Genomic DNA, 114,477 nt, shown 5'->3' with positions numbered 1-114,477 from the left:
ATATATGTTGTGCAAAAAAATAATTAAAAACGAGAAGTTATATGCGTTTTACAGTTATGGGATATTTATCAAAAGTTAGTTACAACTAATTTGTTGTAAATTGACCTTAATACCCTTACTGACGGTTTTTTTTTATCGTATTGACATTCCGGGGCTGATGATCTAGGCCCTTGATTTGAATATCTAATGGCTATTATTTAATTATAGTTAGCAATTAAGTATTAAGTAAGTAATATAACACTCCCATATATATATATATATATATATATATATATATATATATATATATATATATATATATAGTGTTAATCTCATTTTCCTCCCTTAGATTTAAGTTCCTTCTTAATTGGAACCGTTAGATTTGAGGGATGGACGATCCGGATGAGAAGCTTACTAATGATCTCGTCCTTACATTATTAGGGCCCTTTTGTGCATTATATGGGTAAATTAGTAAATGTACAATACCAAAATCGCCCAAAAATGGAATGTGCGAAATTTAAGAGGGATTTTGCTATCACATTCCATCTACTCCCTCAATTCATTACTGTAAATTGTCTCCCCACATACCCACCAGTCTCTAAACCCTAGCCGCCACCTGAAGCAACCGGAAATCTACAGAGAGACCGCGATTTTTGGAAGGTTTGCCGTCCGTAGTGCGCGACCATCATGTTGAAGGCGACGAAAAGGTAGGGTTTCAAAAAGGTTAATTTTTCTGTAATACTCACCGTGAATCGGCAATATCCGCCGCCTACCACCCCACCTTCTCGTCGATTCAATAATTTATCCCCAAAAAAGTCTCTGTTTTCAAACTCACCTTGGTCTCGTTTTGCTGAAATCATAAATTCGTTTTCCTTTTTTGTTAGGGTTCAGCCTATTATAGGGTGTGAAATTATTTTCTAGTTTACCATGCCTTAATTGCAGATTTTGTCGACGAAATCTTAGAGGTTTTGATATTTGTTTCGTCTCGCAGATACATTATGATGAAGAGAGGCCGACCTTCAAGATCTCAACCAACGCCGGCTGAAGGTGAGAGATCTATTTCATTTTCATGTAGAATTCCTGGTGTTGATGTACATCATTTAGTATTCCTTGGTGCATTCGTCGGCGGTTTTTTTTTAAATGGGGATAGGTGAATGTAATTTTCTGTTGTGCATTACTTGATTGATTGGGTACATTATTAGTCACTGTTTACACATTATTCGTCAAGTATTATCCATTATTTGACTGATTGTGTATACGGGTGATTGGGTGAATGCAATATTCCTATGTGTATTATTTGATTGAATCTATACATTATTTAACTATTAGTATTCATTATTTATCAATTAATAGGTATTATCTGACTGCTTGTGTACATGGGTGAATGGGTGAATGCAATATTTCCGTGTGCATTATTTTATTGAATCTGTACATTATTTAGCTAGTAATTTACATTATTTGTCAAGTATTGAGCATTATGTGATTGCTTGTGTACATGAGTGAATAGGTGAATGCATTATTCCTGTGTGCATTTTTTGATTGAATCTGTACATTATGTAGCTAGAAGTTTACATTATTTATCAAGTATTAAACATTATTTGACTGCTTGTGTACTTGGGTGAATGGTTGAATGCAATAGTCTTGTGTACGTTATTTTATTGAATCTGTACATTATTTAGCTAATAGTTTACATTATTTATCAAGTATTGGGTATTATGTGACTGCTTGTGTACATGGGTGAATAGGTGAATGTCATATTCCTTTGTGCATTATTTGATTGCCTTTGTACATTATTTATCTATTTTTATACATTATTTCTCAAGTATTATGCATTATTTGACTGCTTGTGTATATGAATCTAGTTGGTGCAATGTAATATTCTGTTGTGCATTATCTGATTGCTTCTGTACATTATTTAGCAAGTATTATACACCGACCATCAAGTATTATACATTCAATCATGTTCTGATGTTGTATGTTGGACAGCAGTGAAGCAGCTTAGATTGGACATCGATGAAGTGGTCGATGATGTAATCCCAGTTGGAATTGCCCAAAAATCCCGGGAGAGATTAGCAGAGGCCGGGACAGGTACAGCTCAGGAAGAGCCTGAGCATAGGAAACCAAGGGGGAGGAAGGTCGACCATCTATACAGCCTCAGATATGGCAACTGGTGGGGAAGTGCTGAGCAAACTAAATTGTTGTATACAATCATAACAAAAACATATCAGGAAAAATTATACATTACAGTACATACATTGTACATCACTGATTAGATAGATTACATTTTACAGTATTATTTGTAGATTACATTTATCGATTAATACTACCCCCTAGTCGAGATGATAAATAAACCTCAGAGGAAGAACTGATACTCGTGGACTTTAGTTACGGTTGCGTTGCTTAAACCATACTACACCCTAGCCCCAAGGATTGCTAAACCCTTGGGGAATAATTGAAACGTGCCCCAAACAAGCAACCAGTGCCAATCTTAAACTATTCATGAAATTGTATAACATAAACAAACAAAACGGTTCAGAAAACATATACATTGCAGTTCACAAATCGTCCATTATATAGTCAATAACATGCATTACCTAGTACAATTTGGTGCATTATGTGTATCGTCTTAAACTACTACCCTAGCGACGCTGATAACTAAACCATAAAAGAAGGACTGATACTCGTGGACTTTAGTTACAGCTGTGTTGCTTGAACCATAATACACCCTAGCCCCAAGGATCGCTAAACCCTTGGGGAATGAGTGAAACGTGCCCCAAACAAGCAACCAGTGTCAATCTTAAACTATTCGTGAAATTGTATAACATAAACAAACAAAACGGTTCAAAAAACATATACATTGCAGTTCACAAATCGTCAATTATATAGTCAATAACATGCATTACCTAGTACAATTTGGTGCATTATGTGTATCGTCTTAAACTACTACCCTAGCGACGCTGATAACTAAACCATAGAAGAAGGACTGATACTCGTGGACTTTAGTTACAGCTGTGTTGCTTGAACCATAATACACCCTAGCCCCAAGGATCGCTAAACCCTTGGGGAATGATTGAAACGTGCCTCAAACAAGCAAACAGTGCCAATCTTAAACTATTCATGAAATTGTATAACATAAACAAACAAAACGGCTCAGAACTCTTATACATTACAGTTCACACATCGTGCATTATATAACCCATAACATGCATTACGTAGTACAATTTGGTGCATTATGTGTATCGGCTTAAACTACTGCCCTAGCGATGCTGATAACTAAACCATAGTAGAAGGACTGATACTCGTGTACTTTAGTTACGGTTGTGTTGCTTGAACCATACTACATCCTAGCCCCAAGGATTGCTAAACCCTTGGGGAATGAGTGAAACGTGCCCCCAAACAAGCAAACAGTGCCAATCTTAAACTATTCGTGAAGTTGTATAACATAAACAAACAAAATGACTCTGAACACTTATACATTACGGTTCACACATCGTGTATTATATAACCCATAACATGCATTACGTAGTACAATTTGGTGCATTATGTGTATCGGCTTCCTCTATGGTGCACTAAATAATTTAAGCCAATAATACGGTTTCATTGCAGCTTGGAATAGGGAGAGAGAAAGAGTTCAGCGACGGAGTAGGGAGAGAAACACATTTGGTGGGTGTGATTTTAGAAGATAACCGCCTAGATCTTCAAAGGAGAAAATCATGGAAGTTACCATAACAAACAATTTAGTGATTCCCTCTTTTATCCTTTTCGGTTTTTTACTGTATTTAATTTAATTGTAAAAGCCAATAATTTAGGCCCTAGGATCTTGGAAATAAACGGCTGAGATGAAGAAGGAGATTAGAGAAAATGTGGAAAAAGGATATGATTACATCCCTATATATATATATATATATATATATATATATATATATAGGGTAGTGATCAAGATATAACTAATCTTAAGTGTATAACTAGAGAACAAATCTCAGCCACACATCTTAATGGAACAAATATTATTTATTTTAATTATATAAAATAGGCCAAGGGTATTTTGGAAATTACAATATGAAATTTAAATCTGCGTAGGTTTCCTTTCTTTCTCCTTCAAATCTGCGATCAAATATCCATTGATTTCCTTCCAAATCTGCGTAGGTGCAGCTGCTGGCGTAGCCGCAATGCTCGCCTTGCTTCCGCGATCGCGGGGGTGGAATTCGTGCGTGGAGAGCATGGCGGCGGGGTGGCGATCGCGGCGTGGCCTATGCATTCCGACCAGCCGAGCAACGCCGCGCTGGTTGCAGATGTTTTGAAGACGGAGATTGTGGTGAGGGAGTGGAAGGATAGGGCGGGAGTAGTGAAGGCGTCGTTGATTGAGAGTGTCGTGAGGAGATTCATGGCGTCGGAAGAAGGGTGTCGGATTAAGGAGACGGCGGAGAAGCTGGGCGCCGCCGTGAGGGAGGCGACGGAGGCGGGCGGCGTTTCGAGGATTGAGTTGGATTCGTTCATTGCTCATGTCATTAGATAGGATGCATGCCCCATTACATGTCTACGTAATTGTTATCGTATTCTACTATTAGTATTTATTTTATGAAATATAAATTGTTACTATACTAGTACAATAATATTATGAGGATTATTTTGATTCCACCTATGAGTTCCTTATATATAAATGTAAAAACTTTGATTATTGAGTTGACGGTTTATTATAATGATGCAATGCACACTGGTTTTGACGAAAGTGGTAACCAATATATACGGTCCTAATAATTTAACACATCACTCTTATTATGATATTACTTCACTCTTGTTTACAAAACACATCACTCTTATTATGATTTTACTTCACTCTTGTTTACAAAACACTTCACTCTTATTATGATTTTACTTCACTCTTGTTTACAAAACACATCACTCTTAGCGTGATTTTACTTCACTATTGTTTACAAAACACATCACTCTTAGCGTGGTTTTACTTCACTATTGTTTACAAAACAGTGATAAACACATCACTCTTAGCATGATTTTACTTCACTCTTGTTTACAAAACACATCACTCTTATTGTAATTTTACTTCACTCTTGTTTACAAAACACATCACTCTTAGCATGATTTTACTTCACTCTTGTTTACAAAACACATCACTCTTAGCATGATTTTACTTCACTCTTGTTTACAAAACACATCACTCTTATATTAGGATAAGAGAACGGTCAAGATTTGTTTACAATGGGCCTGCCGCTTGTGTTATAGCCTATGGTGGCTTCTTGTTGGATGCATCACTCCTTCAACTCACAAATCAATATCATACAAATTGAAAATAATTACATTGAAAATAATTACATGCACAGCAAATTCGCATTCTCGTTAACCAAATTGAGTTATAGACAGTATACATCTCTTTCATTTCATACTACAAGAAAAATAGAGCTAGCTCATACGAAAAACTTAATAAAATAAATCAAACATAGTGCGTTATTCACTAAGCAAATAAAATCGTTTGATTAAAATAAACAATGTACTTGATAAAAGAAAAGGAATTTATGGTATGTCGTTCTCTCCACGAACCCCGCCGGCAGCAGCTCCTCCAAATCCGGCTCCGGCGGCTTCAGATACCGCCTGCTCTTATCCTCCGTCGGCGACGACCTCACCACACATAAAAACCTCTCCCGCTCCTCTCCAGCCCCACCGCCACCCCCCTCAACGAGAAGAAGAGAGTAGAGAAGAGAAGAAAATAGAAGAGAAGGAGAAATGATTTTCAGGAATGAGCGACTAATTAGAGTTTAACCCTAATTTTGTTTGTGCAATGACCATTATACCCCCGCCTTGTTATTATGAAGTAAATTAGTGATAGGAGAACTAATTTCTCCTTTAAATTTAAAAATTACATGTATTAATAATAGCCCTTGATTTTTTGATCCTGTGGCTATGATTTGTTCTCTAGTTATTTGGTTAAGGGGTGTTTGCCATAGATCACTACCCTATTATATATATATATATATATATATATATATATATATATATAGGAGAGCGTTATTCTCCTATTCATCCCTTAGATCTTTTATTCTTCTTAATATGGGCCGTTAGATCTCATTCATCAACGGTCCAGATGATCTGCATTATTACACTATAATGGTGCATTATTAGTCGGTGTGCATTATTCAACTGAAAATCTACATTATTACACAATAATGGTGCATTATTAGTCGATGTGCATTATTCAACTGAAAATCTGCATTATTAAATGACACGTGGCACCAATCTAACCGTCGGATGACAAAATCGTGGGGCTGAGATTAAAAAGAACAAAGAACAAAGAACAAAAGATACAAAAAGGAAATGAATACATCCCTATATATATATATATATATATATATATATATATATATATATATATATATATATATATATATATATATGTGAGTGATCAATTGTTAACTCATCATTTAATTGCTAACTACAACTAATTTAAAACCATGGGATTTTAGAAATCCAGTGGTCTAAAATTTGCCACGTGTAATTTTTTATTTTTATTAATTAAATCGAAAAAGATAAAAAAAAACTATCAAATTAGGGTTTGTAATGAAAATGTCAACATAGTGTTTTGAAAATATCAACACAATGCTTTGAGAATGTCAACACATTGATTTAAGAATGAATAAATCAATGACATTCTACATGTAATATATTGACATATTTTATATACTATATTGACATTTGATGCTCTACGAAAAAATTGAAAATTTTTAATTTTTTTTTTCAAATTTTTACATCGGAACATATGCAAGTGAGATCTCGTTAGAATCCTTATGAAATTATCTTTAATTTGATATATGTTGTGCAAAAAAATAATTTAAATCGAGAAGTTATATGCGTTTTAAAGTTATGAGATATTTTTCAAAAGTTAGTTACAACTAATTTGTTGTAAATTGACCTTAATACCCTTACTGGCGGTTTTTTTTTCGTATTAACATTCCGGGGCTGATGATCTAGACCCTTGATTGGAATATCTAATGGCTATTATTTAATTATAGTTAGCAAATAAGTATTAAGTTAGTAATATAACACCCCTATATATAGGGATGTCAATCGGGCTGGCCCACCGGGTTTCGGGCCAACCCTACTCTGGTTGCGGGTCAATCGGGTGCGGGTTAATCGGGTTGAGATTTTTTCGGGTTATAAAAGTTCAACCCTAACCCTAAACGCTCGGGTTTCGGGCTGGCCCAGCGGGTTAATCGGGTTGCTACCGATAAAATTAACATGCGATTAATCCAATAAATAATGACGAAAATTAGTATATTTATAAAATATAAATATTTAGTTATGATAAATTTGAGATTTATACTTAAACTCAAACACAAACATGATCAAATACTAATATTTGATATTTGTGTAAAATAAAACATAAATTTAAATATTTTAAAGCATGTGTTAAAACATGTTTATAAATTTAAATATTTATTAATGAATTAGAAGTTTCTAATTTATTTATTTATTATTATATTAATAAAAATTTAATATATAGTTTATATGTTTAATATAAAATTGAATGTTATTTTTGTAGTTATCTATATTATAAAAATAATCAATGAAATCGTCCAATTCGGAGTCAAACAAATAGAACAATAGAAATTTTATCGGGTTTTCGGGCCAGCCCATCGGGTTTTCGGGTCTGACCCTAACGGGTTGCGGGTTAATCGGGTGCGGGCTAATCGGGTTGTAATTTTATCGGGCTAGAAATTTTCAACCCTAACCCTATAAATTTGGCGGGTTATTCGGGTCAGCCCACGGGTTGCGGGCTGCATTGACATCCCTACCTATATATATATATATATATATATATATATATATATATATATATATATATATATATATAGTTGTGATCAATGTCGAACCAATTTTAAAGACCGAACTAGAGACCAAATCTGGGTCATTAGATCTAGTTTTTTTGATGAGATGTGCTGCTGTGTAAATTTTTTGGTCTTCATTACAAGCCCATTTTACTTCATTGTATAGGTTTATTACTTCATTCTGTACGTAATACCTTGAAACTACAACATGTTTTTATTTTCTTCCAGTAGGTTTTGAAATGATTCAACATATGTTTCATTTGAATTCATTGACCTGAGTTTTTACTTTATTTACATTAAAAAATGCAATTTATTCAAATGCGTTTATTACTTCATTCTGAAACGTTATTACTTCATTGGATAAGGTTTTTACTTCATTCCAGTAGGACTTCAAATGCTTCTACACATACTTCATTCCAATAATTTATTACATCATTCCATGTGTTTATTACACCATATCAGCGTTGTGGCGGTGGTGATAGATATTGTAGAGAGAAAGAACAGCACGCGACGGCGAAACCGCATTTACGTACTGGAATGAAATAATAATCCTACTAGAATGAAGTAAAAACCTACTGGAATGAAGTTAAATCTTCGTAACATGTTAGTATGACTTATTTACCTTCGGATGAATTAAAATAGGCTCGTGATGAAGGTGAAGATAAAAATAATTGATAAATTTGTGTCTCTCATCCATAAAAAACTAGATCTAAAAACCCTAATTTGGTATGGTTCGGTGGTTCGATCATTAAGAGTGGATTTGTGAATAATGGGACTCTTAATGTCGAACCATTCTTAATGACCGAACTAGAGACCAAATCTCATCCACCCATTAATCACATCTAATGGTTATTAATAATTACACATTAGCTGTTTTTTTTATTTAGTTAAATTGACACAAGGGTAGTTTTGGAATAACCAAAATGATGCAGTTACGTGTATACACCATTTCCCTTCCCAAATCCAATCCACTTCTCTCGATCTCTACGTTTCTCTCTCACCTATCCGCGACGCGACTACCTCCATCGTGCAGTCTCCCCCGCCCCACCGCATCGGAGTTGAGGAAGAAACACCACTCTGCAGAGTGGATCTTCGATCTGGTGGAGATGGAGAAGCTCTCTGACTACACATGGAAAGAGACATATAGCGTCGTGGAACAAGCTGATGGCAGAGCAGAATAGATTCATGGAACGGATTCACGGCAGTTTCTCGCTGCATCGCACATCTATGGGGCGTGAACGCGGATGTGGTGCAGACAGCGTACGATCTGAATATGATGATGTCGGCGTAATGGGTGGTGGTGATGGGGAGGATGGTAGATAACATGGTGCTGCACTTGTTGTTCAGCACAGGGAAGGTGGTACATAAGAAGATAATTGATGAGGTTATGAGAATGGGCTGGAGGGGATGCTGGACGAGTTGCCGTCAGTGGCTGAGAAGAGGAAGAAGCTACAGAGCAGCGTCACCTTCTTCAGTCGTTGCGATTGATTTGAGGCATTTCTGAGTGGAGAAGAAAGTATGGAAATCGTCATTATTTAGATTTATATATTACTTCAAACACCTAGGCTATAACTTCATTCAGTTAGATTATTACTTCATTCACCTGGGTTATTACTTTATTTGACTAGGTTATTACTTCATTTTCTGTTCTATTACTTCATTCAAATAGCGCCAAGGGTTGAAGTAGTCAGAAAGTTTCACTACTTGAGAAAGAAATAAAGAATATGTCCAAGCCTGACTGTAAATGTGTCAAATGTGGCGAGGTTGGTAGGCTTGATTCAAGGAATTGCGACAAGATATGGAGGAGGAAGAAGAAGAAGAAGAACTGATGAGCTTATTTCCTTATAGTAAATTATTCATTCCAGTAGGTTTCGTACTTCATTCATGTAGTTATTTACTTCATTCCAGTTGTTTATTACTTCACTACACTTTGAATTTGAATTTATTTAAATTTTTGGCACACATTAAATCAAATAGACTATATAAAGTGTTTTATTAATGAAGTATTTATTCTTTATTATGATGTATTCGTATGCTAAGACTGAACCTGCCTATTAATCATTCTTGTATGTTCAATACTTCATTGTCGTAGTTTATTACTTCATTCCACTAGTTTATTACTTCATTCCAGTAATTTATTAATGTGCGTGAACTAAAATCGTTTGATTTTTCTCCAAAATAGCCAACTATTTCCATAGTAGGAGAAAGTTGGTAAACCACACCATGCTCACTATATAAATCCCATAACCAAATACAAACCCTTAATTACAAAAAAAAAAAAGAAAAACACAAACTTTTCCAATACAATAAATCATCCAAAAATGACACACCAACGCATCTCAATGGGATGAGCCATGATTCTGGCCATCGCCCATTTGTTAGGCATGGGGATAGCCCATTCATCGACTGCACAAATGTCCTCATCAATAGTGCATCAACTACATCTCTAGAAACTCTTCATCCTCTCCTCCGATTTGATTTCTCATTCAACGGTGAGTTAGAGGATTTTTCCCTAACATTTTGTTCACCTATATATAAGAACCACATAACAACAATTCAGCATTTGAAACATAGTTTATGTTACCTCATTAAAATAGTTTGTAACTTCATCATTTAGGTTCTTTAGTTCATTACAAACATACTTCACATTAAAATATGCATACAAAACAGGTCAGTTTATATTATTTCATTCCATGAGGTTATTACTTCACCAATTAAGTTATTTAGTTCATTCAATGTAATTTCTTAGCAAAATATGCATACAAAATAGTGAATTTATATTACTTCATTTCATGAGATTGTTACTTCATCAAGTAGGTTAGTTTGTTTTTTTCATTCAATGTAATTTCTAGCAAAATATGCATACAAAGCAGGTCAGTTTATATTCTTCATTTCATGAGGTTATTACTTTATTACGTAGGTTATTTAGTTCATTCAATTGTTATTTTTCGTAAATATGCATACAACACATTTAACTTCATCATATGAATTTACTATTTCATTATGACTAGTTCATAACTTCATTTTTACCTTCTGGCGTAGGGATTTGGCTTGTAGTACCTGCTTTCGGCTGAACATTAGACAAACTTTCCCTGTGATTTAACTTATCTATCGGTTGTGATTTAGCTACCGGCCTACGAGTATATTTGACGCCTACGTTGACCTTCCTCCGCTCTGCTTCATGAACTAATTGAATAGAATAATAAAACAAATTAATCGGCGTCCTTAACCTTCGTTCGACGAGTTGCGTGTTTCAACCAGTTTTGAATGTGTCGGATTGAATTCGCTGTTGTAGTTGTCGAACTCAGGAAACTCGCTTTAGAGATTTGAAGATGGAGATGACTTCGTTGTTGTAGTTGTTGAACTCGACGACTGTAGTTGTTGAACTTGGCGACTATAGTTGTAGAACTCACCAACTTGATTTGGAGATTTGAAGATGGAAATGAATTCGCTGATGTAGTTGTTTAATTCAGCGACTGTTGTCATCAAATTCGGCAACTCGATTTGGAGATTTGAAGATGAGATGAATCATCTCTCGATTTGGAGATTCTGGGAAGAAGAAGAGGCGTGAATGTGAATTAGAGTAAATTATTTGGATGTGTTTAACCCTAAATTTTTTACCCCCAATGCAAAATGACGTAAATACCCTCGTGTTGAAGTAATTTGTGTACGTAATGAACTGCGAAAATTAACACTACAACATTTCATCTAATCCATCAAATTTAAGATCTAAGGACCCAAATTTGGTCTCTAGTTTGGTATTTAAGGTTGGATTTGTGAATAATGAGACTATATATATATATATATATATATATATATATATATAGGGAGATGATCAAAATAAGTATGTGTTTAAATCCAGAAATGCAGACCAAATCTTGGCCCTAGGATTAGATGATCTAATGGTCAATAATTAACCAAAAACACGGAAGGTCATAATTAAGCAATTTTAGGTCATATTATAATATTTGGGTTTAATGTCATGCTAAGATCGTTTTAGGTCATGCTTTGTTAGCATGACCTAAAAATTACCTAATTATGACCTAAAAGTGACCTAATTATGATATTGTTCTGCGTTTCTGTATTTAAATCTAGTTTTGCATAGATCAAAACCCTATATATATATATATGGTTGTGATCAATTGAGATTTTTTAGCATAATTGAGAATTGAGATGCATTATCAGCCACTCATTTTTATTAAATGAGTGGTCCTGAATTTGCAACATTGAAAAGATTTTTACATTAATTAATTATGGAAGGACAGAATGGTAATTTCATGGTACATTTTATTCAATAAATATTTTTTTAATTTTAACTTTTTTAAAAAAATTAATTTTTTTATATTTTTTTGTTTAAAAAAATAATAATTTTTTTTACTTTTTTTTGTCAAGTACATATAAAATTCATGTCAACTACATGTGTACAATCCATGTCAACTACATATACAATACATGTCAACTACACACATATAATGTCAACTACATATACAATTTATGTCAACTATACACATATAATGTCAACTATAAGTTGTTGACATTTGATGTGCAGACTATTGACGATAATACCCTCAAGTTGACATAATTTACTTGCAGTTGACATTTCGAAAATGTTGTGGATGAGTGGCTGAAAATGCATCTCAATTCTCAATTAAGCTAAAAAATTTCAACCTAACAGGACCCTCTATATATATATATATATTATTTTATTATATATATATAGGGGAGCCTTATTCTCCTTTTCACATCTTACATCCTTTTTCCTTCTTAATATTACGCGTTAGATCTAAGGCATCAACGGATCAGATTGATTCTATAAATCTGGTTCCGTGTTGCATTATAGAAGGTGGTTGTATGCATTACAGGGTTATTATTGACATTTGACGGAAAAGGAACTGCCACATTTTGGTATCTGCGAATAATGCACCATATGGTAACGAGTAATGGATATAATTGACTATATAATGCACAATATGTGAACTACAATGTTTCGTTGTTTGGCACACGGTCCTTATTTCTCCTAAGGGTTTAATAAGTTTAGGGGCTAGGGTTTAGTACGTACACATTAATAATGAATTGTAAACCGCTACGAATACTGCACCACATGGTAACGAGTAATGGATATAATTGACTATATAATGCACAATTTGTGAACTGCAATGCATACGAACAAGATGTGCTATGTTATGATGTTTGACACACGTTTCTTGTTTCCCCTAAGGGTTTAATAAGCTTAGGGGCTAGGGTATAGTACGTACGCATTAATAACAAATTATAAAACGAGACGAATAATTCACCAAATTGTCACGAGTAATGGATGTTATTAACTATATAATGCACAATATGTGAACTGCAATGCATACGAATAAGATGTACCATGTTATGATGTTTGACACACGTTTTTTGTTTCCCCTAAGGGTTTAATAAGCTTAGGGGCTAGGGTATAGTACGTAGACATTACTAACAAATTGTTGTTATTGGAATATACGTGTGTGCATTATTTGGTTTAGGTAGTGCATTATGTAGCTGTTAATTGTCATTATCTGAGTATATTATGCATTATTAGAGGTATTGTGTATAAGGGTTAATCAACGCAGTGAAGATTACATACGTGCATTTAGTAATGTCTACGTACTATACCCTAGCCCCTAAGCTTATTAAACCCTTAGGGGAAACAAGAAACGTGTGTCAAACTTCATAACACAACACATCTTGTTCGTATGCATTGTAGTTCACAAATTGTGCATTATATAGTCAATTATATCCATTACTCGTTACCATGTGAAGATTACATACGTGTCTACGTACTATACCCTAGCCCCTAAGCTTATTAAACCCTTAGGGGAAACAAGAAACGAGTGTCAAACATCATAACATGATACATCTTATTCGTATGCATTGCAGTTAACATATTGTGCATTATATAGTTAATAACATCCATTACTCGTGACAATTTGGTGAATTATTCGTATCGTTTTATAATTTGTTATTAATGCGTACATACTATACCCTAGCCCCTAAGCTTATTAAACCCTTAGGGGAAACAAGAAACGTGTGTCAAACTTCATAACACAACACATCTTGTTCGTATGCATTGTAGTTCACAAATTGTGCATTATATAGTCAATTATATCCATTACTCGTTACCATGTGAAGATTACATACGTGTCTACGTACTATACCCTAGCCCCTAAGCTTATTAAACCCTTAGGGGAAACAAGAAACGTGTGTCAAACATCATAACATGATACATCTTATTCGTATGCATTGCAGTTAACATATTGTGCATTATATAGTTAATAACATCCATTACTCGTGACAATTTGGTGAATTATTCGTATCGTTTTATAATTTGTTATTAATGCGTACATACTATACCCTAGCCCCTAAGCTTATTAAACCCTTAGGGGAAACAAGAAACGTGTGTCAAACTTCATAACACAACACATCTTGTTCGTATGCATTGTAGTTCACAAATTGTGCATTATATAGTCAATTATATCCATTACTCGTTACCATGTGAAGATTACATACGTGTCTACGTACTATACCCTAGCCCCTAAGCTTATTAAACCCTTAGGGGAAACAAGAAACGTGTGTCAAACATCATAACATGATACATCTTATTCGTATGCATTGCAGTTAACATATTGTGCATTATATAGTTAATAACATCCATTACTCGTGACAATTTGGTGAATTATTCATATCGTTTAATAATTTGTTATTAATGCGTACGTACTATACCCTAGCCCCTAAGCTTATTAAACCCTTAGGAGAAACAAGAAACGTGTGTCAAACATCATAACACAGCACATCTTGTTCGTATGCATTGCCGTTCACAAATTGTGCATTATATAGTCAATTATACGCATTACTCGTTACCATGTGGTGCATTATTCGTAGCGGTTTACAATTCATTATTAATGTTCCAACCATTATTAGATTACTATTGTACCCTCATAATGCACAAAATAGGACCAATAATGCAACACGGGATTAATTACCCAATGTTGATCTTGACCGTCCATTTCTCTAATCTAATGGCTGATATTAAGAAGGAAATAGGAGGAAATATAGGAAAAGGAAATGAATACATCCCTATATATATATATATATATATATATATATATATATATATATATATATATATATAGGGGAGTGATCAATTGCTAACTCATCATTTAATTGCTAACTACAACTAATTTAAGACTATGGGATTTTAGAAATCCAGTGGTCTAAAATTTGCCACGTGTAATTTTTCATTTTTATTAATTAAATCGAAAAAGATAAAAAAAAAACTATCAAATTACAGTTTTGGATGAAAATGTTAACATAGTGTTTTGAAAATATCAACACAATGCTTTGAGAATGTCAACACATTGATTTAAGAATGAATAAATAAATGACATTCTACATGTATTATATTGACATATTTTATATACTATATTGACATTTGCTGCTGTGCGAAAAAATTGAAAAATTTTGTTTTTTTTCAAATTTTTACATCGGAGCATATGCAAGTGAGATCTCGTTAGAATCCTTATGAAATTATCTTTAATTTGATATATGTTGTGCAAAAAAATAATTTAAATCGAGAAGTTATATGCGTTTTAAAGTTATGAGATATTTTTCAAAAGTTAGTTACAACTAATTTGTTGTAAATTGACCTTAATACCCTTACTGACGGTTTTTTTGATCGTATTGACATTCTGAGGCTGATGATCTAGGCCTTTGATTTGAATATCTAATGGTTATTATTTAATTGTAGTTAGGAATTAAGTATTAAGTTAGTAATATAACACTCCCATATATATATATATATATATATATATATAAGGAGATGATCAAAATAAGTATGTGTTTAAATCCAGAAATGCAGACCAAATCTTGGCCCTAAGATTAGATGATCTAATGGTCAATAATTAACCAAAAACACGGAAGGTCATAATTAAACAATTTTAGGTCATATTATAATATTTGGGTTTAATGTCATGCTAAGATCGTTTTAGGTCATGCTTTGTTAGCATGACCTAAAAATTACCTAATTATGACCTAAAAGTGCCCTAATTATGATATTGTTCTGCGTTTCTGTATTTAAATCTAGTTTTGCATAGATCAAAACCTTATATATATATATATAGGATGTTGATCAAAACTAGTATGGCTTTAAACAAAGAAATACATGCCAACTTTCAGCCTTAGGATCTGGCGAGATCATCTTGATATAAAAAAATCTAATGGCTCAATTAATTCCTTAAATCTTATTATTTTATTCACTAAAAATCTAATAAGGTTAATTAAGTCATTAGCTACATCTCGTTGGTTATGGCATCTCCTATAATTTTGCCATTTCTCTTTCCACTAACAAATCATATGCGTCAATTATGATTTGAATTGACTCAACTTCTTCTCCTTCATATATTCATCTTCTTCAGCCACTGTACCATCAAACTTCCATTCCAATTGTTCCAGATTAATCTTGTCCATTCTCAATTCTATATCATCGTCGTTGGAAGATCCCAACTCCAATTGTGTTCCAGATTAATCTGTTCCATTTTCCATTCTATATCATCCACGTTGGCAGATCACAACTCCAAAAATGGAATCCGACACACATTCTACTTCGCCCGTAGATAATCAATCACACTCCGATGACGTTGTTGGGAATACATGTTATGGTTATATTTTTTATTTTCATTTGTTTGTTATGCTCCGATTCACATATTTGTATCTGTGTATGTCATCGTCTTCGGTTGTATGAATCTTTTCAACTATATTATTTGATCGATTTGTCCGCTATGCTTCGATTTGTGTATAGTATGACTCATTTTCGTATAATATAGTTGTATGAGTTGTATGCCACGATTTCTTCATATTATGACCTATTATCATTCTACATCCAGTAGATGGAAGCTTGTCTTTTCTTAATCGTTAGATTTTTGGTGTTTTCTGATTATGAATTATTACAGATTTAAATACACCAGAATACCCTATAGAAGAAACTAATTGAGGAATTTTATGGGGCTGAGGCACCCCAGGAAGTAGATGTTCAACCACCCGAAGTTGTCAGCACGAAGGGATGTGGTAGTAGACTCCCCTCAAGAGTGGAGAAGGCTTTGAAGCTAGAGGAAGCCTTTGCGTCAATGCAAGAAAGGTCAGGAGTGGGGTCACCACGATTCAAGGAATTGCGATAAATTCAAAGAGAAAGAAAAGCGGCGGTCTAGAAGAAATTCTGAAGTTTGATACATTGTATTCAGATTTTTGAAGTAACGTCAATTTAAGTTTTTTTTGGAGACCATTTTATTTGCAATGTCACGTTGTTAGAAATTACTGAGTTCATTCATATTTGTATTAGGCATTCTGTTTTTCAGTTGTTTTATGTCATGACTGGAACATTGGATTATTATGACGCAGTTTACCATTAAGTTTTCATGACCCATATATTCATCTAGTATGACCCAAAAGAATAGATTAAGTTTTTGGCATATAAAACAGTAGTTTTACGTCATGACTCTAATATTGCATTATTATGACCCAATATACCCACGTACTTTTATGACACATAAAATCGTTCAGTATGACCCAAAAGCATAATTGTTGTTTTTAATAATTGTTTTTGCATGCTTCAATCGTACTAGCTTTATTAATATGTTTAAAATATGAGTAGAATCGCGTATTTGGTTTTTTAATATGTTCAAAACACGAGAATATTCTTCGTTCGTACTACTAATTAGTTTGTTTCATGCAAACATATCTATCAAATTGTATGAGGCATTCTGGTATTCAGTAGTTTTACGACATGCCTCGACTGTTGGTATATTATGACACAAATTAACCTAACAATTCTATGACACACATATTCATTTATTATGACCCAGTGTATCGAGTAATGTTCATCGCATGGGCTATCGTCTACAAGAAACAAGAGGAAAGCATTCAAAGGTCATTGTAATGTTTTCTCATCTTATAGATGAAATAGTATATAGTACCAACGACATCCAGTCGCCGTATAAACATGATTCAAAAACAAGAGAAATACTATCTTTAAAGAAATGAACAAAATGTTTCACTAATTTAAGTTACGACATAACCATTTGGCGAGATCCATAGTTAGCTATCATATTTTCTACGTTGATCTTTTTTTTCTTGTTCTCCTTTGCATAATGTTTAGATGCCGCCTCTTTATTCAGTAACGCGCTATGATTATTCCATGCCACCATCAACACACGGTTGTATTTAGCTCTTAAATACTGAAGCACACCTTTGTTTTTAGTCGATAGTCCATAATTCCATTGACCCTCTCTTTCACTCATGTAGACTTCAAGGTGTCTAAGCAAATAAACCCCGTTGTCATCAACATTGTTTGTCATTCTCCAACTCATCTTCAACCTCTGAATAGGTACGCTGATAACTGATTTGCATTGATTGTGACAACCAATCATTGCTAAATACTTACAAAAGAGCGTCCTCTGTAAAACATGCAATGTGTTAGATCTGTTTACGTATGTCATAGATCTGCAATAATAATTTCTACATATCGTACGATAATACCATTATAGAACCCTATTTATAGCATTAATCAATAAACGTAAAGAATTATTACACAAGAATTACCTTGTTTACTCCAGCATGTGGTGTAACAACACAATTTTGTAATTCATTTATGTTAGTTCTGTTCCTTGTTTCACACCGATTCTTCTTGCGAGACCACCCTGCAATTCACTATGTTTGTCGAACCGAATACTTTGGATAATGGTATCAAACATCAAACTAAAAGAGCAATTATATGAAATATATCAGATAAGCTGGTCATGGGTTCCAAATATTAGTACGACCGAAGAATACACTAACAATAACCACAAATATAAAATATACTTTTGGGTCATACTAATCGAATATTTGAGTCATGGAAACATATGGTTAAATCGGGTCATAACAAGCTGGAACTGGGTCATACGAACAAAGCATACTCTAACAATAACGAAAAATATCAACAACGACTTTTGGGTCATACTAAACGAATATTCGAGTCATGAAACATATGGTTAACTTGGACCATAATAAGCTGGCCTTAGGTCATACGACCGGAGAATACATTAACAATAACAAAAAACCATCAGCTATGCTTTTGGGTCATACTAAACGAATATTTGGGTCATGGAAATATATGGTCACACATCGTGCAAAATAAGCTGGCCCTGGGTTCCACATTGTCACTGCACCATTACAAATTACATAATTCTCATACACAACAGTGTTCAAATATATAACTTTAGCCTTGATTTATGTCATGGCTAGCAGGAATCACTTCAGTTGAGGGTTTTGTGGAAGTTTGGCCTTTTGCTTATGAAATAAAAAACCACAATTAAATACCAAAGTTCCAAAATCGAAACAAAACTACATGCATCCAAATCCCAGAATGTGAAATCGACTTACCTTTCGGTGCTTTTGGGATCCGCGGTATCTTCTTCTTCGCGTTCGTTCTCTGATACACTACGTGTCGAACAACGAACTGAAGTTAAAGTTTGGCCTGATTTGTCAAATTTAAGTCAAGGGTAACAAAAACTTACTAACCTTTTTCCGTCATGACTAGCAAATCCAGTTGCTCGAGTGCTGACCATTGTTGAATTAGGCATTTGGTTCCCCTTCTTCGTCGATTTTCTGGAGTAGGAATAGGGTTTTTGTAGAGGAAACGATTTTCTGGAAGAGGCGACGTTTTTGTGGAGGAGACGACGAATTTGTGGAGGAGACGACGAATTTTTGGATGAAACGTCGATTTTGAGCCGCGACGATTTTTTGTTGGAGGATTTTTTGTTGATTTGGCGGTAGAAGAAGAAGATTTGAGGGAAATTGGAGAGTTTTTGTTTAATGAGAGTGAAATTGAATGGCGTGGGAATCCAAGCACCAACTTAAGCGTGTACAGTAATTACTCCCAAATCCCAATTAATCAGCGCCTAAAAAACGGAACGACGGTTCCTAATATTTTTGATTCATAAATTACCCCGCACATGACACAGATCGGTCTTATTATGACTCATAAAAAACTAGGAGTCACTCCAAATCTTAGCCATTAATCTCCAGATCCGACGGTATAGATATAGTCTGTATTTCTATACTTAAGGACTTATTTTGGTAGATGAAGACCCATATAGCAAATTTGCATATTTATTCAAGCAAATCCTCAACCCACAATCAAACATCGTCTCCTCTCATTCCCAACCATTCCTAAACCCTAGCCGCTACTCAAATCAACCCCACTACAACCGTAGCTTCGATTTCGCCGTGAAATCAACGTTCCGCCGCCGTGTCACAGTTGAAGCCTAAATCCCTTCGCGCGCGACGGTCTTTTTCCAGTCCACAAGAAGGTAGGTTTTAAAAGTTCCAATTTGTGATTAATATACACTTTGAATCGCCGAATTTCACAAACGATTCGGTTGTTTTTTTCTTGATTTTCACAAACGTTGAGTTCATTTCTCCGTAAATCCTGAAATCGTGGTCATTTTTGTTAGGGTTTTGTCCATTGTTGATTCATTGTAGTCAATTACGGCTTTACAACTGTGTGATGGTCGATTTTGTATATGATGATTTTGTTTTAAGCTACATCGAGTGGTTCTCCTGCATTTGTGCATTATTTTCTTGTTGTTGTACATTATTTTCCATTCTCTTGCATTTTCCATTTGTAGTCATCGAGAAATTGTTCATTATTGTAGGCTGTGGTGTATATGATGATTTTGTTTTAAACTACATCGATTGGTTCCCTTGGATTTGTGCATTATTTACTTCTTGTTGTACATTATTGACCAATCTCTTGCATTTGCCATTTGTATTCATCGAAAAGTTGTTCATTATTGTAGGCTGTGGTGTATATTATGATTTTGTTTTAAGCTACATCGATTGGTTCCCTTGAATTTGTGCTTTATTTGCTTGTTGTTGTATATTATTGATTAATCTCTTACATTTGTCATTTGTATGAATGGAGTAGTTGTACATTACTGTAAGCAGTGGTGTATATCTTGTTTTTGTTTTAAGCTACACCGATTAGTTCCCTTGATTTTGTGTATTATTTATTTGTTGTTGTACATTATTGAGCAATCTCTTGCATTTGCCATTTGTATGAATGGAGTAGTTGTACATTACTGTAAGCAGTAAGCAGTGGTGTCCATTATGTGTTTGTGATAGGCTATATCAATTGATTTTACAGAATTCTTAGAATTAAGTGGATGTTTTATTTATTTGTGCATTATTTGCTTACTTTTGTACATTATTTATCAAGTAGTATGCATTACATTAGATTACTGGGTACAGATAGCTTTCAATGGGTGAACTATGACATGGTGAGTGATATTAGAATAATGTATATGATCTTCATTTATAATGTGCAATATAATGTGACATGTAATGTACCTTTGATTGTGTTGTTTTTCTTCCCAATTTTGGGTACCAGCCAACAATACGTGGTATGTTTCGATCTGCCCGATGGTAAAATGAGCATCATTGACCATACCTTCGCTGAATCTCACGGCTCCTTCAATGCAAAATACGGGAAAACACCCTCCATGCTGGTATGTAATGCACCTTTTGTGATTTTTGTCTTATGTAACGTTGCATTATATTCTTTATAAGTTACATTATTTTGAGTTCTTACCCACCTTTTTTTTGTAAATGTAGAAAAAATTCTTGGCAGATGCACTTGCCAAGTGCAAGGTTCCAAAAATGGCGACTAGGAACAATAAAGGCTACACGGATACAAGGGTGTATGTGATGCGCCATATGGAGACCTACTTTGGCGAAAGGGAGAAACAATGAGAGTGCGGACTCAGTGCAAAGGGGACAAAGAGCTTAGAAATTTTGCGAATAAAGTTTGCAAGGACTTTGCTTACTTGTGCACATAACTCCCTAGGTGGCTTCAATCAAACTGCAGCCAAAATAAGTTCATAAATAAATACTTCATGAACTATTTCTATGTTACAGTCCAAAAAAAGAAATTAGAGTATTACACAAATACATGTACTACTTGAATCATCGGAGTAATGTTGCATCATCTTGTTTTAAAGGTCTTTTCTTTTTCAATTTTATTGGGTTAAATGCATGTGTAGTAATAAAAAAAATACTTAAGTGTTCACTGATGGTTCCGCGAATTATTGATGTTAGTAAATGCTGGTAGAGAATTATGACACAATGAATTTACGTGGTTCGATTTACTGAGGTAAATCTACGTCCACGGGGAGAAATGAGGGCAGGTTTGTATTGCTTGATCTGCGAAAATACAGCTTACAACACAGACTTGCTATATGCTATTTTATCTCTAGAGAGCTTAACCCTTTTCTATCTGATCTAAGTTCTATTTATACATTGAACTAGGATCGTGGTTTGCAGCCCCACTAACAAGATCGTGGGTGAGCAATAACTGCTCAATAACTGCTTCATACCACTAAATAGATCGTGGGTATAGTGGAGGTCGTGGAGGCCTTTCATGAGTCCACTAACTCCTAGTTCGGTCGAATGCTGAGACCGAACTGCTGGACTTTACCGATCAACTCTTGCCGATCTGAGAGGAGAGCTTGACTGGTCGGCTTTTACCGAGCTGTAGGCTGAGTCCGAACTCTTTGGTCGTGCCGAACTCTTTGGTCGTGCCGAACAGATACTCTTTCTTGGGCTCTGGGCTGATGGGCCGTCACTGTTATTGGGCTTGCCATTAGGGTTTAGTTCGTACCCCATCACTACCCCCCCCGAAAAGCGAAGTGGATCACTTCGGCGAGGTGAGTCACTTCGGCATTCTGGATAACGGTAAGGGGGAGGCTGACGTCAGGGGACGTGCCTAGCGCATGCCTGCATTAAATGCGACAGTAAAATCCGGCCGTTGATTCCTGAAAAGGTGGGATTCGAAACGGCGCAACGATTTCGAAATCTTTCCCGTATCTGATAAATACGCTCTTTCTTCATCATTGAAGCACTTTTGCTGTTGCGTCTTCTATACTCTCTTTCTTGCGAAAATTCTCTCTCCGCTTTCAAGAATTTTTTCAGACTATCTTCACCTTCAAAAAGTAAGAAAAATGTCTTCTTCTTCTTCTTCGGAGTCGGGTAGCGTTAGGAAAGGGGGTAAGGGGTCTTCTAGCCGGAAAGAATCCGGGGAGAAGACCGTAGAGTATTTTCACAGTATCTTGAGTAAGGATACTGTGATATCCCTTTACGAAAAATACTCTTTTCCTGGGGGGAAGGCGGTGGTACCTGACGGTGATCACAGGGCTGACTCCCCGCCGGAGGGTTACGTCACCGTGTACGAGGCCTGCTTAGAATGCGGGCTTCGTTTCCCCCTCCCTTCTGCCTTTATAGATTTACTAGATTTTTTTCAGCTTCCTTTAGGCCAGGTGACTCCGAACTCTTGGAGGCACTTGTCGGCCTTCGCTGCCGAACTCCGTAGGTTAGGAAGGGATTTGTCTTTGAAGGCGATCCTTAAATTCTTTCAATTTAAGAGGAAGGGGTCTTGGTTTTACTTGATCCCTTTACAGCCCTTTAGGGCCTTTTGTAAAACGAAGTGGCCGAAGTGGCAAAATCGCTTCTTCTACTATGATAGGACCGCGGCTCCTAGTTTTCCCTGGAGAGGGCCGGAGTCCGTTATCCGTCACCCTCGGCCTGAACCGTTGGACGAGCTCGATGGCGAGCTCAACAAGATTCCCATAGTTAGGAAACAATACACGGAGTCTGAGCTCGTCAAGGGCGACGTCGTGTTCGACATCTCGTCTTCGGACGAAGAGGCCGAGGGTGAGGATTTCTCTTTATCTTTATGCTCTACTGCTTTAACGAAGAAAATCTGACTTTGCTTTCTTGCTTTTTGGCAGTGTTCATGTTGAATAAGGCTATCAGAAAGTCCTCCGAGCTTGTGGAGCCGGAGAGAGAGAAGGCTACCAGCTCGGCGCCTGATGCCGAGAAGAATCCGAAGAGGCAAAAGACCTCTTCGGGTCCAAAGAAGCCGGAGTCGACTTCGGCAAGTAGGAAGGGGAAGACCCAGAAGCCCCCGAGAGCGCCAGAGAAAGACATGGTCTTGGCGCCTCCTTCGGAGCATATCTGTGAGCCATTTCTATGGCCCACGGACTTCGCCGAGGTGAATTGTCTTCTTGATTCCTTGGCTTGGCTTCTGTCCTGTATTTTTGGTGCCCTCTGTTAACTTTTTTCCTTATCCATTTTCAGAGGAATGATATGCTCTCCAAGCTCGTCGCCGTCGAACTCTCCAAAGCGTCCAACGACTATGCCGAGATGCAGAGGAAATTGGCGGCTGCTTGTCACCGGGCCGAGCAGGCTGAGGCAAACTTTGAGAAAGCCAGGGCTGCTAGGATTTCGGCCCAGGATGAAGCTCAGTTTGCCAAAAACCAGCTCGTCATCCAGCGAGAGCAGACGAAACAGAGGGATGCTGCCGCCGTGGTTGCCCAAGGAGAGGGTCTCCGTGCCTACACGGAGAGACTCTTTTTGAGCAGCCAGTTTTCGGCCTTTGTCGGTAGTCTGGTAAGGCTAATTGCCGATAAGGGCGAGCAGGGGGCCGACGTCGTGCTGCCTCTGTACAGCCGAGAGATAGCAGCTCGGCTTCAGAATCTGCCGCTCCTTGAGGAGCTCGCTTCATCCTCGGTCCTGCTTTCTGCAGACCGAGTCCGGAGTTGTCGAGCTGATCGGGACGAGAACCTGGAGGCTATCTTTGCCTCCGTGGGACCTGTTTCACCCGCTTCGACTTACAACGGAGAGGGTGAGGCCGAGCCGCTGGAGCCGGAGGCCGAAGTCGAGCGGGCCGGGCATCCAGAGGAGGAAGCCGATCAGGAGGCGGAGGCGAGGCCGGCAGGATGCGAGGCCGAGGCCGAGGTAGCTCAGGAGAAAGAAGCTGAACCAGAGCGAGGAGCCGGAGACGAAGCTGGCGGAGTATGATTTCGTCTCCCTTCTCTTAGTCTAGTTTCTTCTTTGTAAAATGGCCTTGAAGCCCTCCTAGTGTAAAAATTTTTCCTTGTGAATGAAAAATTCTCTACACTTGTCTTCGTATAGCTTTTCGTACTCGCCTTTACTCCTGTTGTATTTTACTATCTGCTCGGTACAGCTGCCGAACTAATATAGCTGCTTTGTACTCAAGGAGATGGAGATACTTCACTGGAAACGGCTGTACTCTTCGGCTTTAGACGAAGCTGAGAAAAGAGCTATAGCCGATCAGACGAAGAATGATGAGCTTCTGGCTCGTTTAGTGAAGCTGGAGGCCGATAATAAGGACTTAGAGTCCGATAAGAAGGATCTGGAGGCCGAGCTGAATACGACCATTGCTGAGAGGACTGCGTACGAGGATTACATCCGTGTGCGCGGGGGCTTGACCATATCAGATGTTCAGAGTCGAGTTGACGAACTGTGGGAGGAATATCATGTACTCCGGAGGAACAATGCGCTGGAGAGCTCGGCTTGCCAACAAGTTGTGAAATCATTACGGCGCTGGGCTTCTCGGTACGACATTGTTCTTTCTCGGCGCCCCTCCATAGAAAGATTCCTTCGGCATGTCGTGCCAACAGATGCTCGCACTCCAGATCAAGCCTCTGGTTCCCTTGTTCAAAATCCTACTTCCAGTCAACAACGAACTCCGGAACAGCCGGAAACGTCAAGACGAGAACGGGCTCAGGAGCAACCGGAATCGTCAAGACAGGGACGGACTGAAATTCGCCGAGGAGTTGTGACTATGAGCGAGCAAGATCAGCAGATGATTATTGCAGAGACTCTTCATCGCCGAGGTGTTAGGACTTCTCGGGCTCGGGGAAGAGGCGTTGGGTCGAGGATAGCATCTCGTCGACCTGCTTATTCTTCATCTGCTCGGAACAACCGAACTCGGCTTCCAGAGGATTTTGCAGATAGGTGGCTTAACTTCAGCAACCCTGGACAGTAGAATAGTCCTTTGTAATAGCGTAACGCCATTTTGTATGGTAGCTGAGTTGTATGCCGAACAAGATTTGAAAAATGAAATTTTGTTTTCGCTTCTAACACTGTATTTACAGCTTAGCGAAAAAATTTCATCGTACTTGTCCTCGGTCTTATGAAGTAAACTTCTTTGACCGAACTTGGTCCTTGGTCTTATGAAGTAAACTTCTTTGACCGGACTCGTCTTTGGTCTGATGAAATAAACATCTTTGACCGGACTCGTCTTTGGTCTGATGAAATAAACATCTTTGACCGGACTCGTCTTTGGTCTGATGAAATAAACATCTTTGACCGGACTCGTCTTTGGTCTGATGAAATAAACATCTTTGACCGGACTCGTCTTTGGTCTGATGAAATAAACATCTTTGACCGGACTCGTCTTTGGTCTGATGAAATAAACATCTTTGACCGGACTCGTCTTTGTGTTCTAATTTGGCGATTTTTGTCGCCGGGATCGAACTTTCCCTTGTCCTAATTCGGCGAGTTTTATCGCGTGGATCGGACTTTCCCAGTTAACCGAAGTGGTCTTATGCAGTAAACCTCTTTGACTAGACGTGGTCGTCCCCGGTCTTATGAGGTAAACTTCTTTGACCGAACTTGGTCGTCCTAATTCGGCGAGGTTTATCGCGTGGATCGGACTTTCCCTTATTGCAGTTCGTTTTAGACGAAGTGCTTGTTAAGCTGAATTGCGGTCTTGTATCCTCCTTGGAAGCTTGGACTCACAATCGTTGGCTTATTGCAGTTCGTTTCAGACGGACTGCTTGTTAAGCTGAATTGTGGTCTTATATCCTCCTTAGAAGCTTGGACTCACAATAGTCTTTAATAATCGATCTAAAAAGGGGATCAGTCTTTAAAGAACGATATACCTTGGTACCATTTGTAAGAGACGACAAGCACATAGAGACAAAACACATAGAGAAAAAATGAAAAAGACGAAAGAAAAAAACTTTAAACTTTTCATAAAACGACAAGTAAAAGGTACAAGTAAAAACAAACAAATAAAAACATGTACCCCTATGACCGAACTAGACACAAGACAGACTGACCGGACTTTGTCTCTTACAAGTGGAACTTCTTGAGGTTGGAGACGTGCCATGTTCGGGGGTACTTGTTCTCCTGACATGTGAGTCAATTTATAAGACCCTTTGCCGAGGACTTCTGACGCCCGATACGGACCCTCCCATGTGGGTTCGAGTTTGCCCAGCTTTTCTGCTCGGCTTACTTCGTTGTTTCTCAAGACGAGATCTCCCACTTGAAATTGAAGCTTTTTCACCCTTTGGTTATAATACCGGGCTACTTGCTCCTTATACTTGGCTGCTTTTATGCACGCCAATTCTCTTCTTTCTTCGGCGAGATCTAGTTCGGCTCTCAGTCCGTCGTCATTCATTTCTGAGGAGAAATTTAGAGTTCGGGGACTGGGTACGCCGATCTCCACCGGAATTACGGCTTCAGTGCCGTACACCAGACTATACGGGGTTTCACCGTTGGAGGTTTTGGGTGTAGTTCGGTAGGACCACAGGACTTGAGGGAGATTTTCTACCCATTGTCCTTTGGCTTGTTCTAACCGGGCTTTTAAACCTTTCACCAGAATCCGGTTCGTTACTTCCGTTTGTCCGTTTGCTTGAGGATGGGAGACCGAAGTGAACCGCTGTTGAATGTTCAGCTCTTGGCACCAATTCTTGAACGTCTTGTCGGTGAACTGAGTCCCATTATCCGAGATGAGGATGTGGGGTATGCCAAATCGGCACACTATGTTCTTCCAGACGAAGTCCAATGCCTTTGAGCTCGTTATCGTAGCTAATGGTTCAGCCTCCACCCACTTCGTGAAGTAGTCCACGGCAACGATAAGGAATTTCATTTGCCGAGGAGCTTGAGGAAGTGGTCCCACTATGTCTATGCCCCATTGCATGAAAGGCCAAGGGCTTTGCATAGTGTATAGATCGGTCTGCGGCATCCTTGGGACATTTGCATGAATTTGGCACTTCGTACACTTCTTGACGAGCTGCACTGCCTCTTGTACCATGGTTGGCCAATAATATCCCCATCTCAGAACTTTTTTAGCTAAAGCTCTGGCTCCGATGTGGCTACCGCACGATCCTTCATGAACTTCTCTGAGGATGTAGTCCGTCTCTTCTGGTCCTACGCACCGCAATAACGGCTGGAGGTAAGACTTTCTAAAGAGGACTCCTTCATGAAGTTCGTACCGAAGTGCTCGGCACGTAATCTTCCGAGCTTCTCTCTTATCCTCAGGCAATTGTCCTTGATCCAGATACTGCAAGATCGGCGTCATCCAGTTCGGCGAGCTGGATACTGAATGTACCTCGGCTTCATCAATGCTTCGATGCATGAATTCTTCCGCCTTGGAGCTCGGATCTGAGGCCAACTTACTTAAGGTATCTGCTCGGCTATTTTCCGCTCTGGGAATACGGATTATCCGAAAATAGGAGAAACTTCGGCTGATGCTTTGCGCTTTGTCCAAATACTTCTTCATTCTCTCGTCACGGGCTTCACTTGTACCCAACATGTGATTTACTATGACTTGTGAATCACAATGGACTTTGAGAGATTTGACGAGCAGACTTTGCGCTAACTGGAGTCCGGCCAGGAGGGCTTCGTACTCGGCTTCATTATTAGTAGTGGGGAATAGGAACCGAAGTGAGTAGGTTACCTCGTGTCCGTCGGGAGCGACAAGTAAAATACCAGCTCCACTTCCCATCTTGTTTGAAGCTCCATCTACGAATCCGCTCCAGCAGTCCGGCGGCTCTATTTCGGATTCCAAGGGCTGTGCTAGTTCGGCATTGGCAGAATTCTTCTGTTCGGCAATAACAGGAATTGCTTGATCGAACTTTGCTTCTGCAAGAAAATCTGCCAAGGCTTGTCCCTTGATGGCTTTCCGAGGTAGGTATTCAATTGTGTGCTCTCCCAACTCTATAGCCCACTTGGCGATTCTGCCTGATGCTTCTGGTTTGGTCAACACTTGCCGAAGTGGTAGATCAGTTAAGACGCATACCTTGTGAGCATAGAAGTATGGCCGCAGTCTCCTTGCTGCATTTACTAATGCCAGAGCAATCTTTTCCAGTGGTTGATACCTTGTTTCTGGACCTCTTAATGCTCGGCTTGTAAAGTAGATGGGAAGCTGCTTTAGGCCTTCTTCTCGTACAAGCACCGCGCTGATGGTTTGATCCGATGCCGCTAAGTATAAGAATATTACTTCGGCTTCGGCTGGAGCAGAGAGCATAGGAAGCTCGGCTAGATAACTTTTGAGCTCGTCAAAGGCCTTTTTCTGCTCGGCTCCCCACTCGAACTTTGGTGCCTTTTTCAACACCTTGAAGAACGGCAGTTGCTTTTCGGCTGCTTGGGAAAGGAATCGATTCAGTGCGGCTAGACATCCGGTTAGCCTTTGCACGTCATGTATGGACTTCGGCATTGCCATGTTCTGAACGATTTGAACTTTTGAGGGGTTTGCCTTGAGTCCGTCCTTTGAAACCCAACAACCCAGAAACTTTCCCGAATCTACCAAAAAGGTACACTTTTGGGGATTAAGTTTGAGGTTGGCTTTCTTGAGCACATTGAGAGTGGACTTGAGGTTGTGCTCGTACTCCGAAGTGCTTTTGCTTTTGACGACTATATCGTCAACATACACTTCGACCTCCTTTCCAATCAGGTGCCGAAAAAGCTTGTCTACCATCCTTTGATAAGTGGCTCCGGCATTCTTTAAACCGAAATGGCATCTTTTTATAAGCGAAAATGCCGAAATCAGTAATGAAGGCCGTTTTTGAAGCGTCAATCTCATCCATTAAAACTTGATGGTATCCTTTGTACAGATCAAGAAAACAAAAAATTTCAAAGCCTATCAAAGCTTCTACTTTTTTATCTATGTTCGGAAGGGGATAGCAATCTTTGGGACAGTGCTTATTTAGATCGGTGAAATCTATGCACATCCGCCATCCTCCTTCCTTTTTCTTGATCATGACAGGATTGGCTACCCACGAAGGGTACTTCACTTCGAATAACACATCCGCCTTCAATAATTGACGGACTTCGTCATGGATGACTTGATTTCGTTCTGCCGCAAAGAGTCTTTGCTTCTGTTTTATCGGCCGGACTGAAGGATCAATATTTAACCGATGAGTGATTACCTCGGGGGGCACTCCGGTCATGTCCAACGGAGACCATGCAAAGACGTCTTTATACTCCTTGAGGAGCTGGATGGTTTTTTCCCGAAGTAGGGGCGTTCCCGCGAAGCCGATCTTAACCGTTCTGGATGGATCGTCTTCGTACAGCTGAACTGTCATCGAGTTCGGCTCCGGTATGACTTCGGTCATCGCCTCTGACTCCGGCTGCTGTGATTGCTATGCTTGGTGGTGCCGATCTGACTGCTCGGCACTTCTAAGCGCAATTTGCAGACATTCCTTTGCTCTCTTTTGGTCACCTCGGATGACCGCTATCCCTCCTTTAGTGGGGATCTTGATGGTGAGGTGATAGGTGGAGCAAACGGCCCGAACTGTGTTGAGCCAGTCTCTTCCCAGGATGACGTTGTACGGGGACCGAGCTTTCACCACGAAAAACTCAATCATCGTACTGGAGCTAGTAGGCGCTTTCCCCACCGTGATCGGAAGGCTGATAATACCTTCAGGGCGGGTGTCCTCCTGGGTGAAGCTCTTCAGGGGAAGCGGAGCCGGACTGAGCCGAGCTGGGTCCACTTCCAGTTTGTCGAAGCACTCTTTAAAAAGAATGCTAACCGACGCTCCTGTATCCACAAACACCCTGTGGATCAGTTTGTTTGCCACTCCGGCTTGGATGACAATGGCGTCTTGGTGAGGAGAGATGGCCGGGACGGGATCAGCAGCCGAGAACGTAATCACTTCGTCCTGCTTCAGCCTTTTATGCGTTGGCTCCTCTCGATTGGAGCCTCTGCGCTCTGACTTTAGGGACGACTTGGTCTTCCCGGCAGGGAGCGCGTCAATAGTCTGGATTACTCCATCATATTGCGGCTCGTCATCGTCTTCGGGATCCGGCTGCCTTTTCGGATCCTGAGGAGCGCAGTTCGCACCACTCTGCTTTTTATTCTTCTTTGGCTGCTTACTTCGGTATTTTTTCAATGTCCCTGCCTTCACAAGAACATCGATGCCTGCAGCCAAGTTTCTGCACTCCTCAGTATCGTGACCGTGGTCTTGATGGTAGGAGCAGTAGTAGTTATCCTGTGGTCGGCGCGCGGCTGATTTCGTCATCCGCTTTGGCTTTTCGAACAGGTCAGAGTGCAATTCGAAAATTTCCGCTCTCGGCTTGTTCAGCGGGACGAACTGAGCGGGCGGCTTCTCGGGATTGAGACGAGGGTCCCAATCTGTCTTGCACCGGAGCCCTTTGAATTCTTTCAAATGGAGTCCGGCGAGGATGCCCCTGATCGCTATGATCGGGCTTCCTTCTGTCTCCTCGGGACGATGAGCTGTCTAACGACCGTTTGCGACGGTCTGCCTCATCGGCCCGGGAGTACTGGTCCGCAATGTCCCACATTTCCTGAGCTGTCTGCGGACCGCACTCAACGAGCTTCCTGTAGAGAGCTCCGGGCATGATTCCATTTTGGAATGCCGAAATGACAAGCAGATCGTTGAGATCGTCTACTTGCAGGCATTCCTTGTGGAATCTTGTCATAAAGTCGCTGATTTTTTCGTCGCGACCTTGACGAATGGAAAGCAGCTGAGCCGAAGTGATTCGGGCTTCCGCTTTCTGAAAAAACCTCCTGTGGAAGGCATCCATTAGATCTCGGTAAGATCTGATGCTGCCCTGGGGGAGGCTATCGAACCACCTTCTTGCGTTCCCGATGAGCAGCTCGGGAAACAGCTTGCACATGTGGACCTCGTTGAGACCCTGGTTCGCCATGTTATATTGATAGCGCCCCAAGAAATCGTGAGGATCCACGAGCCCGTCGTAAGTCATCGACGGAGTTCGGTAGTTCTGTGGTAGGGGAGTTCGGGTGATGTCGTCCGAGAACGGAGTCTTCAGTGCTCCGTACACGGCGAATCCGATATCTCGTCGGTATGGAGGAGATTGAGTTCTCCTGTGATTCCGGTACCGAGGAGGAGCTGGAATATGTGGGGGACGGGGATTCTTTCTCCTGGGAGATGCGACACTACTGCGGTAGTGACTTTCTTGTGCGGAGGGAGAAGGAGAATCCGTCGTTTTCGTCTCCGGCTGCTTTTGGCTTTTTCGCAGGAAGGTTAAGAATTCCTCCTGCTTTTCAGCCAAAAACTGCTTGACAGCCTCATTCAAATCGGGCTGCTGGGAAGACTCAGTGGGACGATTTTTGGAGCGGCTTGTTCCTTCGCCATGAGAACTGGTGGTGGATTTATCCCTAGGCTGTTTTCCAGACCTGTGGGATGGATTGGCTTCCTCCTGGTTCTCACGGGCAGGAATACGGGCACTCTGCGATCTGGTATGCATTTTTTGGGTGGAAAAAATGGATCAAAAATTCGCTTTATCACAAATTTTGTTCTCTGTTTCCCACAGACGGCGCCAGTGATGGTTCCGCGAATTATTGATGTTAGTAAATGCTGGTAGAGAATTATGACACAATGAATTTACGTGGTTCGATTTACTGAGGTAAATCTACGTCCACGGGGAGAAATGAGGGCAGGTTTGTATTGCTTGATCTGCGAAAATACAGCTTACAACACAGACTTGCTATATGCTATTTTATCTCTAGAGAGCTTAACCCTTTTCTATCTGATCTAAGTTCTATTTATACATTGAACTAGGATCGTGGTTTGCAGCCCCACTAACAAGATCGTGGGTGAGCAATAACTGCTCAATAACTGCTTCATACCACTAAATAGATCGTGGGTATAGTGGAGGTCGTGGAGGCCTTTCATGAGTCCACTAACTCCTAGTTCGGTCGAATGCTGAGACCGAACTGCTGGACTTTACCGATCAACTCTTGCCGATCTGAGAGGAGAGCTTGACTGGTCGGCTTTTACCGAGCTGTAGGCTGAGTCCGAACTCTTTGGTCGTGCCGAACTCTTTGGTCGTGCCGAACAGATACTCTTTCTTGGGCTCTGGGCTGATGGGCCGTCACTGTTATTGGGCTTGCCATTAGGGTTTAGTTCGTACCCCATCATTCACCAAATATTATTCATTTTTATCATTTTGGTTTGTCCATAAAATATTATTATTTTACTTTTTATTCTTTTTTGGATAAGCTATTATATAAAAATGAGACTCATATTCATTTTATTTTTTTATTCTTTTTTTGGATAAGTATTCTTTTTATCATTTTGGTCTATGTTACAGACCAAAAAGAGAAATTAGAGTATTACACATATACATGTACTAAATACATGTACTACTTGAATCATCGGAGTAATGTTGCATCATCTTGTTTTAAATTGAATCATCAGAGTAATGTTGCATCATCTAGTTTTAAGTTGAATCATCTTATTTTAAATATCTTTTCTTGTTCAACTTTATTGGGTTAAATGCCGATGTAGTAATAAAAAAAATACTTTGGTGTTCACCAAATATTATTCATTTTTATCATTTTATCCATAAAATATTATTTATTTTATTTTTTATTCTTTTTTAGATAAGCTATTATATAAAAATAAGACTTTTTTTAGATAAGCTATTATATAAAAATAAGACTCATTTTTGGTGGACGGCGGGAGTATATTATAAAACTCTTATAATTCCTATATTTGAAATAAAAGCAAAATAGGAAATACTTTTTAATAAAAAAAACGATCCTCTTATTATATGTTAAAAAAATAGAAAATAAAAAATTGAAATAAATATGATCGCGCCAGGTAGAGGTCGAAGCTACGGCTTTCTGCTTAGGAAACAGAGGCTCTATCGTTTGAGCTACAGGCGCTATTGCTGTCAAACGCCAACACTTGTTTATTTATTCAGACAGAATTTTAACGGACCGAGGTAAAAGTTGAGAAGGAGAGATTAAAGAGGAACATCGTAATTAACCACTTCTCCGTGGTGTATCGGTGGATGAATGGAAGTGGATACTCTGAATTTGATTGTAAAATACGTGATTCCAATCGTAAGATTTGTTTATGGAATAGCTTGAGGTTTCAGCAAGTGGTCAGTAGTGTGTTTTATTTGGGCCTTTATTCCCGACATCATTGCGTTTGAAGAAAATATATGAATCTGATTTTGAGATAGCATCTGCCGCCACAACCAAACCAGTTTTATTTATTTGTAGTAAAGCTAAGAAGAAAGCAGGTAGAAATTCTAGATTTTGTTGGGCGGTTGCTTCACTACGAGAACCGGACATTTAGCATGTTGGGCGAGGTAGTCGCTCACACTCCCCAGAAAAGCCCTGCATCAATCCATGAGTTCCAACCTCCTAATAAATTCAATTATACAGTAAATAAATACGTTATACGTACCTCTTGATTTGGCCTAGTCCACGGCTACCAACAACAAGAAGATGTATGTTCATCTCTTCCACTGCCCTGCAAATTGTCTCTTTTGGATCCCCCTCCAAAATTATTGTTTTAGCTTTCAACTATATCACAAACCAAATACTCCCATTCTCAGTTTATTCACATTAAAATCAAATCTAACCCTACTACATACCGAACTTTCTCTGCACATCTCGTATGCACGTGACAATATTCTCGCACTATTCTGCTCCTGTGCTTTCCTCGCAGATTCCACCACTGCACCGCCATCGATCGTCAATAACTGTTTTTATATCACTTGATTTATTTTACAAAAATAGATCGCTGAGATTTGGTCTCTAGTTCGGTTTCTATATTAGTTTTACAGTGAATACAATCATCAGTATATACACAACACAACACAACACAAACCATGACCGCCAGGGAAAGCGTAGCGGGGCAGCGCCTCCGCGACGTGTGCAATCGTGACGACCGTGGTCGAATCTTCCCTCCGCTTCAGGATTTTGTCAACCACCCAACGGAGCGCCGCAAAGCTCTCATCGCTGTCGTCCACCGCCACTAAAACATTCATTAGTACTGGATCCATTAATTAGTTATCTGCCCACCGCTTCACCCAATTTCTCTACATAAATACAGTAATAATGCTTCAGAAACCGACAAATTGCAAAATAACGTGGCCGGCGCTGGCTCTGTTTCTTCTGCATGGTTGACAGGTGTGGCGGCGAGGAGAGATTAAAATCGGTTAAACTATTCAATAGTATAATCTGTGGTTTTAGAATTGGATGGCGGAGACGAGTGGTGCGGCGGTGGAGGAGCAGAAGGGGATGAAGGTGTTAGTTCCCGTAGATGAGAGTGAGGGGAGTTTGTATGCGCTGAGGTGGGCGGTCGACCACCTCTTTGGTTTGGAACCGCCGGAGCAGGAGCAAGGCGCCGTGACGTTAGTGAATGTGCAGCCAATTTTCCAGCCCTTCATCTATCCGGCTGGCCCAGGTCTGGCTTAACTTTCTACTTGTATAATATGTTGTGAACGGAACAGTCCAATAATATACATTTATGTATGTATAGTTGTGTACGCAACTCCGGCAGTGATTGATTCGGTGAAGAAAGTGTTGAGAAAACCGGGTAATTTTCTCTCAAATAGTGAAATGAACCGATTCAGTAATTTCAGAGTTAACCCAATGGGGTCTACTCGATAAAATTACTTCTCCAAATAAATTCTTTGGAAAGACTGGCGAGGACACTGTCCCTCTTAAATACCAGATTCCTAACAGAATTTATCAATCTGTGTATTTATCACAATATAAAAACACCCAAAAGAACCGTACAAAACACTACTACCAAACCCGCAAATAATATTGAATACAATACTACTACAGAAAATAAACCCAGAAATAAATGTGGAACAAAATAGATAATAAAGAAAGAACACACCCGGAACTTTGATAACGGAGTTCGGCCAAATTTCCTACGTCTCCGAGCACCCTCTGCAGAGCCCACTTATATATTTAAATGGAGAAGAGTACAATTTGGAATACATTACAAATGAGGGGGGAGTTCCTTTTATAGGCAACTTACCCCCCCAAGTTTCATCTCCCCACCGATGTGGGATATGGGATTTGTTAAAATTTTGACAAACTTCAACAAATCTCCACCTTGGCAAAATTTCAAATCTCACCGAACACAAATCTTCCCCATCCAAACAAACGACTTGCGGTGCTTACATATTGGCGCAGTCAAGCGCCCGCTCCAAATCGCAGAATATTAACCAAGTCCAAACAATGTTCAAACTTGGCTCTCGTTACCACCTTGGTCAACATATCTGCAGGATTCTCCAAAGTCGGAACCTTTCTGATGACAATATCCTCTTCTTCGAGAATTTCCCGCACAAAATGATAGCGAACATCAATGTGCTTCGTCCTTGCATGAAAGACCTGATTCTTTGCTAAATGAATAGCACTCTGGCTGTCAGAATATACTTCAAGTTGTTTCTGACCAACACCCAATTCTTTCAGCAACCCATGAAGCCAAATCGCCTCCTTCACAGCTTCAGTAATGGCCATGTACTCTGCCTCTGTCGTAGACAAAGCTACCGTTGACTGCAAGGTAGACTTCCAACTAATTGGCGCACTCGCTAAAGTGAACAAATAGCCCGTAGTAGATCTTCGCTTATCCAAATCACCAGCATAGTCGGAATCACAATATCCAACTGCAAAATGACTAAGTGATTTATCCTGCTCAAACAACAAACCAATATCTACAGTATCTTTGATATACCGCAGAATCCATTTCACAGCTTGCCAATGACCCTTTTCCTGGATCATGCATGTATCTGCTCACAGTACCAACGGCCTGTGAAATGTCTGGTCTTGTACACACCATTGCATACATCAAGCTTCCAACTGCGTTAGCATAGGGAACTTTCGCCATATATTCTCGCTCGTCTTCCGTTTTTGGAGATAACTGAGAACTAAGTTTCAAATGAGCAGCAAGTGGGGTACTTACAGGTTTGGAATCATCATTTATACCAAAACGCTGTAGTACTTTGGTCAAATACTGCTTCTGTGTCAGCCAAAGCTTGCCTCCTTCTCTATCTCTTGTTATCTCCATGCCGAGAATCTTCATGGCTTCCCCCAAATCCTTCATCTCGAACTCTTTACTCAACTGAGCCTTCAATCTGTCAATTTCAACTTGGCTCTTTGATGCTATCAGCATATCATCAACGTATAAGAGTAGGTAGATGTAGGAACCATCTTGAAGTTTGCGCAAATACACACAGTGGTCGTATTTGCTTCTTGTGTACATCTGATCCTTCATAAACTTGTCAAACCGTTTGTACCACTGTCTTGAAGACTGCTTCAATCCGTACAACGATTTGTTCAACTTGCAAACCCAATTTTCTTTACCAGCAACCTTGAATCCCTCCGGTTGGGTCATATAGATTTCCTCCTTCAGATCACCGTGTAAAAACGCGGTCTTCACATCAAGTTGAGCTAGCTCCAAATTCAACTGCGCTACCAAAGCCAACAAAATTCTAATTGAGGAATGTTTAACAACAGGAGAAAATACCTCATTGTAATCAATTCCCTCCTTCTGGGCGTAGCCTTTAGCTACCAATCTTGCTTTGTAGCGAACATCATCTTTGTCAGGAAATCCCTCTTTCTTTGCAAAAACCCATTTACATCCAATTGCCTTCTTGCCTTTCGGCAATGGCATCAGCTTCCACGTCTTGTTCTTCTGAAGAGATTGCATCTCTTCTTCCAAAGCACCTTTCCAACCATCGCTTTCTGAACTTTCAATAGCTTTCGAAAAGATACATGGAACATCATCAACAACTGGAAGCGCATATGCTACCATATCCGCAAATCGAGCAGGTTTCTTATTTTCCCGCCTCGTTCGCCTGACTGCAATTGGCTCTGATTGCTGCGAAGGTTCTTGGGGTGGAACCTCTTCATCATCTGACTCTTCTTCTTCCATAGGAGAGTCATTTGTGGTGTTCGTAGTTGGGATCACAACTGCTTCTTCGAACTCCACCTGCTTCGGTGTATACTCCACCTGCTGCGAAGTATCACTACTATTTGGATTTACCTTATTCAACATGGAAGATTCATCAAAGGTAACATCCCTACTTACAATCGTCTTCTTAGACTCCAAACACCATAACCGATATCCTTTAACACCAGCACTGAAACCCATAAACAAAGCCTTCTTTGCACGTGGATCCAATTTTGACTCAGTCACATGATAATATGCAATAGAACCAAAAATACGCAAAGAATCATAATCAGTTGCTGGTTTACCGGACCATACCTCTAAAGGAGTCTTGCCATCAATGGCAGAACATGGCAAACGATTGACAATGTGTTGAGCGTATGTGATGGCCTCAGCCCAAAATTTTCTGTCTAGCCCAGCATTAGACAACATACAACGAACTTTCTCCACTAGTGTTCGATTCATACGCTCTGACACTCCATTCTGCTGTGGTGTATTTCTCACTGTGAAGTGTCGAACTATGCCACACTCCTGGCATACATCATGGAAAGGATCATTCTTGTATTCTCCACCGTTGTCAGATCGGAGAACCTTGATCTTCCTTCCCATCTGATTTTCAACTTGAGCTTTCCATTTCAAAAAAATCCCAAGGACTTCATTTTTGCTCTTCATAGTGCACACCCAAACTCTCCTGAAAAAATCATCAACAAAAGTGACAAAATAGTGTCTACCTCCAAGTGACGGAGTCTTGGCAGGTCCCCACACATCTGAGTGCACGTAATCCAGAATGCCCTTCGTATTATGGATTGCAGTGCCAAATTTCACTCTTCGCTGTTTTCCCAGAACGCAATGCTCGCAAAACTCTAATTTGCAAGACTTCGTACCTTTCAATAATCCTTGCTTGGTGAGAATTTGCAATGATCTCTCACCAGCATGTCCCAATCGCAAATGCCAAAGCTTCGTCGCCTCTGCATCCTTCTTGTTACTCGAAGTTGCAGTTGCTACTGTCCCAACAACTGTACTACCTTGATAGTAATACAAATTGTTCTTCCTCACACCTTTCAGCATCACCAATGCTCCTGAAGTTGCTTTAAGAATTCCATCTCGCATCATCACAACTAGGCCTTTAGATTCTAAGGCCCCCAATGAGATGAGATTCTTCTTCAACTGGGGCACGTACCGCACATCCTTCAAAATTCTGGTGGATCCATCCTGATTTCGTAGCTTGATTGAGCCTATCCCGACTGTCTTACATGGACTGTCGTTTCCCATGTAAACAAGTCCGCCATTGAGTTCTTCAAAATCAAAGAACCACTCCCTGATGGGACACATATGATAGGTGCAACCTGAATCCAATATCCACTCGTCTGGATGCAATGTTGAAGGTGAAACCGTCAAAGAACAATCTGACTCCGCATCATTTTTGCATTCAGCAACATTTGCATCTTGCGAAGCCTTTTCTTTCTTCTCCAACTTTGGGCAGTCTTTCTTCCAATGTCCTTTCTCATAACAGAAAGCACACTCATCTTTGGCAACTCGCCTTTTCGATTTGGACCTTCCTCTTCTCTCCTTTGATCGGCCTTGTTGACGACCTCTTGCCACTAATGCTTCATCTGTAACTGCTTTGCCTTTCATTTTATCTGCCTTTCGCAATTCATGACTATACAAAGCAGAACATACAGTATCTAAAGACACATTCTCTTTACCGTGGAGTAATGTGGTCTCCAGATGTTCAAATTCATCAGGTAGAGACGACAACAACATCAATGCCAGATCCTCATCCTCAAATTTCACATCTAAATTTAGCAGGTCTGCTACTAATTGGTTAAACAAAGTAATGTGTTCATTCATAGTGGTACCTGATCGGTATTCAAATCGGAACAACCTTTTCTTCATAAGGAGCTTATTCTGACCACTCTTCTTCATAAATTTGTCCTCCAGTGTCTTCCACAATCTATGTGCAGAAGTCTCATTCTTGACAGCATACTTCTGCTCCCTGGACAGACACGACCGAATTGTTCCACAAGCTAACCGATTTATGGTACTCAAATCTTTATCATCTATATCTTCTGGTTTCTTTTCTTCAATGGCAATGTCAAGACCCAGCTGGAAAAGAGAGTCTAGAACCTCCCTCTGCCACATACCAAAATGACCAGTACCGTCAAATATCTCCACCGTCAATTTCATATTTGACAGTGGAAACCTCGACCACGATGACGAAGAACTAGCCTTGTTTTCTTGATCATTACCCGCCATTACAGACTCAAAATAAAGTATTCAATATTACAAACAAATAGAACCAAGGACGAACCTTGGCTCTGATACCACTTGTTGAGAAAACCGGGTAATTTTCTCTCAAATAGTGAAATGAACCGATTCAGTAATTTCAGAGTTAACCCAATGGGGTCTACTCGATAAAATTACTTCTCCAAATAAATTCTTTGGAAAGACTGGCGAGGACACTGTCCCTCTTAAATACCAGATTCATAACAGAATTTATCAGTCGGTGTATTTATCACAATATAAAAACACCCAAAAGAACCGTACAAAACACTACTACCAAACCCGCAAATAATATTGAATACAATACTACTACAGAAAATAAACCCAGAAATAAATGCGGAACAAAATAGATAATAAAGAAAGAACACACCCGGAACTTTGATAACGGAGTTCGGCCAAATTGCCTACGTCTCCGAGCACCCTCTGCAGAGCCCACTTATATATTTAAATGGAGAAGAGTACAATTTGGGATACATTACAAATGAGGGGGGAGTTCCTTTTATAGGCAACTTACCCCCCAAGTTTCATCTCCCCACCGATGTGGGATATGGGATTTGTTAAAATTTTGACAAACTTCAACAGAAAGCGCAGGAGCAGAACGCTGCCAGCATACTCGCACGATTGCGCATCTGCAAAGAGAAGAAGGTTAATTTTGGTTTGTTTTGTAAAATTAGTTGTGAATGGAATGAATGATGATAATTAGGTGTTGCAGATAAAGGCAGAAACATTGAAGCAGCAGAAGAACTGCACGTTGATCTCTTGGTCTTGGTGATCGGTAGTCGTGGGCTTGGCTTGGCTTGGCACCATTAAAAGGTCATATTTGAATTAAAAAACAAAAAGACAAAAACCAAAATTGGACTAAGCTTGTGCTAAATAATGGGAGGCAGGGCATTGCTAGGAGGCGTGAGCAACTACTGTGTGCATCACGTCCATTATCCGGTGCTGCCTCCCAAACAAGCTCATGACTGAAACGGGATCCATCACCATTTTCTGCTTGTGTTTACAATCCTTCAATAAATAACAAGTCCACATCATAATCAACTCTCTGTGAAATTGCTATTAGTGAGATGATAAGTTGACTTGTATCCATTAAACCTGAGTAGCTTGGCGGCTCTGAAAAAACATTGTAGGGGCTACTGAAGCTGTCTAGTATGGAGATGGTCCTACCTCTATTACTGTTAATTCATTGCAAATCTTAAATAGGGAGTAGAAGTAGTATGTGTGACAAACCATCCTTTAATTGGACTTAATCTCTTTTCTTCTCGAGATATTGTACACAAAATTAGTGATCCAATTACGTAGTTCGAATTTTTTTTTAAATAACTAATAATGCGCAATATAAAAAAAATTGACAACACAATATATTGTTAATTGAACTTTAATCTTTTACATATTTTGGATGCTTTTGTTTGCAATAAAAAAATTGACCAAACAATTGTTAATTAAATTTTAATCTTTAAAATATTTTAAGAAATGAATCTCACAGTCCACTTTATTTATGTTTTCTCCTCTCTTACATGTTTTTTAGTGTCATAACTCATAACTCGTATACGTAACATTTTTTTGATCGAGTTATGCTTCCTTTTTTAGTTTAAATTTAAATTTATTAATTTGATGTGTTTATTATATCATCATATCTATTTGTCTGTGCGACTATTAATTAATTTAAATAGAAGGGCTAATTCGTGCACCAGAACCGAACCTTTTCGGTTTACCACTTTGACGTTCCAATATATTTAACCTCAAAATAAAGTTTCTATTTTCTATTTGACTAACTGTTACGGACGTTCTCCGTAACGAGGCCGGATGGCTAACTTCTCGGAGAGATAAGGTGATCGAACCTTCGACGTGCTCGAAGGAAAGCTCACGAATTGCTGATTTTCGGACGTTCTCCGATGAACAACAATTTGGAAACGAGATATGATATTCTTGTTACTCAAGACAAGTTTGTGGAAAATAATACATTCATTGAATGATTAGAATGATAACAAGCTCTCCTATTTATAATACTAGAATACTACTACTCTAACTTAATGAACAAGAAACAAATATCTAAACAAATATGGGAAAGATATGGTGAATAAGGGAAAACTAAATAATTAGAAGATCCTAAGATATATGATAGATATGATCGTATCAACTCCCCCACGGTTGAAATCCACCTTGTCCTCAAGGTGGGAACCATAAAGCAACGACGAGAGTTGAAAGCAAACGCTTTGGCGAGGCGTCTCCTCCTGGATCAAACCCATATCGAACAGCTGAACGTCCCCCTTCTTCACCTTTGTCAAAAATCAACAAAGGAGACCCAATGTTGTCGGCAAAATTCCATGCCAAAACGAAAAGCTTGTCCATGCTTCCAAGAATGCCCAAACATGACGTGTCATTGCGCGGAGGGATCAACCTCGCATCGGTGTCGAGCGATGTTGATCGAGGATTCAGACGTGTAGCATCCATAACATGCAAATCCCCATAGATAAAGGCAATCTCCTTCAAATGTATTGGAAAGGACGGTGCAACTTTATTTCCAACTAATGCACATAGATAAGCACCAACATTTTCACTAAAACAATTCTCAACAACATCGGGAGATGTCATTCGAGCAGCGTCGAGAGATGCGACGACCTTCTTCACTTCCTCAATGGAATCAACCTCATCGTCGCCATCTAACAATGTTTCTTCCTCTCCACTGATATAGGGGCTGCACGGCGGAGAGATCATAGCTGGTGGAGGCAGTTCATCTAACAATCCGCCTTCCCCTCCGCTGTCATCGTCGGGGCTGCAAGACGGAACTGTTGGGGGCAGATTCGAAGATGGGACAGCAACTACAGCGGGCAGTGACGCTGCTGCACGGCAGTGGCTTGTCATGCTCAAGCAAGATGACGAGCGTTGTGGTGGTGGTGGCGGGACAACAATGACAGTTAGTTGTGAGTTGCTAGATGGGTCGTGGTGGACATCAGCGTCCTCACCATATCCAACAGAGTCACAATCATAATCAGGGTAATATATAGATGCGATCTCTTCATAATCCAGGTTACCCATCGACACCCCAGCGCCCGGCGGGTCCCAACAGGATGGTTGGCGAGAAGGCTCATTCTGCAGCTGCAGAAATTGACGAAGCGGGAACCCCCTGTACGTTGGTGGCGGTCCATAGTCGAAGGGATGATAGTGCTCGGGCAGTTGATAACGAGTTTGGTGGAGGTGGTACGGGCGGCGTCTATCCGGCTGATATGGAGGCGACGGTGTGTACCTGTCCGACTGGTGGTGTTGTGGCCGCCGGTACGTAGGCTGGGTGTAACGCCGATGCCGCTTGTCCCAATCAGCGCGTCGTTCCAAGTTTGCGACCCGGCGATCCATCTTATCGAAGCGCGCGTTCAATTGCTCAAACCCTAGCGTGATCGGGTCCGTCGATTGAGGCCTACCTCCAATCTCGCCGATATTCCGCTGACGCGTCGGCCCCAATTGCAGTGTTTCAGTCACCGGCACTTCGGACTCCATTAGATTTCGTTTTCACAGATAATGATGAGTTTCGGGATGAAAGAATATGGAGGATTAGGTGTGGCCGTGGTGGTGGAGCTGCGGCTGATTGTTTTTCTTTCTTTTGTTTTTCTTTTTTTTTTCGACGGGGGCTGGGAAATAATTTGGGGGATACGGATGAACGAAGACGGAGGATGAGCACGAGATGAAAGCACCAGTTGTTACGGACGTTCTCCGTAACGATGCCGGATGGCTAACTTCTCGGAGAGATAAGGTGACCGAACCTTCGACGTGCTCGAAGGAAAGCTCACGAATTGCTGATTTTCGGACGTTCTCCGATGAACAACAATTTGGAAACGAGATATGATATTCTTGTTACTCAAGACAAGTTTGTGGAAAATAATACATTCATTGAATGATTAGAATGATAACAAGCTCTCCTATTTATAATACTAGAATACTACTACTCTAACTTAATTAACAAGAAACAAATATCTAAACAAATATGGGAAAGATATGGTGAATAAGGGAAAACTAAATAATTAGAAGATCCTAAGAGATATGATAGATATGATCGTATCACTAACACTAACGTATTTTTCTCATATTTCGTATTCATTATAAAATTTATATATTATTATATACTATAAAATGAGATCTATATTTATTAAATATTTCCGCTCATATGCCTTCTCATTTCTCAAACTTTGGACTGAGTCAAAATGAAATATAATTTCTCAAATTTACACCGAGTTAAACTGGAAATTAAATTAATTTGCAGGAAGAGAGATTATTTTTCTTTCTTCATTAAACCTTTATTTTCTTTTCTCAACTCTCTTAATTAAACTTGTTTCCTTTTCAGTTTTCACTTTAAAATATCTTATTCTTTTTTTTATCTTAACTTATATTCTTTTTCTATTTCAATTTCAATTTCTAGTATTCTATATCTATTTCTATTCCTATTTCATAATATTCTACTTCTTGTGTATGTTGTTTTACTTCCTTTTTTTACTTGAATTTTCAAAATTACTCCCATATTTAAAATTAACAATATTAAAAAAAAGAAAAATCTAAACTGTATGGTAAATTAAAATACCAACAAAACTTAGAAGAAAACGTGATTTATATTCATATTGAATATTTACAAAGGAAATTAAATATAGCCAATTCGAGGATCCAAAAGCAATAAAACATTTTCACCAATCTAGAGTTTTACCAAAATTAGATTGTTCAATTTGATATTAAAATGAAAATGACTTTTATTTTGATACTATTGCTTCTTCTAATTGTGCTCATAATTATTTGGCGGCTACGATTAAATAGAAGCTAAGAGGAGGGAAGAAATTTCAGTTAACGCAGGTGCGGAAGCTCTTCAAAACAGAATCCCATTGTTTTCCATCTTTTTGCTTGACAAATTAACCATTATATTCTCATTTAATTTGATCATAATCTGATCCCTTGTTATTTATCTCTCTGTAGTACAATACGTTTACAAGCTTTCGAAAACTATATACATGTACTATGCAACTCTAAATGAATCATTTTCTTGTTGGGATGTCCCACTTTAAATGACATATTTCTAAAAATAGATATATTACTCTCTACTTTTTTTTTCTCTCTTACTTTATTTCTTTCCACTTAGGCCATCCACAAGGGGGCGGATGATAGCGCGCCCGATGTATCGGGCGCGCTATCGTCCATCACTGTGGCTTCGCGGACGACGGATGATGCGTCGTCCGCGCCCGACGCTTAGTCCGCGGACGAAGCGCGGACGATATGGCACCGGGCGCACAAGTTGCCACCTCCGACAACTTGTGAAGAGTACACCCCCGGCCGTACGAACTACCAGTCGGATGAAACCCTCGTCTTGGCGAGGTGTTGGGTGGATATAACGGAGGACCCGATATTCGCGAACAACAAAAGGCAGCTCGCGTACTGGGAGCGCATCGCTGAGCGCTACAATGAGGCGAAGCCGCCGAGCGCGTACAAGCGCCAACGGGAACAGCTCCGCAAGCAATGGGATCAGGTGAAGAAGCAAGTCAACCTGTTCGCGGCGGAGTACGAGAAGTGCTCGAGGGATCAGGGAAGCGGCGAGAGCTTGAGCGATGTGCGCGATAGAGCGTTGTTGTCATACCAGTCCATGTACGGCGACTTCAAGCATTTCAACATCTGGGCGCTCTTGAGGGACAAGCAGAAGTTCCAAGGCGGGAATCTGCACACCGGTGCGGTGAAGAGGATGAAGACCACCGACACTGGTGGTTACACGACCAGCGAAAGCGGAACTCGTCCGGTGGACCTCAACCAGACGTGCACGGGGGAAGAGACTTCCGGCACACCGATGTCCTCCCGGCGGCGTCCCATAGGCGTTAAGGCTGCGAAGAACAAGGGGAAGGCGAAAACGACATCCTCCTCGGCCGCCGCCCCCCATAGCCAATCCCGACCCCTACCCCGACCCCGGCGACACTTGGCTACTCGGATTTGGCAACGGCCTCGATGGCACGGACGTTGTTGGATACGCACAACGCCCTTATGAAGTGTACGGATCGGGCCAGAGCCAAATTCCTCTAGAGGTTGATCGATGAGTTGAGCCGGAAGTTGGGGCTTTTGTAGGATAGTCAATTTTTTTTATTTCTAACCCGTGTAACTTTTTTTTTATAGTCAATGAATTTTTTGCCGTTCTTAGTTAATCGTTGTGTTTTTCTAAGTTTGCATTTATATATTTGAAAACATTTAAATTAATTAACAAAACAATAGTAAAATGCTTAGGGCGTGCCTTAGGGCGCCCCACTGCAGGTGGAAGGGGAGGAGGATAAAATGCTGACGTGGCGGTGCATAGGGCGGGCTTTAGGGCGCCCCACTGTGGATGCTTTTAACTCACAAAATAACACTACATAAAATCTCGTGACGGAATAGAAATGTTCCACTTAGAGTGGAACAGATCAGTGGCGGATCCAGGATTTGTCATCTGGGGGTACGAGTCGTATGTTAAATAATTACATAACGCTTAAAAAAAAATAGAAAATAACGGTAAAATAATATTTGAAATATTATTCAATTTTGAACTCGTGTATTTTAAAACAAAATTAACTAAAAACTAAACATAACATCTAATTTATTTTTCTACGAGTCTTCATTTCCTCAAAGCGATGGACTATATCATCATCAGAGACTTGTAGAAATATTTCTTTCTCAATGAAAGCTACCAAACAATCATTCAAAGGTTTATCACCAATTCTATTTCGCAACTTATTCTTCACAAACGTCATTCCAGAAAATACTCTCTACACTTGCAGTAGCAACCGGAAGAATCAAAACCAACTTGATAAGCAAAAAGACAAAGGGGTAAGCCACATCCCTCTTTGTTACAACAAGCTTCATTGAAAGAGAACTAAGATATTGCAAATTCTGAAAGTCATTATCTCTTCTCATATCCTCCATGAATATATCAAGTTGACAATCAAGAGACCTCAAATCAATGCTTGAAAAATCAAAAGGATAAAATGTTGCAAGTTTGAGTACACTTTCTTTGTCAAAAGAAGAGAAGCCATCTCTAGGACTGAAGCAAGCCATGCATCTAATCAACTCCATATGGACTTCATCAAATCGATTGTCAAATTCTTGAAGTAATAAATCAATTACCTCTATAAATACATCAATGCGAAAATGACGATGATAGGAAACTTGTTGAACAAAACGCTTTGATCTTCCATGAGGCATATAACAAGCTTCCAAATCTGGAACAACAATGCCATGATTATTGCAAAATGAGATTACCTTGTTCAAGTGAATCTCCCATCCATCCTCCCTCGTTTTTTGTAGTTGACTTTTGGTTAAAGAGACAAGCCTCATAGCATTAATTATATCTTGATCCATTCTTTGCAAAGCAAGACACAAATTGTTAGTGTACCCAAATATAGTAGTCATTAGTTGTGTCATAAAAACAAAGTCAAATGACTCCATTGAGTACAAAATGTCTTGAGCTTTGCACTTATCATCCGATTTAGAGCCATTCTTTCCAATAATCATAAGAACCTTAACAATTGTAGAAAATAGGTCCATGACATTTAAAAGAGTCTTGTAGTGAGAACTCCAACGAGTGTCCCCGGGCCTCTTCAAACCAAGTTCTTGATTTAACCCAGACCCCGTTTCAAGTTCGTCAATTTCCAAGGCTTGAGCAAGTTTTTGTGCTTGAATTTCACGAATCAATTCTCGTCTCTTGCAAGAAACACCTACAACATTTAATAAATTTGCAATCGTATCAAAAAGCCAAGCACATTCATCGTTCTTTTTTGCAATGGCTACAAGAGTCAGTTGAAGTTGGTGGGCGAAGCAGTGGACGTAGTAAGCACTTGGAGTATCTTCCATAATCAAAGTCTTCAATCCATGTTTTTCATCCTTCATGTTACTAGCCCCATCATATCCTTGTCTTCGAATCTTAGATGGACTCAATGAATGTTTAATAAGCAATGATATGATTGCACTTCTAAGAGATAAAGCTGTGGTATCACCAACATGAACAAGACCAATGAATCTTTCCACTACCTGTCCCGTTTTTCTTTGAACATAGCGTAGGCAAAGAGATAATTGTTCCTTTTGGGACACATCACTTGATTCGTCAGCTAATATAGCAAAATAGTCAACACCAAGTTCTTCCACAATTCGCTTAGTTGTTTCTTTAGCACAACAATTGATAATATCCTTTTGAATAGTTGGAGATATCAATGGACAATTTCCAGGAGCATTTTCCAAAGTCACTTTTGAAACAACTTCATTATGTGTCCGTAACCATTTCCAAAGTTCAAGAAAATTTCCTCTGTTAAGGGATTCACTATTTTCTCTATGTCCACGAAAGCCCAAACCTTGCCACAGTAGATAGCGCAAACATGAAATTGAAGCCTTCAAGCGAATGTCATATTCTTTTATGGTCACCTCGGTGGCATTATCAAGAGAAACAAGAATAGACTTTTTTGCCATCTCTTAAATTCACATATTTCTCATAAGCAAGATTGTGAGCACTTTTTACTCCACCAATATGCTTCGTAAATCTGTCCGGCTTATTCCACGACTTAAATCCTTTGTTCACAAATGCATCTCCCCCCGCAGTAAGTCCAACTCCATTCTTTAACAAGTAGCAAACAAAACAAAATGCAGCATCTTTTGTTATGCTACATTCAAGCCAATCCCACGTATCGAATCAATAAGGCATAAATCGACGTCCTCCAATTTTTTTTCTAGGAAAGTTGTGAGATCTTGGTTGACAAGGCTTTTTAAGAATATATGCTCTCCTAACTGCATCTCGCTCATTTGGAGGATATTTCATTATACTATCTCTTTTCGAAGATCAGATTGTTTCTTCATTCTTTTTAATTATACTTTCTGCAAAAACATTAAAAATATACAAACTTATACTCCCTCTGTCCCATTAGAAATGAAACGTTTTCCTTTTTGGTATGTCCCATTAAAAATGAAACGTTTCTAAAAATAGAAACAATACTCTCTCTACCTTTTCTTCTCTCTTACTTTACTCTCTCTTTATTCACTCACAAAACAACACTACATAAAATCCCGTGCCGAAAAGCAAATGTTGCATATTTAATGGGACGGATGGAGTATCTAGCTAGAGAGGGTATTTTGCAGCTTATAGATAACTGAAACTATATAAAAGTGTAAAACTCACGCTTTCACAATTCCCAACTACAAGCCTACGGCTACAATTATAACTAGAATGATAAATTAAACAAACATTAAATTAAAGTTTTAACAACATAGCAAATTAGCAGCACTGCAATAAAGCTTTTAATACTCATAGAAATCAAGAAACAAACCTGGAGGCTCTGACTGAGGCTGGATGGCTGGATTGAATGTTCTGCAGTTGACGGAGCGCCGAGCACGACTCTGCTCCTGTAGGCTGCTGATCACCGGATGGGAAGGGAAGGGAAGGTGGATGATTACAAACTAGAGACTTGGTCTGGCGATTGACGGAAGGAGGTTTTTTTTAGATTTTAATTAGGGTTTAATTTTTTAATTTAAATTTTATCTCAAACCTTATATTCTGATTTATTTCCTTAGATTTAGATGAATCTTCCTTCAATATTCATAGCTATCTTTTGGAAATTTTTGTAAAATACATTACTAATAAATTATATATATAATCCTAGTAGTAAAAAAAAATTGGGGGTACCATCGTCCCCCCTTGTCCTGAATTCCCTCCGCCACTGGAACAGATAGAGTAGTTTTTAAAAATAATTGTAAAATAAAAGACAAAAATCAAAACGTCTAAAACACACACATACGGATTTCAATGGATTTTTAAAAATTATTTACCTCAACTTCAAAGCATATAATAAGAAGAATTATTTTCTGTACAAACAAATTTATAAGTCCCTCATTTCAAGAACGAAGAATATCATCCCTTCATAAGATTAAAAGTCTAAGAAGTCTCAACAAATGTAATTGACCAAATTGCCCCTCGTAACTCATTATCTGCATCCGTAACCTCTCTACGTTATGTCACGTGACCACGTCATACTTATTGTCTGATTATGCGATATTAGCAACATGTTGCATATATTCAGTGATAACTATGAGTGCTTGCGCATACCAATTTATATGATCGTAGCGGTCCAATAAAAAAAATGTACATCCGATCCTACAATCGGTTTGAGGGTAAAATGGTAAATCAGAATAAATAGAAAACCCTTCTTTCATGACTTTTCAAGATATGATGTCAAAAAGTTTACCTTTAAAACTATTCATCGTTTTACTTATATTTAAACCACAATTAGAGGATAAATAATCTAGTACTGGTAATATTATTCTTTTTCTGAAATTGGGATTTTCTTATCTTGTTTTTTAGAGCCTTGTAACCATCATGTTAGGAGAGATGTCACATTGAAGATATCAATTAACCTAGTCACATCACCCTAATTAATCATCATCGAAACTGTTTCTTTTTGTTTTAAAGCATCGAGCCTATATCATACTACAAATAAAAATAGTTTAGAGCATAAATCTAGGTCCTCTAATATCAGCTTTTACATCAAATTTCATGCCTAAATATTATTAATAATTTTCAAACTTGCCTATACCACTTCCACACCTCCGTTTTCGATTGAAGTATGTTACTTTCAGGCTTACGTGTACGTTTTGCCTAAACTCCTCGCATTAATTGTAATATTGACTAATATATATTCAAGTATTGTCAAGTTTGATTACTTAGTAGAATAATCTTATATTTTTCCTGAGTCTTGATTGAGTTTAAACAAAAACTTAATTACCCGTACTTAACGTATATTTATAATCTTTAATGAAATTAATTACTCGATTATACAACTACCATCTAACCAAAGAATATTGTTTACTTTTCTAAATCCCAACAAATACTTTGAAACAAATTTAAAGAAGCCAAACACCAACTTAATCAAACAAGCATAAAAGGTGAATATCAAATTGGCATTGTTTTTTTTTTTTATCACCAAACCTGCATTAATATTCCATACACTCACTCTCTTCTCTCATCATCAAATATTCCTTCTAAAAAGCTCTCTTTACTACAAGGCATGGCAGCCTCCGCCGCTAGCTTCCTAAGCTCACCGCCGCCGTCTTCACTCCAAGGCCTCTTCTTTCTGCTCATAACCACCTCGGTTTGCTTCTTTTTATACTCATTTTCAAGCATAAAACTTGACAATATTCATCACCAAGAAGACCTAATTCACCCTCCTAAAGCTATCCTACCTCTTCAACAGCCGCACCTGCACAACCACCCTTTCATCTCTCAAGCACTCGATCTGCAAGTGAACGCTGTTCTTCCGGAGAAGGAAGTCACCGCGGCGTCGAAAACACCATTGCCAACGGAAAAAAGGAATCATGAATCAGTTGGTAAGAATTGCTAGTAGTTAATTCAATATTAATTCATTTTTACCTTATTTCTAATTGCTTAGCTGTCATTGAAGATGGCAATATGATAAATTGTTGAACGTTTTTCATTCTTCTTTGATGCGTACGTCATAGTAATTGGTACAAGTTGGAACTTAAATTTCTGTCGTTTTTTATTCCTCTTTGAATTTTCTTCTTTCATTTTGCTACGTACATATCATTCACGTGTACGTCAAAATCAGGCTGCTGCGCTTGTGGTCAAGACATGCATTATAGTATGTATATATATATATATATAGACGTTACAATTATTAATTTAAATCAGTTATTATTGGAGTATTGTGCATAGGGCTGACAATTTTTGACACGACACGAACCGGCACGAAATTAATGAGTTTGGCTCAGAGCTTATTGGGTTCGTGTCCTTATCGGGTCAACCTGTTAAGGACACGAAAATTTCGTGTCGTGTTCGTGTCGGGTTCGTGTTATCCGTTAAGAAATAATATTATAATATTATTAATTCTTATTATTTTCATTTTTGTTAAATTTTGTTGGATTTTTGTTGGATTTTTGTTAAATTTTGCTCAGAACTTTGATATTTTTTAATTAGCAATTGGATGTTTTTAATAGGTTTAACCGTTATCAGGTCGTGTTGTTATCGAGTCGTTATCGTGTCATCTCATGTACGTGTTGTTATCGTATCGTGTTGACCCGAAGTGGTTCGTGTCGTTAATGGGTTCGTGTCGTGTTCGTGTCTGAGGGTAGCGGGTCGTGTCCGTGTTCGTGTTTGAGGTTTTCTTAACGGGTCGTGTTTGTTGTTATCGTGTTCGTGTCGTTATCGTGTCGACACGATAACGACCCGACACGCACGATTTGCCACCCCTAATTGTGCACTTACCTATATACCACATTATGGTCCTAAAAATTGTAGTATCATTTTATTTCATTCATATTCAATGAAAAATCATACTATTAGAAACATGAGATATAATAACACTAGTATTTTATAAAATACAACAACATAAGTCATTGTTTCCGGTGTATATAGGATCGCATAACGACGATAAAATTTACGATGCATTCCACGATAGGGCTCTATTCACAGAAGAGTACGCGAGAATGAAGAAGAGAATGAAGATATACGCATATCCACATAGCAAGAACGAGGCGTTCGCAAACGTGTTGCTCCCGGAGGATTCTGAGCCAGGCGGCAACTACGCAAGCGAGAGCTATTTCAAGAAAGCCCTCTTCAAGAGCCATTTTCTCACAAATGACCCTTCTGAAGCGGACCTCTTCTACCTCCCCTTCTCCATAGCCAGCCTTCGGCACGACAAGAGAGTGGGCGTTGGTGGGATTAAAACCTATGTCAAGAACTACATTCGAGACATTAGTCAAACCTACCCCTTCTGGAACAGGACAGGCGGCGCAGATCATTTCTACGTCGCCTGCCATTCGGTGGGGCGGACCGCAATGGAAAAAGCGGTCCAAGTTAAATTAAACGCGATTCAAGTGGTGTGCTCGTCGAGCTACTTCTTGGCGGGCTACGTCTCCCACAAAGATGCATCCATACCGCAAATTTGGCCTAGGAAAGGCCCACGCCCAACACGCCCACCATCACATAGGTATTACTATATTCTTATGGCTTAATAATACTCATTTATGACTTACGTTTTCTTTTGGTCTACTAAGTTTTATTTTAAAATATTGAATTTTGTTTACTTTTATCCCGCATTAAATTTTGATGTCGAAAATTTGACTAGGTCTCGTAATACAATATGTTTAGCTTCATTTTGTGAACATTCCAAGTTCATATTTTACTAGTAAGCCTAGTCAAATATACCACCCAATATGCAGAAAAGAACAAGATAGTAGTATTTAATAAAATCACCAACGATGGAACTCGCCTTAATTTGTTAAAATTTTATGGGTCACTATTTGTCTATAAAATTACGAAGTTTGGTCAAATTCTGATTTATTTTGCACTTTTTAATGCTGAATGATAAATCACAAAGTTTTAAAATTTTCTCAACTTTCATCATGATAACTTATTTAGGGACAAGTTCGATTATAAATTGGTGAATTACAGTGTTGTCAATATATAGAGACGTGAATGTGTATTAATGTGATGATGTGGAAGACTAAACGATGTCGTTTTGAGCTTAAAAACTAAAAGTAGTTGCACAAATTTGGTTAAATGAGACGATTGAAATTTTTTTAAATTTCATGATTTGTCGTTCAAATCTTGCATGATGTGGCACAAACCAAAATTTCAACTCGAACTTCTGACTCACTGCAGGCGGAATCTAGCCTTCTACGCTGGAGCAATGAACTCGAGAGTCCGAGAGTCTCTGGTGAAGACGTGGGGGAACGATTCTGAGATCTCGGTCCACCGTGCCCGGCTCAAGACGCCCTACTCAGAGTCGCTCTTGAGGAGCAAGTTCTGCATTCATGCTAAAGGATTTGAAGTGAACACAGCTCGAATAGGGGATGCATTGTATTATGGGTGTGTGCCTGTAGTTTTAGCAGACCACTATGATCTTCCATATGCAGACATCTTGAATTGGGAGAGTTTCTCGGTTGTTTTGTCGGCTTCAGACATTACGATCATGAAAAGGGTGCTTTTAGAAATGGTTGGATCAGGTGAGTATTTGAGGTTGCAAGAGAATGTTGTGAGAGTCCAGAAGCATTTTCAGTGGCATAGTGTGCCGGTTGATTATGATGCGTTTTATATGGTTATGTATGAGTTGTGGCTTCGGAAAAGTCATGTAAATATCAACATTTGACTTATTTCTTTATTTCATTAGTTTGTACAATGTATGAGTATTTGGTCAATTCCTAATTATAGTAGTGCACTATTGAACCTTGCTTAACCAAATAATTATCTTAAATAATATATATAAAAAAAAGTATAATTATATGCTACTTCCATATATGAACGCGAATTAATAATTGCAAATTATTAACTTAAGCCGTTAAAAACATGAAAATTTTACATAATTTGAGTTATTGCTGAAAAGAGTTACCCAATCAATAAAGGTACTTGATTGAATCTCACTAGTTAAAAAAATAAAATGAAACCTTGGGCATTTATATATACATACTTCATTTTTGTGAAAAATAGTCTATTTTTTTTATTTTAGTTTATTTACCAATGTTAGCCTCAGTTCTACTCCTATTTATAAAAACTATAATTATTTAATTTTATCCTTAAACTTTTCTCTCTCTTTCTTTTATTTTACAAATACATATTAAAACAGGTGTGCTTCACAAAATGAGATTATTTATATGGATGAAGTGAGTAACTTTACATGAAATCAAATACTCCCTCCGTCCCATAATAAATGTCACACTTTCTTTTTTAGTTTATCCCATAAAAGATGTCACATTTCCTTTTTTGGAATAAGTTCTCTCTCACATTAATATAAATATAATATTTTCTTTCTCCATCTAACACACAAATTAACATCATCTAAAATCTCGTGTCAATATCCAAGTGTGCCATTTATTATAGGACGAAGGGAGTAATATTTTTCTTTATTTGTAAAAAAAATTTCCTGATATACTTCACACATTATTCCAAGCAATTTAGATCCCCAAATCATTGACCAGTACAAATTTGGTAAAAATCTGCCGAATTAATGGCTCGAGAATCTGGCCTGATCGAGCCAAGAAGGGAAATTTGATGTGCAGTCGTTTCATGTATAGTACTTTTTTTCTCTCTCTCTTTTCCCTGGTTAAATACCTCAGTCAAAAGTTGTTAATTTTAGAATGTTTCTTGATTTTAAAACGTTAATATCAATAACTTGCATCCAAAATTGACATTATTGTGTGAAGAAAAAAGAAAAGTCTGAAGCAACCGTTTCCAATCTTGTTTCTCTTTGGTAGGATAGATATAGCTTAGGGATTATCTACCCTATCAAATATGCACCACATCTATCTATTTTGTTCAGGTTTAACTTTATCTCCCTACATTATCTACACAAAATTAATTTTGCTATAGCCTCTCCTGGCACATCAAATCAATACTACACGATTTTAGTTCATCTACTAAAGTTAGTTTCATTTCTAAACATTTTCACCATTTTTTGTTTCTCTCTCATATTTTATGAATTATGCGGTATGTCATTTACAAATGAAACTACTCATTCCGTCTCATTAAAAATGAAATATTTGTTTTCCAGTACATGGTTTTATGTACTGTTATTTTGTAAATTAATGAGTAAAGAATAAAATAAGAGAAATTAAAATGTAAAAGTGTTGTTTTTATTTTAAAAAATATTTCATTTTTAATGAGACAATTTAAAAAAATATATTTAAATTAACGAGGAAAGAATAAAATAAGAGAAATTAAAATGTAAAAGTGTTGTTTTTACTTTAAAAAATATTTCATTTTTAATGAGACAATTTTAAAAAATATATTTTATTTTTAATGGGACAGATATATTTTTCATCGAGGATAACTTAGGAAGTGTCAAATTCATTGCCAGTTGTCACTTGTCACTCCTCTGCTCAAGTAAAAAAAACAGACTGCATAGACATACTTATGTTTAGTACATACCTAAATTTAACCGTAGTTGCTTGTTTCCAAAAAGATTTAATTATTTTAGACATGTAAATTTAAAAAAGACATAATCCTAGTGTTTTAAAAAAGATTTAATAGTACTCCCTCCGTCCGGCTTAAGAGGACACTTTTTTTTTAGTTTGTCCCAACTAAAATGATATATTTCCTTTTTTGGTCTCTTTAATTAATACACTCAACCACTTTTTCTCACTCCTATTAAAATATTCATCTTTCTTTATCTCTCTACTTTAATACTTACACCAACTTTTTCTCTCTCTAATTAAACACTTTAACCAATAACTCCTAAAATCTCGTGTCGGCTAAGAAATGTGTCATTTTAGTCCAGAATGAGGGAGTAATTATGTGTATGTCCTCCTACTCGACTCCACTCCTCACTCATTTAATGCTATTGAAATAGAGAGAATTGGGTAATTCTTGTATATTGATTGTAGTCATTCGTCCACTAGTTATAAGGCGATACAAGCTTATTTCTTGTAGTGAATAATCTATTCTAGTGTGTATCAATCACAGATCAACTAAAAATCAATTATGAATCTTTTCCATCTATGCTCTTTTCCTTGTTTGGTATGTTCTTCATTTGGTAAGTTTGACACTCCCCTTCAAGCTGAGCAACAGCATCTCCGATGCTTAGCTTGCTCAAGACTTCCTTGAACATCTTTGGGCTGACTGCTTTGGTAAGAATATCGGCAAGCTGATCCTCTGATCGTACGAATGGAAGTTCAATCACTCCTCCTTTGATCTTCTCTTTGATAAAGTGTCGGTCGACCTCTACGTGCTTCGTCCGATCATGTTGAACTGGATTTTCTGAGATGCTAATGGCAGCTTTGTTGTCACAAAATAGTTGACTCTTCTGACTGGGTGGAAATCCAATCCCTGTGAGCAATCTTCACAACCACAATACCTCAGTAATGCCACTTCTGATCCCACGGAACTCCGCTTCTGCACTTGATAAGACAACCACCTTTTGCTTCTTACTTTTCTCTTGCCTTTTTCATGTCGTCCCACCAATCTGGGTATCCAACAAGGAGAAAACATCCCTCTTTCATGTGTTTCCGACCACCACAATGTGAGTACGTTAATTTGCTCTTATCCTCCTCCTATCGTCGGTTCCACGGGCGATTGGCCGTGTTCGGTGGCTGACTGCGACGGCTGCCTCCTTCGCAAGGCTACCTCCAGTTCCAAGTATCTGGTCGTTGTTCGATTCTCTTCGAACTATCCCGTACGCAACACGTACGGTCGGTAAGGGATCCTGCCTCACTATCACCTTTTTACGGCCCTGTATTTGTCGTCCAAGGCCGTGATGAACTGGTATAACCTCTGTTTTTGGACTATCTTGTTGTATTTCTCAATCGCTGATGCTGCTTCCCCGTCCATGGGTTTTTGCTCTCGTCGGTCAATTGAGATCCATTGGCCTTGCAGTTTGTTCCATAGTGCCTCTAATGACATTCCATCATGTTTGATAACACTTGTTTGTCGATGCAGATCATACACTTGGAATGGATCAGTTCCACTGCCATATGTGACGGCAAGGCCCTCCCACAAGTCCTTCGTTTGTCGCGTATTGCGACACTTCGTTCACCAAATCGGCTTCAATATTGTTGATTATCTAGTTGAAAACGGTGTGATCTCGTTGCTGCCACTGTTGGTAAGATGGGTCAGATCAAAGGGGAAGGTCGGACACTCCATCGATGTGAGACGTTAGCCCCTTTCCCCCGATCGCGCGATCCATTAGGTTGGCCTAGAGAGGATAATTTTCCCCGTCTGATTTCGACTGGACAATGATTTCTCCCAGAGATTGGGGATGTTGAGTCTTGACTGCTGGTTCTGGTTTGTTTGGTATAGAACCGAAGCTTAGCCTAAAAAATTCCGCAAATTGAGTGGCGAGTTCTGGGGAGAACAGGGGCAAACTTTGGCTGCCTGTCTCCATTTTGGGTTTGGATGTTTCTGTGTCGGAATGCTCGGAGTCTGACATATTGGTTTAGTTTTTTTGCAGGTACAAAAGGTCGGGAAAGGTTTATGGACGATGATGAGATTGTTCGGAGTCCTCATCCATTCGTGATACCATATTGAAATAGAGAGAATTGGGTAATTCTTGTATATTGATTGTAATCACTCGTCCACTAGTTATAGGGTGATACAAGCTCATTTGGTAGTGAACAATCTATTCTGGTGTGTATCAATCATAGATCAATTACTAAAGTCAATTCTGAATCTTTTCCATCTATGCTCTTTTCCTTGTTTGGTATGTTCTTCATTTGGTAAGTTTGAAAAATGCTCCGCCTTCCAATTCCAGAGTTAGTTTGTGTGCATAGTCATCAGCATCACCACCTCTTCTATCAATGGCGGCCGCGTTTTCACTCTATGTACTCCACAGCCTCCTCACGCGCCGCCGCGACTCAACCCATCTACCCCTTCCGATCAAATCCTTCTTCTTTTACATGCCCACAACCTAGGCTCTCGCCACCTCTCTTCTTATTCTTCTCTATATCTCCTCCACTTCTAATCTCTTCTTCATTCTGGTACATGAAATGAGCTAAGAAGATGTTAATAAACGCTGAGGTGGATTTTTTACACGTAATAAGCGTGTGCATGAATGCATGCACACGAGAATGGTATGTTGTGAGCTCCAAATCAACACATAGCGTGTGATAGTTAGTTAATTCAAGTTGTTAGATTGTTTGTTAGTTACATCACAGCTATATAAGCTGAGCTACTTCATTTGTAAACGCATGTTTGATGAATTAATGCAAAATCTCCCTTCCTATGTTCTATCTTCTCCCTCGCGTCATTCAATTTGTGTAGGTGCAATTCCGGTCGCCGTTCATAGCCCCGGCGACCCCAATTCTGCACCACATTCACCCCCACCCTCAAATTAGGGCTTCTCTTAATTTTTCCCAATTCCCTCCTCTTAAATTTCCCGATTTTACTATTCCACAAGCTGAGGATCGGAGTAATTTCAGACTCCAAATACGGCTTCAGGGATAGTCAATTTCGAGCTCATATTTGCTTAGTTCTTGATTTTGCTCGCTTCAATTTTAGTCCTCTGCTCTGAGTATAATTTAAATGGAAAAAGTTTCCATTTTTCGTATAATCTTTGCTTGAAATATTCTTTTTTTCAACAACTTTTAAATTTCTTATGAATTTAATGGTCAGCATATCGTGTATTTGATTGTGTTCCTGTTTTTGAGGCGACATTCTAAATCTGATGCAATTCATGGAAAAAAAAATTAAAACTTTCAATGGTGTTGATTCTTGTACTTCACCAAAGCTTATGGCATTTACATTGGAATGATTGGTTATAGGAAATGACAAAGAGCTATTCCATGACAGAGATGTCTTCCTTGCAAACTACAAGGAGATGAACACAAGCTTAAGGATTTATATCTATCCGCACAGACAAGATGATCCGTTCGCTAACGTGCTCTTGCCCATAGATTCTGAGCCTGGCGGTAACTACGCCAGCGAAAGCTACTTCAAGAAGGTTCTCATGAGTAGTCATTTTATTACAGAGGATCCCTCTGAAGCTGATTTGTTCTTTTTACCCTTTTCCATTGCAAGGTTGAGGCATGACCCGCGTGTTGGCATTAATGGGATTCAAGATTTTATCAGAGATTACGTTTTCAACATTAGTCATGAGTATTCTTATTGGAACCGTAGTGGGGTGCCGATCATTTCTATGTTGCTTGCCACTTGATTGGCCGTGCTGCCATGGAGAAAGCCGAAGCAGTGAAGTTTAATGCTATCCAGATTGTGTGCTCGTCGAGCTACTATGTATTTTCCTATGTCGCTCATAAAGATGCATCACTGCCTCAGATTTGGCCTAGGCAAGGCGATCCCCCAAATCTTGCACGTGAAAGGTGTGATGTTCTTTCGTTTGCTTGCATTGAACTATTTGAGTTAATTAGCTCATGAATGTATATGTTTTATGGCCCCCTTTTCGACATTAGGAGGTATGAAATTTCATCAACAGATAGTGTAATTCTATGAGAAATGATCTGATTGCATATCATCGAAAGCCTATTTGATATGCTTGAGATCGTCACAGCCTTATCTCGGATAATTTCAGGTCAAGACTGGCCTTTTTTGCTGGATCGATAAATTCACCAGTGCGTGAAAAGCTGCTTCAAGTGTGGCAAAATGATTCAGAAATATCAGTCCACCTCAACACGTCCTACTCTGAAGAGCTTCTGCAAAGCAAATTTTGCCTTCACGTAAAAGGATTTGAGGTCAACACAGCGCGTATCGGTGATGCACTGTACTATGGTTGCGTCCCTGTAATAGTTGCCAATCACTATGATCTCCCATTTCAGGATATACTCAACTGGAGAAGCTTCTCAGTGATCGTTGCAACGTTAGACATCCCTCTTCTGAAGAAAATCCTGGATGCAATAAGTGTGGAGGAGTATTTGATTTTAAGAAACAATGTATTAAAGGTAAGGAAACAATTTCAGTGGAACCATTCTCCCGTAGATTATGATGCTTTTTACTTGGTTATGTATGAATTATGGCTTCGGCGAAGTTCTTTAAGAGTTATACCTTTGTTTTTTTTATTTTTGATTAAAAAGAAAGTGTTGTGGCTCGTTGATAAACACGACTTATGGTTGTTGAGCTCAGGCCCACTGCGACATCTAGTGGAGCTGAGCCCAATGCGAATTCTAAGTTTTAGGGTTTGGGGTACAAGGTCATCAGAAATATAGACATACAAAGCAAACACATGTAATGTCATTAAAATTTTCTTACTCTAAAAACACTAAAACTGAACACATAATAGTAAAATAATATTCCTTCCGTTTCTCTGCAGTAGATGCGTTACATTTTCAACACTCGTTTTAGAAAAATGATAATAAATAGTTAAAGTAGAGAGAAATTAAAGTAAAAGAGAGAATAATATATAGAAAACTCTTATCTATATTATTCTTTCTCCACTTTAACTATTTGTTACTATTATTTTTTTCAAAACGGGTGCTTAAAATGAAACGCCTCAACTACAGAGGGACGCAGGGAGAGAGTATGATTGATTGATTAAAAGAGGGCGTGCAAAATAATAAATACGAAGAAAAAGAATAATGAAGTTAGAAGAAGATATGGTAGATGCAGACATACTAACAGCAAAGTTTGCTATGCATTCTTCCTACATTGTATTATGTACTGCACTCTAGCCGAGAGAGAAAGAGCTATGCACCGTTCTTGATCAGAATGGAATTGAGCACGCTAACGAGGATAATTATGGATGAGTAGTAGTATACTTCAAGATCGACAAACACAACATGATTTTATTAAATTTGAAAAATATATACGAAACACCAAATACAAGACACGATAGTATATACTAATATTAACACAAAACTACACTACAATATTCAGCTTCACTACGTACACATTTGCCCAACTACTATTAGTTTTTGAATTAAAAACCTTATTATTTTAGTTAGTTTCTAATTCAAAAACTAATTTCTCATTAAAAATTTAAAAATATGAATTGCAATAGTACCTTTTATAATATTCTTGAAGCTTCCACATTACGACTAGCTAATTAGGAAAACAATATCAACTTCTCCAGATTATTCTACTATGTTTCTCCAAAGTTAGAGGAGATTTTCTACTGAGAAAATACTTAGTACTCTTATATCTCATTTTCAAGAAAGTTTAAAATATCCTCCATGTTATGGGGTATTTTTGAAAAAAAAAATTGGGATGAATATTGAAAAATTATCATAAATGTAATTACACTTTAGTCCATGAATTTACCAGAATATTTCTAAATTCTAGAAACTATTGGCGTTGTAAAAGAAAAATTCAGGAACCATTTGTATAGTTCATCATTTTATTAATTAAACACAAACTACTTTGGAGTGCAACTCTGAAGAACATTAATGTTATTGTTGGATTAGAAGGAAATTTACAAAATCACCCAATATATAATCTATATTACTCTATTCGTCCCTGAAATTTTATCACGTTTTTCCATTTCCGTCGTCCCACAAAATTTATCACATTTTACTTTTTACCATTTTTGGTAAGGGACACCACATTCCACTAACTTATTTTCACTTGCATTTTATTATAAAATTAATACTTTAAAAGTAGGACTCACGTCCTACCAACTATTTCAATTACATTTCTTAAAATCCGGGCCCGGTTAAACTGTTACAATATTTTAGGGAAGGACCGAGTATTATTCAACACGATGGCTTTTCATAAGACTGACAAAAGAAGATAGGGCTGTACTCCCTCCGTCCCACGTTACTTGGGGCGTTTCTTTTCGGCACGAGATTTAAGAAAGTTGTGTTTAGTGAGTTAAATAAAATAGAAGAGAGAATTAAAGTATGAGAGAGGAGATGGCGTCCGTGCCAGCGGCGCGGACGGTGGTGGCGACGGACGCCACCGCTGCGCATGCCCGTGTCGTCATCCCGTGTTAGCGTTTCTAACACGGACGGACCCCTCCAGCTTCATAATATCATCTATAAAAACGGCCTTAAAATCTTTCAGTATATACGCTTTTTTCGGAAGGAATTCTCTTCAACTCTTGCTACTTTACTTTTCTGAGGTAGCGTTAGAGCACCCGCAACGCGTGCCGAAACCGTTCCGCGTGCCGTTTTGCCGGAACGGTTTCGCCGCGGAACGCGTTGCGGCGCTGCATTCCGCTCCCGTCTCGTTCCCATTCCGTGCCGGGTGCCGACGGCACGTAACGCGGCACGGAACAAGCCGCCACGCGCCTGGGCGACGTGGCCGATCCCCGTGCGTGCGTGCTTCCCACTCGCCGGCCCGCGAGTGGGACACGTCAGCAATGACGCAATAATTATTTTTTTTTTTATAAAAATCGAATTTTTAAAAAAAATTTTTTTTTTTAAACGGTAACATTACCGTTTTTTTTAACTTTTTCTTAATTTTTTTAATTTTTATTTTTATTTTCTTATTCTATAAATACACCTAATTCATTCATTTTATACACAACTACACATCTATTCTTCCTACATCAACATCAATTTCTCTCCAATTTTCATATTCTATCTCTTCAAAAAATGTCCGGCGACGGCAATTACGGTGGTGGCGGCGCCGGAGGGTGGGATCTCAACGCGTTCGGCGATTGGGAGACCATGTACAACACACTTGGTGGTTCTGGGTCATCGACGCCGGGCACGCAGGGGTCGGCGACGCCGGGTGGGTACCAACCACCCACTTTCGATGTGGATGCCTACGCTCGAGGCTCCGGCTCGCGGCTTTCCCAGGGTTTGTCCCAGATTCGGGAGGATATCCCCGTTGAACCCACTCAGGGAGGAGGCCGAGGCGGTGGAAGCTACAGGGCTGCGTCTGAGGCACCCGAGGAGGATGAGGAGGAGGAGCCGGAGGATCTGGGCCGGCATCCCTACACCAACGAAGAAACAAAGGCGGTGTACACCGCCTGGCTCACCGTCTCATATGATCCCATCGTCGGCAACCAACAAGCCGCCAAGTGCTTCTGGGAAAAGGTCCGTGATGTCTACCACGAGACTAAGCCGAAAGGGGCCCGGAAGCGCAAATATACAATGCTTCGTGCTCACTTTGGCCGAGTCGATTTACAGGTCAAAAAATTCTGCGGGATCTACTCCACCGAAGCGGCGCACTACCAAAGCGGAGCTTCGGGCGCCGACATACTGAGGGCGGCTATGCGCGCCTTCCACCAGGACACCGGTGTACAGTTCAAATATGTTGATATTTGGCAGCTCGTCAAGGACGAGGAAAGGTGGGCCGGTGGTGTCCGCTCCAGCTCGGGATCAACCTCAAAGCGGACGAAGCACACGACGAGCGGCCAGTACTCGTCTGGTGACACCGATGCGCCCAGTGATCGTGGCACGCAGGAGGTTGGGGTTACGGCCGCCGAGTACGAGGGATCTAGCCGTGGGCGCCGTCGTCCGCAAGGGACGAAGGCGGCGAAAGCGGCTAGAGCGAGGAAGGGCCGAGGAGAATCAAGCCAGTCGGCCTCGGGATCGGGCTCACAAGGAGGCTCGAACACACTTATGGTGGCGTACATAACCGCCACAATGGCGGACACTTCCCGCTTCTCGTACGCCCAATACACGGCCTGGTGGAACGGAATTGTGCATATGGCAGGACTACTTGGTCTTCCCCCTCCCCCTAAACCTCGACCGCCTCCGGAGGATGATTCGCCGGCGGAGTAGTTTTTTTATTTTTCCACGTTTAAGTTGTAATTTTTTTTAATATTGTGTGTTTTTTAATGAAGTATGTTTGTTTTTTAATAAAGTATGTTTGTTTTTTAATAAAGTGTGTTTATTTAATTTAATTTAGTTGGAAATAAAAATAAAAATTGAAATAGAATGAATAGTAATTTAAGGAACGGTTAAGGAACGGTTAAGGAACGGAGGGTTGCAGGTTCCGTTCCTTAGTTAAGGAATGGAGTAAAAAAGTACAGTGGGGTCCTCAAATAGTGGTTTAAGGAACGGTATAGGAACGGTATAGGAACAGCGTTGTGGATGGCCTTATGGTTTTCATGCATTTCTTCTGCAACTAATCTGCCCCTAATTTTAATCTTTCTGCTTTTCCATTGCCAGTCCTTTAATATTAATTTTGATTGAATGTGTACGTGTTGATTGGATAGTCTGTTTTTTTGCCTGTTTATTTTTGTTTAAATTTTGGTGTTTTTGTATATATTTTGGGGATTTATCGGATGGTGTTGATGTTTAACAATTGATGTCGTTTAGGATCTCAGTAACCCTTCATTGATAGTGGCTGTGAAGATTCAACTTACAAAACCTACTTTTTTATGGATTCGAACGAAATAAAATAGTAGGGAATATCTGTTTTCTCATGCCATCTATACCTTCCTATACTCCTCTTTTGTTTAATAGATATATTCAATTGTTATGATGCATCATGTTCTTTGCATTTCTCTTGGTAATTTTTTTGATCAATGTGTAAACATAATATTTTTGAGGGAATGATATCTATAATTTGTTGGCTTTTTCTTTGCATAACTTCGCTTCAGTTGAAATAAATATTGTTATAGTACTATCATTTTAGAACACTTGTATAATTGTTGTGTAATTACAGTTATCTTTATGATTATGATTTTGAATTTGGTGCTTTTTTATAAACAAGAAAGAGATTAATTGGTTGATAATGGGGGCGGATCTGAAACTTTTCATATCGAAGAGGAGAAGGAAAAGCTTCAATTAAAGGCCGAGAGCAAAATTAAAAAGCCTGGTGAAGCAGAAGAAAAGACTAAAGTGGAAGTTGAAGTTGAAGCGAAATCTGTGGTGCCAAAACATGAAGACAAGAAAGATGAATCGAAGGCAAGTAAGAAGGTGAAGAGTGACGTAGAAGGAGATCCTGTAAAGGAGAAGAAAGATGTCAAAGATACAGAGAAGAAAAAGAAGAAATCTGGAGAAGAATCCAATGAGGAAATGGAGAAAGAGAAAAGTGAAGTAGAAGAAGGTGAGGAGGGGAAAAGAAAAAAAGAAAGATAAAGAGAAACACAAGAAGAAGGACAAGGAGGAGGAAGTTGAACAGAAAAAGAAGGATAAGGGATTGAAGAAGAAAGACAAATATGCAGGAGAATCGAATGAAGTAAACAAGGGGGAAGATGGTGAAAATGGGAAGAAGACGAAGAAGAAGGATAAGAAAAACAAGCACAAGGAGGAGGACATAGAAGCTGAAAAAGATTTGGAAGGAGATGGATCCAAGAAAGAGAAGAAGAAAGGAAAGGGCAAAGATGAGGAGAAGAAGACGAAGAAAGATTCGGAAGGGGAAGTGAGTGAAGATGTTTCAGATGAAAAGGGGTCGGAGGCGAAGAAGAAAAAGAAAAAATGTGGCAAAGGCAAGGAAGATAGTAAGAAAAAGAAATCCAAAGGAAAAGAAGGGAAATCTGATCAAGAAACGGATGAGGTTGACGATGAAGTCGCCACAAGGGATGTTCACATAGAAGGAAATGGAAATGGTGAGATATCCAACAATGTATCTGAGGATAAAAAGAGAGGGAAAGACAAGAAGCAGACGAAGGATGAGAAGAAACAAAGATTCAAAGAGAAGTACAACGCGAGGGACCTTGATAAGCTGCGAAAAAAGCTGGATAAAATCAACAATAAGATTGAGAGTCTTCTTGAGAAAAAAGAGGACATCATGAGACTGGTAAAGGAAGCTGAGGATAAGAAAACTGTCTATGCTAAGACGACGACCAAGGATGCAGCTGGTGATGAAGACAAAGAAAAGTTAAATACAGTTGAGGTTGCTTAGAAAATGGTGTGCTTTTGTGAACTGTACTATCGTATCTGTATTACTTCTTACATATCTGTTGTCATTACGTGTGATTCGATGTAATTCTCTGTACTTTCGAATTTTGAGTGGTATTATGTCTTGAATCATTCCATCTCCATTGATCTTGTGCTTCTTTTCCACATTGCAAGAGAAAATCAATGCAACCTTTTATTTATTATTTCACCATTTCATCACCATAGGATTTATGCGTGTCATCCTTGCGCAGGTGCCATGCTAATCTTCTCTGTATCGTTCCAATTGAGCAATAAATTTGCTCAAATATACATCTTCTCATTACAAGTTTTATTTAGCCTTTGCAGGATGTGTGGAGAGTCCATACCCAAAGGGAAACAATGGATCATAATGGCTATCACCGACATTCATTGGAAGCTGATCGACAGTCTTGAACCATGTACGAGGGAGCTTGCCGGAGAAACCATAGTCTCCAAACAGAACATCTGCAACACCTTGGCCCTCCGTCCCTGGAAGCCAAGCAGCTACTAGGGCATCGATTTGTGCAAGATAAGGCTGAATCACGACTGGGCGCCCTGTGACCAGAACCACAACACATCTCACCGAGGCATACACATTTGTGATGATACTTGGCCCAGGATCCGGAAGTGTCAAGTTGGTGCTGTCTCCGAATGTTTCTGCATACGGTAGTTCTCCCACTACAACAATGGCGTGGGAGAACTTGTTGGCCTTCACATATGCAGAATCCGGATTCTCTTGGAACACAACTCTTGTTTTGGGGTTCACTGTGTTCTTGATCGCAGACAAGATCGTGGTGCCTGATGTTTACCAGAGTGAGACTTTTCTACAAGAGAATGAAATGAAACATGAGATGGAATGATAGCAGGGCTGTACCGGCTGTGATGTTGTTTCCTGAGAGGCCCTGCCACTCGATCGTCCAGCCACCACACTGATAGCCTATGTTGTCTGCGTGTGTCCCGGCTACAAGGATCTTCGATGCCTTTTTAGGAAGTGGGATCAATGGCTCATCTGCAGATCCACCATTCTTGAGAAGGACAAGGGATTTTCTTACAGCCTCCCTTGCAAGCTCCCTATGTTCCTGTTGGAATCTTGCAGTGTCACTTAACAAAAAACACATTTACCGATCACTACATAATTTAATTGAAGTTTTTGACTAAACCTGACTTCCGAGGTACTTGGCCATGCTGTAATCAGCCAAGGGGTGTTCAAACAGACCCATGGCGAACTTAACCCTTATGATCCTTGCCACAGCGTCATCGATCCGGCTCATGGAGATGAATTTCCTTTTCACCAAGGAGGTAAGTCCACTGATGAATTCTTTGTAGTCATAAGGAACCATGATCTGCAGATTATTTAAGACCTTATGAATATTGTGTAAACTTGCATAACATGATTTAAAGTTTGATGACCAACCAACCATGTCTATTCCAGCGCCAACTCCAGCCAAGATGGAATACGTGTAATTGAGATGTGGCGGGGAAGTGATTCTGTCGATTCCTTGCCAGTCCGAGATGACAAATCCCTGCAATGCAAGGAATGCGTCTGAGTAATGTATGCAATGTGCAGGGATTTGGAAGTTGGTTTCTCACCCTGAAATGAAGTGTGTTTTTAAGGAAGCCAGTGATGAGGTCGTGGTTGGCGTGCATCTTGACGCCGTTCCAGCTGGAGTAGGAGACCATGATGGAGGCGACTCCTTTGATGACAGCGTTGTAGTAGGGAGCCATGTGAATGCCGAGCAGATCGTGCCTGCTCGCCAGCGTGTTGTTCTCGTTCCTTCCCCTGGTCGTTCCACCATCACCTACGTAGTGCTTGGCACAAGCCACCACTTTCTGCCTGACAAGTTGTGTGATAAATGAGAAGCAAAGAATTGGAAAAAGAAAAAATAAATGATGTAATATACTTACTGTCCAGCAACAAAGGGAACAGCCTTTGGAGAATTGGAAGGGATCTCTCCTTGTAATCCAGGTATGATCTCTGTCATCGCCTGAACTAGCTTTGGATCTTCACTGTAACTCTCGAAGCATCGTCCCCATCTCGGATCTCTGCATACCTATATTCATCTCTAACTGTAAGAAGGCAAACCAAATGACCACCTAATGTTGTACTCCATTGTTGAATCAATTTACCGCAACGCAAGGTGCAAAGACATAAGGAATGCCAGTAGCTCTGACTTCCAGTTGTGGATCCCTGCACATATTCATCATTCACTATCCATCTACATCTTTGCTGGAAAGGATGTAGTACTACCTTGTAGCTCCAATGGCGACGTTATGAGGGAAAACGGTGGCTCTGTAGACGTTGTTGTGGCCGTGAACGGCGTCAATCCCGTAAAGCATGGGTAACTTGAGACGGGTGGACAGGGAGCCCTTCTGGAAACCGTTCACCATGTCCACCCATGCCTCTGGTGACGCCTTGCGCGACGGAACACTGCCTCCGCCGCTCAGCACGCTGCCTTTTTTTATTTTTAAATATTTTTTTATATTTTCAGATGTCAGAAGAAACAGAATTAGCAGAGAATGTTTAAGTTTGGAGATATGTAAAGAGGTTTGATTTACCTATGTAGTATTTGTTGAGAACATCGGCGGATGCTACGAGGCTAGGCGATCGATTTGTGTCATTTGGCCTATTTTTTCCTGGAGAGTCATCCTGCTCAACAGGTCCTTCACTCTCTTCATCACAGGCTGCTTCGGATCTTGGTATGCTTTGTAATCTGCATTTGCTACCGAAATCCAACAGCACAAGAAGATAATTGCACCCAATATTGAAGGAGCTTTACCCATATTTACTCCTCCTCCCCTTCACATTCAACAATAAACTAATTTGTTACTACTAACTTTTGCTTCATAGCATAGCATAGCATAGCATGCAAGAACAACATGGGGAATAATATCATACATAAATACATGTAATAATATCAGAGTTATGCAGAGATGAGTTTAAGGTAGAAGAACACACTTACGACACTCAAGTCGGTGGTCTCTGCTAATGTGTGTGTGAGATAGTGCAATGAATGCTTGGGTCAAAATGAAGTGTAGCTACTGACTGGTGAGTTGTTAGCCCCACAATGCGTCGATCAATAATTCTCGATTGGTCAAATATAGATAAGATTACAACCACCATGCTAAATAAATTATATATACAAAAATGGATTACTTTTTGAGCATTACAAATGGATTAGGTAATTATTGTTGAATTCGAGCGAATGCCAAATGCTATTTATATGGATTAAGAATACATTGTGGTTTTATATTCGTAGGCCCACCCTATTTATAATTTGTAAGTATTTAACAAACTCTTCTATTTTACTACTCCTACTATTAAATTATTATACTTTGCGAGGTTTTAGTAGGGCTGGCAATTTTTGACACGACACGATAACACGACACGAACCGGCACAAAAATAATGGGTTTGGGTCAGAGCTTATTGGGTTCGTGTCCTTATCGGGTCGACCCGTTAAGGACACGAAAATTTCGTGTCGTGTTCGTGTCGTGTTCGTGTCGGGTTCGTGTTATCCGTTAACAATACGTGTTCGTGTCGTGTCCGTGTCGTGTTCGTGTTATCCGTTAAGAAATAATATTTTAATATTATTAATTCTTATTATTTTCATTTTTAATAGGTTTAACCGTTATCAGGTCGTGTTGTTATCGAGTCGTTATCGTGTCATCTCGTGTACGTGTTGTTATCGTGTCGTGTTGACCCGAATTGGTTCGTGTCGTTAATGGGTTCGTGTCGTGTTCGTGTCTAAGGGTTTCGTGTCGTGTTCGTGTTCGTGTTTGAGGTTTTCTTAACGGGTCGTGTTCGTGTTTGTTGTTATCGTGTTCGTGTCGTTATCGTGTCGACACGATAACGACCCGACACGCACGATTTGCCACCCCTAGGTTTTAGGTCGATTATGTAGTACACCGAAGTACCCAACCAGGTGATTAAATTACTAAATTATATAATACTCCCAAATAGTTGAAATATTTTATTTAATAGACAACACTAATATCCTCAACAAATAATTGATACTCCATATGAGGCCGCCTTAGTCGACTATTAGAACATGAGATATTTCTCAATTAAATTGTGGCGTGGCGATTAGATCATCACATAATAGGTTGGACATGTCACCACAGATACACGAACGTCGTTGCCTAAGAAAGTCAAGTTTTTTATCAAAAAAATAAAAAAAATATATGGATCTTATCACTATCGATCGACAAATTTTCATTTTTTTTATTTTATTTAAATTAAGTCATTTGAATGATATGTGACTTTTATGTTCTAAAACTCGAAAGAATATCTGTTGAAAATTATTAATTGCATTTTACATTATTGTTAATTTTATCTTTTTCATTATGCTTCTAAATCACTTGAAAATATAAATAACCAAAATTTATTGGCATTTTCTAAATTCAAATTTATACATGCACTACTTACAAAAAGATATTGCTTTTATACATTTTTATATTTTCAGAAATTACTAGTATTATTATTTTTATAGATGTATACACATTATATTTATATATTCCTACCAACAACCCTTATTAAATTCAACTAAAATTTATTTTAGATCTTTTCAAATTGGTCTTACCACTCTCAACATTGAAGATGACTCTCTAACTCTTCCATGCCCCATTAGTTGGAGTGCATCCGAGGGAGGACCGGGTAGTGAAAGTGAGGACACAACACAACTATGAGCAAATGGTCGAGTCGAAGCCATCCAATGGGCTAAACGACGGGCAAATCGCAAGAGCAAGACGGCGACCACATCTTAGGTTTTAGAGATAGAGGAAATAGATTGCTCCTCGGTCCACCTTTTACCCAAAATTGCTGGAAATTTGAATTTTTTGTGGGGGCTTTTTGGTCATTTCATGCATTATAATATTCTATAATAAAGCATAACAGAGAATGACCAAAATTACAAACACTCATTTCTGTGGAGGCAAAACACACGGACTGGTTTGTATTTGTCCACATAACAGTTATTCAAATCTCTACATACACAAATCTGCTCATTTCTCAACTAATAAAGCCAACACGTCCTTAAGTTAAATAAACAGACTTCTGGTTTTCTATCTACTACAAAAGCTCGCTCGTTCATGTAACTGATCCATTTTTCTCTTGTTTTCACAAGAGAATTAACCAACAAACAAGATATCATATTCATGGAGCATTGCCATTTCAATGTTGAAGCCCCTAAATAAATGATGAGCCAAAGTGAAGTCATTCTTGTGGGGGAGTGGTCTCGCCAAACCATCGCGGTGGATCGAAACCAGATCCTCCTATCATATTCATTTTGTACAAAGTCACACTTTCATTTGGTAAAACTTTAATGAAATATTTTGCACAAAAATAAAAGTGGAAGAGGAAGAAGAAGAAGAAGATACCAAGAGGATTGCAGCGGCAGAGACGCCAAGCAGTCAATATAGTCCCCTTGCCAACTCCATACTTCTTGTATGCAATCATCGAGTACTCACTACACGTTGGGACATAACGACAACTATTTGGCATCAACGGAGAAATTTCCCCTGTTCTTTTAGAATAAAAGTACACTTATTAGTATCAGCACAATCAATGTTAGAAAAAAAGTAGTACTCATTCGTAGTATCAGCAGGATCATTGTTATCCGGCAGAGAATTCATCCAGAACACAAAAAAAAACTCACTCTTGTAGAACTTTAACATCGACAGAGCTGCTTTGACGCCTATATCTTTAACTTCTTCTTCTGAAAATTGACAAAATCTGAGAGATAGTGCAGTGACAATTAGTAAATGGTTAGTGAAATTGTACCCTCCACACCGCTCCGAGAAGAATTTTCTCCTGAAACGCTGAAAGCGCGTACACAGCGCCGTCCTTTCAGGCCCTAACAAAAATGAGCGACAAAAATCATACAACGATTCGACGAGATACAAATGAAATGAGAGAGGGGGGGGGGAGCAATTACGTCGGTGAAAGATGAAGAGAATTCATTGAATTTGAAATTAGGGGTTTTTGAAGATTGGGGATTTTGGCAGATTATATGGTTAGAAGAGCATAGCAGCGCCATTTTTAGGGATTAAGGTGGTGTTGGCGATAATCACATAAAACAGAGCTTGAAATCCGGTGTCAAGGTCGAAACCTTTGAATTTGGGGTCCTGAAAGTTGAAGAAGGTTGTGAACTGAAGCAAGCAAGAGTAGTAACCACATCTCAATGCCAGATTAGGGGAAATACATAAATAGAGCATTAGTAGTGGTGCGGATGTCCCGACGGACATCCAAAAAACACCTCATGCCACGTCATACGGACATCTCACTGCGGATGGCAAGTCATACGGATATCCCACTGCACAGTGGCGGACATCCCGATGGACGTCCCATAATAAAAAAAAATTAATGCAATAATCGGGACGTTCGCGCGGACGTCCGTCGGAGTCAACGCAATGGCGGACGTCCGTCGGAGTCAACGCAATGGCGGACGTCCGCACGGACGTCGCGACGGATATCCGCGGAACGCCGCAGAACTCCGGTGTCCTCAGCGAATGTCTGTTTCCGTGCCTCCCTTGCACAATGGTGGACGTCCCGCGCGGACTTCTGGCACGCCGGTCGGAATTCCGCCGGGACGGGCGTCATTGCTGTCGCTCTAAGAGCATCCACAACCGTGCTCTTGCCAGCGGCACGGTTGTGGGCCCGACCCCACTTTTTCTGCCTGCTCTCTGGCAAGAGCACAACACCCACAACTGTGCTCTTCCGCAAGGACGAGCACAATTAATTTAAAATTCAATTACACAAAAACATTTCCATAATACTAAAATTCATTAAAAAAACCACAATAAATATTACAAATTACAAATAAAATAAAAAAGACATAATTAAAATCCTAAAAATTAAAAATTACATAATTAAAATACTAAAAATTAAAAATTACATAATTAAACTCCTAAAAATTAAAAATTACATGATTATTGGCTAATATTACCCGAGGAAGACTACGCATCCGGCGGCACCAACCCCAATTGTTTTTTGAGACCCAATATCATGTCCTCGTGCGTTTGAAGTTGCGTGAGGGTCATAGTTGACCTATCGGCCATATTGAGTTGGGCCAAAAGGGCCCACAACGAGTTGTTCGGGGGTGGAGGTGGAACATAGGGTGAGGGTTCGGGGGCGGGGGCCGATGGAGTCGCGGAGCGCCGGCGGTCGGCCGCCGCCTTCTTCCTTCCTTGCGGTCGGCGTTGGGAACTGCTTGGTCCGGCGTCGGGGCTACCCAAGTTAGCTCCGGCGAGTTGGCTAGCCACTTCTTCGGAGCCGAAGTCGGATAGGGATACCGACCTTGACCGTTTGGAGGAGCCGCTCGAGGAGGATGTTACGCCTCCCATATACCTCGGGTGGAACCGCGTTTCCTGCCAAACGTTGAGGTACTTGAACGACTTACCGTTCAAGGATTGGTAGGTGCTCAGCGCGGCAGTGATGATGTCGACCTCGCTCTGGCCGCTCCCGGCATTCCGCGACTCCTGGAGAAAATAGCCATTGAACTTGCCAATTTCTTCGTTGGCTCGGCCGATGCAGTTGCGCACCATACTCTCGTTGCGCTCTATCGTTCCCGGCGGCCGGTTTGCATTGTACCGGTGAGAGAAGCGCCACCAAAAGTGATCGCCGGATTGGTTCGTGCCAACCGCCGCATCTTCGGAGATTTCGAAGTACGCCTTGAACAATTTATCCATCTCCGCCGGGGTGTACGGTGTTCGGGCACCGCTACGAGTAGGAGCCGGCAGAGTTTGGGAGGGGGAGGTCGGCCTAGGCTCCGGTGTCCACCCGTATCGCCTTCGGAGGCACCTTGGTCGTCTATTGGGTATGGCCGGTAGCCACCCAGAACGGCCGAATCTTGGGTGAGAGGAGGGGCCGAATATTCCGTTTCCGGACTAGGAAACGGTTGTGCACCAAACCATTCGGGGTTCCAACCGTGAGAGGGCGGGTTGTCATCGCCTTGGCCGGACATTGTTAGGGTATGAGAGAATGAAGATGAAAATGGATATGAGAGAATGAAGATGAGAATGAATATTGGAGAATGAAGATGAGAATTGTGTAGTTTGATGTGAATTTTTGGATGTGAAAGTGGGGGTATTTATAGATGAAAGTGTGTATTTTTGGGGGAAAAAAAAAAGTGTAAAAAACGGTAATAAACGTTTATAATTTTTTTGGGAAGTGAAATTTTTTTTTTATTTTTTATCGATTTTTTTAATTAAAAACCGATTTTAAATTTAAAAAAAAACATTTAAAGGCAACGGCTATGCCGTTGCCCAATCGCAGCGCGACACGTTAGCTGCTCGCTGGCGCGGCGCGAGCGCAGCGGCGGCGAGACACATCCGTTGCTGGCACGGCGCAGCGACGGCGAGACACATCCGTTCTAGCGGCGCGGACGGCGGTGGCAACAGCTGCCACCGTTGCGGATGCTGTAAGGCTTGGGCACTCCACTGGTTGCGGATGCTGTAAGGCTTGGGCACTCCACTTTGGGCTTTCCATTATGGGCCTACAAAACCTTTTTTATGAAATTTAGATGATAAAGAATCTGCATCGTCTTCATTTCTTTACTTTTTTCAAGTTTCGTTTACCATTTTCAATGGGAGATTCAACTTCGACACCATCATCTGCTGGCTCCCCAGCCCCCGTCCTGGGCAAACGCCAGCAATGCCAGAATATTATCCAGAAAAATATTAAAAAAAGTAATTTTGTATTTTATTTTCATTTTTATTGGGTTTGGTTAGGGTTTTCATATATTTTCATTCGCAGATTCCAAGGTAAAATTTCTAATCGAGAATTTGGAGAAATCTGGTTGCCGTATCGGAAACAATTTCATAAGGGCCGTCAATTGCGATCGACCTGCTGCTGGTGGATTCGCGAGGGGATATGGAGTATGCCTTTTTGCTTATCACATGAATTCAGAAATCATGTTCATGCTCATACTGATCAATAGCATTGTCATTAGATTGAAATATGCAGTAATTACTTACATATGGAAGACGAGGTGGTACAAGCGATGATTCACGAGCTCATTCACGCATACGATGACTGTCGTGTTGCCAATCTCAGATGGAGCAACAGTAATCATCAAGCTTGCAGTGAGGTTATAATAATCTATGCTGTATTTTTTTATTGCTTTTCTCTTTTTTTAGATTTACTATTACTATTGGGGGTGTTTATGTTATGCCTACTTGTTGAGAGATTTCAGAAAAAATAAGATTAAATTCGTTCACCTTTCAAAATTTGAAATTAAATTTGGATTTTTGCCACAATCTAGTGAATTCTGCAATGGTCTTCTCGGGTCTTTGATTTTTTGATTCCGGAAATTTTCTATGGGGAAATAAGGATTGTAGAATACAGAGAAATTTGAAGTAAAGTTTCTGAAGAGTAAGAAGCAATGGCAGGAGAAACTATATGGGTTTCAGAGGGGAAGCGTGAAACGAAAAAGAAGAAAGAAAAATATAGCTGAGAGTGTTATTTTTGTGATGATAATTTTTCGTCCTAAATCTAAATTGTGGGAGCTCAATAAGGTCAGCCCATTGATATTCTGGTTATGTGAGCTCATTTGTTCTTCAGTCTTTACTTGATTCATTATTTTTGAAGTTCAAAATTTTGCATAAAAATCTGAACTTGAATTTGAAAATTCAAGCTTGAATCTCCAGTTGAGGGATTGGCATTTGGGTTGTGGTGGGATTTTCGGATATTGTTGAGTTCTGGTGGTTTACTTAGAGTTGCAGGGAGGTATCTTAATTTTGATTTTCAGATATTGTTGAATCTCCACGGGTCTTCAATTTCTTATCTCTTCAAAAGCTTTGCTCACATTTCTCTGTATTTAATCCCTCCCTTGCAGAATTCTCTCTATTGTTTTTCCAGAATTTGGGTCTAAATTTGAGTTGGGTAATTTGGTCAATTGATAAATGTTGAGAGTGAAATAATAAGGAAAAAAGAGAGAGAGAGAGAAAGGGGAAAAAAAGAAGCAAAAATCTCTTATTTTAAAAAAAATTGCATGCCTCGATCCTCTATTTTGAAAGGTTAGCGAAATTAATCCCAAATTCTGAAAGGGCAGTGAATTTAATCCTTTTTTTTAAATCTCTCACTGTTTGTTGGAGCAGATTAGAGCTAATCATCTCAGCGGCGATTGCCATTATTTGAGAGAGATTCTTCGTGGTCATCTACAGCTGGATGATCTAAGGCTAAAGGGTCATGAGCCTGTGAGTTTCCTCTCTCTGTCTCCAGTATACTATAGTACTATACTAGTATACTACCAGTTGAGGAGTGGATGAATGGCTTTATCTATCTCTACCTCCTTCCTTAATTGTCTTGCCCGTTTTCTGGTGCAACTGCAAGTGCAACTACATCCTATTTTTCCTTTGATTATAAATACTATTTGTCTTGAGTTGATGCCATAGGTATGTGTGAAGCGGAGATCAGTGCAATCAGTGGCTGCACACCATTCACCGGCCAAAGCAAAAATAGCCGTGGAAACCGTTTGGGATACTTGTTATAATGATACAACGCCCTTCGACAGAGTTCCTTGACTACACCTATCGCATTCTTGCTTGATGATTTCTCACTTCTCTTGGCCGGGAACTAGACTTATGTTTTGTTATTTGAGCATCGTTCTTGATCCGAATTGTTGAATGGTCACTGAGGCTGTGACATCTATAGGCAGAAGTTGCACTGTGTCTGTAATCTGTATACCCTGATTCTGTATTCTTGAACTATCATTGATGGTCATGTCCATTTTTGCAGCTCTGTTTCTTTGCATTTCGAAATTAGTAAAAAAGATTACAAGGTTATATATGTTTGCAATGTGTGTGTATTTCCTGTCCTCGTATGATACTTAATAGCCAACACTTTGAGTAATAACCAATGTTTTAAAAACCGGACAGGCAAGCGAACCGGCGACGTTACTGGTTCACGGTTCAACCGGTCGAACCACCGGTCTAACTGTTTTACTGTTGCAAATATATATAAAAATATATTAAATTTAGTAAATGATTTACGATTAATAATATATCACAAAACATTAAACCTCATAGATAATTAGTGATGTATAAATATAAATAATATTAAAATTTAGTAAATATATTCAGATATATATATTTAATATTAGTTAGTCTAGATAAAAAATTTAATATTTCATGTATTAAAATAGATAATGTTTATATTAATTTAAGAAAATTTATTTTGTAAAATAATATATAATTAAATACGAATTAAGTACTTATTAATTAGTTTAGATAAGATTATTCATTAATGTCAATAGCTAGGGTATATAAATTAAGTATGTAATATAAAAAATTTATTTATAGTAAATAATGAATCTTATATGGTACTAATAATAATATAGGTGGTAAGTAGAGCATCATTAAAATATAAAGGATGATAATTATATATATTATAATTAACAATTATATTAAAGAATAATAAAATTAAAATGAATTATTAGTTTTTGTAGATAAAATTAATGGTTAATGTATAAAAATATTTAATGTTCAAATTGTTCAATGGGCGCATGTGGTGGAGTGGTAGAGGTCTTCTTAACTAGAAGAGAGGTCATGAGTTCTACCTCTACCAACAACAAATTTTAAAAAATTTTGAAAAAAAGAGAGAAAACCGGTTTTCGGTTCACGGTCCAACCGGTCCGACCGGCCGATTCCACCGGTTCACGGCGGTTCAATGCAGTGGTGGTTTAAAGGGGTGAACCGGACCGGACTACCTACCGGTTCGCGGTCCGACCGGTCGAACCGACCGGTCCGATCCGATTTTTAAAACATTGGTAATAACAGAATGACGAGTTTTTCTCATTTGAAGCTTTTATGCACTTGATATAAATAAAGTATTAGAGCATCCACAGCGGCGAGCAATTGCTCGTCCGTCCGTCCGTGCCAGCGGCGCGGCACCGCTGTCCGCCGCTGCGCTCTTGCCGCTGGCACGGCGCTACTCGATGCATCGAGCACGTCCGTGCCAGCGAGCAGGCGACGTGGCGCGTTCTGATTGGCCAACGGCATATCCGTTGGAAAATTATTTTTTTAAAAAAAATTGAAAATAATACCAAAAAAAAAATTATTTTCACAATCCCAAAAAAATGGCCATTTTTGCCCGTTTTTCTGTAATTTTTTGGATTTTTTTATTTTTTCCCCAAAATCATCTATAAATACACACATTCATCATCCATTTTTCACATCAAATATCTCTCATTCATCTCTCATTCATATTTTTCATACAACTTATCTACACCTTCATCTCTCACTCAAAACTCAAATGGATTTCACCTATCTCATTGCGGAAGCGGAGCGCGAAGAACAAGAATACTACGAACAACATCGTGCCGCTTATGAAGCATATGTCGCAGCGAATACCCCCGCCCCTCCTCCTCAACCAACTAAGATCAACTCGCCGCTACATCCATCGTGACCGGGAGGGAGCCCACGAAAGGCTCGTTGCCGACTATTTTTCCGACCAGCCGCGGTTTCCGGAAGATTACTTTAGGCGTCGTTTTTGCATGTCAAAGCGCTTGTTCATGCGTATTATCAGCACATTGTCCACCCGTGTTGAATACTTCCAAACAGGTCCAGATGCAGCCGGTCGGCAAAGTCTCTCGGCGTTGCAGAAGTGTACGTGTGCATAGGTATGTGTGAAGCGGAGATCAATGCAATCAGTGGCTACACTCCATTCACCGGCCACAACAAAGAGAGCCGTGGAAGGCATTTGGGATACTTGTTATAATGATACAGCGCCCTTCGACAGAGTTCCATGACTACTCCACCTCTCACGCTCGCTTCTCTTGGTCGGGAATTAGACTTATGTTTTGTTACTTGTGCATTTCGATTTTCGAATTGTTGAATGGTCACTGAAGCTCTGACTTCAATAAGCAAAACTTGCACTGAGTTTTTGTATTCTTGAACCATCATTAATGGTCATGCTCCTTTCTGCAGCTCTGTTTCTTTGCATTTCGAAATTAATAGTAAAAAAGATTTTGAAGGTTTATATGTTTGTAATGTGTGTGTGTGTATACGAGCAATAACATAGTCGTGATTTTTAAATTTTTGTAGCAGTGGATAGTTAAGATTTACTACATTATTTCCTTTGATTAAATATATAATGAGGATATTAAACAAATCAATTGCGAACAACTCTTTTGTATAGATTGAGAAATTACATATGTTATATACTTTAATAATTTCATACACTGTGTATAGTGTGCCCAGCCAGCCACACCTAAATGGAGTAATAATTTTTAAAGGAGATAGAAAGGCAAGTTTAAAGAAAACTAAAGCAGCTTATATTATTAGAAAATAAAAAAACCCACAGTTTTTTTATAATGACAACGACATCGACAACGAAATCGAAAAGACTAGATTACAAGTATTTTCACTAATCCGGGCAACACTATCAAGACACCGTTCTAACACAATCATTAATCATATACTACTAATCCATCACTAATCTAGACTTAGACTTAGACTTATAGCTAGTTTGTTACTCCTCCGCCCCACATAATTTGTCCCAGTTTTCTATTTCGATCCGTCCCACATAATTTGTCCCACTTCAAATTACCTATTTATGACAAAAAACTATACCCTTCCTAATTACAATCGCCTACCCCAAATCACACAATTAATTCATTCAATCTACCAAATTACTCCTCCCAACCGTCTCCCCCATTCAATTCGCCTCCCATTCCAATTCGTCTCCCCTTCCCTCCCTCTGAAAACCCTAGATCTACACTCATTCCTTTACAATTCCCACCGCCTCCACACAACTCGACTCCCCTTCCACTCCCAGTACTCCCTCTGAAAACCCTAGATCTACACCGATTCCTCCACAATTTCCACCGCCTCCACACAAATCGACTCCCCTTCCACTAGTTCTACCGTCTCGAGAGCTCCCACTGCGATGGATGATTATCCTGACTCTCCTACTGATTTTTTATTGGTCGATCTGGACGATCTCGTCGTCCCAGACACGCCAGAGCATCTATGGGATTCTGACTCCGCCTTCGACGCCGGAGCCCTAATTGACACCGTTTTCCCCGAAACCCCACTTGATTTCGTCATACCCGTAGATGTGTGGCCTTCTCACTTCGCCATCGAGTACGATGACTGTGGTTGCCCCTACTACGGGCCACCACCAGCAGCCACCCCCTACAACAGGTCACCACCACTAGCCACCCCCTACAACGGGCAACCAGCCTCCCCCACCGTTCCAGCTCAAGCCGCCCCCATCGTGTATTCTGACTTCGAGAGGCAGATTCTTGCTATTTTGCTGCCTGTGTTGTCCCTCAATTTGGTTGTTTTCTTGATTGGGTAGTAGGTTGTGGTTTTTACTTGGGTTGGAGGCCGTGGTTTTTAGTTGGGTTGGAGGCTGTGGTTGTTGGTGTGTTTGTTTGGGTTGGAGGCTGTTATTTGGTGTATGGGGTAGAGTCTGTGGTTGTTGGTGTGTGTGTTTGGGTTGGAGGCTGTTATTTTTTGTGTGTGTTGGAGTATGTGGTTGTTGGTGTGTTTGTGTGGATTGGAGGCTGTTATTTGGTGTGTGGGGTGGAGTCTGTGGTTGTTGGTGTGTTTGTGTGAATTGGGGGCTGTGGTTGTTTATGTGGGGTGGAGTCTGTGGTTGTTGGTATGTTTGTGTGGATTTGGGACTGTGGTTGTTTATGTGGGGTGGAGTCTGTGGTTGTTGGTGTGTTTGTGTGGATTTGGGGCTGTGATTGTTTATGTGGGGTGGAGTCTGTGGTTGTTGGTGTGTTTGTGTGGATTGGAGGCTGTGGTTGTTTGTTTGGGGGGGTCTCTGGTTGTTGGAGTAATTGCTAATTGAATGTTGTTCCTTGTGATGTGTTGTATGCTGATATTGAGATGATGCTAATTGTGTTGCTGATAACTGATCCGTTCCATGTACACTCCATAGCCCTGTGATGATTTGTTGTGTGTTGCTATTACTGATAGTTGTTGATTATTAAGCCACCCCTCTTGTTAGGTTAGGAGGCTTATTTGTGAGTTGATATAAACACCAATATTTGAGGGAAAATGTTTCATAAACACCATACACTGACATTACAAAAGCCACCCATTTACATGGTTAGGAGGCTGTTTTGTTAGTTAGGCAGCCTTAGAAGCCACCCCTTAAACATGTATGGTTTGGAGGCTGCCCTATGATGACAATTTTCTGAGGGATTAGGATTTTAGAAGCCACCCCTACACGTGTAGGTTTGGAGGCTTTACAAAAGATGTCAAAAAACAGTTGATAGCATGAGCCACACCTAATCTTGAGGCTTCCACACCCAACTGCCAAAAAATGCTTCCTACTTACTGAAATTAGAAGCCTACAGCTCTACAGATACCTGAGATGTCATATGATGTGCCAGCATCATTTTCTGTCTGTTGGAGGTATGCCACTGCAGCCTTGACAACATGTTCTTCAACCTCCAATGTGTGTGGAAGTATCCCCAGCCTTGACAACCTGTCTTTATTTATGTGTGGAGTTTTGTAGCCATTTCCCCCTTCCACTTTCAAAATCTCTGTTAAGCAAGCTTGAAGAGTTAGAAAAACTTTGTTGAGTGTTTGTGCACTAAGTTCTTCAAAAGAGCTTTGCACATTACCCAACAAGTCATGCACTTCCCTAGCCAGTTTGGCATCTTGTATAGACTGGATTGCTCTGAAAAAACCTAAATCCAACACATTACAATCTGGGAAATTAGCTGGTTGGCAAATGATATGGAATTTGAACCCATCTGTGTTTGCAACTGACTGAAATTCTGCATCATTATGCATGATGTGGGGTCTTGCATAGTCTTGTTGTATGAATATGTCATTGCTTATGTTATCTGGTCATTTAGCCTTGATTGTTGGTATGATCTGCATAATTGTTGCTTATGTGAGGTCTGGATTATGATTTGTTACAGTCGGATAAAAAAAGGAACAAAAAACAGTGTACCTTTTGAATAAGGCAATCTCTCATGACTGCCTTGTTCACTGATGGAATTGGTTTTGTCTCCAAGGTGCCTTTTGGTCTATTCTTGGATTTTCTCTGTGCTGGCTCTTTTGTTGTGAATGGAAAGATGTCTATTTTTCCATCAAATATGACATCTCCATCTTCTCCAAAGTATGGTCTGCACACAACACACATAAACATCATATTTGTGATAAACCGCTTTGACTTACATGACCTATATGGTTCTCCCTCATCTGGCAGCAGGTAGTATCTATCCGTAGTCTTAGTCATGAAAAAACATTTTTCATCAATGTGCACTACATTGTGCATTGTGTGGTATTTGAGCATACCATTGTGCACCACAGGCTGAACATGAATGAGACCCCATTTCATTCTTGCTAACTTGTTTGCGGCAGTAAGTAGGGGCTTCACAGCATTTGTGTGTGGCCTCAGTTCCCCTGCTTTCACCTTCCTCCCCACTGCACTCTTACTTAAATCCAGCTTGACAGCCATCTTGCGGATGGTAGATCTTTCAAGGAATAAAAGAGCTCTTATCATGTTTGAATCAAGCTGAACTCGATCTTTGCGCTTGAAGCCTTTAACACCATCTTTTATATGCTCACATGTACTCCACTCAGAATTTGTTTGCTGCCTCTGCCCAGATTCTATGCACTGTCTTCCTGCTCACTCCAAAGTCCTTTGTTGTCTTCACAAACCCTCCATATGTTACTTTACCTTCATGGCTCAATTGTAGCATCCTTTGAGCTATCAGATTTTTGGTGTCCACTCCTACGATGCGCGAGTCTTTGTCGCCGGCGATATCTCTGGCACTGTCTCCGGCACTGTCTCCAGCAGCAGACTCCATAGCCCTATGATGAAAATTTTCTGAGGGCAATACTTCTATAAATCTCCTTTTGTTGTGTAAGTAGTCCTTTTTAGCTAGTGGTAGTTGGCATTTCCCTCCTAAGTTCCCTCCAAAAAAATTGGTTTAAGTTTAGTGGGATTTGTGATTTCTTTCCCAGAAATCCCCAAATGTAAATTGATTAGACTCTCCTTGAGAATTTGTAATTTGTGGAGTTGTATGGAAGAGGCAATTTGGTTTATAATCTGTGCATGTGTATTTCTTAAATTTTTTGACTGAGGCAGAATTTTGAGTTGCCGAATTGAGCAGCAAAATTTAATTTTGTGCACATTAAAACACTAATTACAATTAAAAATTGAACTTTCTAATTTTAATTATCCTCAAATCATCACTAATGCAAGATTTCCATAAAAATAGAAGAAAAAGAAATAAGGTGGAACCCCTTTTTCACTACCTACCTTCATTTAAATCAAAGTCAAACAACATTTTTTAAAACTCGTGCCAGGTCAAACTGACTCGAATTATGTGGGACGGAGGGAGTACTTATTCAATCGGCCAATCACATCACTTTCACAATCTCAATAAATTATTCAAATCACAGCTCAATTTCGTAACAAACTCAACTCCAACTTGCTAGATGGGACTAGCAAGTAACAACCATCCGTTGCCTTACAATCACGTGGCAAATACATAACACAAATAGAATCATTGCAAATAATCATAAAACTTTATATTAACACCAAAACATTTACAAGGCTTGATTGAAATGGACATGTGGCACAAATGCAAGAAAAGAAGATCACATGAAACATGGGATCTCTCTCTTGCAATGAAAATGACAATAGAAACCTAATTAAGCAGTCACAGATGTCTCTACTGTAACAACCCCTGAGCCAGTGTAGCTCACATTTCCAATCTTATCTGCTTCCCACAGCTCAGGTATGGCTTCCCTCAGATTATGGATGCTTTCCAGCGCGTAATCTGCTCCTTTCACTCTCTGTGATTTCCCAACCTGCATTCAAAATTATGTGAAAATCTTTGTTTTCAAAGGGAAACAGATATGTTTGCAAGAATATTTCTTTACCAGTACAGTGTCGAGCCCTACGCATTTTCCAGATTGGATGTTTCGGACACTGTCCTCGAAGAATAACTGCACGGATAAGATGAAGATTGATGAGTATTGATTAGCCTAATGCTTTGGAGTGTGAGTGAGTGGTGACTCACTGTTCTGTGAGGATCTATGCTGGCGATTTTAAGGGCCTTTTCGATGGCAGATTCTGATGGTTTGCAGACGATTGGTGTTTTTGGCAAGCCAGATGGCTCTGCATCAGGCTGGGAAAAATATCCAATGATGTCGAAAACCCCAGAGCTTCCATTCACTGCAGTAGAGGATTGCGTTGATCCTATGAACTCGGTGTCATCCTCGTCATCTGATGCAATGCTCTTGTGAGTAGGGTTCAGAGTCTCGAAGCAGATGATCCCTTCGAAGCAGTCTTCCAAACCTAGCCGGTTCAGAGCTATGATCGCGTGCACCTTATCAGCATTTGTGAAGATCTGTTCGTGCAATGAAGATTTTTTTAGTGAACCATCGAATTGCTCGTGAGCTAGCTAGAAGTCGACAAAGCTCTCACCACTTTGCGGATGGGCAAGCTAGACAGGAGGCTTTTCAACACAGGATCCGGTTTCAAGTTTTCGTAAGGCAATCTACCATGGACAAAGCTGCGAGAATGAAAGTTTTGAACTTTTAACAACATAAAACCACAAAAGGAGAAAAAACAAGATAGTTCCAGCAAGATGTTCCGTTCGGCTTACCTATGGTACTCGTCATAGTCAAAATCATAGCCTATTGCCTGCAAAGGAAGACACATGATCAGATAATCTCTCGAATATAACCAAGTCCAAATCCACAACGAAATGGAGCAGGATGGCTTACCCTAAGACCTGCCATTGTTGTGCCATAGTTTTTGTAGAGTAGATTGCACAAGTCCGGGATTTTGCTCTCGTCTATACCCAACTTTTCAACCATATAAGCTGAATGAAGTTACATATTCAGAAAACATCAGACTCCAATAAAAAATTTCACCAACAACATTAACAACAATATGCAACAGAGAAAAACAAGTTTTACCTTGAATGTTCTTGAGAACTGATGCTGCTAGACCAGTACTTAAAGGGTAAAGGGTGTCATCAAGATCTGAAACAAGTCACGCAACTCTAATAAACTTGTATCATATTTTCTCCCAAAATTGTATCTTTTGAAACTTACCAAAGAGAAGGCAATCATATTTTGGCACCTGAACTTGACTGTATTCCATCTTAATCTACAACAAATTGAGAAAAAACCAAAATATGTGACCATAGCTCCACCAAAATTGACTTGAAATCAACTTCAGTTTAATATTCAATATACATCTTTTCATGGCTAGGGAAACAAGGGATATTTCCTAATGTTATTGAATACCACAACTTGAAAGAAAAAAGAAAAGTTCATGAATCAAGACTTTATTTGAATGAATTCAAGCCACTCTTTTTTATGAGATGGTTAGGATGGTTTTGTGTCTAATTATGAAAAACTTTTTGGATGCGTAATTTACATGAATCTTGCCATTTGTAATACCGAAACCCCCAAGAAACAATATGAACCACAAAAAACAAGGCCAAAAGTTGAGTGCAAGCAAACACCACTTGAATAATTTCACAGAAACATAAAAACCCCACCAAAAAAAAAAGATAAACTTTTCTGCCCATTAAACCAAGAAGATCATTAGAAAAAGCCACTTTCCATCATTCAAATTATGAAGAGCACCAAATGCTCCCAAAATATATTTAAAAAAATTAACCTGAATCAAAGTTTCACATTAGCCCTCATTTGTGCATTTTATTTATTGATCATAACAATTTGAACCCATAAATTGGCAGAGCTTCGGAATACATTAAATGCATGGAAAATGATAAAAATGGCAAAATCCCAAGAAAGGAAGTTTACCAGAATGATAAAGAAGGATGAAGCGGAGCTGGAAATAGAATCGAATATAGCAACAGAGAGCACAATATGAAAATCGGCAATCCTCTATTGCAATGTAGAAAAGGGATTATTGGTATTCAAGCAGAGGAGAAGAGAGGAGAGGGGGAAGAGAATTCATGCCATACGTTGGCTTAAATAGACAAACAACCCGTGTGCAAACCACCCACCCCCCTTTTTTTTAGTATTTTTTTAGATTAATTATTGTAAAGATTAATCGGCCTAATCTATGGTTTAAGCAATTGATTAGTGTACTTTCTAGATGCTGCTTGTCCGAAATTTTCGATCTCGCCATTGCATACAAACCAGATATTTTATAAATTAGATTAGATGAATTGTGATCAATGTCGAACCAATTTTAAGAACTAGGGACCAAATCTGGGCTGTTAGATCTAGTTTTTTTATGAGATGTGCTGCTGTGTAAATTTTTCGGTCTTCATTACAAGCTCATTTTACTTCATTGTATAGGTTTATTACTTCATTCCGTACTTAATACTTTGAAACTACAACATGTTTTTACTTTCTTCCAGTAGGTTTTGAAATGATTCAACATATGTTTCATTTGAATTCATTGACCTGAGTTTTTACTTTATTTACATTAAAAAATGCTATTTATTCAAGTGCGTTTATTACTTCATTCAGAAACGTTATTACTTCATTAGATAAAGTTTTTACTTCATTCCAGTAGGACTTCAAATGCTTCTAAACATACTTCATTCCAATAATTTATTACATCATTCCATGTGTTTATTACACCATATCAGCGTTGTGGCGGTGGTGATAGATATTGTAGAGAGAAAGAACGGCACGCGACGGCGAAACCGCATTTACGTACTGAAATGAAGTAATAATCCTACTGGAATGAAGTAAAAACCTACTGGAATGAAGTTAAATCTTCGTAACATGTTAGTATGACTTATTTACCTTCGGATGAATTAAAATAGGCTCGTGATGAAGGCGAAAATAATTGATAAATTTGTGTCTCTCATCCAGAAAAAATTAGATCTAAAAATCCTAATTTGGTATGGTTCGGTGGTTCGGTCTTTAAGAGTGGATTTGTGAATAATGAGACTCAAGATTAGATTTTGTATAAATTATAAAGGAATAAGTAGTTGCTACATATAATAGGGTGCAATGCCAGCATATTCGTTTTTCGAAATGCTGATTTTCATTTTGTATATAAAGGATTTTGGAGTAAAATATTTAATGATAAATTAGATGTGCAACAACTGTACAAGAAGGTTTAAGATGCTGATTTGTTAGGCCAACTCTTCCATGTATTTCTTATCCATTTCGTGATCCCATAAATTATCTCATTTATGTGTAATTGTGTGAGAGGAGATGTTAAATTTTGAAGTACTACTTGTTGAGAACAATGAGGTACAGGTACATAATAGAAATTAGAGGTTAGAAAATAGATTTTTTATTATTCAGAAAAAAAAACTATACTACATTTTTGGAGAATGTATTTCAGTCGGATGTTAAATTTTGAAGTATTAATTACTTGTGTTTTTTAATATTGCATTTACGGAAAATGAAAATAATGTTATACATCGAACATCAAAACGAAACAATGTCATACATCAAACTTCATATTTGATGCCTTGATGGTATATTTTTTTGGCATTGAATTAATCATTGACGCGGTAAAGAGAGGTGTAAGGCTCAAGTCCGTATCAATTATTTTAAGTTTTTTCTACTCTATTTGAAATTTTCGAAAATCAGCTTAACTAATTTATGTTGCCAAGATTAAATCATTGAAATTTGAAGGTGAAAATAGGATGAATTGAATTTAAAAATAAAAAATGAAAGAAACAATAGTTCTTTGATAGTAGAAAGTCTTTCCATGTGAAATAAAGTGGGCACGACGGAATAAAAGGACAAGATTATGGGTACAATGTTGATCAAGGAATACTCCGCTATGCTTATATGAGATTCGTCAGTGATGATGGAAGTGAATAGAAAACGCCATGAACTACTTCTATGCTAACTATTTCCAAAGTAGTCATTTATATTATGGTTTTTTAGTTTTAATCTAGTAATTAAATTTTTATTATTATGCATTTTTCTATGTTTAATTTAATTATTTTAAGAATGTAATTTTTTGTATTTAATGAGTACTATAATTTTAGAATTTTTGATTAAGTAATTTCAACTTTTTAGTTATTTATTTTAATTGGAGAATAATTTCAACTTTACTGTTCTTACCTAATGAAAAAATTCTCCTTGCTGTTAAAATAATGCCAATCAAATTACTATACAAAACAACTAGTAACTAACTAATTAGTAGTATTGCCAAAAGAATTTAGAAAATATATTCGGATTACTGCCATTGTGATTGATTTGAGTTAGATCGAATTAATTATCACCTCAATCTAATAAAAAAGTAAATTTATTAAAAAGGAATACAGCAACTTCAAATTTTAATCCAAACATAAACGCGAACATTTCAGACAACTCAATAATTAAAATTGAACAAAAAGTTCATATCATTAGTTAGTTACCTGCTTACAACATCGAAAACAATTTGTTGACCTGTCAGAATCACTAAAATGGAATTTTAGCTAAATTAGGTTGAAACTTTTATGTTTGAACTTGCCAGCTAGTATAAAGTTAGGGATTTCCTTTAGTTGCAAACTCGAGTTAGCTTTATGTTGCCAGCAAATCGATTTGAATGCATTGAATTTGAACCAAACTAAGTGTATAAATAAAATTCCAGGAATTTGCTTGTAGAAGAATTCAAAATGTACCGTCTTTCGTCCATTTTTTTATTATACTAAATCCCATTAATTTAATCTATACGCAAACCAAAGATATGTTTGGACGAGAGCTCATATTTAAAATAGAAATAAGAATTATTTTCAATCAATCGATCATGAATATTGACTCGATGAATGAAACACCATGGTTCGATTCAATAAGTGACAAAAATACGAAATTTTCATTTTATGAAATTGTCATCACTCGCCTCATGAAGGACTATTTGTCAGACAATCTGTAAAGCAAAGCAGGTGTATTTCGTCATCGTATTGGTATGCACACAACATATACCCCATTTGTCCCTCTATTTTTCCATCCATCTTACTTTATTGTCTCTTTACTAACTCACAAAATAGCACTAAATAAAAGCTTGTGCCGAAAAGCAAACATTTCACATTGGAGAGTCGTGAGCAATTTTGTCAGCATCGACAGGATGGGCTGGAGCAACTAGTGTTTTCATTCAAATCGATGTTCCAAGTCCAACAACTTGTGTCTAAAAGATGTGTTGATGCATGCGGCACTGTACATTTGGTGATGTGGGCAACAAGTCTGGGCTGTGAGCAATTGATCCATCCATAAGCAGGAGTCTTGAGATGAGATCATCATTTGCACGCACTAGGAGTGGAAACATTATCCAATGACGTAGCGTCCACCATACCTCTAATTCAAACATGGTTGACCACCAACTTTTGATTTTGCCAGCTCCAACAAGCGTTAACCACTCCAACACATTCAACCACGTCTTCAAATGATAGACTCTCTCTCGGTGATGGCGTTCACAACCAATGGATGCCTTTATAACTTGGGATAATATGACTGACATTTCTCAAGTACATTCCGTGCCCAACTCATATCTAAAGAGCTCGATTTTCTCAACAACAGGAGTTCGCGCGATGTAACAAGCATTCATGTTTGTCGTGTTTTAAAAACGTCTATTACAATTATTGGCTTTTTTCGGATTATGTACATATATATTTATTTTTTTCCATAACGATAATTGAAACCTAACTTACTGGTGGGGAGTCCTTGTGCGAAATTCGAGACCTAGGTTCGAAACCTACTGTTGATGCTATGTTTTTCTTTTTATTTTTTTTAATATGTTTTCTTTTTCTTTTTTTTTTAAATTGTCCACTTTTCAAAACCAAAAAATGATAATATGAAACTGAAATGAATGTTGACGTCCAGATGCTGTTGAACATGCATGAGATTGTTCATGGATTTCTGAGATGCTTGGGGTTTAGAAAAAAATTCCATGAAAGGAAACATTTTTTTTGCTTTCTATTAATGGGGAAAAACCTCAATCTTATTGGCGTGTTAAAAACCTCCAATTACGATGATATGTTTAAATACACCAATATTATTGCCGTTTTTCAGATTATGTCTCGTGGAATGGAGGGTTGCTTTTACTAGCGGCCACAAGGGCAAACATCGGACTATCGTGCTAAAGGTGTTTGCCGACCAACGTATGTGGATCTGGCATGCATACTTCGGAGTTGTTAGGTCTAGCAACAACTTCAATGTGTTGAACGAATCGATCCCTTTTGGATGATCACCGGGCATACAGTTCGACGCCAATGGTCTCTCGTACAATATAGGCTATTATTTGGCAGATACTACCTATAGTGGCCTATCTTCGTGAAGATTATCACATGTCCGACAACTCCGAAGCTGACGTTGTTCGCTCAGAAGCAGGAGACGACTCAGAGAGACGTCGAGCATGCATTTGGGGTCCTTCAAGCACAATGGACTATAGTGAAAGGACCGACACCATCGTGGTACCTAGGTATGCACACGGTTCAAGAACCGCCGGTTCCAGACCGGAACCGATGCTTCACGGTTCAGAAATTTCTGAAACCTGAACCGGCCCGGATAGGTTTTGGGCGGTTCCGGTTCCGGCGGCAGTTCAGAACCGTCATTTTTGGCCAAAACCGGCGGTTTGTTTATTTTATTTTATTTTTGTCTTTTTAGTCTTTATTTATCTATGAAATGTGTGTAAATAAAATTCAAACAATAAGGATGAAAATTGCAATTTTATTGATATAAATTTAAACGAGACTACAAGTTACAACGATTACAATTTACAAAAGACTTGAAATCTTAAACAATAAATTTAAATATTTGTTGCTTTTTTAATTGTCTATTTTTATCATTATTATACAAATTATATTAATTGTTGCTTTTTTGCACATTTTAATCAATACATTGAGAAAAATGAGTACCATACCTACATTGAAATCCAATTATTTGAACATGTCTACATTCTATAAATATACAAATTATGAGCAACATGCCACATTCAAATTTAATTAAACTATCCTAACTAAACTATTCTAGTTGATGCTGTTATTAACTATAAATTTATCTTAGAAAAAGAATTATGACAAAAATAAATATAAAAATAGTAAATAATAAAATATAAAAAATAAAGAAAGTTTTGTCTTCTACATTAGAAAAAGATTAATGAATGGTCTAAACATGTAGTTATAAAAGAAAATACTTCAACATATTTTGTCCTACATCGAAAAGTGAAACATAAAATATTAAAGGATGTCTTTATCATGAAATTTTTATATTTATTGTTTATGAAAATTGATTTTTAAATATAAAAATTAATTTTTATAATTAATAAATATTTTTAAAATTTTGTTTGAACCGTCGGTTCGAATCGTTGAACCGGCGGTTCCGGTTTCTGAAAATCGTGAACCTGAAACGAACCGTCGCTGCCGGTTCCGGTTCCAGGTTACGAACCGGCGGTTAACCGCTGGTTCGGTTTGGTTTGTGCATGCCTAGTGGTACAGAAATATAATCTCTAATATCATGTATGCGTGTATGATAATGAATAACATGATAGTTGAAGATGAATGAGACAACGTCAAGATATGACAAGATGAATCGGGTGCCTACAATTGAAAATAAATAAATAAAAGAATCGGGTGCCTCTAGTTCGACTGGGGTAAGCGACCCCACACTTAAGGCGTGCCTCCAGAAATTCGCAAGTTTGTAGCACGTCGTGCTTCGATGCATGAAAAACAAATCCACCGCAACCTCCAAGAAGACTTAATCGAAGAAATTTGGTCACACATAAACATTTTACAGCATTGACGTACTTTTTCACTTTTCCTTTTTATATTTTTAAGCTTTAGGTATTTTTTAATTTTTAAGTACTTGTAATTTCTAATGTTTTTAATGAAGTAATTTCAGGTTATACATTGTCTCGTATTTCAGTTTACAGTAAAACAATGAATAATGCAAATTAATGTGAGAGGTGAGGGGAGGGGCGTAAGGAAAGAGCGTCTATTATGAGAGTTCTGGCCTAGTGCACAAAAAGAAAATGGAATGATGATTTGATTGGAGGAAAGTGAAAGTGAAAGTGAAAATGAATGTGAATGCTCTAACATTTTTATGAGATTAATTTACTTATCTGACGTAAAACTTGTAATTATATATTCCATTAATTGTTTTTATTCATTTTTCCAGTAAAAGGAAACCATTTCGCAGCACGCGCTGAACACATACAACTTGCTACGCCACATTTAATAATTTGTATGCTGAAGAATTGCCTTTGAGTCGAGTCTGATTCTTCATTTTTATAATGGTACGTCCCCATCATCCATATATATTATTATTAGGGGGAAATGAATAATAATTCGTGTTTTGGCTATACTCCACTACCTAATAATTGATGTTCAATTATTTAATATTGTTGGAAAAGAAATCACACCATCAATGTGATTGATTCCAAATTGATTACATTCCTTAACTAGAATAGAATCACCAATGATCTAATTACCATATGTAGCATTTGTATATTCTATAAACATGTAACCCTAGCACATATTGGATTAATCAATGAGAATTACCTCCTCTAGATTCCCTTAAACGTTTCTTCATGGCATCAAGAGCAGGATGATCCTTTGGCTCAGAAAAAAAATTCGTCATAGCCGTGTAATACCCTTCTCGGCCTTTACCTAAAACCAAAACCCAAATCTCATCGAAAATGTCAGACACAGACGAGGAAAAACCAACAATCGAATCCTCAAAATTGAGGACAAGCAAGAGCGTCACAGTGGCGTTCAAATTAAACGGGAAGAACTACCCGTTGTGGTCGCGATTGATGAAGATCGCGATAGGAAGCAGGAGGGGATATTCGCATATCCAAGACGCACCCCCCGAACCAGGCAGTAAAGGATACCGAGAATGGGAGGAGACTGATCTCGTAGTCTTTTCTTGGATAATAGACAATATCGAGCACGATATTCTCTCCGACTTCGCTCACCATCAAACGTCCAAGGCATTGTGGGACAACCTTGCGATCACTTTCGAAGGAAAAGCCGATCCATACCTGATTTATGACCTGGAAGACAAAATAATGTACATGAAACAGGGAAGTCTCGACCTTGAAACATATTACCGTTGTATCCACGGATTGTGGGTGAATATCGATCGAACTCAGAAGCAATCGGTCATGTGTTGTGACAAGGGAGTCGGGCAGTACCGACAGCACGCGAGTGACAAGCGGCTTATCAAGTTTCTCACGGGTCTGAACCAGAAGTACGACCACATCAGACGGGAAATCCTTAAAGAACAACCATACCCCTCAGTCGAAGAAGCCTACGGATGGGTGAAGAAGGAGGCGGCTCGACAGAAGATCATGCCACCGGCATCCTCTCCACCCACCGGAGACTCCTCTGGCGTAGGAAGCGCCGATGCATCATCGGGGGAGATAGGCTACGGATTTGGAGCACAGAGGGACCGACCGAACCATCGGAGAAGCCAACAACCCCCGCCACCAGCCAGAAACACATACCAGACCGCCGGAACCGGAGGGAGAACGGACAAAAGCAAGTTGTGGTGCTCCCACTGCGGGAAGAACAAGCATACAAGGGAGACGTGTTTCCTCCGAGTAGGGTTCCCGGAATGGTGGGACGAGAAACAAAAGGCACGAGCGCAGAGAACAATCCGCGACAGAACCCATCGAACCAGAACAGAGAAGGGGCAATTGGTTCGGTCGGTCTAGGCAACTGTTTCTCCAAATCTTTTTCCTCAAGATCATCCTTGACCAAGGGACTTCCTCCCTCCAAGTGTCTGGGTCTGGGAGTTGTATCCTCTTTCTTCTTGCCTTCCTTAGGATCTGTCCCCTCCTTTGTTCTCACCACCGGTCCCTCATATCCTTTCCCGGACCTCAAGGTAATCTGACTTATATTAGCTCTATCAGGTGGCCTTACTGAGGCCGGAATTTTTCCTTCGTTTCCCCGCATGTCACTCAAAGAAGTGGCTATTTGGGACAATTGCTTAGCCAGCATATCCATGGCTGCTTTCTGTTCTTGCTGAGCGTCTTGAAGCTTGTGCACTACGTCATTGTTCGATTGCAGGTTGTTTTGCATATGTTGCTGAGAACTGACGAGGTCGTGCACCATATCATCGATACTTTTTGGTGGTTTCAGGGGCTGACTGGGCCCTGGCCCTATACTCAGAGTTGGTCCACTCACTTGATTCTGACGAGCGTTTCCTTGACCGCCTGAAGAGTTATTGTATTGATTTCCTTGGCCCTGGTAATTGTTCTGAAAATTCCTTTGGTGTGGTGGTACATAAGAGTTCCCCTGATTGCTCTGATTTCTGTTTCCCCAGTTTGGGTGGTCTCCTTGGTTACGATTGATCCAGTTGCCCTGCCCTTCTTGATTCCTTCCTGACCAGTTACCTTGTCTTTCGGGCTGAGGTGCAAACTGCTGACTTTGTTGTGGTGCCAGCTGATTCTGTTCATTGTCAGTCCATCTGAAATTTGGATGGTTTCTCCAAGGCGCATCTCTCTGTCTCCCTGGATTCCAGCTCCCATCGGGATTCCAACTTCCCATTGCATTGACCTGGGCCTGATAATCTCCTTCCTGGGTCCCGTAATATTGTTGCATTTGATTATCTCCTGGACCAGGAGATTTCTCCTTCCCTTGTGAAGACAGTGGAATCGTCTTTTCAATCGCGTTCAAAAGAGCCTTCTCGAGCCTATCAATCCTTGCTTCGACTTTGTCATCTTCTTGTTCTCTCACAGCATGCACCGATCCTCTTTTCACTGCATTCCTAGGGTTATCGTACGTCTTCTTAGCGTCAATCAACTTCCCTAGGATCTCTCTTGCCTCACTTCCCCTTTTTCTTGTGAAATTTCCCCCACTCGAGGAGTTCATTAAGTCCTTTGACTCGGGAGTTGCTCCTTCGTAAAACAGAGAGTAGGTCTCTGCCTCTATCATTCGGTGATTCGGGCATGCATCCAACAACCCCTTAAATCTCGACCAATACTGACTCAACGATTCATCGTAATCTTGCTTACACTCTAGTATTTCTTTCTTAAGTGCATTCGTCTTGTTGGATGGGAAAAAATAATCTAAGAATTCTAACTTGAAGTCCCTCCACGTGCGGATAGAATCCGGAGGCAAACTCAATAGCCACGTATTAGCTTCCCCCTTCAAGGTAAACGGAATCGCTCGTAGGCGATAATCCTCCTCTGTTGCATCATTCGGCCTCTTCTGAATACCACATAACTTACTGAATTCATTTAAGAACTCATACGGACACTCATTTCTACGCCCAGAGAACGTCGGCAAGATGCCGAGTACGTTTGTCTTGATCTCGATAGTCCTCTGGCGTGGATTCATCACTATAGCTTGAGCTGGTTCTCCATCTAAATGGGCAGTGAGAGAGCCGATTTCTGGATCTGGGTCTACCACCTGCGCCATGACTACTTCCTCTTCTTCCCATGTTTCTGACTCTGTTTCTGATTCGGGTGGTGATTCTGGATCTTCACGTCCTGACGACGTCCAAGATTCGTCGCTAGTAAATTCACTCGGAAACGGGCCTCCCGTGGTGAACCCCGATCTGGTGGTCACAGTAGAGACTGTATCCTTAGCTCGCCAATCAAACTGGCCGTGTTTCCACCCAGATGAGTTGCTCCAATAGGTAGACCTTGAGCCTCTGCTCATAAACTGCAAACAAAAGAGAAAGAAAACAAATCAAAACTATTTACACCACAGACTCTGAACACTAACACTAAGCACGCCATCCATCCCCGGCAACGGCGCCATTTGAAGTTATGGGTTGGGCCTGCCTCTCGACTCTAATGTCGAATGACTAGACTCAGGAGTAAGCAAGTGTGCACGTATGAGAATTAATGCAAGGCTCGGTCCAGACACAACGCTCCTTAAATCCACTGGATCACTGGGTCCAGGAACTCAAGAGAACTACAGTGTTTTGTCGTTGGACACACTCGACTCCCCTTCAAAAAATAAATCCCTCAACCCGAACACTATGAATTAGTATAGGGAAGTGGGGTCGATCCCACAGAGATGGATTCGCAGGGTAGCGCTAAGAGACTATGGAAACAAACGGCTGCTGCCACGTAAAGGGGTTGAGATTTTAACTACCACTAGATCTAGGCAAGAAATGTAAACGCTAGACCTAGGACACAGAAAACTTACTGGAATCAGACATCAAATCCGAAAGACACAATCACTTCCTTGACTGAGTAAATAACTAACTGATTGAGACTAGGCAGAAAGAATAAAACAGCGGGGAACATGATTCCAAATATAGCAAGTACGGTAAAAAGCTGCAGATAACAGATCAGCTCCAGCTAGCTTCGCATGCAAAGTTCCTAACAGATTCAGAAACGCAAATGCAGAAAACAGAGCATACTCCCAGATTCGAACAGAATATAGAAATTGGGATGCCGGAAACTTGCTACGAATCGGAAATAAACCAGATCTACGTAAACTAGGCGGAATGAAATGAAAACACGTAAGCTAGGCATGAAATTTAAACACTCCTTCTCAGAATCACGTCGGACGCTTAATCCACTCCGGATCCAAGCAATCCAAACTCAACAATCAACTAAATCAACTCCATAACTCCGATTCTAACAGATCTGCTCCAATCACCGCCAAATTCAATCAATCAAGAACAATCTGCAAACAAATCCCAAACTCCAGCAAAACCCAACCTCCGATTCATCCAAAAACAGAACCATTCTTCAAATCCAAACGAAAAATATCAGCAAATAATCAGAAACCAACTGCAAGAAAAATAAACAACTCCGACAATCCAACTCGAAATCAAGCGAACTCAACCAGCAAACTAGAAATGAACACAATAGACATAAGCGAAAGTAAAATCTGGAATAAAACAGGAAATATTGGTTAACAAAAGAAAACTGAGCTTCGAATAGCGAAGCTCGGCGGAATCAGTGTAAATAGCAACGGAAATGTAAATTGTTTCTTCGCCCTTGAACTAGGACGGTGTTACAACCCTCGAACCACTCTCGGAAAGCTAAAATGTGAACCCCAGCCAAGTGCTAAATGGAATCTCTCGTGAATTTGGAGTCAAGTGTGTGGAAAGGTGAATCGAGCAAGGGGCTGTTAGTGAGGCCTCCACCCGAGAAGGTCCCTCCAGCCTGCATGCTTCTCCCTTTTATAGATGCGGACATAGCCTTCTAGAGTTTTCGTAGAAATCCCTATTCTACCCTTTGAAAGGACCTAAGGTGCGTAGGTGTCGTTCAAGCAAAGATATATCCTACTGGTCAAGATAGAGATCCTACTAAGCCTAGACCCTGGTTTCAAAGATTCCTCAACCCACTTCTACTGATCAGTATAGTGGTGGTAAGGGTCGAATCCCACAGAGATGGTGCGTTCTTAAACTACCGCGGTGACAATCGGAAGATTTGGTTAGCTACCACGCTGGGTTGAGTTTCTACCTAGGCTGGAACTTAAAGGAGGTGTTCTACTGGTCAGACGGTAAGGAAAACATTTGGAATGTAACTGTGTACGTGGAATGGGGGGACAATTTTGTAACAGAAAAATATTTGGGAGGTACGGGTTTCTATTTCGGGCTAAACAGAATATTCAGAGTGTAGTGGAAGTTTTGTGACTGGGCTGACAGGGCTTAACTAAAAGTGAAGGACAAAAGCAAAAGCATCTTGAAAAGTAAGTGGTCCCCTCCAATTGGAATAGACATCATCTTCTTCAACAAACACTTCCAAAATTCAGATAACAATTCCAGATTCAACACGGAAAAACTCAGATTAACAACTCACAAACACAGATCCAAAACTAAGAAATCAAATCCGAAATCAAACACTGAAACTGGACTTCTGCATACTGGTCAACATGAAAGAACGATTCAGAAATTAAAACTAAGCTTTGCATGCAACGACCTACTTTCCGATCAAACAGTACTTGTTTAACTATCCTAAAAAAAATTTGTTACGTAAACGGAATTGAGAGAATCAGCACTTTAAACACCGAGAAACTTTAGATCTAAGCTAACTAGGCAAGGGAATAAAGAAACACCACAATAAACGAAACGGAAATCAACTTCATAGCATAAACACGTTCGGATCTTCAACAAAGTATTTCAAAAGCAGAAAATATCCAAAGGTAAACAAGATCCAACGTAAGGAAAGCGAGAAATTTAAAACTACGAAAGCAATGTTAAAGTGTTTTGCCACTCCGGACGATGAGACTCTAAACTACGATCTTGCTGGCTGGAATGGACGATGACTGGAATTCTGGGAACATCTGAACGTCAAGTGATCATGGCTACGGCGAGGCAAGAAGCGGGACACTGCTGAAAGACTGAAGCTACCGAGAGAACTTTCTACCTAAATATGGTGTGTTGAATGAGTGAATGTTGTATCGTCCCCCCTTTTCTCTCCAATTTGGCTTCCTTTTATAGGGAGGCTACCCTTGATTTTAGGGTAAATCCTCGTTGCAATTTGACTTCTTTGCCCTTAATTGTGGGTAATCCGTCCCAGCTATCCGTCTTCTCCATCTCAAGCCGTTTTAGCACGAATACTGATCAGTATGAGATCATGCTGGCGCCTTCTTCACCTGAACATTCCGAAACTTCCCTACTGGCTAGAATGCTTAACCTGCACACTTTAAACAACTGTTTTGCAAATATAATCAATTAAGCACATCATACTGACCCGTAACCAAGGCCTAGAATACGACTTATCACCCTTCAACTCCGAGGCTTCCTCCGTCTAGCAATTTCTTCCAATTGTTCACCCTTTCGCCAGTTTCCTAGGACCATGCAAGCGTCCTCTTCTTTTCCTGGATCTGGCGAAAAACTTCACATACCTGACTTAATTCAATGCGTTAGACCCAGTAATTTCATGAAATGAACCCCTAGACCGATGCATGAAATTAGCCTTATCAAACTGCTCACACTTAAACCATGCTTGTCCTCAAGTATGAAAGACAAGAAAATAGGAATAAGACGAATTTCAATGCATGGTTACCAAGTAAAACTTAAAAAAAAATGAAAACAAAACAAACTCCTAGACCTAAGCAACTACGGACTTAGAAAAGAAAATAACACAAAGAACAGAAACACAACAAAACAAACAAGCATGAACTAGTTTCGAATTTTTAAGCTACTATCCCCACAAGTTTAAGTTCAATCTGATCGATTACAGTCTTCAAATCTTCCCCCTTCCTTCGTCTGCCTAAACGGTCTGTCAGTTAGTCAAGATAGCCTATTGATTTCCCATATGTTAGGTTCGCTCGATCACTCATTCCTCACCAGGGATGTTAGGATCAAAAACGCTCCAAAGTTAGAGTTATACCACTGATGCGTCGGGTTATGAGAGTTTTCTCCCTATTCTTCCTCCTTTCCTATGAATTTCCCTGGGCCAGGCTACGATTTTTTTTTTTCTCATTTTTCTGTATTACAACCCCTTTCCCCTGGACTACGTCCAGCTTATTCCTCCTATTTTTTTTCCTGGACTTCGTCCAGCTTATACCTCCGGTTTCTGGACTTCGTCCAGCTTATTCCTCCTTAACCCATTTTTTTCTCATTCATACTCTACTCCCTAAGCATCAAGTGATAGCCCATTGTTTCATGTTAGCTCTAAAAGTGTTTAGGCTTATAACTCTCTTTATAGTAGGGCTGTACAGCTAGGTTATCTAAGGCGTTTTCCATCGTCCTAACTTCATTCAGATCGCATTCGGCTTATTAAGGAAGAAAGTGTCAAAGTTGATCTGCTTTCTCTCTTAAATCACTCTTACTAAGGGGATCTTGCCTTATTATCTAGCTAGCTCATGCGAAGCACACATCCTAAGACACAAAAACGATACTTACTCCCCCCCCTCCCGCTTCACTCAAGCTTGTCCCCAAGCCATCGTAGTGAAGGGGGGAAAAGGGAAGTACTAACAGCAGACTGATAAAGCAAACAACAACAAACACAAATACAGAGCAAAACTTCTCACACTTAGACCGAGCATCGGGCTAAGTGGGAGAAGGCGCAACAAACAAACTAAGGCATGCAAAAAAAAACTAAACACCCCTTTCTCACACTTAGACCAAAAGTTGGGCTAAGTGTAAGAAAGGCAACACATATGTACAATTACAGAGCATGCTGGCATATAAGAACACAAACAAAATGGAAAAGAAAATAAAAAAATAAGGGTTACTTGGCTCTGTGGGGGGTTCAATTCGGGGTCTGGCCCCCGCGAGGGCCAGACTTTGGTGGCGCTGTCTGGTGGGTCACCTTAGCTTTCTTTCTGGCTGGCAACTCCGGCTTCTCTTGTCGTTCTTCTGTCGGGCGGGGTACGGTTGTCTTCAATATCACAGGCCGAGAGGGAGATGGAGTAGTCTGGGGCCTCGGGGCATGCGGTGGCTTCTGCGCAGTCAGACTTCCTTGACCTGGCGTTGTAGAATCGCCGCTAGGCTTCGGAAGTTCCTTCGGTGTCTCTGGGAACCTTGCTCTAAGCCACTTTGTCATTGCCATCATGAACTCAACACCTTCCGTCATCTTTTCAGTACATCTGGTCGATGTCGCCACAAGATCAGACATGCGCCCCTTGAGGGTCACCATTTCCTCCCTAACCTTCTGAACTTCTACTCTTATTTCTTCCATCTCCGTTCGTACTCCGGCGACTTCCTTCCTCACTTTCTCAGCCTCACTACTATCCTTCCCTTTACCCCGCAGGGACACAATTTCATTCCGAACCATCTTCATTTCTGACCTCATCCAACCAACCTCCTTTCGCACTTCTTCTACTTCTATCCTGGCTCCTGCTTCCAAACCAGTAGTATTCTTCACTTCCACCATATCGGATTCCTGTTTCACCTGAGTCTCTGACTGCCCAACCTCGTAAAAGCATACTTCCCGTCTGCGTGCGATCAGCAACCCTTTATTGAAAAAATAACCCATGTTAAAAACCTCAGGGGGCGAACATGTCTTTACCTCTCGGCATGCCTTATGAATCTTCATGATCACATTCCTCTGCAGATAAGCTCCGAGCAAGTGGCACGTGTATAGGTGCCGGGAAGGATTTGCAGTCACTTGATGGCAGGCTTGGGCTATCCAGTAGCCCAAGTGAACTCTTACCCCCGTAGCCATGCACCATGTGAAGTACAGATCGGCGGTAGTCAGAGCGTTGTTGGCTGTGCCCATTAAATTGTAACTAATAAAAGTCTGGGCAAACCTCAGGACCCTATTTTCGATGTGGTGTGCCTTCGAAAAGCTTGTTTTAAACTGACCCACCCTCGGGTGAGTCAAGAACTCCCATGCGCTTTGCGCTTTGAATCCCGGCGTCATTTTCGGGGGACCAATCATCCTCTCGCTCCACAGGCCTTCATCGTCCTCCGTTCGCGTCTGCAAACCCATCCGCAAGGTCCATTCCCGGATGCTCATCGTATGTTCCTCACTGAAAAGTCTGAAATTAATGGAGTCAGCATCCAAATCGGTAGTGGACTTAAATCGGAAGGTGGAAAAGAATTCTCGGGCCAGGTCAATCGGAACCTCGGTAGTACTGTGCTTGAGCAACCAATCGAAGCCTATTGCGTCGATATAAGTCCGGAATTCATCGTTGCAAGCAATCGTTTTAAGCTCCGATGAGCTATACATCTTTCCGGACTTAGCGACCTTCCCCTCAGTACTCTTCTCCTTATAAATGGCCGTGCGCTTTGGGTCGTCAAACGTCCTCATTTCATCTAGCAAGCTGTTTGTTATCCACACTTCGGTTGGCTCAAAGTTGAATTCCTCTTCTTGTTCCTCTTCCGAGTTGCTGGACTCAGAAGGGCTCTCGGTTTCTGCGGCATATGGCACCTTAGCTGCCGGCGGAAGCGTGGATTCAGTAGAGTTCCCTCTCGCCTTCTTGGTCGAGGAAGGAGCAATTTGTTTCCCCTTCCTTTTCTTCTCAGCCGCTTGGCGACGTTTCTCCTCATCACTTTCCCCCCTGCCAGGTCTGGGAGAGTTCACCTGTTCAGAAGCTGCGGTCTCTGGACCCAACAATTCTTCCTCCGTCGGCTCCACAGTTTCATCAATCTCATCAATGAGGCTCCGGCGAGCCCGCCTCCTAGCATCTCTAGGGTTGACCGGTGAGTCGGTCTCCTCTGGGATCTCGGTCAGATCCACAATCAACTTCACCCCGGCGTCAGCGGGTTCCTGGCTAATTTCAGAATCGAGGGCTTCTCCCTCCTTGGACAACAATGGGGTTGCCCCCGAGATGTAAACAGGGGTCTCTACCCCCTCAAATCCTTCTCCGACGTGGGCCTCAGTACCCACCGGTTTCTCAGGGGTACCCCCCTCCACATTTTGTTCAGAATTTAGGGCCTCGTCGCCCCCACCTTCACCAACTATAGGGGCTTCCCCCCCCACAGATTCTTCCAAAACAGGGGTTTCCCCCTCAGTTGCAGAGTCTAATCTTGGTTCGCACATAGCCAACAATTCCAACCCTGTGACCAAATCTGAGTCGTCTTCACGATTCCCTGCGGTGGTTGGTTCCGGGCTAGGGGTCGTGGATTCTTGAATGTCCTCCGGTTGTGTGGTGGTCTCCGGAGCAACTGTCTCCTCTGGTACGGCAGTGGGTTCCGAAATGTCGATGGCTTCTTGAACGGTTTCGGGTTCGGCGACGGGTTCTGAGACGGTCTCCGGTTGTGGTATACTAGAAGACGGAGCAGCTTGTACGGATTTACCCATTGCGGTTGCAAACATGGCGAATGCCTCCATCGCCTTCTCCGCACCCCCAAATTTCTGGAATAGGTCGGCCATAAACGCCGCCGCCCCAGAGTCGGCGGACCCTGAGGTGCTTCCGGTTCCTTGTTTGTTTTCCATGGATGTTGTTTTGGGGAATTTTTGTAAAGAATTTGGGGCGGAATTAGCAAATTAGGGTTAGAGAGAGTAAAAGGGGAGAGGAAATTGGGGATTTTTGTGTTTGTGAATATTGGAGAGAGAATAGGTAACGAGAAATAAAAAGGCAAAACGATTATAGTGTAGGCATGAGAGAGGACGTTTTGGCAGGTGGTTGCAGGTGATGACGCTTGCGACCGTACGCCTCCCCATAAAGTGCCTTTTGAAATCCGAACCGGTGCCAACTCCCTCCAAAATTTTTACTCCACAACTCCTTACCCTTGTGAATTCCTTCTGCAAAATCACACTTAGAGAAAAACATTAAACTAAAAATTGAAACGCCAGACTCCCCGGGTCTAGGGTATGACAGTATCAAAAACATTCCTTAAGGAGTCTGGTATTTCAAAAATATTTTTGGAAGATTATTTTTTTTCTGATTTGTTTGGGTTTTTCTTGATTTAAAGAAGGCGATTGAATATTTACAATTTATGTTCAAGTGTTATCAAGATTCCCTAGGTCAGGTCATGCTAAAACTTCTTGGATGCTGGACCTAGGAAATTTCTAAAAACACTCACTTCCCATATCTATTAGGCGATATCATGGAGTGCGCGTAGTGGCATTTCGTCCACTACACACATCTCCGAGCTATCCCTAAATACCTTTACCCTATGACCGTTGACAAGAAAAGGAGTAGAGTTTGAAGAACTTCCCTGGATTTCTACAGCTCCTTTTGCACGCAGACTCACAACAGTGTATGGCCCAATCCATTTGGACTTTAACTTACCAGGCATTAGCTTGAGCCGGGATTAGAATAGAAGAACCTTCTGCCCGACTTGTAATTCCTTGACCCGGAGGTTCTTGTCATGCCAGAGTCTCGTTTTCTCTTTGTACCACATCGCCGATTCATATGACTCCAGCCTTAGCTCCTCCAACTCCTGCAGCTGTAATTTCCTCTCTTCCTCGCAGGATTCGGGTCTCATGTTTATCTCCTTGACCGCCCAATATGCTCAGTGTTCTACTCCCACGGGCAAGTGACACATTTTGCCGAACACAAGCCTATATGGTGACATCCCAATAGGCGTCTTGTATGCCGTCCGGTAAGCCCATAGTGCGTCTCCAAGCCTCTTACTCCAGTCTTTCCTGGACGGATTAACCGTCTTTTCCAGTATCGCCTTTATTTCTCTGTTGGATATTTCCGCCTGGCCGTTGGATTGAGGATGATAAGGTGTAGACAGTCTGTGGTGGACACCATATTTTCTCATCAGAGCTTCAATAGTCCGGTTGCGGAAGTTCGTCCCATTGTCAGATATTATAGCTCTGGGCACTCCGTACCTGTTGAAAATGTTAGCTCTAAGAAACTTTGCTACCTCCTTAACTTCACACGAGGTGGTTGCTTTTGCCTCTATCCACTTTGACACATAATCCACTGCCACAAGTATGTAAGTGTTCCCGTATGAAGATGGAAATGGACCCATGAAGTCCATCCCCCAAACATCGAAGATCTCACACACAATCACTGGAACTTGCGGCATCTCATCCCTCCTGGATATTCCCTCGGTCTGTTGACACCTCTCACAATTCTGACAAAACTCGAACGCATCCCTATGCAATGTAGGCCAGTAAAAACCACTGTCTAACACCTTCCTTGCGGTCTTCCTAGGTCCAAAGTGACCTCCACAAGCTAGGGCATGGCAATGATTCAGCACATCCCTCTGTTCCCACTCCGGGATACACCTCCGGATTACTTGGTCGGCTCCCATTCGCCACAAGTACGGGTCATCCCAGAAATAGTACTTGGCTTCGCTCTTCAATTTCATCTTCTGGGCCCGGGAGATTACTTGCGAACTGGGCACTTCTCCAGTGACTAAGTAATTCGCCAGGTCTGCGAACCATGGCTCAGCGTTTTGATGGCATTTCCCTTTTTCGACATCCCCTGGACCTGTTAACTCCATAACCTCCTCCCAGCTGATAGGTCGAGGAATTTTTTTCACGTAGTACAAATGTTCCTCAGGGAATGCGTCCGGTATTGCTTCCTCGGTCTCCCCTTGAAATATCCTGCTCAGATGATCGGCTACTTTATTTTCAGTTCCCTTTTTATCACTAACTTCCCAATCGAATTCTTGCAAAAGCAACACCCAACGGATTAATCTCGGCTTGGATTCTTTCTTCGCCAGCAAGTACTTTATTGCAGCGTGATCAGTGAAGACTATCACCCTCGACCCAAGCAAATATGGTCGGAATTTTTCAAAAGAGTACACGACTGCCAACATTTCCTTCTCCGTGGTGTCATAGTTTTTCTGGGCCTGGTTGAGCGTTTTTGATGCATAGAAAATTACGTAACTTTTTCCGTCAACTCTTTGACCTAGCACCGCCCCTACTGCATAGTCACTCGCGTCGCACATTATTTCAAATGGCAAAATCCAATCGGGTGCTCGGATAATGGGAGCCGATACTAGTCTATCTTTCAGTAGTTGAAAAGCCTTTATGCACTCCTCATTGAAAACAAACTCAACATCATTGTGCAGCAATTGAGTGAGTGGCTGAGCAATCTTCGCAAAATCCTTTATGAATCTTCTATAAAATCCTGCGTGCCCTAGGAATCCTCTTACCTCCTTCTGGTTCGTCGGGTAAGGCAGTTTTGATATCACCTCAATCTTTGCCTGGTCTACCTGTATACCTTTTTCCGATACTACGTGCCCTAGGACAATTCCCTCAGGGACCATAAAGTGGCATTTCTCGAAGTTCAAAACCAAATGTTTTTCCTGGCACCTTCTCAATACTCTATCCAAACTAGCCAAACATGAGTCAAATGAATTCCCGTACACAGTGAAGTCGTCTATAAAAATCTCGATGCAGTCCTCCAAAAGATCCGAGAAGATACTCATCATACACCGCTGAAAAGTGTCTGGCGCATTGCACAGGCCAAACGGCATCCTCCTGTAAGCATACGTGCCGAAAGGACACGTGAAAGTTGTCTTCTCCTGGTCCTCGGGATCCACATAGATTTGAAAATACCCACTATACCCGTCTAGGAAACAGAAATATTGCTTGCCCGCCAGCCTTTTCAGCATCTGGTCAATGAAAGGTAGAGGGAAATGGTCTTTCTTGGTCGCTTCATTTAACTTCCTATAATCGATGCACATCCTCCACCCAGTGACTAGTCTGGTGGGCACCAATTCATTCTTGTCGTTCTTGACCACCTGTATTCCTGACTTCTTGGGTACCATATGGACTGGACTCACCCATTCACTGTCTGGTATGGAATAAATGATTCCTAGGGATAGTAGTTTCAATACTTCCTTCAGCACTTCCTCCCTCATGTTAGGATTCAATTTGCGTTGAGGATCTCTGCAGGCTTTTGCTCCTTCCTCCAAACGGATGTGATGCAAGCACAAATCTGGACTAATTCCTACCAGGTCAGAGAGTGTCCACCCAATAGCCTTCTTGTTTCTTCGGATTACCTTCAGCAGTTCCTCTTCTTGTCCTTCGGTCAAGCTGCTGTTGATAATAACAGGGAAAGTTTCGTTCTCCTCTATATAAGCATACTTTAGGCCTGGTGGAAGTGTTTTCAGCTCTTTCTTGGGAACATCTTTTTCCTGGGGCAAGGGATTTTTCTCTGTTTCTTCCGTAGTCATTCCCTTCCTCGACCCAGCAGAACCTTCCACACTCGCCACATACGGTGTCTTTCTTGACCTAACTAGTTCCGGATTTGCACAGAATTCCAGAATTGCTTCAGCTAACTCTTCATCAGATAACTCACTTGTGTTCATTGCTTGACACCAACTGGCTACCTCTCTATCAATGGCATGACTCATCTCGGAATTCTCAATCTGTTCATGCATTAATTCCGTCTCAAGGTATTCCTGGACCAAAGGGTTAATAACATCTATAGCATGCAGGTTTTCAACGTCAAGAGGTTTCTTCATTGCCTCATCTATACTGAATGTATATTTCTCCCCATTATAATCAAGGCAAATTGTTCCATCAAAAACATCAATGATAGTTTTAGCGGTACGTAGGAAAGGTCTCCCTAAAAGTACTCCGCCCGACTCAGCAGACTCATTATCACTCATCTTAATCACATGGAAATCAGCAGGGTACAAGAAGTCATGTACCCTGACTATCACATTCTCAAGCACCCCTTCAGGACAGATGCATGACCTATCCGCCAATTGAATCACAACTTTCGTATCTACCATACCTACCCCAACTAACTTCTTGTATATGGAAAGTGGTAACACGTTTATCGACGCACCTAAATCACACATAGCATGCTCGATTTTCACGTCACCAATAGAGATGGGTAAGGTGAACATACCTGGGTCATTGCATTTTGAAGGCATCTTCCTCTTCTGAATTACTGCGGAGACATTCTCGCCTATCAGAATTTTCCCACTGGGCCTAGCCTTCCCAGCTATAAATTCCTTGATGAACTTGCTAAAGACTGGCATCTTCAGGGCCTGTAAAAATGGCAGATTAATTTCCAACTTCCCAAAAATGTCCATGAAGTCTACCGGTTCTTCCTTCTGTTTCTTGGCTTCCCCCCGACTTGGAAAAGGTTTCAGTCGCTTCCCTGCTCCGGTAGAACTTTCAGCTGATAACTCTCCAGTTTCTTTTCCCACTGCCTCATCTTCCAACTCCGGCTCTGGGTCGAGGAAGAATGGTTCGGTCGGTCTAGGCAACTGTTTCTCCAAATCTTTTTCCTCAAGATCATCCTTGACCAAGGGACTTCCTCCCTCCAAGTGTCTGGGTCTGGGAGTTGTATCCTCTTTCTTCTTGCCTTCCTTAGGATCTGTCCCCTCCTTTGTTCTCACCACCGGTCCCTCATATCCTTTCCCGGACCTCAAGGTAATCTGACTTATATTAGCTCTATCAGGTGGCCTTACTGAGGCCGGAATTTTTCCTTCGTTTCCCCGCATGTCACTCAAAGAAGTGGCTATTTGGGACAATTGCTTAGCCAGCATATCCATGGCTGCTTTCTGTTCTTGCTGAGCGTCTTGAAGCTTGTGCACTACGTCATTGTTCGATTGCAGGTTGTTTTGCATATGTTGCTGAGAACTGACGAGGTCGTGCACCATATCATCGATACTTTTTGGTGGTTTCGGGGGCTGACTGGGCCCTGGCCCTATACTCAGAGTTGGTCCACTCACTTGATTCTGACGAGCGTTTCCTTGACCGCCTGAAGAGTTATTGTATTGATTTCCTTGGCCCTGGTAATTGTTCTGAAAATTCCTTTGGTGTGGTGGTACATAAGAGTTCCCCTGATTGCTCTGATTTCTATTTCCCCAGTTTGGGTGGTCTCCTTGGTTACGATTGATCCAGTTGCCCTGCCCTTCTTGATTCCTTCCTGACCAGTTACCTTGTCTTTCGGGCTGAGGTGCAAACTGCTGACTTTGTTGTGGTGCCAGCTGATTCTGTTCATTGTCAGTCCATCTGAAATTTGGATGGTTTCTCCAAGGCGCATCTCTCTGTCTCCCTGGATTCCAGCTCCCATCGGGATTCCAACTTCCCATTGCATTGACCTGGGCCTGATAATCTCCTTCCTGGGTCCCGTAATATTGTTGCATTTGATTATCTCCTGGACCAGGAGATTTCTCCTTCCCTTGTGAAGCCAGTGGAATCGTCTTTTCAATCGCGTTCAAAAGAGCCTTCTCGAGCCTATCAATCCTTGCTTCGACTTTTTCATCTTCTTGTTCTCTCACAGCATGCACCGATCCTCTTTTCACTGCATTCCTAGGGTTATCGTACGCCTTCTTAGCGTCAATCAACTTCCCTAGGATCTCTCTTGCCTCACTTCCCCTTTTTCTTGTGAAATTTCCCCCACTCGAGGAGTTCATTAAGTCCTTTGACTCGGGAGTTGCTCCTTCGTAAAACAGAGAGTAGGTCTCTGCCTCTATCATTCGGTGATTCGGGCATGCATCCAACAACCCCTTAAATCTCGACCAATACTGACTCAACGATTCATCGTAATCTTGCTTACACTCTAGTATTTCTTTCTTAAGTGCATTCGTCTTGTTGGATGGGAAAAAATAATCTAAGAATTCTAACTTGAAGTCCCTCCACGTGCGGATAGAATCCGGAGGCAACCTCAATAGCCACGTATTAGCTTCCCCCTTCAAGGTAAACGGAATCGCTCGTAGGCGATAATCCTCCTCTGTTGCATCATTCGGCCTCTTCTGAATACCACATAATTTACTGAATTCATTTAAGAACTCATACGGACACTCATTTCTACGCCCAGAGAACGTCGGCAAGATGCCCAGTACGTTTGTCTTGATCTCGATAGTCCTCTGGCATGGATTCATCACTATAGCTTGAGCTGGTTCTCCATCTAAATGGGCAGTGAGAGAGCCGATTTCTGGATCTAGGTCTACCACCTGCGCCATGACTACTTCCTCTTCTTCCCATGTTTCTGACTCTGTTTCTGATTCGGGTGGTGATTCTGGATCTTCGCGTCCTGACGACGTCCAAGATTCGTCGCTAGTAAATTCACTCGGAAACGGGCCTCCCGTGGTGAACCCCGATCTGGTGGTCACAGTAGAGACTGTATCCTTAACTCGCCAATCAAACTGGCCGTGTTTCCACCCAGATGAGTTGCTCCAGTAGGTAGACCTTGAGCCTCTGCTCATAAACTGCAAACAAAAGAGAAAGAAAACAAATCAAAACTATTTACACCACAGACTCTGAACACTAACACTAAGCACGCCATCCATCCCCGGCAACGGCGCCATTTGAAGTTATGGGTTGGGCCTGCCTCTCGACTCTAATGTCGAGTAACTAGACTCAGGAGTAAGCAAGTGTGCACGTATGAGAATTAATGCAAGGCTCGGTCCAGACACAACGCTCCTTAAATCCACTGGATCACTGGGTCCAGGAACTCAAGAGAACTACAGTGTTTTGTCGTTGGACACACTCGACTCCCCTTCAAAAAATAAATCCCTCAACCCGAACACTATGAATTAGTATAAGGAAGTGGGGTCGATCCCACAGAGATGGATTCGCAGGGTAGCGCTAAGAGACTATGGAAACAAACGGCTGCTGCCACGCAAAGGGGTTGAGATTTTAACTACCACTAGATCTAGGCAAGAAATGTAAACGCTAGACCTAGGACACAGAAAACTTACTGGAATCAGACATCAAATCCGAAAGACACAATCACTTCCTTGACTGAGTAAATAACTAACTGATTGAGACTAGGCAGAAAGAATAAAACAGCGGGGAACATGATTCCAAATATAGCAAGTACGGTAAAAAGCTGCAGATAACAGATCAGCTCCAGCTAGCTTCGCATGCAAAGTTCCTAACAGATTCAGAAACGCAAATGCAGAAAACAGAGCATACTCCCAGATTCGAACAGAATATAGAAATTGGGATGCCGGAAACTTGCTACGAATCGGAAATAAACCAGATCTACGTAAACTAGGCGGAATGAAATGAAAACACGTAAGCTAGGCATGAAATTTAAACACTCCTGCTCAGAATCACGTCGGACGCTTAATCCACTCCGGATCCAAGCAATCCAAACTCAACAATCAACTAAATCAACTCCATAACTCCGATTCTAACAGATCTGCTCCGATCACCGCCAAATTCAATCAATCAAGAACAATCTGCAAACAAATCCCAAACTCCAGCAAAACCCAACCTCCGATTCATCCAAAAACAGAACCATTCTTCAGATCCAAACGAAAAATATCAGCAAATAATCAGAAACCAACTGCAAGAAAAATAAACAACTCCGACAATCCAACTCGAAATCAAGCGAACTCAACCAGCAAACTAGAAATGAACACAATAGACATAAGCGAAAGTAAAATCTGGAATAAAACAGGAAATATTGGTTAACAAAAGAAAACCGAGCTTCGAACAGCGAAGCTCGGCGGAATCAGTGTAAATAGCAACGGAAATGTAAATTGTTTCTTCGCCCTTGAACTAGGACGGTGTTACAACTCGAACCACTCTCGGAAAGCTAAAATGTGAACCCCAGCCAAGTGCTAACTGGAATCTCTCGCGAATTTGGAGTCAAGTGTGTGGAAAGGTGAATCGAGCAAGGGGCTGTTAGTGAGGCCTCCACCCGAGAAGGTCCCTCCAGCCTGCATGCTTCTCCCTTTTATAGATGCGGACATAGCCTTCTAGAGTTTTCGTAGAAATCCATATTCTACCCTTCAACTCCGAGGCTTCCTCCGTCTAGCAATTTTCTTCCAATTGTTCACCCTTTCGCCAGTTTCCTAGGACCATGCAAGCGTCCTCTTCTTTTCCTGGATCTGGCGAAAAACTTCACATACCTGACTTAATTCAATGCGTTAGACCCAGTAATTTCATGAAATGAACCCCTAGACCGATGCATGAAATTAGCCTTATCACCTAACAAACCCTTCACCTTGCATTTTAACCCTCCAACTTTCCCGAAATATCATAAAATACCCCATGCTATTAAAAAAGGAACCCCAGACTCCTCATAATTTAAAATGCCGCCCATACCTGTTAGAAATTGCAGTTTGACCCCAAAAGTTGACCCAATTGATACTAAAAACCGTTTTGCACCTCTGATAAATATTTCCGCTGCATTAAACGTGCAAAATAGTGATAGAATTGATAAAAGGGGGTGGATTTTTTATTGTGGAGCCACAGATACCATGACTCCCGAACGGACAGATTTTAGTGATTTTAGTGAAGTCACCAAAACCTATATTAGTACTGCAAATGGGGAATTAATTAAAGTAGCAGGGGCGGGAACCATAGAAATTTCTCCAACCCTTCGATTATCAAACTGTTTATTTGTACCAAGCCTGTCTCAAAGATTGATGTCAGTTAGCCATGTCACACGAGAACTAAATTGTACTCTCCTGATGCACCCAAATTGTTGTGTTCTACAGGATATTCGGACGAGGAAGATCGTTGGGCGTGGCACTGAGAACCAAGGACTCTACTACGTGGATGGGGTAGCTCAACATGGCAGTGCAATGCTAGCTCATGGATCTGAGAGAGAAGAGGCTTGGCTGTGGCACAGAAGATTAGGGCATCCTTCCTTTGGTTATTTTCAACTTTTGTTTCCAAACTTTAAAATTCCTAAAGATTTTTCTTGTGAGACATGCGTTTTGGCCAAGAGCCACAGACAATCTTTTAAACCTTCCAATACCCGTGTGAAATTTATGTTTGAACTTGTGCATGCTGATGTGTGGGGTCCTGCGCCCGTTATTGGGGGAAAGGGATTTAGATATTTTGTTACTTTCATTGATGACTGCACTAGGATGACTTGGGTTTATTTTTTGAAACACAAATCTGAAGTTGCCGATAAATTTGCCCTTTTCTTCCAAATGATTCAAACCCAGTTCCACACCACCATAAAAGTCCTTCGGTCAGATAATGGGAGGGAATTTGTCAATAGTGATATGTCGGAATTTTTTAAGAAAAATGGTCTAATTCACCAAACCTCGTGTGCCTATACACCCGAACAAAATGGGGTCGCTGAGAGAAAGAATAGAACAATCCTAGAAGTAACCCGGGCCATTATGATTGACTCCAAGATCCCAACCTTCCTTTGGCCAGAAGCCGTGGCAACCTCCATCTATCTCATAAACCGATTGCCCACAAAAATCCTCAACAAAAGAACACCCCTTGATATCCTCTCCCAACAAGCCAAAATACCCGAATCTCATAGCATGTTACCTAAAGTGTTCGGATGTACAGTCTATGTCCATATTCCCAAGCATGAAAGAACAAAATTTTCTCCGTGTGCTACTAAATGTGTTTTTGTGGGATATGGGATAAACCAGAAAGGTTACCGATGCTTTGACCCAAGCACCAAAAAGATTATCACCACTATAAACTGTACCTTCTCGGAAAATGAGTTCTTCTACCCTCACCACCTTGGCAGCCAGGGGGAGCAAAATCCTGAAACTAATCATGGGGACTGCCTAAGTTGGTTTGTGTCACCTCCAAGTCCTTCAATTGCGGAACCTCCAGAGACTATAGCGGTCGCTGCCGCCGAGCACGCCTCTCCACCAGGGTCTCCTCAACCACCTCAAGATCAACCTCAACCGATATCCCAGGTATCTCCTATACCAATGTCTGAAGGAAAAACTGTAGTTGATACTAACACCGCAGAAGAAGAAGAAGAGGAGGAGGAAGAAGATAATACTATTGATAGTGACACTGGGAAGTATGTCCTTCCCAATTGGAGTACTCGTGGCATACCTCCAAAACGATACTCTCCCGAGAAGATCGGTACAAAAAGCAGATATGGAGTTGCAAATTTTGTTCAAGGAAATTTGAGCAAGATGGCACGTGCATTTGAAGCGGCGCTATATGAGGAAGAGGAAGAGGCAATGAAACACAGGCACTGGAGAGAGGCCATGTTTACAGAGATGAAGGCATTGATGAAAAACAACACATGGGTGAAAGGAAAACTGCCAGAAGGAGTCAAGGCCGTAGGGTGCAGATGGGTGTTCACTATCAAGCGAAGACCAGATGGTTCAGTCGAGAGGTATAAGGCACGACTGGTAGCAAAGGGATACACTCAAACATACGGAGTTGATTACGCCGAGACTTTCTCCCCAGTAGCAAAGATCAACACAGTCAGGGTACTATTCTCAATCGCGGCAAACAGAGACTGGCCACTCCACCAGTTCGACGTGACGAACGCTTTTCTACATGGTGAACTGCCTAAACCAATCTTCATGATTCCTCCCCCAGGATTCGAAAATGAATTTCAGCCTGGAGAAGTGTGCAAGCTCCAGAAGACGTTGTATGGACTCAAGCAATCTCCAAGGGCTTGGTTTAGTCGATTCACCGAGGTGATGAAGAAATATGACTACAAGCATAGCAACTCAGATCACACATTATTCATCAAGAAGAAGAACGGGAAAATCACGTGTCTCATCGTATATGTTGACGACATGATCATCACAGGAGACGATGAAGAGGAGATCGGTGAATTGAGGAAGAACTTGTTCAAAGAATTTGAGATGAAGGATTTAGGTCCTCTTAAGTATTTTTTGGGGATTGAAGTTCTGAGGTCAAAAAGGGGGATCTTCATTAATCAGAGAAAGTATATCCTCGATCTTTTAGCAGAAATAGGAATGGTAGACTGTAGACCGGCAGACACTCCAATGGTACAGAATCACGGACTACAGATAGTGGAAGGAGCAAAGCTCACAGACAGGGGGAGATATCAGAGGCTGGTAGGGAAGCTTATTTACCTGTCTCACACTAGACCTGACATAGCATATGCTGTGGGAGTAGTAAGCCAGTTCATGCACTCACCACAAGAAGATCATTGGGAGGCAGCTATCCGAATTGTGCGATACTTGAAGGGTACTGCGGAGCATGGAGTGTTATTCGAGAAACATGGGCACTTGGAAATCAACGGCTTCACTGATGCAGATTGGGCAGGAAACCCAAATGACAGAAAATCCACGGCAGGGTACTTTACGTTGGTAGGAGGAAATCTGGTCATTTGGAGGAGCAAGAAGCAAAAAGTGGTCGCACTCTCAAGTGCAGAAGCTGAATTCCGTGGAATCAAAAGTGGCCTCACTGAGATACTGTGGCTAAGGAAACTCATGATAGAACTTGACCTATATGTACCAAGACCGTGTAGACTGTTCTGCGACAACAAGGCTGCGATTAGCATCTCCGAAAATTCAGTTCAGCACGATAGAACTAAACATGTGGAAGTAGTTAGACACTTCGTCAAAG

The 114,477-nt window shown here is 40.2% G+C and overlaps 6 protein-coding genes, 1 non-coding gene and 3 pseudogenes across 8 annotated transcripts; 4 read left to right on the top strand and 6 right to left on the bottom strand.

Annotated features, from left to right (window-relative positions):
* Positions 1-33,660: 33,660 nt before the first annotated feature.
* LOC121747383 (universal stress protein YxiE-like) lies at positions 33,661-35,385 on the bottom strand. Its single transcript, XM_042141419.1, has 4 exons — positions 34,571-35,385; positions 34,335-34,417; positions 34,145-34,263; positions 33,661-34,074 (listed from the first exon to the last, which is right to left on the bottom strand). Exons 1-4 carry the CDS (start codon positions 34,743-34,745, stop codon positions 33,987-33,989), a joined length of 465 nt encoding a protein of 154 aa, XP_041997353.1. The 5' UTR covers positions 34,746-35,385; the 3' UTR covers positions 33,661-33,986.
* Positions 35,386-46,651: 11,266 nt separating this feature from the next.
* LOC121774106 (zinc finger MYM-type protein 1-like) lies at positions 46,652-48,379 on the bottom strand. The gene has a single exon (XM_042171051.1). It carries the CDS (start codon positions 48,377-48,379, stop codon positions 46,652-46,654), a length of 1,728 nt encoding a protein of 575 aa, XP_042026985.1.
* Positions 48,380-50,759: 2,380 nt separating this feature from the next.
* On the top strand, positions 50,760-54,150 carry LOC121798472 (probable glycosyltransferase At5g03795). 2 transcript variants are annotated; one of them, XM_042197510.1, is made up of 4 exons: positions 50,760-51,048; positions 51,151-51,283; positions 52,329-52,902; positions 53,577-54,150. In XM_042197510.1, exons 1-4 carry the CDS (start codon positions 50,965-50,967, stop codon positions 54,061-54,063), a joined length of 1,278 nt encoding a protein of 425 aa, XP_042053444.1. In that variant the 5' UTR covers positions 50,760-50,964; the 3' UTR covers positions 54,064-54,150. The 2 variants fall into 2 exon arrangements, with proteins under 2 accessions (XP_042053444.1, XP_042053437.1); XM_042197503.1 differs by having other exon boundaries at positions 50,763-51,283.
* A 2,528-nt stretch (positions 54,151-56,678) lies between these two features.
* Positions 56,679-60,559, top strand: LOC121774016 (annotated as a pseudogene).
* A 4,410-nt stretch (positions 60,560-64,969) lies between these two features.
* Positions 64,970-66,103, top strand: LOC121773922 (annotated as a pseudogene).
* Positions 66,104-66,255: 152 nt separating this feature from the next.
* Positions 66,256-69,057, bottom strand: LOC121747375 (annotated as a pseudogene).
* LOC121758489 lies at positions 66,295-66,394 on the bottom strand. Its single transcript, XR_006041483.1, has one exon. It is a non-coding gene; the product is annotated as a U6 spliceosomal RNA (small nuclear RNA).
* Positions 69,058-71,002: 1,945 nt separating the features above from the next.
* Positions 71,003-72,269, bottom strand: LOC121798466 (UPF0161 protein At3g09310). The gene is made up of 5 exons (XM_042197491.1): positions 72,038-72,269; positions 71,884-71,956; positions 71,759-71,818; positions 71,481-71,621; positions 71,003-71,375 (listed from the first exon to the last, which is right to left on the bottom strand). The coding sequence occupies exons 1-5, from the start codon at positions 72,137-72,139 to the stop codon at positions 71,317-71,319; spliced, it is 435 nt and encodes a 144-aa protein (XP_042053425.1). The 5' UTR covers positions 72,140-72,269; the 3' UTR covers positions 71,003-71,316.
* A 2,381-nt stretch (positions 72,270-74,650) lies between these two features.
* Positions 74,651-76,886, top strand: LOC121798457 (mitochondrial inner membrane protease ATP23-like). The gene is made up of 5 exons (XM_042197479.1): positions 74,651-74,789; positions 74,857-74,978; positions 75,053-75,190; positions 76,200-76,298; positions 76,497-76,886. The coding sequence occupies exons 1-5, from the start codon at positions 74,687-74,689 to the stop codon at positions 76,623-76,625; spliced, it is 591 nt and encodes a 196-aa protein (XP_042053413.1). The 5' UTR covers positions 74,651-74,686; the 3' UTR covers positions 76,626-76,886.
* Positions 76,887-83,584: 6,698 nt separating this feature from the next.
* On the bottom strand, positions 83,585-86,027 carry LOC121798450. The gene is made up of 9 exons (XM_042197465.1): positions 85,866-86,027; positions 85,146-85,200; positions 85,008-85,073; positions 84,813-84,910; positions 84,692-84,729; positions 84,511-84,598; positions 84,104-84,433; positions 83,964-84,029; positions 83,585-83,891 (listed from the first exon to the last, which is right to left on the bottom strand). The coding sequence occupies exons 2-9, from the start codon at positions 85,192-85,194 to the stop codon at positions 83,733-83,735; spliced, it is 894 nt and encodes a 297-aa protein (XP_042053399.1). The 5' UTR covers positions 85,195-85,200; positions 85,866-86,027; the 3' UTR covers positions 83,585-83,732.
* Between the last annotated feature and the right edge of the window lie 28,450 nt (positions 86,028-114,477).

This window comes from Salvia splendens, chromosome 1, assembly GCF_004379255.2.
Source record: "Salvia splendens isolate huo1 chromosome 1, SspV2, whole genome shotgun sequence".
Lineage (NCBI taxonomy): Eukaryota > Viridiplantae > Streptophyta > Magnoliopsida > Lamiales > Lamiaceae > Salvia > Salvia splendens.
This window is presented reverse-complemented; position numbering and strand designations above follow the sequence as displayed.

Coding starts and splice junctions, on each gene's coding strand:
- LOC121747383 (XM_042141419.1), bottom strand. CDS start 34,745: ATGGATCCAGTACTAATGAATGTTTTAGTGGCGGTGGACGACAGCGAT. Junction 34,418..34,570: donor CGCTTTCCCTGGCGGTCATG/GTTTGTGTTGTG, acceptor ATGGCGGTGCAG/TGGTGGAATCTGCGAGGAAA. Junction 34,264..34,334: donor AGATGTGCAGAGAAAGTTCG/GTATGTAGTAGG, acceptor TTTGTGATATAG/TTGAAAGCTAAAACAATAAT.
- LOC121774106 (XM_042171051.1), bottom strand. CDS start 48,379: ATGGCAAAAAAGTCTATTCTTGTTTCTCTTGATAATGCCACCGAGGTG.
- LOC121798472 (XM_042197503.1), top strand. CDS start 50,965: ATGGCAGCCTCCGCCGCTAGCTTCCTAAGCTCACCGCCGCCGTCTTCA. Junction 51,284..52,328: donor AAGGAATCATGAATCAGTTG/GTAAGAATTGCT, acceptor CGGTGTATATAG/GATCGCATAACGACGATAAA. Junction 52,903..53,576: donor ACACGCCCACCATCACATAG/GTATTACTATAT, acceptor GACTCACTGCAG/GCGGAATCTAGCCTTCTACG.
- LOC121798466 (XM_042197491.1), bottom strand. CDS start 72,139: ATGGCGCTGCTATGCTCTTCTAACCATATAATCTGCCAAAATCCCCAA. Junction 71,819..71,883: donor TTCTCGGAGCGGTGTGGAGG/GTACAATTTCAC, acceptor GTCAATTTTCAG/AAGAAGAAGTTAAAGATATA. Junction 71,622..71,758: donor GATGTTAAAGTTCTACAAGA/GTGAGTTTTTTT, acceptor CTAAAAGAACAG/GGGAAATTTCTCCGTTGATG.
- LOC121798457 (XM_042197479.1), top strand. CDS start 74,687: ATGGGAGATTCAACTTCGACACCATCATCTGCTGGCTCCCCAGCCCCC. Junction 74,790..74,856: donor CCAGAAAAATATTAAAAAAA/GTAATTTTGTAT, acceptor TTTCATTCGCAG/ATTCCAAGGTAAAATTTCTA. Junction 74,979..75,052: donor GATTCGCGAGGGGATATGGA/GTATGCCTTTTT, acceptor CATTGTCATTAG/ATTGAAATATGCAGTAATTA.
- LOC121798450 (XM_042197465.1), bottom strand. CDS start 85,194: ATGGAATACAGTCAAGTTCAGGTGCCAAAATATGATTGCCTTCTCTTT. Junction 84,911..85,007: donor AGTTCTCAAGAACATTCAAG/GTAAAACTTGTT, acceptor AACTTCATTCAG/CTTATATGGTTGAAAAGTTG. Junction 84,030..84,103: donor GCATAGATCCTCACAGAACA/GTGAGTCACCAC, acceptor TTATCCGTGCAG/TTATTCTTCGAGGACAGTGT.